Below are 144,179 nucleotides of genomic sequence, written 5' to 3'. Positions count from 1 at the left end.
TTTAAGGAAAAAATAAATAAAAATGTACAGTTCAGTAACCATGGTCATATTTTAAAGACATGGAAAACTGTCATCAATTTTGGAAAATATTTATTACCTAAAAAGAGCCCAAGTCCTGAACAGCCATAATAAAAGGCCCTCCCATTGTTCGTCAATTTGCTCGAGCGGGCCCAGTAACGTCTCCATTGGAGACTTTGTTATTACTGTGTTTGGCATATCGAATATGTCACGGGGAGCTTGCCAGGCTCTGCCGTGCGGGCGAGATACTCTCGGTAGTTTGCTGGGCTCTCCGAGAGGGGTGGAGGAATCGAACTCAGGTTGGCCATGTTGGCTGCGTGCAAGGCAAACGCCCTACCGCTGTGCTATCGCTCCAGCCCATAAATCTATTTTTTTCTATGACATTTTCTATTTCAGGCATTTCATTTTAATGAAATTGTATGCCCTGTGGTCTTTTGTAACTGGCTTCTATCATATAACATTTTATGTATACATACAATGTATTATAGAGATAGCAAATATATACTACATATATACACATGTACATTTATATAATGCTTAATTTTGCTTTGTTTGGGGGCCACACCCAACTGTGCTCAGAGCTTACTTCTGACACTGTGCTCAGGAATCACTCCTGGCAGTGCTCATGGTTTCATGTGTGGTATCAGGAATTGTATAGGGTTGAGCCACATGCAAGGCAAGTGCCTTACCTTCTGTACTATAGCTTTAGCCCTAGAATAATATTTTTAATAATATTTATCTATAGCATACCATATGTATACAACATTACAATATACATATCATACCATTGTACCTTATTAATTTTTATGGCTAAACAGTATACTATGTATGGACACACTACATTTTTTGAATCTATTTATTTTTGATACACATTTGAGTAATTTCACTTTTGTCAATTATTAATGCTTTTATAAAATTTACTTACCCATCTCTGTGTGGATATTCAGATTTATTTTTTTCTTAGGTATAAGTAGGGGAATGGAATTGAGAAGTCATGTGATGATAACTCCACATTTAATTATTTGTGGATGCACCAGGCAAATTTCCAAAGTGGCCCTATAATGGCCACTACTGCCAGCAATGTGTGAGCTATTTCTCTATATTTTTCTAGCAATTGTCATCACTTAACATCTTATTTAAAGCTGTCCTAGTGTAGATAAAGTGTTATTGATGGTTATTTGCATTTTCTTGATAACTATTTGCACTCACAAATTCTTTACCTTAAGGGAACTGGATATCTTTCAATTGCCATCAATTGTAGACTTCTCTGCTCTGTTCTTCCTGACTTGCTTCTAAGTGTGTGACTTCCTCTTTCCGTTAAAAATGCATGGATCAAGGTTCTGGAATACATATGAATAACCATCTATGTGTGAATGTTTATAAATACACATTTATATGACATATTTAGTCTAAATTAAATATACACATTATTATTAAATAAGTACATAAACATTATTGGTCAGCTCTTCTAGGTGAGAGAAATGGGCCTCAAGCTGTTATGCCAGAGGATGAATCTCATTTTTTGGTTTGTTTTTAGGCCACATCCAGCTTTGCACAGGCCTTACTCCTGGCTCTTTGCTCAGGAATAATTCCTGATGGGCTCAAGGAACCAGATGGTGCACCAGAAACAGAACCTGGAGGGACAGAATTTGGTCAGCCGTGTATTAAGGCAAGAATCCTAGGCTCTCTAGCTCCACCCTCAAAATCTCAGTTTTACAGGACATTCTGTTTTCCATATGGACCATTAGCACTACTCTGCAACACCAAGTGTCAGGTACATGAAATATACGATTAAGGGAAATGCAACCGGTAGGTTTCTTGTGCAAATCAGGCTGACATTGTTGACTTGAGGTCCTTCTCTCTAAGGTATGCATTCATATATATGAGGAAGAAACCTGAGAAGTCGTGGCATACTGTTTCTAAAATAGAAATGATTTTTCAGAGGAAAAACCCATGTAGTATGTTCACAGCTGTTGGCAGTGTGACATTATGTGGATCACAGCTCCCAATTAACTGAGATTTGTCTGCCCAAACTCTACCCCACTTCTCACTATGTAGTCTTATTCCTGGAGTCTTGACTGATGCAAACTTCCTAGAATAGAGGTCTGTAGTGAGGACACTCAAGGACACAATAACTCGGTACATGTTGCTAATAGAAAAGCTTATCTTCAAATATGTTACATTTTTAGAAAGATGTTCTTTTGGATGCCTCTGTGTTTTGGTGGCTTGAGCAAAAGAGGGGAAAGAGTAAGGAATGTATGCGAATGGAATATTCCATGTACCTTAGAAAGAGGGTCAATTTCAGGGAACTTAGAAAGTTTAGGAAAATAAAAAAAACTTAGGTTCATGCATAGAGGGGTGGGACATAGATGACTTTATTGAACTAATGTCACCGAAGAATGCTCTGTGATTTTTTTCTTTAGCAGTTTCACACTAAATATTAGAGCACTGTGTTATCTTGGATCTTTTATTAATTGGACCTTTAAATGTTACTTTTACACACTTTAAATATTTCCAGGACTGGAGAAGGAGAATATAACACATACCATGACAGAATTTCTTGTAATTTGTGGTAAGAGATTAATAAGAAAAACATATAATATCGTGACAATATTACTTTAGTTTATTGCAAAAACTAGAATACCAGTCAACTGCCCATGTCAAATTAGAACCTGACTGAAGTTACTTCTTGAGAATTATTGGAGCTACCCAAAGGACTAAGTCTCTGAATCGTTTGCATTTTCTCACAGCACAAATGTGAATGCCACTAGGGAGTCAGGCTTTCTGAAGGAGAACATGAGGAAGTATAGCAATTGCATCATTTGTGCTCTCATTAAATTCATGTGAACTCCTCCACTTATGTCGGCTATTTCAACATTTTGTCAGTCTAAGCATGAGCAGTAATTTCTGTTTTCTTGTATCAAACAAAATAAGTATTCAGAAGTAAGGATTTTCCTGGAAATTTGAACTGTACACAACAGATAAGGTAAGTGACTAATAATTTTAGGGCTATAGTTACAGAGGTTGTAATATTTGGAGAAATTAGTTATTTTCTAACATTGCACATCATAGACGTAGAATCTTTCCTGATTTGCTATTCAACATATACACATGCACTTATTTGGACATACATCTTCATATGTATGCAAATACAGACAAAATTACATGTCTGCACGTTTGAATGAATGCCCAACATTTTTATCACTTGATTCTCAGTGATTATTTGTTTCTGAAAGATTCCCATAGTTTTCATCATATTTTGTCATATTCTGTATGCCTTAGTAATTGCATGATGGTTCCTCTCTAGATGGCTATCAGAAAGTTTTTTGAGTGCTTGAGACTCTGTATTTATGAGAGCAGCCGAGTAAAGTTAAAGGACAACACTGTGGACAACAGAATGAATCTAAAGGAGAGAGCTGAAAATGACTGCAACACTCTCAAAATTCTTTTGTAAAACTGGAATGCCTTGAGTTGGCACATGGTCCTTCAGAATAATAGGATAATTCTAGAATTCAGTTTTGCTATGAATTTGTGGTATCAAACATTCCCCTACTCATAATTCTCTCCAGTGGTCATTTTTCAATTTATTTTTATTTTGAAATAATGTGTGTGCAGCATATACTTCATTAAGGTGAATATTCAGAGAGGTTTTATATGAGAATAAAGTGAATTCAGGCATTTACTCAGAATGAGACCAGATGTTTTCCCAGGAGTATTGCATTCCTAACCACAGGCCAGTGTCTGTGAGATTTGAGTGTTAGGTCTCAAAAACTAAACACTGGGCTTAATGCAAATTAAATTAGAACGAGAAAAGTAATTATCCAGAACTTTCAATGGTCAAGTAAAGAAATGAAATGAGTGTCCCTTATACAAGGAGGTGCTGCTGAATTGCTCTTAGCAAGGTAAGTTCCCTTGAGGTATTTTTCTTGGGCTGTAATGTGAAGGGTAATGCTGAGTTAGCTATCTATGTCTTCTTAGGCTTCCTGTCCTCCTATTCCTAAAGGTACACTTGAGAAAACAGCTGGATGGACTTAAGGAATAACTTCCTTAACTAAAACTGCCTAACAGGAGATACAGCCAAATACATCTACAAAAAAAGCAACGGCCTATGTGTTGAAAATAGTTTTGCTAGGTGGGAGGGCAGGTAAAAGCCATGCTGATAAAATGTAGGGCGATCTGGTCAAACAAATCATATAGTGGGCTGGAACTATTTTCTGCTTTCCTTTTCTCTCCTGATATTTTTTTGTTGTTGTTGTTTGTTCGTTTCCATAGGAATTTGGCAGGGAAGGGATACTGGGTAGAGGAAAGCTGATGATTTACTGCATTTGCTTAATGTTAATTCATTTATTTATCCAAGCTAATGCTGATCTCACATCCTGAAGATTCACTGCACAGTTGAACAGGGCGGAGGAGAACGCAGGGCACTCTGGTGAGAACCCATCAAGCTGAAATCTGAGGCTAGCTCTAATTCCCATGTGAATCAAGCTTGTTCTTGACATTGTTTTGTGCTGTGGAGGATGTGATTTTTGTTTGGGTTATATTTGAACCGTACTGTATCATAATAACTAGCTGGTGTATGTCAGGATTAAACTTCATCGGCAGTAAAGCATACATTTCTAGACTTAGAGGTATAGAATATTAAGGATGAAAAGTATCTGGTTCAAGTTCCTAATATTATGTATAGGAAAGTAAGTGAATTTTCCAAGGCATCTCTCTCTTGATAACACAACAGTCTTTTGCACCTTGGAAAAATAATACTTTAAACTAGGTTTCAAATATGTATATTCTCAGTTCTACAAGTTGAGAAATTTTGGACTTCAGTCATGATTTGGGCAATTAGTTTAATACCTGTTTTTTATTAACCCCCTGACATAATACTAAGCTTTTTTTGCACTTTGAACCATGTATGACAGTAGACAAACTTGTAATCATTACAAATCTCCAGTGAAATAGCTGTATATCAGCCTCTGCTTAACAGTGGCAAAACATGATATTATTAAAAATTTTCTACTCTTCAAAGGAAAATATGTCATGCAAGTCATCAGTCTTTGTTGTGGAAATATATACTACTAAACTCTGAATTTATAGATGAACAGTTAAGAGAATAAACAAGAAAATAACTGCATGTTTCTATTCTTTATTACTTCTATAATTGAGAAAATAGAATAATTATTCATATCAATTCAGCCATGAGATTAGGAAGACATTTATAGCATCTTATAAATTGACCCTTAAAGAGTATGAAAAATGTGAAATAATCCATGTGATCCAGTTTCATAAGGAAAATGAAATTTAGATGCAAGTACCTTTGGGATTTCCCAACTGGGCATGGCCACAGAAGGTATATGGAAGTGCCTTCTAGCATGGATCATGAGCTGAGACGAAGCAGTTCTCTTGCCCTCACTGATTTCTGTGACTTGCTATGAGACCTGCAACTTTCTCATGCTCACACAGCCATTTTCACTAGGTAGTGGCAAAACTCTATCAATTAAAGCTTCTCAATTCCTTTCAGCTATTTTCCCAGGCACCATACTTCTTCCAGGGAAAGTATTCCAAGGTACTTAACCATAAGACCCCTGAACCTTAAGAACTGTGGTATAGCTATGCTGTTCGAAGGCTCATTCAAATCTTAAACTCTCTGGCTACTCCCCCGAGCTGTGCTGTTTGACTGCTTCTCATAGAAACCCAAGCTTTTAAGTAATATTGAATGCATTTGTTTGTTGTTTAAAATTAAGTCAAATTCCTCCGCGAAGCAGGTAAATCCCAACAGATATCTGTACCAAACTCTAATATTTGACTAACCTAAACTCTAATTTAAAGTTTTTCTATAAAATATGAATTTGTGAATGGAAGCTGATGGCAAGAGGCTGGGGAGTTGTTGCAGGATATTGAATGAGCTGTCACATTACCATAACCTTATTTAGATCCCCAGAAGGCACTTGTGACTGGAATTTTCTGGGCTGAAATGATGATGGGAGAATTAGAGGTAGAAAGATTAAGACAGATTCAGCCTCGGGAGTGACTGTGAGGGCAACAGATTGTGACTGAAGGTGAAATTCACAGGGAGGTAAAGGAACACTTTCAAGATAGATCTTATTGAGAGAGCAATTTGAAAGATTTAAATTTGGGATTGTAAAAGCATGTAGAATTGTAAAACTTTAGGAGCAGAATCATTTGAGGCAGGTACATCGAACCCTAAATCCTAAACTGAAAAAAAAGTACAGTTACAGTTCAGTCATCCCAATAAATTACCTCCGATGTTGACCTACAGGACTCTGTTTCAAAACTTTTTAGGAGCAAAAGTTTATATTTCTCATTTCAAGGATTTCAACTTCACATTTTCAAACTAAGGGTCTTGACGTAGAAATTTGATAATAGTGTATTAAGATAAATAATATTGGCTCTTTTCTAATTAAACTGAGTTAGAAGCCCAGAAACCTCCTTTGTTAATAGAGAAATGGTCTTGGTGAACTACATTACCTCAGTGACTTTATTGTATCCTGTGGTTATGAGGAGTATAAAGATGACAGCTCTCTCCTCAGGGTTCACCATTTCTGCTTAAAGAGTCCAGCCTGGCTCAGTGCTGACTCACCTGTCATCTGGAGAGAAAAAATGAGTTGGAGAAAAGCAGGGGTTGCAGTCACTCAGGCTAATGCACACTGAGGTAGGGAGTGAGAAGCTAACACTGATTGAAGGTTTTATCTATGCCATATACCTTTTCAAGTACTTCATGCATCTTACCTCATTTAGGTCTCAGAATTCCTCCACACAGGACAAACTTTTTGAGAGGAAAAAAACATTTTGAGCCAACATTTTGAGAGGAAAAAAGCTTAAATAGCTGGCCTCAGGCTGCAAAGGTAGGAAGTTGTAGGCACAAAGTTTGTTTATGGTTTGTTTTTTTTTTTTTCTTTCTCCCATTCTGCCCTGTGGGGAATTGAACCTAGGGCCTTACATCTGTAAGAGTTCTACTGCTGAGTCAAGTCCCGGACTCAAAAGTCACAAAATTGGAACTGAAGCCCTTTCATTGCCTAGCTTGCTGGAACCCCTTTGCCTACACCCAGTTGTAAGATGTTTCTGATAAAAACATCTTTGTTCCTTCCTTCTGGCAGGGAAATCAAGGTTCACTCACATTTGTTTTGTACTCCTACATTTACATCATGCCCCAGGAAAATTGACTTCATTATAGGATTTTTTTCTTTTAAATTAACAAGTTTTCTGAGTGACTGACTCAAATAGCTCAATTTACAAAAGTTCCCCCAAACAAGTGGTTGATCTTTCCCCCTTTAGATTAGGCATGCAAAGACTAGATCAAAGATGGATCATAGTAGGAGATTTCAACTTTTGATCCCAGAGAGGTCTAAAGCAGCATTTTTATGTGACCCACATTGGGCCCATCTTAGCTAAGGACTCCATGGTACTCCTACTACATGGCACCTAGGAGCAGAACCACATCCCTTATATCATGAGTAATGCGGCCTGCACGGGTGCTGCAGCCAGCTTGGCCCTCAGCAGCCCCTTGCTTCTCCTCTGGTCCTGTGTCCCCTGGCATCCTTCCCAGGCCCTTGACAGAGCCAGCTCTCACTGCTCTGCCTACTCCAAATATCCCCCCACTTCACTGAAGCAGACAGAGGCTGCCCTCCCATCAACAGCTGCCAGAAAGTGGGAAACCCAAATTACCATTTCTAGTTTTTTGTCCCCCAAGCTGAGCTGGTTTTCTCCCCCACCCAGTCTTCACTCCCCCCCCACACACCAGGTTCCCGTGGGGCTGTGACCGCTTTAGAAGTGGACATGGCTTCTGCAGAAGTGGGCGTGGCTTAATTTTCAGCGGGCCAATGCTCGCGTGGCCACAGGTAGTTTAGTAATACCAAGAAATCTACTCCCCACACCTACACACCAACATGAAGAAACAATGTAAATTCCCCCCAAAAGGGAGGTCATTGAAAAGAGTCCAGAAGCCTCTGTAGGTGCTACTCACCTAAGAGACCTCTCTGACAAAGAATTCAGATATAAAGTCATAAAGATGTTCAATGAATTCAATGAAACAATCAGACAGATATCCAGTGACATGACAGAAAAAATTAACAAATTACAGGAAGAAATTAGAGCAGAAATTGGAAAGCTACGCACAGAAATGTCATGAATTAAAGATTCCGTAGATGAACTAAAAAACTCAGTATGTGCCCTCAAAAGTAGAATGACCACAGCGGAGAAAAGAATCAGTGAGCTGGAAGATCAGCTGCACCAAGCCAATAGGCAACAACAAACAATGGCAAGGGAGCTCAAAATAGCTCTAGAGAGAATCAGAGTCCTAGGAGATGATTCCAAGAGGAACAACATGAGAATCATTGGACTACCAGAAGCTCAGGGAAACAATCCCAATGAAAAAGCCAAATCACCCTTTCTAGAATCCTTGTGTGGCCCCTAGTTCTTCTCTGCCCCTATCACTTCTAAGGCCATTAGAGGGGGTTTCTCTTGGGCAGAGTACAGAAATTCTCCAAGCATCTTATTTTCCTAGCAAACATAATTCTCCAGACTGGGAGGCCCCCACAGGGCATCCGTGGAACATTTTAGATCTGACCCTCCCCCTTCCCTCCCCTTCTGGAACTTACCAGACCCCTCCAGGCTCATGGCTCTGTCCCAAGCCCTATTTGTTGGGAAGACCAAGTGCTTTTCCAGGGGCAGGCACTTCCTCACCTATCCATTCATTTCACAGCACCCAGAACTTCGGACTCCTGGCTCTGGCTGCCCTGTCTCAGGGGCTGACACTTCCCAGCTTCTGAACAGGCAGGCCAGTTCCTTTCTGAGGCAACTCTCTCCTTTGGAAAGGCGTTTCCTCTCATTTTTGGTGGTTTATTCAAAGAGAATACTATGTGCCAGAGTGATGGTACAGTGGATAGGATGCTTGCCTTGCATGCTGCTTACCCGAGCTGGATCCCCAGCAGCTCATATGGTTCCTTAGAGGCCCACCAGGAATGATTCCTGAGTGCTGAGCCAGGAGTAAGCTCTGAGCACAGCTTGGTGGGGGTTAAAAGAAAAGAACACAAAACATCCAATTGTAACTCTCCAAATATTTCTGAGGACAAACTAAATCTTTCTGGGACAAAGATAAAATAAAATGCCATTGTTTTCTTAATATCACAACTACTTGATTTCATATGACTTTACTACGTTGATTCATATTTTATAATATATACACAGTCTGTGTTGTTCCAATCTTGAAATTATGTTCATTTTGTGGTCCTTTATTTATTTCAGAATTCTCAACTCTGTGGTCAGAAGAAGTTCTTGGGGGTGCATATGGAAACTGAAAACAAAGATCACGATCATGATCACGATCATCCTGTTGTTTGTCGATTGCCTTGAGCAGGCACCAGAAACATCTCCTTCGTCCTAGCCCTGAGATTTAAAAAAGCGCCATATTTGAGACTCTTTCAGTGTTAGGAGAATGAGACCCATCATTGTTACTAGTATTTGGCATATTGTGTACGCCATGGGGAGTTTGCCAGACTCTGCCGTGCTGGCAGGATACATTTGGTAGCCTGCTGGGTTCTCCAAAGTAAGAACGAGATAGTAAGATGTTGCGTGGTTGTGAATGCGGACATGCGCTTCCAGGAGCTGGGTTTTATAGTCTCTGGGTCTTGGCCGTTGATGGGATTACCTGGCGCCAGGGGCAGTTGGTGGGTATGACACCTACCAACTGGAAGATGGGGGATCTGGGTGAAGGAGGCCCAGTCCCGATCCAATTACTCTTGGAGATCTCAGCCCCGGGACCTGCATGCCTGGGTTCCTCTGCTGGTTCCTTCATGCATGTGGAGAGTGGTCTCAGCATGGTTGTGGCTGGTTCTGGAGGTCTTAGGCTGCCGGGGCTCTGCTCAGGGTGGAGAGGGAAACTTTACCTGCCGCCCTCCAAGGGGCCCCAATGAGGATAGCCAGGCACAGGGGCAAGAGGCTGCGAAAAACAAAGAAGGAAGTAAAAACTCAGAAGACAATAAATACATTAAACTCCTCTGTTCATTCTAAATTGAATAACTTTTACAACCTATATTTGCGTTTGACTGGTATTTGACTGCCAGAGCTAGAACTAGCTCAATGTTTTCTGTGGTGTCTAGTTTGATTTTAAAAATGCATAGTTATGTTAAAGAATAGTCCATTTTGACATAGCTTGGGAAAAATTTTTAAAAATATAGTAAGTACTCAAGAGCAGTTGTATCCCAATAGTTAACTTAAAAATTGGCTATATGAAACCCAGAACGTATTTTCTGCCAGGTCAGATCACAGAAATTGTAGCTGTGAACAACATTTTTTTTTCCTTACAGTGTTTGTTACCTCAAATTCCTGATCATAAATTCCTGCAATGAAAAGAAGATTGCAAGAAATCAAAAGAGAGAAGTGTGAGATAGAAAATAAAATAGAGATGAAACAAAATGGTGACAATAACTTGGTCTGACTCTGACCCTGAATAAGTTCTTTAATCTTTTTGAGTGTTATTAGTAAAAGAAATAATATTGCCCAACTCTCTAAGGCATGAAGCATCTAGCAATGGATCCAGCACCTTCTTTCTTGGGTAACTCCTTCATTTTCTTATCCCTGAATTTACAGCTCTCTGAAACTCTCCATGTACATCAATCTAAATAAGTCCAGTCCCTAAAATGATCTTTCACCACCAGTATCTACCTTCCTCTGCTTAACTCAGAATTCTTGATCTCAGCTGGTGTAGGAGGAAAGCAACAGTACTGGACCAACTCTCAAAATGCGTGGGGCGCAGGATGGGCTCTGAAGTCTCCTAGAGTTGGTTGCATTTTTTTAAAGCACTTATTATCCAGAAAGCATATGTCAGTGGTGTGATTTAGTCAGCAAGCCACAGTGAAGGCAAAACTTCAGGCACAGTAGGAGGAGGATATTTTTGGGCTGGTGAAGGTCAGCTCATTCTGTGCACCCGTCCCTGGTCAGCTGCGTGCTGCATTTCCTTTTTCCCAGTACCTTTCCTTTCTTTAATTCTGAACCTCCAATGTCTCCAATGTCTCTAAAGCTCTCTTCCTGCTCAGAATGGCTTTTTTTTTGTAGTAGCACCAGGGGTTCCAGAGGTGAAGAGACTGGGAGGAAGGGGTATTTGCACATGCTGTTCAAATTCCTGAGTCATTTATAGGTAAGGGCTGTCTCTTTGAGTATTTCAGATACCTTTATAGTGTTGTGAGAATAGCTGAGGGATTGTTTAGTTGTGAGTTTGGTGAAAAATGTTCACTGGAAAAGAAGTACAAATTAATGCTTCAGTGGTCTTAGCTGAAAGTTTTGTAAAAATGGTGGGCTTCCAGTTTATTTATTTATTTATTTATTTATTTTTACCAAACTGTGAGTCTTTTGTGTTTGAATTGGCATGGGTATGGCAGATTTGTTTCTTCTGAGTCACTCATTTTAAACACCAGGAAACCAAATCCCAGAAAGGTAAACATGAATAACCTCTGTAATTGCTCTGTAAATTCTCATTTCCGTTGACTCTTCCACCCGACTCTGAGGATGGACACAGAGTGGCAGTGGTGAACTCTGTATACTGATTTCAGTGCTGGTTTCTCCCCAGACGATAAGCTTTAGAAAGTAGTTGGTAAATAAAGGAAAGCACGGGGATAAATGTATGGCAAGGGGCCTGTGGAGTGGGACAAAAGGGAAGGGAAATGTTTCTATTTGCCTGTAGAAACTGTTACCTCTATGAGGTGATCTCTGCTCACAGTAGCAGTGGTGGGAAGATGTAGAAATGACAGAAGAACTCTTGTTTGGGATATTCACCCCACACTTGACAGAGCTATCACATAACACCACAGACCTTGTTATTCCTTCTACATTTTCTAATTAAGGAAAACATTGTCAGAAAGGCTTAAAAATACTTGACTCTGGGGGGTAGGGATGTGGTTCAAGTGATAAGAAACATGCCTTGCACATTTGATGTCCTGGTTTCTCAGGTACCACATGGTCTCCTGAGTTGAGTCTGTGCCCAGCACTGCTAAGTGGGAGTGCAAAATACTTGAGTCTACACATCGGAGTGGATGGATATGTGAAACGTTCCCAACAGTTACAGACTGCATGTAAATAAGTAAATTAAAACAATACTTGATTACCTTACAGAAGGTGGGCATATCAAACAAGGTGATCGATTGTAAAAATCATTTATAAATCAAAATTCTTCAGTAATTCCAGAAGTCTCACTGTGCTGATTATATTCTTTATGACTCTTTAACTTTTCTCCTTCCATTGGAATCAAGCTTTTCCTTCCGGCTGCATAGTCCTCATGATATCAATCTCTGAGTAGAGGTTCAGGTTTTTTTTTTAAATTTTTTATTTATTTATTTATTTTTGGTGGCCGGGACTGAAATGTTCTGTCAGTGAGGGTAGGAAGGGTCAGTATCAAAGCTCAATAGATTTCTAGTTATCATTGCTCCTTCACATTTCTCTGAAAAGTACCGGTCAGTGAGCAAATGCTCTAGTGCCTGCTGGGGATATTTGACCTTGAAAATGGTGAAAAAATTAAATTCAGAATTTTTTTTTCATTGTGCCCCCAGCAAAAGCAGTTAGCAAGCCAGCTGTGTTATTATGTCTGGGCCTATGGTCATAGTAGGTCAGAGGAATGATTTTAGACAAGTTTTTAGAACATTTGCCTTCCTCCTAATAAAACATTTTAATTATATTACATGAAACCCAATCTTCATGAAAAATACCATCATTTATTCTGGGGAATCCTTAAGTTTCTACTTCTCTCTGGCTTGACATTGTCACTTACTGAAACATTAAGCACTGCAAAAAAAAGGAGTCATTTTTGCTGATCTGTGCTACTCAAATCATATTAGAAATGATGACAATTTCTCCATTATTTGAGAAGTTCATAAATGCATGACATAATTAATTATGAAAACCATCAAAGAGTGTATTAATTTTGAAATGCCCAGTTAGATAGCAGTGCATATTAATTTTGTTTTCGAGTGTGTGTTGTATAGACATTTGGAAATAAGTTAAAATTATTTTTTTCTAACATTTGCTTACAAGACTTTGCATAATTCATAAAAATTGTTCTTAATGCATATTGCGAAAATTATTAGATATTGTTAACAACTCACAAAGAAGCAATATTCTTAGAGTTGGGTAAGATTTTTCTCTCTGATTCAGGTATAGATGGACAGAAGATATGATAGAAGACCTTGGAGGAAGGTCTTCTCAGAACCTGGAAGTAAGGCAAAGACCAGACATGGGTGAAGAACAAGCATCAGTCAGGAAGAATAATCAAGTGGTCAGAGAGAAGGATCCTGGAAGATATAAGAGATCAACTATCAGGGAGGAAAATGGGATCAGTCATGGCTAATGAGAGATGTAGTTCAGGACTCCTGTGGTTGTATCACATTATATGCCACAATGATCTTTATGACCCAACTTTGACTAATTTAGAACTTAATTGCCTGCCATATGATTTATCCTGTAGAATGATCGGTGCATATTGGAGAAGAGACTTTCTGTTGCTATTGTCTGGAATATTCTGTCCACAGGTCTAAAGAATGACTTAGGGTCAATGTTGCCATGTTGATTTTCTGTCTGGATGATGTATCCATTGTTGAATATGGGATACTAAAATTTCCTCCTATTATTGTATTACTTTCTGAGTCTGCCTTCTGATCCATTAGTAACTGCTTAATGTATCTAAGTGCTTCACTGAAGGATAGATTAAGTCTATGGCTGTTATATCCTCTTGATGAATATGCCCTCCTATAATGTCTTCTTTGTCTTTTGTTACCTTTCTTGGCTCAAAGTCTACTTTGTTAGATATTATAGCTATACCTGCTTTCCTTTGCTTTCTAAGTTGAGTGTATTACCATTTTCCAATACCTTACTTTGACTTTGTGTTTATTCTTAAAGTTTAATAGGGTTTTTCATAGCACTGTAGCACTCTCTTCCTGTTGTTCATCAATTTGCTCGAGAGGGCCTGGTAACGTCTCCATTGTGAGACTTGTTGTTACTGTTTTTGGCATATCGAATACGTCATGGGTAGCTTGCCAGGCTTTGCTGTGCAGGTAGGATACTCTCCATAGTTTGCTGGTCTCTCTGAGAGGGGCAGAGGAATCGAACCCGGGTCGACCATGTCAGACACGTGCCAGGCAAATGCCCTACCTGCTGTGCTATCACACCAGCCAGGGTTTCTCATAGGTAACATGTATTGATTCTTATTTTTTTAAGATACCGAGTCACTCTATCTTGATGATAAAATTAAATATTTAAATTTAGATGCATTATTGGTAGGTATTGATTGACTAATGCTTTCTTATGAATTGTTTTCTTACACTCATTTTCCTTGTTCGTTTTTCCTCTTGCTGCTTTCTTTGGTGAATTGATAGCTTTTGTGTTAGTATATTTTGATTCCTTTCTCTTTTCTCTTTCATGAATATATTGTAGGCTTTCATTTTGTGTTAACTTTAAAGCTTATGAAAATAATTATGTGTGTGCATACATACACACATAGCTTATTTTATGACGTGAACAACTTAACAAAATTATATACGAAAACTACTCTTCAATACCTACAGTTGCCATTTGGTGACACAATTTAAATATTTTCTATGCATGCACACACATCTCAGAGATAACATGGGTTCAGTTCTAGGCCACTGCAGTATAGCCAATATTGGCATAAAGCGAGTTTTGGTTTCTCAGCTAGTACATGTAAATCATATGTTTACACTAATGCAGCCTATTTGTAACAATGTAACATTTTGCCTAAAAATATCTAAATTTGTTAATCAAAAATACTTTCTTGCTCTCTTTAACAAATTGTGCTGGCAAAATTGGACTGCTACATACAAAAAAAGTGGGCTCAGATCTCTGCCTAATTCCATGTACAAAAGTAAGATCAAAGTGGATTAAAGACCTCAACATCAGACCAGAATCCATAAGGTACATTGAAGAAAATGTTGGCAAAACCCTCCATGACATTGAAGCTAATGGTATCTTCAAAGATGTCACGCCACTGGCCAAGCAAGTGAAAACAGAGATAGACAAATGGGACTATCTTAACCTAAGAAGCTTCTGCACCTCAAAAGAAACAGTGACCAAAATACAAAGACAATCTACAGAATGAGAAAGGATATTCATCGAATTCAGATCCAACAAGGGGTTGATATCAAGGATTCACAAAGTACTGGTTGAACTCCACAAGAAGAAAACATCCAACCCCATCAAAAAATGGGGCGATGAAATGAATAGAAACTTTCTCAAAGAAGAAATCCGAATGGCTAAAAGACACATGAGAAAATGCTCCACATCATTAATCATCAGGGAGATGCAGATCAAAACCACAATGAGATATCATTTCACACCGCAGAGACTGACCCACATCCACAAGAACAAAAGCAACCGGTGCTGGTGTGGATGTGGCGAGAATGGGATCCTCCTTCACTGCTGGTGGGAATGCCTACTGGTTCAGCCCTTTTGGAAAACAGTATGGACGATTCTCAAAAAATTAGAAATTGAGCTCCCATTTGACCCAGCAACACCACTCCTGGGAATATATCCCAGAGAGGCAAAAAAGTATAGTCGAAGTGACATCTGCACTTCTATGTTCATTGCAGCACTCTTTACAATAGCCAGAACCTGGAAAAAACCTGAGTTCCCAAGAACAAATGACTGGTTAAAGAAACTTTGGTACATTTACACAATGGAGTACTATGTAGCTGTTAGAAAAGAGGAAGCCATGAAATTTACATACAAGTGGTACTACATGGAAAGTATCATGTTAAGCGAAATGAGTCAGAAAGAGAGGGATAGACATAGAAAGACTGCATTCATCTGGGGAACATAAAGCAACAAAATAGGAGACTAACACCCAAGAATGGCCAAGATTAGTACAAGGAATTTTGCTCCATGGCTTGGAGGCCAGCCACACTTGCTAAGGGAAAAGGGAGCTCAGATAGAGAAGGGAGCACCAAATAAAAGGTGTTGGGAGGATCCTCCCAGGATGGGAGAAGCATGCTGAAAATAGACTATAGACCAAACATGATTGCTACACATTGCCTCTTTTGCAAACCACAACAGCAAAAAGGAGAGAGAGAACAAAAGGGAATGCCCTGCCACAGAGGCAAGGTGGGATGGGGGTGGAGATGGGGGGTGGGACTGATACTGGGATCCTTGGTGGTCGGAAATGGGCACTGGTGAGGGATGGGTATTTGATCATTGTATAATTAAAACCCAAGCACAAAAATTTGTAAGTCTACAACTGTATCTCATGGTGTCTCACTATTAAAAATTTAAAAAAATACTTTCTTGCTAAAAACATTGAGGATTATCTGAATATTTGGAGAATCATACTTTTTTCTTTTTACCACCTGTGGTGGCTCCTACAAAAACTAATATCTGTGAAGTGAAATACATGAAAACACAATCAATGAGGCATGTCTATACTGCATGTCCATTATTATATGGTTATAGTTGGGCTGGAGTGATAGCAGAGCGGGTAGGGCATTTGCCTTCCACTAGGCTGACCTGAGTTTGATGATTCCTCCATCCCTGCAAGCTATGGAGAGTATCCGGCCACACAGTAGAGCCCCCCACTCCCGCCCCATTGGATGTGCCAAAAAGAGTAGCAAGAGGTCTCACAATGGAGACATTACTATTGCCCGCTGGGAAAACCGATGAACAATGGGAGGTTAGTGCTACAGTGCAGTGCTATAGTGACTTTTTAATGTTTTTTGTCTTTAACTTGTACTTTAGCATTCAGTAGTCCACATGCCATATTACAGACTTTATTTATTAAGCATCTGAGTAAAAGCTGTCAACAGACTTGCTGATAGCTTCCCAGTGTCCACGCATATGTGCCTGCAGTGAAAACCCATGATGGGCGGCGTATATGGAGCTGGACTGCAAGCACCAAACTGAAGCGCTGACTCAGGGGGCTTGGGGACCAACCACGGAGCCAGACCTGACTAGTGGTGCAAATCTAAGGTGGAGGAGTCAGTAGAGAGGTAGAAGTGGAAGCGTTCCAAGCAGTTTAGCAGTTGTTTACCTGAGGTTCAAGTTGTTAATCTTCGCAGGGATCCACAACAGCACTGTTTGGACACTGGTGGTTCTTCAGGGATAAAGTTTCAGTGTCAGCAGTATCACAGGTCACTGTAAACCGGGATGCTGGGTCTTATTGATCTGGGTAGGAAGAAATTGAAGAGAACCTTTGAGTGGGGATCTAAAATTCTGGAGAAACTGCTGATCCTCTCTCTGAACAATCCTCTGTCTTCTGAACAATCTGGCCAAGGGATGTCTTTCCAGCCTGAAACTCCTGGATGGCTCAGAGGCAGGGATGCTGGGGTTCTAATTGAAGCTGGCTTCCCTACCCTCCTGTGCAGTTGTTCTCAGGGTTTTTGTTTGTTTGTATTGCTAAAATGTCTTAAAAGACTTCCAGAGTTCTCCCAGAGCTCTTGTTCTCTAGAAAGCTGTAAAATGGTTGCCCTTGTGGACTTTCTATGTATCATTTTGGAGATATCTCTCTGCTACTGACTCTTAAAAGTGTGTATGTGTGTGTGTGTGTGTGTGTGTGTGTGTGTGTGTGTGAGAGAGAGAGAGAGAGAGAGAGAGAGAGAGAGAGAGAGAGAGAGAGAGAGAACAAATGTACCAAAGTCTTGGTGATTGATAAATCTCACTGAAATGTATTTTTTTAAATTTAAAATTACTTTAAAATACCACGAGTTGAACTACGTCAATGACAATTTAAAGTAAAAAGTTTTAAAAATATGAGGCACCATGGCACCTTTTCACTGAGGGAACAATGGAAATCATGTGACACTATGTTCACCTAATGAAAAAGAAGAATATTTTCTTGACCTTAAGAATCTCTCTGAGAGAAAATTACCACTTCAGAAGTCAAACGTTGGTCTGTCTAACCCAATATCCCATATTTTTTTCATAAAGTTTGAATATCAAATCAGTTTTATTAAGCTGATTTCAGGATTTATTTCAGAATTAATGTGCCAAATTTCAATCTGCTCAGAACTGGGAAAAAATTCTTTTTTCTTGCTGAGACAGGGTCATCCTATGGTTCCAAGTATAGAGCCAGACCTACTCAGTTATTATCCTGTTCCATATTTTTTTGGAACCATATAGATTACTCAGTCTTTCCAGGAGACAGAGATAGTACAAGCGATTAAAAAAAAGCTTGACTTGGGGACTGAACAATAGTACAGCGAGGAGGGTGTTTGTCTTGTACATGGATGACCCTGATTCAATTCCCTGCATTCCATATGGTCCCCAGAGCATTGCCAGGAGTAATTCCTGAGTTTAGAACCAGGAGTAACCCTTGAGCACGGCCAGGTATGACCAAAAAAAAAAAAAAGAAAACAAACAAAACAAAATAAAACAAACCTGACTGACCTGCCACCAATCCTGGTTCAATCCCTGGCACCACATGACTGTTACCGTGAAAATGGATTTCCCTGAGCTGGTAGAATTTTGAGAATTGTATAAAATATTTGCATACAAACCCAGAAAGTAAAGAAGTTAGAGTTTATTTTATAGTTTAGGTAGATCAGGGTTCCTCCCCAAATGTGCAAGCCCTCCTTTTTGGGGGGCTGAGGAAGGGGCACACCTTCCTATGCTTCCTATGTTCCTTGCGATGCTTAGGATTTACTTCTGGCTCTTGGCTCAGGGAACAATCTTAGTGGGGCTCATGGCACCATATGGGATGCTGAGGATTGAAACCAAGTTAGCTCCATGCTAGACAAGCTGCCCTACACTCTGGCTCTCATGCTCTCCGTATCCAGGTATAATGTCCCTAGTTTCTCCCTCCCTCACTTCCTCCCAGTCTCTATGTACAACTTTAGTTACTTGTATTCAACTCACTACAGGTAAAAGGTTATGAAGTCACTGTCACGGTCTTCCAAGAGTACCTTATATTAATTGCCACATCTTATTTCATGCATTTTTGTCTTTGTATATAAGTGTATATAGGTGCTTCTGTGTGTGTCAACTTTTTTATTTTTTTCCAGAAAGCAGCCTGTGGAAAAATGACTTATTGGGATTTTTTTCCTAGGAAAACTGATTTTTCCACTGTTTTTCTTTTATTCTTCCTATTATTATGCATCTAAGGATAATTATTTGACATTTTGAGTTATGAAAAGTAAATACATTCTAAAGGTAAAACTTAATGGAGGAAGATCAAGCTGCATAGATCAAGGCTAATAATGCATTCTTTCATAAAAACCATTAAGTTGAACATTTGTGTTTTGTCAGAATCAAAACTATTTTATTTGTGGTGAGGCACCGTGAAAAACAGATCAGATATAAAGTCCTCAAAGAAAACTGGTTGTAAAACACATACTTGAATAATGCCAACAATAACTAGGATATCCTCACAAGTTTGTGATTTTGAAAATGGAAGTAATGTGGCTCAGTTTGAAAAGGGATTCAGAACATCAAATGTTTAATCTTATTTTTTATTTTAAGAATTGGTCTGTAAACATGAGGGCTCTCAGCCTGTCTTATTATTTTTGCTTCCATGTGGTCAAAAACACAAGAGGCATCTTATTTTTCAGGTTTTACTGAGAAACAGCCATGGTGGGAGCAGAGAGTTGAAAACAAAAGGCTTATTGTGAATTTTTAAAAGTGTTTTCTTTTCAATATAATAATAAATCCATCTTGTATTCGATTTGAATTTGGGTACGTAGGACAAGACCGTTAATTTTAGGCTTTCCAGAGAAGAAAATTTAGGCATGAGATCTTCTCCTGCCAGAATTCTTGCTGACTTGTTCCACTGAGAGCGGACTATGGAAGCAAAGTCTTGACCTTCTGGAGGTCTGTTGGACAGGTATATAGTTCACTTAAGTACCCAAACTCTCATGGTAAATATAGTCTATTTGCAAGACCTTTGATTTTGCTTTCCAAGCCCTTCTTGCATTGTGTCCTCATCACTCATAATCATTGCCAAATCCAAGCAACTAGCAGCTTGTCTTACTCAAGGCACTTGGCCCATGTTGCTGCCTGATGATATACACTGAACCTTGGCCTGATGTAGCTTTTATTCTGAATTTGGACAGGATGTAGCAACATGTATTCCTCTATTCTCCTTTACCCCCACCTCCCACACATCTCAATGACTTTCCATTACCTACAAGATAAAGTCTCAACTTCTCCATCTGGTCTTGCACACCTGTTCTACCTAACCAGAAACCATCTCTTCAGTCTCTTTTTTTGCCCCATTAATTTCATCATCTCAGGTGAACTCTTAACATAGTTAAATCTATCACAGTCTTTGGAGTCTGTTGTAAGGGATAAAGAAGAGGAAAGAGAAAGGATCAAAGCAAAAATGAGCTAAAACCCTCTGAGATAATAGGTAAAACAAAGTCAAAATTCTAATAATCAACAAAAGAAAATCTTTACTCAGATTACAAGAGAACTCATCTGTGCATTGAAGATGACCTGATTGGATAAATCATTTTTGAGATTCTTGTAGTTTGGACACCTTCTGTTTGGAAGCAGGGCTTTTCTATAGACAGGGACCTCTATGACTGAAGGGAAGACTTTTGACAGGACTCCTGGACATTGTGAGTTGTCCTAAATTCATGACCTGATTCTACAAAAAAAAATTCTTTTTTAGGTACAACTGTGCAATTTTAGGACCAGGTGAATGGCCTTTAAAAATTATTTTTAATGCATGTTAGTTCAGGTTAGTATATATAAATTCCAAATTCTGATTTGATCATTCACTAACCAATGAAACCATCTTTTTAATAGTTGACATGATTAAGAAGAGGTTCAACATTTATTTGAGAATAGTGCAAATGGGATGATTTCTCAGAAGTGAAAACAGTGAGACTTTTTTGGACGTTGTCTTTGCTTGTTAAGCATGCTGTTTCTTGTGTATATTTTCTTTTTATTAGTTGCAACTTTACAAGGACACTAGAGCTTCCCTTTTTCCAGGCATTTTTGAATTTGTTAAAATAACTACACATCTTCCCTGCTGTGCATCATTTTTCTAGAATCACAGTCACTTATTTTATATTTTAATTGTACAGTATTGTGTTTGGGGGTATGCTTGTCTCAGATCACTACATACACTGTCAGAAACTTCTATGAAGAGCTGGGAATTGAACCTGTTTTTTCTTAGCATATGTCAATGTATTTTATACATTGAGTTTCAACATATATTTTATGGTGAATTAACAGATATCTTGTAACCTGTGTCTGTTCAGCAATATGTATTGACTAGTTTTCAAGTACCATGTGGGAGTATATCATCGCTGAATACAGTTTCAGAAGGAGAATTTATTTGTAAATGTGCTAAGTATTGGTTATAAATTTTAATTTTGTTATATTTTTATTTATTGAGGTAACAGTGGTAACATTACCACTTTATTCCCACCACCAAAGTAAACAGATTCCTCTACCAGTGCCTGTTGGACCCTCTCTATCCTTTGTTCCTTTCTCTTCTCCTTTCTGATTACTTCAGTTCCAAACTTCAAGTGGATTTGAAATGACTTGCGATTTGCTTTGCTAACTTGTATTCCACATGGAGGAATTCATTCATAATTTGTAATTAACTTCTGAATTGGTTCACTTAACAAGTTCTCTTTCTATTTTATCCATGATGCTGCAAATGGACAAGAATCTCTCATTTATTTTCTGATACTGGATGGTTTCCACTGTGTACACATGCCACATCTTCTTTGTTCGCTTATCAGTTGTGGGTGAGAACATAGTTGCTTTCATTTCTTGGCTATTGCAATATTGCTGCAAATAACATAGGAGCTCATTTATCTTTTCAAATTAAGGTTTTATAAACAATTTTTCAGATCAGTATTTACAAATATTGCTCAATCCTATGGTCAATCTATTTTTGATATTTTGAGAAATCGCCCTACAGATTTCCCTAGAGACTGGATTAGTTTTTATTAGTACCAATGGTATTAGAAGGGTCCTTCAAAAGGACAATTTAAACAATGTTTCTTGATTATTTAAATTTTTTGCCTTTAATTCTAGATATTGCATCTTGTTACATAAATAATAAGGACTGCTTTCAAATAATCCTACTAGTTGAGAACTGGAAGCATTTTAGACAAGTAATGAAGAGTATAGATTCAGAAATGAGTATCTGAGTGTGTATGCCTAGTTTAAGTATCCCAAGTGATGGTGTCTATCTGGAATAGTATTAAAAATATGGATAGTCCACTTTAATTTTCAGGTGCTTTTTTAGTGTTAAAGGAAAATAATAACTAACAAGGAGTTCTCCTTTCATTTTAGGTCTGGTCTCCAGTACAGATTTTTACTGGAAGTAGCTAATAATATAATTTTAGTTTTAACTATAATTTAAAAGTAAACTAATTGAAGCTCCAACCATATAATAAACTCTACAGGGTGGAGAAAAATATTTATATCAGTGTATGAATTTGACTAACAAGATACAATTCATCCTAATAATCTATGTGAAATAACCTATAGGGCCAATAGGCCTAGAGATAATAGGGAACAGGAAAAGAAATAAATCTCAAAAAGGAAATACTTCATCTTTAAGAGTTAATTTTATTACCAACAATAGAAAGAATATTACAAATTTTAATATGCTTGGCAATGTAACCCTGTGATTTCTTGCTTTTACTTACTTCTGAGCTAGAACTTTAACATACAGTTTATTTATTTATTTATTTATTTATTGCTTTTTGGGTCACATGGGGCGATGCACAGTGGTTACTCTGCACTCAGGAATTACTCCTGGCAGTGCTCAGGGGACCATATGAAATGTTGGGAATCGAACCCGGGTCAGCCACATGCAAGACAATCATCCTACGCACTATGCTAATGCTCCCACCCCCTAATATACAGTTTATTTATTTATTTATTTTTTCATTTTTATTAGTGAAACACCATGAGGCACATTTGTAGGCTTACAATTTTTTTGTGCTTGGGTTTCAGTTATACAATGATTGAGTGTCCATCCCTCCACCAGTGCCCATTTTCCACCTCCCGTGCTCCCAGTATCCCTCCCACCCCCATCCCCCCATCTCACCCCACGCTTGTGGCAGGGCATTCCCCTTTGTTTTCTCTCTCCTTTTGGCTGCAATTATGTTCGGTCTATAGTCTACTATCGGCATGCATCTCCATCCTGGGAGGATCCTCCCAACACCCTTTATTTCGCCCTCCCTTCCCTATCTAAGCTGCCTTTTCCCCTAGCATGTGCGGCTGGCCTCCAAGCCATGGAGTGAACCTCCTGGTACTTAACTCGGTTATTCTTGGGTGTTAGTCTCCTATTTTGTTACTTTATATTCCTCAGATGAATGCAATCTTTCTATGTCTGTTCCTCTCTTTCTGACTTATTTCACTTAACATGAAACTTTCCATGTAGTACCACTTATTATACATAAATTTCATGACTTCATCTTTTCTAACAGTTGCATAGTACTCCATTGTGTACATGTACCAAAGTTTCTTTAACCCGTCATCTGTTCTCAGGCACTCGGGTTCTTTCCAGATTTTGGCTATTCTGAATACTGCAGCAATGAACATAGAAGTGCAGATGTCACTTCGACTATACTTTTTTGCCTCTCTGGGATATGTTCCCAGGAGTGGTATGGCTGGGTCAAATGGGAGCTCAATTTCTAATTTTTTGAGAATTGTCCATACTGTTTTCCAAAAGAGCTGAACCAGTAAGCATTCCCACCAGCAGTGAAGGGGAGTCCCTTTCTCGCCACATATGTGCCAATACAGGTTGCTTTTGTTCTTTTGTATGTGGGCCAGTCTCTGTGGTGTGAGATGATATCTCATGTTGTTTTGATCTGCATCTCCCAGATGATTAGTGATGTAGAGCATTTTCTCATGTGTCTTTTAGCCATTCGGATTTCTTCTTTGGAAGTTTCTATTCATTTCATCACCCCATTTTTTGATGGGGTTTGATGTTTTCTTCTTGTAGAGTTCAACCACTGCTTTGTATATCCTTGATATCAACCCCTTATCAGATGGGTATTGGGTAAATATCCTTTTATATTATGTATTAGGACAAGTGGAAGTACCACTGTTTGACCTCTGACTTCCTGTTCTCATGGGAACAACCCCTGGAGACCCTGAGGCAACCCACTGAAAAAAATCCCATTCCTTTCAAAACGCCAAGCCGAAGAGAGATCCCATGGAGAAATGCAGAGAAACAGAGGAAGATGTCTGAGGATCCCAAATGGAATCTTCCCAGCCTTGACAAGGAAAGCTGTCAAAGACAAGAAGAGAATACTGTCATATTTCAGATGCTCCAATCCACAGTCACCTGACTGATTCTTCATGAGGGCCTCAGAGTCGGAAGTGAACAAGAGCATGATATTCTGGAAACTCAGAGCTCCAGAAACTAAGAATATTAAATGGTGATATTTGTTTTAAGCCTCAAATTGTGGACAGTGTATTAGTCAGTTTAGACATCTGGAACAACCACCACTACTGAGTTGGACAATTGCAGGGGGGTTTAAAGGCTAAGGGAATGAATGTACCTACCCTGGAAAGGTTAAACCATCAAGAAAATGCTTTTTAAGCTCACTAGATCTTTAAATGCCAGAGTTTCTGAGGCTGGAGAATAATCTGAAATGTAGTTAGGGGAGCTTCAAAGACTCTATCGACAGCTATTAGCTGGGTCTGGGTCAACCATGGCCTGATTTAATTTCTGTAAACTACACTACTAGCCTTCTCTTTTCTGATTTCTAACTCTCTGTGTGTGTGCCCCCATGCCTACACACCTTTCTACTTTTTGTATTTTTCATTTTATATAAAAAATAGTACTGTGGTTACTTTATGTATAAATGTCCAGCTCTAGGAAGAACATACTGTACATAAAATGCAAGTTGGAGAAAGCCGAAGAAAAGAATGAATAAAACAAACTAAGAAAGGAACAATTGTAGATCCCCCTTATTGCACCTAAATTTTAAGTTACAGATAGTGTTTTGTGATCTAGAGACTTAAATGAAGCATTAGAATTAATTGGTGGTGAAAATAAAGCTTATAAGAACTAAAAATATCTAATCTAACTGATAATGATCACCTATTTTTCCTTAAGGACAGGCTTGTCTGCCCTATGCTGCTGTATTCATTCTAATTTAAAAAAACATATTCCCCAATGATAAAATTATTTATAGTACCAGGGAAGATCGTTCTATTTCCTGAGTTGTGTGGGATTTCTCTTACACAATTCTCATACCTCTGGGAAATAATCTGCAGAGTACCTATTGCAGAAATCTTTCCCGGTCCAAATTTGCACTTAGTCATCAGGGAATACATGTGTTCAAGCATTGAGAAAAAAATGTTTTGAATCCCACTGCTTTCTTAATTGGTTCACAAGAGCAAGGAAATGGATGGTTAGTGACTATTCATTATATATATTGAATATACTCATCAAGAAATTTCTGTGTTTTTTAATATTAAAACAATATACTCTCAATTCTAGATTATGAAGGCTAATAAATGTAAACCATGTATTTCAAAAGCACATGGCAGGTTTTATAGAGTGATATAGTCACCATATATTTTTCATGGTTTCAAAGTCTGCATTAGCTTTGGGGATTGACTGTCAAACATAGATCATTGAGAGATACCACCAGAAAAATTGTGCAGTGTCCCATAAGAGCTTCCTAGTTCTTATGGAATTTCATCTTGAGATACTTGGCTCAATATAGCCTCTTTTATTTATATTTTATTCATTTATTTTGCCTTTGACATATTTATGATATCAGCTTTATTTTTAAATTTTTTATCTATTTTCTTGTTTTATTTAAATACTGTGGTTTACACAGTTATTCACAATACAATTTTTACAGACTTTTGATACTTTAACACCAATCCCAACATCCGAGAGACCTAACCTCCACAATGGTCCCCATTTTCCCATCCAACCATGCAACCCTGTTGCCTTAATATGCACACAATAATTTGTTTTATATCTCATATTACAATAAATAAAGCAGATTTTATATTCCCTATTTTAATCATTTTAGAGCAGGAGTGTTTCTTGTTGCTCTTAATTTAAATAATAATTAACATATCAAATACTTATAAATGTTGATGCAGTGACATGTGAGCAACAATTCAGTTGAAAACAGAAATATTGCCCTCAAAAATCAAACTTGGAAGTGTTTTTCAAAGGTTTGTGAGACATTTTACTATGGAGACTTTTCAGTGCAATGAAGTAAAGATAATCATCATTATTTTCTCAACAATAGATATTTAAGATACTGTACTCAATAGAAAGATGATTGCCACACAGAACCTCAGTGTTTAGAATTGCTAAGAAAGCTCACAAATGACCGAAATCCTGTGTTGTGAGTGGAATTTCATAACAGAGGACAGAGAAAACGGTTTGGACATTGAAATTAAAAATAGCTAATATTGGTCCAGAGAAATAGTAAAGGTATTGAGGTGTTTTCCTTGCTTCCACCTTTGCATCCTCAGCACCACATATGGTCTCCTGGACTCTGTTAGGGGACACTCCTAAGTATGGAGCCAGAAATAGCCCAGGAGCTCCACTGACTGAGGTTCTAAAAGCCCAAGTTCCCCCTCACGCCCACCCCCAGAAAGTAGCTAATATGTATTGATCTATATTCTAAGCACTCATCTTATAATTTCACACCATATTATTTGTTATACACTTTGTTATTTCTTTTACCAAAAGTCCTGAGGTCTACTGTACTATCTTCATTTTAAGGATGAAGATACCAATCTGCGGGGAAATTGGGTGATTTGCCAACTGTCACAGCAGTTGGAGAATCCTGGATTCAGACCCAGACAGCTGATATGATCACTGTGTTTTGGGCTTGTGGAGTGGTGGAAGTTACTTCTGGAAGCAGTGGTGGTTGTTACTAACCTAAGATACGAATCAGGAGGCTTCCTTCAGGTAATTTCAGGCATTCTTTTATACCGAGCAGAGGAAATTCAGTCTGCCTTTTCCGTGAAATACAGACCCTGAGTATGAAGACATCTTTTATAATCCCAATTTAGCAACAGCCTCAAGCTGTTCTTAACTTTGGAGCACTGCCTGACTGACTCAGATTGACAGTGATGAACATATTTTGGCTGACATATTACCAAAATTCGGCTTTATTTATCTCATTAATATTTTTCTTTAGGCGATATGTATTAGTAATGCCCTTTCTATTTATAAAATAGAAATGTTTTTTCTTGAGTCAGATTACCCTCTGTGACAGGCAGTCAAGATACAGAAAACAGATGCTTTAGATGCCCCTCAATTCAATTTAAAAAAAATACACAAAAACTCTTTGAAAAAGGATGTAAGTCTAATTTGGGGGTAGCGCTTCCTGTGCACCATTTTGACCCTTTTGAATATATCAGTTTGAAGGAAGTTCCTAATTTCTACTGCAGGATTACTTCCAGGCACACCATGATTCTGAACATGGTCCTATTTGGAGGGTGTGATAGTATATGTGAGCAAATCCCTTTCCTCTGACTTGACTTTCGGGGTGCTAGAATAAAGTTTATTTTCTATCCCTGAGCTAGAAGTTTGGGCTTCCGGTGCTATAGGTCTTTTCATCTTCTCTTACAGTTCTTACTGGTTGCCTCACTGAAAGTCTTAAAAATAAGCCATGTATCACAATGCAGTTCTTCCTTCAAGATTCAAGTATCTGAAAAATTTAATGATCAAGCATAAAGAGAAGGTATATTTTAAAATGTTAGGCCTGTATTTTGGAAAAGGGACTCTCAAAACAGAATTGTTACTTGACAACAAATGTTGTCTTATGCTTCTTGGTTTAAACACTTCTTAAGAATGGGACAGAAAAAAAAAAAAGAATGAGACAGAAATTGGTGAAGATCAAGTTTAAGAAGATAAAATAAAGTAACTATTTCTGAAAAAGAAAATTACTAATGAGGAAATACTTTTGTAGGTTCTTAGAAAAAGTTTTTCTGTCCAGTTATATGATAAGACAAGTGTCAAATTAATCTCTATTTCCGAGCTAAGTTTGTCAGAAGTATTTTGCAGTTCTAACAGCATTAACTTGACTTCAAGTTTTTATAAGCAAATTTTGATTAACAGAAACCTAAGTTATTTCTTTTACTTCAAAGCTTCTTTACAAATTCCTGGCACAATGAGATAACTTGTTAGTTTTGAAAACTGTAACCTAGTAAGTGCCATCTATGAAGATGATATGCTATATTGCATGAAGATCCACAGTACTTAAAATATTTGGGTTACTTTTCAAGGGCATTTTAACTGAGTCGAGACAGTGATAGCAGCCTCATTTTGTGTGTTTCACATGTTGTGTTGTGCTCATTATTTTACTATTATTTTACTATTTTACTATTTTACTATTTTACTATTTTACTATTTTACTATTACTCACAATCCCATACTCAAAAGTCACACTGAGCATACTGATATCAATATTTTTGTATGTCATAAATCATGTGGTACTATGATAAATTTGAAAGGTATAGCAGCTGAGATTTTTGGGGTGTCAGAAATGTTAATATTTGTTGCATGTCTTATGAGATGAGATCACTTGATATCTCGTTACTCATCAATTTGCTCGAGCGGGCGCCAGTATCGTCTCCACTTGTCCTTGTCGTGTGCCAGTGTAGCCCAGTGGCATCTGCTCGCTCCAGGAACATGAAGAGCCTAAAATCCTTTGTTCAGGATCTTGATGAAGAAGTCTGACCATCTCGTAGGTGGGTGGCACCGTGATCTTTTGATGTTTCATGGAATCCATTTGGTAATGGCTCTAGTCCAGTGGTCGTCTTCAAATCTCATTATATGTCCGGCCCATCTGATTTTCAACGCCTTGGCAAACGAGACAGTGTCCCTGATTCTCGATCCTCGATGGAGGTCAGAACTCCGGATTTCTTCTCTCACTTGAGTGAAGAATGATATTCCAAGCATAGCTCTTTTGATTCCTCTTTGGGAGACCTGAATAGCATACTCATCCTGTTTTTGTAGGGTCCAGGTCTCTGAGGTGTATGTTAGTGCAGGGAGAATGGTGGAGTCGAAGAGATGTGCCCAGAGCCATAGATTCTTCGTCCTCTTAGCTATTTCTTCAATGCTGAAGGCGTCCCATACTGCTCTCTTCCTCCTGTGCAGCTCAGGTGCCAGGTCATTCATCTCGTTGAGCTCTCAACCTAGGTACACATAACTGCTGCATTTGGCGATGTTCGTTCCCTTAAGAGCAAATGGAATGTCAGAAACGAGTCCATTTCTCATGAACATTGTCTTTGTGAAATTCAGCTATAGTCCGACCTTTCCACACTCATGGTCAAAGTTGGCCATCAATTGTGCCACTTGGCTAATGTTTGGTATTATTAGAACGATGTCTTCAGTGAAGCAGAGATGGTGTAGTTGCTGACCACCTATCTTTACTCCAATTCCAGTAGTTGCATGATGTTCTCGAGGGTGGCACTTAAGAGTTTTGGTGAAATGATATTGCACTGCCAAACCCCTCTCTTTATGTCAATGATCACTTCCTTGTAGAATGGTGAGATTCTGGTAGTGAATCCGAGAAGGGGGATCAAATAATGTTAGGGACAAATGAGGGAATTCATGACCTTTGTAATAAAGCTCACAGGTAGGAACTTCAAAGAATTGGACTCCATTGAGAAATGTAGCAAGGGAGAAGGATAGTCAAAGATCAGAACCCACAGTTCCTTTACTACCACACTCAGTTTCATTTTGAAACTGGTTAAGCATATAGCAACTGGTTAAAGCTAAGACTAATGGCTTTGCCTTTGGTAAAACTTCTTCACTGTCACGGTCCTCCCGTTGTTCATCGATTTGCTCAAGCAGGCCCAGTAACATCTCCATTGTGAGAACTTGCTGATACTGTGTTTGGCGTATTGAATACGTCACGGGTAGCTTGCCAGGCTTTGCAGTGCCGGCAGATACTCTCAGTAGCTTGCTGGGCTCTCCGAGAGTGGCAGAGGAATTGAAATCGGGTTGGCCATGTTGGATGCATGCAAGGCAAACACCTTACCCGCTGTGCTATTGCTCCAACTGGTAAAACTTGAGAGAATATAAATTCTCCAAAGAGTTAAATAAATTCTAACCAACCAAGCATATTATCAGAAACAAACAAAAAACCCAACTTTACAATATGGGAAAAATGTTCTACCATGGTTTTAAGACTTCAAATTAGTATTTAAGTATTCTCTTTATGGGCAGAAGAAGATACTGAGCTATATCCAACGACGTCCACGGCTTCTACCTGCCACTTTGCTCGGGGATCACTCTTGGTTGTGACTGAGGAGAGTGTTTACAAGGCAAACACCATATACCCTGTATTATCTCTCTGACTCATAATTTTCTTTTTTAGAAAAAAGAGATTTGCCCCTCACCTGCCCCTGGTTTCTTTCTAATATTTTAGTATATACCAGGCCTATGCTAAGTGTTTCGCATTTTTTTTTGGTGCTCATATAAGTAACAGTGCACTGATAAGAGTGATGGGGTAATCCAAATGTAGATTCAAATGGCCTGGACCTCACATGAAATAGGATATGTAGCACTAGAGGAGAATGTAAGGTGTCTTTTTACCACACTTTTTAACACACTTTTTAAGGGAAAAGAAGTGCATTTTCCTCTAAAGGCAATGTGACTGCAGGTACTATAAAGAGCAGAAAGTCTTCACACAGGTCAAGGCAACTTGTTGCCTGAAATAAAATCTGCTAAGGATGGCAAAATACCAAGCATTTCTTTTTATTAATACTTTATATTGAAATAAACTCACTAACCCATCCATCTCAATAATGTCTCAGCAAATAACTTGTATTTTAGTATCCACTTGGAGGGGATTCTTAAAATTATTTTCTGTTCAATTTTACATTTCTCTTTGCATTGGAATGAACAAAAGAAAGGCACAATTTGAATGAAAATGTTTCAAGTAAAATTAATTCTCAGTGATAAAATTAGCATTATTCTCCTCCTAGGCTATTTTTCCTCCAAGATCATACAGGAGTTGTCAAATATATTGTCTTGATGTCAAGTTTAATTTTTTTGGTGCTGAACTAAAGACAAGATTGTAGCAAATTAGAACACTATTCATATGATAACCATCCATAAGACACAAAAGGACTGACTTTGAATTGAAATGATTAAAAGAAGTACGCTCATTTAACCTAAAGAAAATAGTATTTAATGATGATCTTGATTTACACACATACATGATTGCTATAGAGAAATTGACCAATTCCTGTTTTTAATCTTTACTTAAAAATTAGTCAAGAAATAGAATTAACATCAGCAAAGATGAATGACTTTAGTCATAAAAAATGACTTTGACATAAGCATTATTAAATATGTGACAAAGAATTAGAATGTTTTCTTTAGAGGCTAAACAAAAGTAAGATCATTTATTTTCTAATTGTTTATTTTAGATTTCGTCTTGCCTGATGGCAAATTAAGTTTAAAGATTTTTTCAGACTTCTCATATTTTCTTTCCTATTTAATATTATTTTGGCATATGAATTTATAAAATATTAGCATATAGAAAATAGAATGTCAGTCAGATCCATAAAAATTCATTGCTATATTTGACTGATAAGAAAGTCTCTTTATAAGAAGTAAGGTAACTCCTGAGACATGTGTAATAGTCAGATATTTATTTAAAATTATAATAAAATATCTTCTAGAAGAAATTTGGAGTAAAATAAACTTAATAATTTGTGTGATTAATTCCATAAATAGCATAAACATTCAGAATATGGTGATATTTATAAAGCAAATTTCAAAATAGAATTTTGAAAAGCATTTATATTATAATAGAATACAAAAAATAGAATTTTGAAAAGTATTTATATTATAATGGAATACCTGCAATAGAGGCTGGAGCGGTAGCACAGCCAGTAAGGCATTTGTCTTGCAGGCAGCTGACCCGGGTTCAATTCCTCTGTCCCTCTCAAAGAGCCCAGCAAGCTACCGAGAGTATTCCACCTGCACGGTACAGCCTGGCAAGCTCTCTGTGGCCTGTATTAGATATGACAAAAACAGTAGCAACAAGTCTCACAATGGAGACGTTACTGGTGCCTGCTTGAGCAAATGGATGAGCAATGAGAGGACAGTGCTACAGTGCTACCTACAATAAAATTTCAGTGTAACATGTACCTAGACATATTATTTTTCACAATTTTTAGAACAAGTTTTAAACCTTTCAGAAGAATTTTGAGGTTAAAAAAGGTTTCTGATAGACCCCACACCCATTTTATTCTACAAAAACAATATGTTGCATTAGTAATGTACATCTAATTTTTATTGCATTGCATCATATTTTAGATATATTGTTATAATTAATAAACATTGTTATATTATCATGTAGAGACCATACTTGGTTCAGTTTTTCTGTTTTTCTTTTATGTCCGGGCTGGAATAATAGCACAGCGGTAGGGCATTTGCCTTGAGCACAAGCACTGGGTCGAGCCAGGTTCGATTCCTCCGCCCCTCACATTGAGCCTGGCAAGCGACCGAGAGTACCTCGCCTGCAAGGCAAAGCCTGGCAAGCTACCCATGAGGTATTTGATATGCCAAACACAGTAACAACAAGTCTCAGAATGGAGACGTTACTGGGCCCACTGGAGCAAATTGATGAATAATGGGAGGACGATGACTGTGATCTTCCATTTTGTGTTCTAGGTTCCCATTCAGAGCTGAATTCCAATTAGGTATCATGTTAACACAGACCCTATTTGACTATGACAGATTTTTATTTGTGCTGATCTTGACCATTTTTGAGGAATACTCTTCTGGTATCTTGTAGGATGTTCCTCAAGTGTTTACTGTACTTCTGTTGTTTAGATAGGTGTATATTTTGAGCAGGAATATCACGAAGTCAAGTTCATTTTCATTATATCCTATCAAGAACATGTTAATACTGTAGATATTGACCTTAAACACGTAGTTTAGGTAACTTATCAGGTTTCTGTTCTTCAGGGTTATTTTTTTTTCTTCCTTTCCATACTGTACAGTTGAGAGGAAATCAGTACTTGGCACCCACATGACAGAGTAGGGTTGTCATGTATGCTTGGCAGTCAAGTTTCTACACAAATTATCTAAAATTCTTCTGTATGGAAGTCATGTTCTTCTCCCTGATTTACTGTTATATATTTATGTCAGTATATACTCATGGTTATTAATGGGTTAGTTATAATCCAATTTGATTACCTGTTCCTCAAATTGTTTTCACTTTTGTCATTGAAAGCTTAATTTGGTTCATTGCTTCTTCGACACTCATGCCTGTTTTTTTTTTTATTCATTTTTAATCTGCCTTATTTTGGCCACTAAAATGAACTCCAGGAAATTCTCATATTTTTTCTGTTTCAGTGAGAGAAACAAAATATACTCCAGCTATTTCTATTTTACCCTTCCTTTAAATAATGGTGTTTGAAACCAAGATTTAGGTGTCTGGTGTGCTAATTGCTACTTTGTGTATTTTCTTCTTAAATCACTGAACTGAAAGATGAAGGGAAAATACGTATATATACTAACTTGCATATGGGCACATTTATAATCTGTACATATGCAAACAGTTGTATCAATAGTATGCTAAGCATGAAATTTTGCTAATATTTTAAGTCTAGACCTTTACCATTACATCATTACAACCTTCTTTCTTAGTTTCCTTGTTAATTCCAACTTCCACAAGGCTGGAGCGATAGCACAGCGGGTAGGGCGTTTGCCTTGCAAGCGGCCAACATGGCCGACCCGAGTTCGATTCCTCCGCCCCTCTCGGAGAGCCTGGCAAGCTACCGAGAGTATCTCGCCCTCACGGCAGAGCCTGGCAAGCTACCCGTGAGGTATTCAATATGCCAAACACAGTAACAACAAGCCTCACAAAGGAGATGTTACTGGGTCCGCTCGAGCAAATCGATGAACACAAGGAGCTACTCTTATGAAAATCTTTCACCATTTGTTACTCAAATAATTAATTCTAGGCCATCTATATTGATGCATATATGTATATTTCACAATAACAAACTTTAAACCTTCATCCATGTTGGAAACAACTGTATCACCTGTAGAATGGTGCTTATTTGCAGACCTGTGTTTAGTGCTTTACAAAGTTCAGTAGCTTCTGAAGTTAATAAGCATGGCATCTTTTCTTTCCCTCCTAGCCCCTTTGAGACTATTTGATACATTGCAAAGATATTGTGCTTTCTCCTACTTTGTGCTCTATTTTGATACCTTTCAAACTTATGAACAATTTGATGCACTGCATTTTACTCTTGCTGCTATAATCTATGAGTTTTGGCAAATGCATCACATATTCAACATCCTAACATTCAGAATAACTTTACTTCACTGAAAAAGTTTTCTACTGATAATAGAGAACTATATTTCTACCTCTTTCCCAAGCTCCTGGAAACAATAGACCTGTTAACCACATGTGTAGTTTTGCTTTTTTGAGGATGCGGTCTAACTGGTATAATACACATGGTCTCTCCAGAATAACTTATTTTGTAAACTTGTTGAATCATATGTTAAGAGTTTGCTTAATTTTGTAAGAATCTGCTAAACTGCTTTCCAAAATGGTCTCACCATTTCCATTTCCTTACCATAGCAATTTCCTTGTTGGTCTGTATCCTGGCCACCAGCTGGTGTTGTCAGATTTTTGGACTTTATTCCTCTAATAACTATGTGGTGGTATCTCATTATAGGTTTAGTTTGCAATTATCTAAAGACTAAGTGTGCCAAGTATCTTTCCTTATTCTTAGTTTTCATTTTTTTCTGTTTCTTAATTTTCCTTATATTTCTTCTTTTATAAAGTTAAGATATTTAGACAACCTTTAATTTGGGTTGTTATTTTCTTTTTATTTACTTTCAAGATGCTTTGAAAATCTTGGATAAATGCCTTTATTAAATACATATTTTTTCAAATATTTCCAAGAGCACAAATTTTCTTGCCACTACTTTATGCCCTTTGAAGAACAAATATTTAAATTATAATTAACAAAATTTAGCAATTTTTCAGTCATTTAATTAAATATTTTCTGCTGAAGGATGAGATTGACATTTAAATTGATTAGCTGAGTAAAACACATTGTAGTCCATGATGTGCATGGGGCTCATTAAATCAATTCAAAGCAAGTAGAGAACAAAATATTGGTTGCCTGTGTAATAGAGAATTCCTCCCTTCGTGATATACAAGGTAGAACTTGGTCCTTCTGAGTTATTAAACACTCTGGCCTTTATTTGTTCATTTAGTTTTGGTTTGGGGGCCAAACAGCGATGTTCAAGGATTACTCCCACTTCTGTGCTCAGGGATCACTCCTTGCAGGTCTCTATGAGCATAGACGGTACCAGGGATCAAAATCAGGTTGACCTTGTAAAAGGCAAGTGCCCTACTCACTGTGCAAAACCCAACGGCCTTTGTACTGAACCATACCATTGGTTATCTTAGATTTCCAACTCACTCATTCTCCTACCTATAGGTTTGTCAACCTTCAAATTAACTTGAATCAATATTCTCTGTAACAAATGTTTTCTATCTATCTATATAACCATTTTATTGATTCTGCTTCTTGCTCATATATAAGATTTTGCTTTGCATTTCTATTCATTAAATGTTGACGAACTCAGTTCTTAATTTTGGAAGTGATAAGTCATTATGGAAGAAGGTCTTAGTCAATTCACTGAAGCCTACAACAGAACCACTTTTCCCTTACATTCGTTACACTCCAGGATAAAAAGCCCTATATGTGATGGTTGGAAAGGTTGATTCACACACTTAAGTCTGTTCTGGTTTGCTGTCACTAAACTGTCTTAACCACATTAACTAACATCTAAGCTCAGAGATGTTGTGCTAAGTAACGAAAATAGGCAATGGATCCTCTCAAGTGTGACATGAAGTAGAATACCATTACTTACCCTTTCCCTCTCCTCAGCATTGGACTTGATTGACTTTAGAGTTTCTGCAAGGATATTGAACCTTCCCCATTAAATATAGTCTCAAGATTGAACCTTGGAAGTGAAATTTGCTCAAGGCAATGATCCAAGTTTTCATTCTGCTTGAACGGAAGAGCAAGATTAAAAGAGAAAAATGGTTGCATTGAGGACAGAAGACAGAACTCCATTTCACCCTAGTCTGTTTTAGCAGTTAATTTCTTCTCAAGAGGGACATTAAGTCTTTTTACCTGGCAGACAGGCTCTAGCTGTTTAAACCCGGCAAGGGCCATGAAATGGAGTGAATGATTCGATTTTTGCATTAGTCATAGAAAGACAAGGTGAGTATTATTTTCCTCTGCATTTCATCATGAAATATAGGTTTTCCTTCCACTGAGTATTTGCTTAACCAGGTCAGAGGAATTCTTAATTCAGAAAAAGGGAAAAACAGCATCTGAGAAGTGGCCAGTGCATTTTATAATATCTGCAGGTGTTCTTGGTCAACAGAAATACACTTGTTTACTTTCCTTGTACTTGCTCACTTAGGTCAGTAATTTGTGAGGAAAAAAAAAAGAAACCAAATATAAGGAATTATTATGCAGTTTTCATCTCAGAAGAATATGTTTCTATAAACAGTAAAAGTTTGTATTTAATTAGTTTCCAACTTGTAGTAACCCAAAAAATGTTGTATGGGAATGATCAGAAAAGCACTATTTAATATATTTTTAGGTTTTTACTTTAAATTCTTGTTAAAACAGTAATTTAAAAATAGTAAGGATTTGAGGAATGTATTACAAATGTCCTCAACATTTGCTTTAATTTTCACATGTTAAAACAAATTTTCTTATTTATGACACATTTTATATCAAAAACTTTAAATTTTATCATTCATTTCACTTTTACCTATTTTGGTTTGGCGTTATACTGTATTTTAAATAATAATTATTGCTTCCAAAATGGAAATACTAGACCACAATCAGGTCTGTGATCCTGAGTATCACTTGTGTATAGCCTAGGTTCAGTGCTTGGTGGCTAAAATCCTACTAGGGATCTGGAAATGGCAGATATATCAATAGGAAACTTTTTCAATAGACTATTCCCAGTCCTGTCCGGGTCAGAATTCAGTGGTAAAGTTGCAGACTCTTTTTCCCTTAGACTCTTAACATAGACTAAGGACAATGCTGATTACTCACTCTTACCCATATTCTAGCAAAATGGGCTCAGGAAGGTTCAAGAAAAACAGTTGTATTTCAGTAATGCAAGCACACTTTTAAAAATATTTAAAGTGAGAAAGAGTTTCACTGGAAAAGAATGTTTTCTCTATCATTATTACAAGTGTTTTAGCAAAACCCTCAACTATTCACTAAATTGCATTAGGTCAGTGACTAAAAGATATTTTTCTATCTTACAACTCAGAAGGCTGGAGCAACAGCACAGCGGGTAAGGCATTTGCTTTGCACGCGGCTGACCTAGGTTTGATTCCTCTATCCCTCTTGGAGAGCCCAGCAAGCTATCAAGAGTATTCCTCCTGTATGGCAGAGCCTGGCAAGCTCCCTGTGGCGTATTTGATATACCAAAAACAGTAACAACAAGTCTCACAATGGAGACGTTACTGGTGCCCGCTTGAGCAAATTGATGAACAAAGGGAGACAGTGCTACACTGCTACAGTGCTACAACTCAGAAGAGAAAAGAACCCTCCTTACTTACAAACCTTTCACAAAAATATCCTATGTACTTCATTTTCTATGTTTTCCACTTTGATTCTAGGAGACAGCACGTGTGTGACTATTTTGCTCTCTTTAGCAGCTTCCTTTCTCTATCTACCTCATTATTTTGTGCTATCAACTACTGAGACATTCTTAGGAACTGAGAGATATTTAGGGTCTTTGGTTGGAAAAAGGTGCTAAGCTCACAGAAAATAAGGAAATGCCCTTAGGAAATGTGGGTATTTTAGGATTTGTACACCATATCTATAAAATCTACAATTGACTCTTAGAAAAACTAACTCTGGTTAATAACATGACATCTTGATTTCTCTATGCCTTTTGAGATATTACCAACATGTACTAATTTAGCTTGTATTAATGGATACAGGTATTTTCACTTAATTACTGCTGGTCACTCTCATAGAACTACTTATAATTACTCAATAGTTTTCAACCTGAAATTTCTGGAGTTTCAGTTATTCATGATTAAATAAAGATTTTCATGTAACGTGTTTGGGCTGTCTTTCAATTTCTCTTTTTTCAAGTAGGCATCTAGTTTCAAATTTGGCCCTATGTCAGTCTTGAAGGGCAATATTCACAGAACTTGAGTCTCTTCTGGCTTTTGACCTCAGCATGGGAATGTCAGAGAAGCAAAGCAATGGCATGCTTGAGGCAAGATTGCTTTTAAGGACATTATTTAATTTTGGTTGTTGGCACAGCTCTCTCATCAGAGACTGCTATTTCCAGCTGCACTGTAAGCTCTCCCACAGTTTAATTCCTTGCTTATTTTTTAAGAAATCCTCCATCCAAGCACCTCAGCAATGTGCCAAAGTATGACGATGACTTCACACCTCAGCTAATTCACATCTGCAAGGAGAGAAAACAATTTGCAACTGAAGCCAGACTTCCTAATACCATCCTAACTAATTTCTTTTGCTTGTCAACCACTCAGTTGACTGCTGGGAAAATGCAGATTTTGTTAAGAAATGTTGATAAGATAAGGTGTGTAACACAATCTGCTATATATACTGATCTGCCCGTTAACATCATGCTCCCAAAGTATCTTCAAACACCTCATTGATTAAATGTAATTTTGTGTTTTAAAGGAACAAAATAACAATTTGCATAATCAGCGTTTATACTACTATGATGTTTTTACCTGTGTATACACCTGGTGGAGATAGGTTTTACCATCCACGTATTTGGATAAAACTCTATGTCATTGCCATCTTAACTTTTCAAAGACATCAGTATTGTTATGGTTCTACTGATGTTAATATTTGAAGTATTTAGGTTATCATTAAAGAAAATATCCTGTAAGAAAAATATAAACATTTATCAAACACTCATTATAGGAACAAGTCTAATCTAAGCTTTGAAGATACAGTAGGGAAGAAAACAAACAGGATTTAACTTTCATAGGGTCTGAAGCTTCCCTTTCTTTACCCTCAGCTTACCTTCACTTGCATTTCTATCTTGTTTGTGTAGGGGAGAAAGTGAGTAAACAAATACTTAGGTATGAAATCAGATCTTGGGAAGTATTACCCAGAAAATTAAAATTGAATAGTATGACAGGGAATGATGTCTACTTTAAGTTGTGTTTTCAGGAAGCATATTTTTGTGGACACATTTATGCTCATTCAGGCAATCTGGAGACAAGTACACAATGATTGGTTGGAGAATAACTTGTTTAAACATATCAAGGCAGGAATAAACTTGGCCTATTCAAAGAGTAGATAAAAAGCAGCACTGACTGGAGAGTACCAGGTGAAGAAGAAAGGGTAAGGAAACCAGAGGAAGGGGGATACACATAAAAACATTAATTACCTATATCCGGTGCACTGGGTATTAGGCACTTCGCTAAGCACTTTGCATCTATGAATGCCTTTCATCTTCATAACAACTTGTGAAGTGTGTATCAGTATTTTTCTCATATTTTTGAAACTATGGCACAGAATGTTATAATAGCTTATCTTAAGCTACATGTCTGCCCTTTGGCTATGTGTTCCTGGCCCTAATTTGCTCTACTCACAATTCTGGAAATCATTCTAAGTGTGAGAAGAGAGTTGTCCTGGCCAGTTTTACCAGAAGGGTAATTTGATCTGTTTGTCCTTAAAATGGTCAATCTCTATATGATTTGAAGATGTATGTAGATAGAAGAAGGAGGTAGACAACCCAGAAAACAAATCTAAGAGGAGGTTCAAGCAGCAATAAAGTATGAAGTCCTACTATGGGACCATGGTAGCAATGCACCTGTGAATTGATTTGGGATTTATTTTGAAACAAAGCCACTATTATTTACAGTATAATCAAAAATAAATTCTGTTTACCAATTAAGAAAAATGTGATCAATTATTATTAGGATGATATTTTATAATATCCATATGTATTTTCTTTATGTACCAAACACTACTTTTTAAACCATTTGCATTATTATGTCTCATTTAGTTCTCATCACATATATAGAAAGGCAATATTATTATCTCCTATAATTTTGGATGGGAAAACTGGGATATTAAGAAAATAATTTATCCCAGCTCTCACAAGTGCTTACGTGATGATTTTGAACCCATTCATTTTACTCTAGTTTGTAGACTGAAACACCATTCTGTGATGACTGTCTTTTGCTATCAATTACTGGCTCTAGTGACAGAAAAATTGGATTTTCTTTTGGGGAAGGGAGGAAAATCAGTAGTATTTGGTGAATAATAATTTTTATCTGGTCACAATACAACTATGTAAGTATCAAACCAAACAACTGGAAATACAAATGTAAAGTGCTGTGGATGGATTACAATCAAGATTTGGAAGTTACCAGCATAATATTTAAAGCCATGGGTCAGATTAAATTACCTAGACCATAATAACTAACACATTAGAACTTTCTATGTACCAAACACTACTGTGTTTGTATATATTGACTCATTAATTTTTCTGCTATCTACTTGCTTGAATTAGAACTATTACCCATTTTATGCATATTTATTTTTTCATTTTGTTTAGCTTTTAGAGGATTGGGCTAAACCTGGTATGATCAGTGACCACTCCTGGACGTGCTAAGAGGAACGCATATGGTACCAGGTATTGAACCAGGTTCAACTCTCTTCAAGGCAAGTGCCTTACGACATGTACTATTTATCTGGCCCCATCTTATGTTTTCTTTTTATAAAATGGAAAGTAGATGCACACAGCTCTGAAGCCTTAGGCTACACAACTAGGAAATGCCAATTTCAAATTATGATTTAGACACTGGGACTAGGAAGAAAGTCTTGAAACATAGCATTCTTAGTATGTGTGAGGCCTTGAATTTTCTCCCCTAGTTCTGCTCACCCTAGGATTGTTGGGGAGGTTCTGGTTACCCATGTCTTCATCCCCACATCAATACTGTAACAAGCCTGCTAGAAGTTGGCCTTATTAAAAAAGAAAGAAAAAATGTTTGTTTGCTTATTTTTAAAGACCGCAAAACAAAGGAACACAAGAGATACAAAAATGTTGGTAGAAGTAATGATCTCTACAATAATCTTATTTTTCTGTGTATTATCAAATAACTTCAAAGTGCAGAATAAACAAAATTTAAAATCTTTTGGAGGTCACAAATTTCCAAAAGAAAGAATAAAAGAGTTCCCCGTTCACTATATTGACTTTGCCTCTAAAACTCAGAGATAACTGAAACTTGGGAGAAAATAGCTCTGAGATAGAAGAAAGAGAATTAGATCAAAATAATTTAGTAACAGATTATTTTGCCTCATAGCTCAATGTAGTCACATGCAATAATAAAATTACTTTCTATGATGATTGCAATACAGATTATTTTCCCACCTTCCCCTCCACACTTAAGAAATTATTCCGGATTAAGGGATTTTGATGACTTTTACTTAAATCCCCATTGTGCCATGAGCATCATTAGTTTGTGTGATACAGCACACATTTAGTATTTTACTTACACATCCTAAATAATTTTATTCCTAGGGAACTACAAAGTGTGCTAGTGTCAACTAATGCTTTTTCAAATACATGACTTTTTTTTTTCTCTCTCAAAGATTCATTCATTTCTTTCAGGCCATCTGGCATGTCAATGATGGTAACACTGCAAGTGCTCAGTTGCTGACACAGGAGAGATTTCCCTGGGTAGTGGTGTGAGTCTCCTTTTCTTGAGTCATTCAAAACAAGACAGACTGTATAAACCTCAAACAAGATGACCTAATCATCTGTTACGCCACTATTTCCTACCTCTCCATGCCTCTGGTAACATGAGAAACCACATCTTGGATTTCATCATTTTTATTGCATGTTTGGTATGGATTTTCCAGGTAGTGGGAATAATAGTTTCTAAAATCAAATTGAACATTTTGGGATTTTGCAGCTAAGAGTCTATGTGGCAGAAATAATATTAGCTCTCTGGGAAAAATGTGGATGATATTAACACAGGAATGCGAGGGAGAAGCAGGGGGCTCAAACTTTTGATGACTGTTTTCACTTTTGTACCTATGATTGGTCTGATCAACACATTCGTTTCTTCTTTAAAAAAAAAACTGAGGGGCTGGAGTGATAGCATAATGGTTAGGGCGTTTGCCTTGCACATGGCCGACCCGGGTTCAATTCCCAGCATCCCATATGGTCCCCTGAGCACCACTAGGAATAATTTCTGAGTGCAGAGCCAGGAGTAACCCGTGTGAATCGCTGGATGTGACACAAAAAGAAAAAAAACCCAAAATGAGATAATACCGGTTTATAAAGATGTAAAAATTTATAAGTTTTAGACATAACAATGGGTTGGAGCGATAGCACAGCGGGTAGGGCATTTGCCTTGCAAGCGGCCAACATGGCCGACCTGAGTTCGATTCCTCCCCCCTTCTCGGAAAGCCTGGCAAGCTACTGAGAGTATATCTCCCTGTATTATCCTGACTTTGGTTCTTCTAATGAAGTCTGATTTTTTTTCCATGTGGTTTATTCACTTCTCTAAATCTTCTCTCTCTCTTTTATTTCTTTGGTTCATTGCAGCTGCTTTTTATTGGTTTATGATATTGTTTTCTCTGTGAGATTGAGTCTACTTGTTTCAACCTGCTTTCTACATTAGAATAATCTTCTTTCAATTTATCTTCATATTCAATATCTTAATTTTTTAAAATATCATAAATCTCTTTTGTGAAAAACTCCTTATATTCTTAGAACTCTTTTTGATCTCTTGAATCTGTTTTTCTCTGTTTAATTGAGCTTCTCTATGTTAAGTTTTGATATAAGAATTTTTCAGTTCTTTGTTATGTCCCCCAATTCTATGTTTTTATGTTTTCCCTGTAGAGACTTGTCATTTTCTTTGATAAATTATATTTTATAATAACAGTTGTCCACTGAATTTTATACTTATCCATCTAGGTTAGCCTCTTTTGTATTTTTGAAGATGGCTGTGTAGATTTAATGTTGTAATTCTCTTTTGTATCATTGTAATGGGAAAGAGAAATCAATGAGGATATTAAAAATCATAACTGATCATAGTGTTGTTAATGGGAGCTCAGAGAGAAACAACCTAGAGGGAGAACCCCATATTTCAACTCTGCCTTTCTGGCCATATGAAACTCATCCATCTCAAATAAAGCACTATAACTTTCTACCTCTGGCCCTGATCAGATCTGAGCAACTCCCTAAAGAGTGGAAAGGATTTAACCTAAAGTCCAGCTGCCACTGCCTAGCTTAACACTAGGACTCAGATTCGTCCCTAAGCTCTTCTTTTACAGGGAGCATAGTATTTTATGTCCATCTGGAAGGTCATTGATATCATGGGCTGCTATTTTCACAGATGCCATCTTCTGCCAACAGAACTGTCTTCCAACAGCGATGATAACTGGGGCTGTGGCATGTTAGTTTGCTTCACTCACTGGTTCTCCCTTCATCTTCCAATTCCATTCATTGCAACTGCCAACCTTCATATATATGAATCACGGTGTCTCCCAGGAAAGTTAGGCTGTGAGTGATGAAGGTTTTCATGATTTTTGTTGGTTTTTAGTGTGCTTTAGAAAGGGTTTTTTCTTGTCATGTCATTTTCTCAAAAATCTCATTATTTATTTCATCGTTTCTCAATTATCAGTTAGAATTACTGCTTTCAGGCTTGTTGATGACTGAGTTTTGAATTTTTCAAAGTTTTCTTCATGTAAGTTTTGTTTACCTTTAATTTGTAAATATTGAGGGAGTGTTTCTGCATCTTGGATAGTAATGGAGCAGAAAGTAGACAAAATATAGCAAAAAAAGAAAATTAAGAATTGGAACTTAAAAAAATAAATCCAACAAATTGGATAATCTAGATCATGATCACAATCATCCTGCTGTTCATCAATTGCCTCGAGCAGACACCAGTAACGTCTCCTTCCCAGCCCTGAGATTTTAAAAGAGACATATTTAATGCTCTTTCAGGGTTAGGAGAATGAGACCCATCATTGTTACTGGTACTTGACATATTGAGTACGACAGGGGAAGTTTGCCAGACTCTGCCGTGTGGGCAGGATACTTCGGTAGCCTGCCAGGTTCTCCAAAGGAAAAACAAAATAATAAGGTGTCGCTTCTGGGAGCTGGGTTTTATAGTCTCTGCGTCTTGGCCGTTGATGGGATCAACTTGGTGCTGGCAGCTGCTGGTGGGTATGATGCCTACCTACTGGAAGATGGGGGATCTGGGTGGAGAAGGCCCAGTCCCAATCCGAGCAGGCTTGGAGATCTCAGCCCCGGGACCCGCATGCCTGGGTTCCTCTGCCTGTTCCTTCATGCATGAGGCTTGTCCGGACGTGTGGACAGTGGTCTCAGCATGGCTGTGGCTGGTTCTGGAGGTTTTTGGCTGCTGGGGCTCTGCTGGTGGGGGGAGGAAAACTCAACCTACCCGCATCTAAGGGGCCCAGTGAGGACAGTCAGGCGTGGGGGCAGGAGACTCTGCCAGATAACCTAGATGAAGTAGGTAAATTCCCAGAGCATTACACATTCCCAAGATAAATATTAAGCAAAAATTATTCCACTAATATAAAATAACAGAATGGGTGACTAACACCCAAGAGTAGTAGAGATAAGGACCAGGAGATCTGCTCCATAGCTAGGAAACCTGCCTAACATGATGGGGGAAAAGGCAGCTCAGATAGCGTAGGGATCACCAAGTAAAGGATGGTGGGAGGACCATTCGGGTTGAAAGATACATAAGGAAAGTAGACTATAGACCGAACATGATGGCCGCTCAATACTTCTATTGCAAACTACAACATTCAGAAGGAGAGAGAATAAAAAGGGAATGCCGTGCCGCTGAGGTGGGGTGAGGTGGTGGGGGATAGGGTGGGGATGGTGGGAGGGCTGCTGAGAACATTGGCAGCTAAGAATGGGCATTGGTGGAGCGATGGGTAAATGATCATTGTATGACTATAATGCAAACACAAAAGTTCGTAAGTTTTTTACTGTACCCCATGGTGATTCACTAATAAAAAAAAAGAAAGAAAGAAAAAGAAAAAAGAATTATTCCACTCTTGGTTCCTGAATCCCAATTCTGAAGCCATAGTCTGTCCTTTATTTATAGCACTTCATTCTGGGGCTGCCCATTTCTTCCAGGTCATGTAGTTTTTCTTTTGGCTTTTTTCTCTCCTTAGAGAATCCTCCCTCAATCAAAGGATCTTACTTTACTAAAATAAATAAAAAATATAAAAACTGAACAGACCAATATCAAATAATGAATTTTGAATGAATAATAAAATCTTCCATAAAATAAAAACCTAGAACCAGCTGCCTTCATAGTTGAATTCTGGTAAACATTCAAAGGATAATTTTTATCAATATTTTTAAAACTTTTTAAAATTGAAAAAAGGGACTAATTAAATTTTTTAACAATATCACTCTGTTAGCATAAACTAAAAGAAGAAAAGATAATTTCTGACAATATTCTTGATGAAGATATTACCACAAATGTTCAGTAAATACACAACGTCAAAGCAGCATGTTGAAACGATGATATATTGTGACCAATTTTAATATTCCCGAGATGCAGGATGTTTGCATATATGAAAATTAATCAATAATAATAATGAAAGAAAAAATAAATATCACATGACCATTTCAACTGATGCAATGAAAGCATTTTACAAAAATTCAATACCGTTTCATGATGAAGGCTCTCAATAATTTAGATTTAAAAGGCTATTAGTAAACACAACAAAGGTCAAATTAATCCACAATTAATTTTATATTAAGTGGCAAAAACTAAAAGTATTTTTTTCTCTCAAGTTCTAGTAGAAGGAAAAATGTAACTCTCACCATTTTTCAACCCAAACTAGAATTTCTTGCCAGAACAATAGACAAGAAAACAATTGCAAAGAATCTGAGTAACATGAAGACAGAGTTATTATTTCACAAATGACAGGAACTTATATGTGAGAAATACTAAAAAATAATGCAAGGGAGACTACTGGAATACGATAATTCAGTGATGTTGCATAATACAAACTCAATGTATAAAATCCAGTTGCATTTCTACATACACACTACAGATTAATTAGAGAGGAAAATAGAACAATTTCATTTATAATAATGTCATAAAGAAAAATACATGAATGCATTTAACTTATGGTTAGACTTTTAGACTAAAATTTATAAAACACATAAAATAAATATAAAGACACATATAAATATAAATATACCACATATATATGTATTGGAATAATAAATCCTGTTAAAATGTCCAAACTCTTTAAAGTGATCTACAGGCTACTAACAAAATTTATTGATTTCAGTAGTGTTTCAAAGAACTATAAAACAATGCCATAAAATTTAAATGAAAACAAAAGACCATAGATAAACAGTTTTGATAAAGGAAAACAAGCTAGAGTTATCACTTTTCTTTATTTTAAAGCATATTTACAAACTATAGTAATCTAAGTAGTATGGTATCAACATAAAAACATAACATATACTATATATAATATCACAAAATAAAAATTTTATTGAAAGCAGATTTTTGTGTCTATTACAAAATGACAATGATGATGAAGGAGATGACAATAAGGAGGATATGGAAATAGAGAGAAAATAAGGTAAACAGAAACTTTAGGAGGTAATGATAGGTTCTATTGCATAGACTGCGGATTAGCTTATGGATATATCACTGTCACTGTCCTCCCATTGTTCATCGATTTGCTCTAGCTAGCACCAGTAACGTCTCCATTGTGAAACTTGTTACTGTTTTTGGCATATCGAATACGTCATAGTTAGCTTGCCAGGCTTTGCTGTGCGGGCACGATACTCTCGGTAGCTTGCTGGGCTCCCCGAGAGGGGAGGAGGAATCTAACCAGGGTGGCCCAGGCCAGCTGTGTGCAAGGAAAGAGCCCTACCCGCTATGCTATTGCTCCAGTCCATGGATATATATTTATTTTTAAATTGAAAAAATAATTGTTATATGCAAGATTTTGTTCATCAACATGATAAGGTAATTATATTTTTAAATATGTTTGCCTATCGTATTCTCTGTATACATGCACATGTAGATATGTTTTGTATAGGTAATATAAATATATTGTGCCAAGATATTTTCCATCCTGTCATATGGATATTTAATAAGTTTATGACTATTCTATTTGACATAGGGCGTTGGCCGACCCGAGTTCGATTCCTCCAGCCCTCTCGGAGAGCCCGGCAAGCTACTGAGAGTATCTCGCCCGCACGGCAGAGCCTGGCAAGCTTCCCGTGACGTATTTGATATGTCAAACACAGTAACAACAAAGTCTCCAGTGGAGACGTTCCTGGGTCCGCTCGAGCAAATTGACAAACAACGAGAGGGCCTTTACCTTTACCTTTTACCTATTTGACATAGGAAACATTGTGTGTATATTATTATAATATGTTTAACTATTAGTTGAGTAGAATTCATTGCACATAGAAAATGCGCATTTGTATTAAAATTTAACAATGTTTTGCAGCTTGTTTTGATAAAGACATTGTACAGTACAATCTCTTTTGGGGTAACTTTGTTTTAGGAAAAATACATCTTTTGAAAAGCTGATGTAGTAAACAATTTTATAATCCCACTTAAAATAACAAAAAAAGGAGACCCAGAGACAATTTTAAAAAGTGGAGAGCATATTTCACGTGTGCAGACCTGAGTTTGATCACTGGCATCACATGGTCCCCTGAGCACCACGAGGAATAACCCCAAGTACCATTAGGTGTGGTTCTCAAACACAAACCATAGCAACAGCAACAACATTAACAGTAGAAAGGACCACCAAAAGTAGTATTCTTAATTTTCACAGTTGTAAAGAAAACCCCAGAATTTCATCCTACGTGATCATCTGTTTATATATTTGAATAGCTAAAACAATTATGATAACTCTAAGTACTTATGTTTAGTTGCCACCAATCAAAGATTGTGTTTGCTACACAAACAAATATTCCTCTGGCTTCCAGAATAACTGTATAGAAATTCCAGAGAGCTGTGCCTAGGGTCAGAAGGTAGAATAACCAAGGACACCAATCAGGTTTCCTTGAATATATACTTCATTCTCATAAGAGATATTTAAAATAACCCCCCTTATAAAATTTTAGCACTTTGTTTCACAATAACTGTGTTAATATATTTTCCTACACTTTGTACTGATATATGATCTAAATTAATGTTTCTTATGGCATAAGGTTCTGAATTTTATATGAAAGTAAGTTTTCTTTTCTGCAATCTTTAGATATACTAGTCCACGATTCCAATGAACACAGAAAATGTTAGCAGGAAAAAATAGCAATAGGATTTCATATAAATCATATGAGGATCTTTGGAAAATACAATAGTAGTGATAATTGAAGTGAAAAATGACTACATAGGTAAGTGCAGATTTTGAGCCTGGTAAAGGAAAAATTAATCCTGGCTGAATAGAGAATCGAGCACATAATGTTGTCAAAAAGGGTTAACAGAAGGTAGATGAATTTTTATAAAATTAAGAGGAAAAATATGTACTATGAAGGAATTCTAGCACTGCTTAGCAATTTCAGAGTGCTTTTCATCTTCAAAGAATCTGGCATGTTAACTAATTAATCTTTCCAACACCCTTGTGACGTAGATGTGACAAACAGGAATGGAAGTGAGTCTAAAATGACTAATCTACCAAGTTTTCACTGGTTGAGAAAGAATTATGAATCCATGCCAACTACTAATGAGAGAGACCCTAGATAAATATTTTGTGCAAGAGTGAGGGTGTGCTCTTTCAAAACTTGTTTGTAAAATTATAGAGCAAATAATAGAATTTTAAAGATTTTGTCATGACTTGAATTTAATGCTACAGCAATGTGTTCCTCTCAATAATCCAAACTTAAACATAAGCATGACTAAGTACTTGTTTTTTACTGTATGAAAATAATGTATTTGGATGATAAGGACCAATGATCTAAAACTTCAAGGGGGCAAAAGGAGTGAAATATTTTGGAGGCTTATTTTCCACCCAATTCTAAAACATGTAATTTACATATTCTTTTTTATTTGTTCAAATATGTAAAGTCTAAAATATGAAAGATGTGAAAATTTAAATTCTGATTCTGGATTTTAGTATCTGAAACTTAAAATTGAAGTTGTACTACTTTTTTTTAAAGATCCAAACCAGATTCCTTTTTCTTCGCCTGCCTGTTTATACTGTGACACTTATCTGTTATTACCATATTGTGACAGTAGCCTATCTTTCCCCAAACTTGAGGAGGAAAATACCATGCGCTCATGATCACCTTCGGAATGATAATAGAAGGGCCAAGCTGTTGGCACTCTGAGGTGATTGTATCAACCAGGCACATTATCCACTTACAGTGACAGCCATTCCATTCCAACATAATGGTGTAACTGTGATGACTCTCACTGATTATATATCTGCTAAATACTTGCCACCATCCCTCACTTCTTTTCTTGATGATACTTTTCCTCATGGGTATTATTAGCTATATTGTTTTGCTCTTTAAATTTCTATTATATTTGAAATGATATTTATTCACAAATTATCATGACTAAATGCTTCCAAAGGAAACTTGACTATTTTGCCCCTCAGCTACAAAATTTTCTTTCTAATTTATTTAAAGTGGAGGTGACAATATAGTTGAACTCTAACTCATCTTTCATCTGTCTGCTTTGCAGTATTATATGAATTTATATCTGTACCTTTTCTTCTTTCGTATGAAGTAAGTCACTTCTATATTGATCATAAAACACAATAGCACTGTAGCACTGTCTTCCCGTTGTCCATTAATTTGCTCGAGCGCGCCCAGTAATGTCTCCATCGTGAGACTTATTACTGTGTATGGCAAATCGAATACATCATGGGTAGCTTGCCAGGCTTTGCTGTGTGGAGGAGATACTCTTGGTAGCTTGCCAGGTTCTCTGAGAGGGGCAAAGGAATCGAACTCGGGTGGGCTGCATGGGTCACGTGCAAGGCAAACGCCCTACCAGCTGTCCCTACTATCTCTCCCTATATTCCAGTCATTCAGATGCACTGTTTTAAATTTCTTCCAACATTTTGTGCTGATACCTGAAGCAATTTTTTTCTATCTGAAGAATTAGCTATATTTCTTCTGGTTTCAGTAGAAACAACTTCAATGCATGGAATTGACTTTCACTTTTTGTTTCTGGTTCACACTGAGTGTTGCTTAGAAGCTGCACCTGTGCAGAGCTCAAGGGTTGCTCCCAGTGGTGCTTGGGAGGGGTCTATCTTGTTGTGAGTATTGAACATGTAGCTATTGCATTGAAAACATTTGTTTCAGCCTTCTCAGTTACCTTCCAGGCCCCCAACGTTCATTTCTGAAAAAAAAAAAAAAAAGAAAACCAACTATTTCTTTGACAAACATGTCATAAATTCAAATATCAAGAGACTGGAGCAATAGAACATCAGGAAAGGTGCTAGTCTTCTAGGCGATCAACCAAGGTTGGATGATTTTATATCACCTTATATTGCCCCCTGAGTACTGAGGAATTATCTCTGAGAAGAGATGGAGGAATAAGCCCTGAGCACAGATGAGTGTGGCCCCTAAACCAAAATAAAATAAAATAATTTAAATTTAAATTATTTAAATAAAATTAACGTAATTAAAAATAAAAATATCAAGGAATCATTTCTATCTACTGAATATTGTAAATCATTTCTGAAAGAAATGAAAGAAGACACAAGGAATTATAAATATATTCCTTGTTTATGAATTGGAAAAATCAGTATCATTAAAATATCATCATTATCTAATATTTACAGATGCAACACAAAACAATTAAAAATTACTATGGCCTTTTTAAGGACATAAAAATACTTTTAAATTTTGCATGAAACCTCAAAACTCCTGGAGATTCTGAGAAAAAACAAAGATGGGTTGTCATTGCATTCCTAGACTTTAATCATTCTTATAATAATCAAAACTGCATGATTATTGCATGATTAGAACAAAGATTTTTAATAATTGGAACCAAATTGAGAGCATAGACAGGCTTGTACATGGTTCATGAAAACTTTAAAAGATTTTTTGGCCACATTCATCTGTGCTCAGGGCATATTCCTCAATCTACTCCAAGGATCACTCCTGGAATTACTCAGGGGAATATATTGGGTGCTAAGTGATAATCCTTAATTTATAGCCTACAATGCTAATACATTTCCTGCCGTTCTATTGTTTCAGCGCCTTAATATTTGAATTTTTGACATGTTTGTTAATGAGATAGTTTTTTATAAAACAAATTCTTTCTCTTTTACATTGTCAGCATGCATCAGATTTCTGTGCATTGATTTTATAGACTGCTAACTTTACTGTAAAAGTTGTTTCTCAGGGTTTTCAATGGCATCTTTAAGTTTTTATATGTACAATATAATCTACAGTGCAATATGCCACTTAAATATAATGATAGCTTCACTACTTTGCCAATTTGAGTTTGTTTCATGTCACTTCCTTCCTAACTGATATAGCAAGGACTTCCAAATACAACGTTGAATTATTGGGGTAAAACGGATGTGGTTGTTTTGGACGTCCTTTTCCTCCAGTGCTTAGTAAATATTCTTATTAAACAAAGGACAATGCTTGGACTCAGGGAGATATTAATTTTTTTGTACAGGGTTTCTAAAATGCTCTTAATCAATGTGTATTATTATTTGCATGACAAAATTTGTCTTTTGTTGTTCCACACTCCTAGGGTACAGATTTCCAGAATTCTCACTTGAAATACTAAAATATTTGCTGGGATATTTTTCGTTCATATGTTCAGACTCAATTTGGATCAAATCCAGAATCTCATACATAAAAGTCATGTGACTAGCATTAAATACCTCCCCTGGTTACTTTTTGATTCCAGTTACTATATATTTAGCATGGTAATATTTAGATAGAGTGTTATTAGAGTATTGAAATTGTTTTTATTTTGTCTCTTAAATGTTATCAAGACTACATATGTGTAGATAAAAGGAGTCCAATTAAAAGGTTACAAATACTTTGGATATGAGCTAATGAATCCTGCTATAAAGAACTGACAGGAGGAATGTATATGATAGGACATATATGGAAAATCTGGAAATCAGAATAGCGACATAGAGTTGATTATGAAAGGGTGATATATCATAGTATTTTCAAGATTTCTAAAATATGTTTCATGAACAATTGGAAAATAGATTTTGTAAGATGGAAAATAACTTTGTGATAAAATGAATATTTGAGACTAATGCATGCATAGTAAATGGATAAAGACTTGTGAAAGAGTAAAAGAATTATCTTAACATACAGAGAAAGAAAAGAAGGCAACAGAGAGCATAGGAAAGATGGACATATAAATTTTGATATCTAGCTGGTAAAAAATGACTTCTTTTATCATGTAGACTATAGGTACCAAGTTATCTCAAAGGAAAATGTCTCACATTAAAGTTCAGACATAGCCTAATATTCATAAGGAACTCGAAATAAAATATGAAATAGTTTATGATTTTTATTCTTCTGTTCTTCTTGTGCCAAACCAAAAATCTAATCAGCATGTGAATTTAGACCAGTCTTCCACTATAGTGAAGTTTTTTACTTAACCCTATGCCTTTTAGTGTTGAAATTCCAAAAGTAACTTGTTGAAAGTGTACATAAAATTCCTAATTTTAGGAGAGTTTAGGGTACATAAGTAGTACAAAGGGAATGTTGTCAGTGTGGAAAGTAAATATACCCTGGGTCAAAATGTACTGTGGAGCCCGTGGTATGTGATAAGATATGGAGGCTTGCTTTGGAAATCTCCTTGTAAGTGCTAGGATTGGGGTTTTAATAATATAGCAATTCTTTGAGCTTTCTGACAAGGAATGCTTAAAGCATGCAGCACTGCAGCAGGCTTATCAGTCAACTTCCAGGACAAATACAGAAAGAATTTTTCTATGCTAATCTTCAGGCAGTATATTTGCTTCAATAATCAGTTATATTTGTTGAGAAAGACTAAACTTAGTGATCTCTGTAATACTGAATAACTTTAAGAGCACATTAGAACGAAAAGGAAAACATGATTTGAATAAAAGTAGTAAGCTTGGTTGACTTTTTCTCTAAGTTTTTAAAATTCAATCATTGACACTACTAGGTTATTTTGGGAAAAAAATGAACTAGAGAAATGTATAGATACACAACATAGCTAGAAGTCCCAAACTGTGTGTCTGTGTGTGCATCTATGTATTACAAATGTAAATATATGTCCTAATAGTTTTAATACTTTGATAAGAGCAAATATTTATGAGCAAAAGTTTATGAGTATTAGGTTTACTTAGTAGTGTGGCCATAAACTCTAGCCTGACAAAGTTCAGACACTTGTGTATTTGAAGACCTAAATTAGACCTAGAGAGATTCAAGAAACATCTTATTTTCTCAAAGTTATCACCCTTTATTATAACTTTCATTAGTAAAGATGTTTGGTCTTATAAATTCCAAGGCAAGAATGGACATAGGCAAATAAAATATTGAAATTTCGTCTATGAGAAACTATTATTAATAGTATTTTAAGCCCAAACATAATTGAACATTTATTAAAAAAGAAAATATTTTAAATGAAACATGGGAAAGATACTTAAAATCCAAGTAGCACTGTATTATCTCTTATTTTTATTATTGTAGCTAATTATTAATCAGAAAAAACTGATTCTCATATGGTAGCACATTGGCATGACTGAGGAGTTTAAGAGAGTACAAATGCCTAGATCCTACCGAGAGATTCTAGTTTAATTTGTTTAAAATTGGTTAGGGAATTTGCTTTGCACACAGCCAACCCTGTTTGATTCCTGGAACCCACCAGGAGCATTTCCTTCGTGCAGATCGAGGAGTAAGCCTTGAGCACTGCCAAGTGTGGACCCCGTGCCAGGCTCCCCACCCACCATCAGAAAAGAAAGTTGTAGCTTGAACATGGGGATTTTAAAAAACTCCTCATATAATATTAAATGCAACCTATCTGGAGGCAAAATATCCAGTTCTTATGCCTTTGGCCATTTGTTTTATTCTTTCTCTGTTCCTTTACCCACACATGAGAAAGATCCTCATGGTGCTCAGAGGACCATATTGGATGCCCAGAATCAAACCACGCTGACCTCGTGCAAGGAAAATGTCCTAACTGCTGTATTATTGCTTGGACCCTGTAGGCTAATACGTTTAAAATTTAGATGAAATAGATAAATATTACAAACACAATTTAGTGAGTGTAAGGAGAGGAGAATTAAAAATAAATTTAAATGAAACTCAGAAAGATCTATAAAAGTATAAAAGTATGTTTTATCCTAAAAATGCTGTGCTGATTTTATGTAAGAAAATGTTAGATTGTGTTCAAGTGTTTTTAGTAATAAGTGAAAGAAAAAATCATTATAGATATAAAAAACCCTAAAAATTCTCCTGAATAGATGTAGAAAGAACATTCAAAATAAACGAGACAGTAATTAATTTTAAAGTATAAGGTCATTAGCAAACTAGAAATAAACAGATCTTTTTAATCAATTAATTTATTTAAAAAATTTGTTTTGGCACTTGGGCCATATCTGGCAGAGCTCAAGTGTTACTCCTGGCTCTGCACTCCTGGCATGCTGGGGAACAAACCCAGGGAGGCTACACGTAAGCCTACACTCTTCCCATTATACTCTTTCTTCTGCCCCAACAGACCTTTTTTAATTTACTAGAGGGAAACCATAAATATTATGAGCAAATCTCATATTCAACAGTGAAATGTTGAGGTTTATCCTTTTTTTTTAGGTCCTTTAATGTTTCTTGCAAAACTGGTTTTATGGTTATAAACTAAGATGCTGATTATCCATGAATCTTTGTAGCTATTATTTCTTCAAATCTGAATGATAAACTAACGGATAGAATATTCCTGGTGCATTGCTGATTTCACTGAGTTCCTGTTTTTTTTTTTTGTTGTTGTTGTTTGTTTGTTTGTTTTTAACTCTATCCCACCCATTGTCTTCTGGTCTTGTGAGTCAGAGTATAAGCAGCAGGGAGTAGAGTTATGGGAGAGGGATGTGGTCCAACAGAGACCGCAGAGGCCAAGCATCAAGGCTTCCAAGACCCCCAGGTGGGCCGGAGGGCAGTCTGCTTCCAGCTCCAGATATGTCCTCCCTCCCCATGATCAGCTAGAAGGTCAACCTCTCCTGGGAATTGAATGGGAAAAGCAGAGGGGCTGGGGGTTGGCTGTTGCTTGGCAGGGCTGCAGAAAATGTTTCACAACTCCATGTTAATTTATATATTTTTAACTTGTGCACAATCAACTATGAACCATTTCATACAGGTCTAATCACAGTTAAGTTATACAGAACCATCAATCTACCAATGTAGCTGAGCCATTTAACTTAAATTCACTAAATTTCCTGGCCTACTTATTCATTTAAAAAATCATTTACTCTAAGTTATTTTTAGAAGAGATCAATTTTAATTTCCTTTACCTCTTGAACACACAGTTGGCAATTCCTCCAACAGAGATTTATCAGCTTTCTAATACAGTTATGGGGTAAAATCTGGGTGCCAAAGAGGTTTACTTCTTCTCCAAAGCAAGTTGTCTAAATTGTCTTAATCTGCACACCAATTTTCTCTTTGGCCCCTTAAGGAAGGAACTTGTTGACTTTGGCAGTGTTTATCTTTGCTACAAACAAATTCAACATTTTCCAGACTGCCTGGCTCTTAAAAAAATCACAAGAGAATGGGGAAACTGGCCATAGACAATATCCTTACTTTTCATGCCTCCCCTCACCCTGCTTTCCCATATTCAAAAATAAAATTGTATTTATAAAGCTAATAGAGTTATATTACCTAGCATCTTTGGCAAAGGCTTGAACTTTCCCTGAGGTTAGTTCTTTTCTGTAAGAAATGTAGAGTATTGTCCTACCTTTGCTTTAGAATGCTTGAACTCATATATTCTTGGGTCATTGTCTCTTTTTTAATAATTAAAATTATTACCTACTATTTTTCTCTCAGCTACTTCCAGCCACACTTGTATTTCTTAGACCAAAACCTACTTAACAAGTGCCATCAGCAGTAAAATTCTCACTGAAAGGCATCTTCCTCTGTGAGCACTGAAAGAAGACTAGTGTTGTGTTTGTGATTTGTACAAAGAAAGTCTAATGCATTGCTTATTAAAATTTCTTTATATCTTTCTTTTTTGTTGTTTTTACAAGTTTTCGGACTTAGTTAAATATTTTCTTCTTTGAATCATGTACTACTCAAGATTGTAATTTTATCAAAATTATCTGGATCTAGAAAGTACAATTTACATCTATATCCTCTTTTGACATATTTCAGTGTTGTCTCTGAAAAATTAAAAGCTCTTTAATAAGTAAATTGTTTTGTCCAGTAATAACTTTATTGTTCTTAAAAAAACAAAAATTGAGAACTGGAATGATAACTTAGTGGGATAAGAATTTGCTTTACATGTAGAAGCCTTGGTTAAATCCCTAGCACTGCATAGGAGTGCTCTCTAGGAGGGAGCACCACTGGAAGTGAACCTGAGCACAGAGCAAAAAGTACCCCTTGGACACAATTGGATGTAGACCCAAAACTAAATTAAAAAGCCTAAAGTCTAAATTCATTCAGCAATAAAGCATTACACTCTTGAGATCTGGATTTAATCTCCAGCACCCCATATTATTCCTACTAATGGTTACACTCTCAGTGACCACCAACCCAACTTCCTGTCATTCTACGTCTTCCATCTTTATTGTAGATCTTTTTCTGAGAACCTCTCCTCCTTGTATTTGGGGGAAATGCATCTTGACTCCAATATGTTTCTTTGCACTTGGGGGACCTCGAGCTTTATTTGTGGCTCTCTACTCAGAGAAAGACTTCTGACAGTGCTCAGGGAACCATATGCTGTACCTGGGATCAAGCTCCTAGAGAACTGTTTGTAAGGCAAGTGCCTTACCCCTGTACTATCTCTCTGGCCCCATTTCCTCTTTCTTGTTTCCATTTCATCCATTATTTTTTATAGATGTTTAGACTATAATATTAAATGTCTTATAGTTGAATCTAACTTTAGGGTGTTTTCAGATTTTTCCCCTTCCTTTTATTTTTTTAAAAATATCCTTGCTTTTTCTCATTCTGTACTGAATAACTACTTCCTTTCTTTCCCATGTGTCTTCTTTGTTGAATGACTTCCTATCCGTCTTCAATGCCTTCTCTTTGCTCAGAAATGCTCTTAACAATGAATGTTTCTGTTCTGTTTGGCTTATTGCAGCCATCCAGATCAGGTCCTGGCACTACTTTGTTTTGTCACCTAGATTAGAGTGATTGATTCAGGAGGAAGGTGACTGGTTCCTCATTTACTACCAGAGGCATTCTGAAAGGTTGAAACTAAACCTTTAACACTTTGATTTAATGCTTTAGAATGGACTTGAATCTTGGCCAAACTTCCCAATTATTTGGCTTAGATGCATAAACCTGAGCTGCATTTAGCTTTGCACTATCCCAAGAGTCCTGGAGTAGGATTCTCTTTGCGGGTGAAAACCAGAGATCATTTTTGGTTAAAACTCGATAGAGTTACTTTATATGGTTCATGGTAAAGGGCAAAGGATAGGCGTGGGGGATGTGGAAGGTGAGCAGTCTCTTCCTCCCTTCAACTTTCACAAAAATCTTACTACTGATTTTCTTCTTCAAGTCTATTCTTTCTTGAAATTGTTTTATTTTAGGCTTTTTAGCTATTGGAGTTTCTAAGCCAAACTTTTTAGTTTGCTGTAGATTTTTATTTGGCCATTAACTGTTTTTAAACAGTGCTAGAAAGAGCATTGAGCTTTCTGTGCTAGTTTGATAACATGTGCTGTAATAATCCAAAGTTCAAAATAAAAGTTATATTTTCCTTACCACTCAATTAATTGTCCTGAAAACGTCACAACAGCCCCAATTTACATGTATTTAGATAATTTAAAGTTTTATATCAATTCTCAGGTCTCAAACACCCCTGACTTCAATTGCTGTCAAAATGTCTTCTACAATACTTATTTTTCTCCCATGAAAAATGTATTCTGATGATTCTCACTGTCAAAGGGGCTGTCTCAGAAGGCACATATCATGTCTGTGAAAACTCAGCGGGTTCGCCCTCTCACTGGTTCTTGTCTCACTACACAACTATTTGCTGCCAAGTAAGTCAGCAGGGACATTCTGGCAGTTTGAAAGTGATATTTATGTAGAAGTATACTAGAGATTCCCAGACACAATTGAATTAAACCAGGAACAGTATTAGACAATGCTGCCAAATTTTTATTAAAGTGAACAAGATCACTGTTCATTCCTTTACATTGTTTTGGTAAAATCTGATTTAAGACAAATGTTAAGAAAAAAATTTCCCTTCTATCCTTTCTCCTACCTTTATTACCTTTATTTTTAAAAAACTGTATTGATTTAGGATCTGGCAGGTTAATAAGATGCTTCTTATGTTCAAATGAAAATAGTCCTAAACTTTTTATTATTACTATTAAATTATTTTTATATTTTTTTCTCTTGGGATGCTACATAACTACCTTCATTTCTACTTTTAAAATGTTTAAAATGCAACTTACTTTAAATATTCATTTTATATTCATAAAACTTAAAATTTTTTATTAATTTAAATTACTTATCTATAATTAGAAGTTAATTTATAATAGCCAATTATACTCAAATGAGGATTAAAAATTTTTTTGTGCAATTTTTAAGGTATGGTGATGTTATTAATTATATTACCCTAGACATATGCTTAAAATAGCCAGGTTAATGTTGAATTGAAAAAAATGGTAGCAATGTGTAATTTCAGTTTTGTTCTTATTATCCTTTAATATTTAGCCAACATCAATAATCCTTATTCGTAAAACTTTAAAGTGTTTTACAATTACTTATATTCAACTGTATCACTGTATTACTGTCATCTTGTTGCTCATTGATTTCCTCGAGCAGGCATCAGTAATGGCTCCTTTGTCCTAGCCCTGAGATTTTAGAAAGTGCCACTTTCAAGGCTCTTTCAGGGTCAGGAGAATGAGACCCATCATTATTACTGGTTTTTGGAATATTGAATATGCCACAGGGAGTTTTCCAGACTATGCCGTGTGGGCAGGATACTTTTGGTAGCCTGCCAGGTTCTCCAGAGTAAGAATTAGATAATAAGAAGTCGCACAGCCACAAATGCGGCTGCACACTTCCGGGAACTGGATTTTATAATCTCTGGGTCTTGGCATGTTGATGGGATTACACGGCGCTGGAGGCAGTTGGTGGGTGTAACACCTACATACTGGAAGATGGGGGACTTGGGTGGAGGAGGCCCAGTCCCAATCTGAGCAGGCTTGGAGATCTCAGCTCTGGGACCCTCACACCTGGGTTCCTCTGCCCATTCCTTTATGCAGGAGGCTCGTCCGAATGTGTGGAGAGTGGTCTTAAGCATGGCTGTGGCTGGAACCAGAGGTCTTCAGCTGACAGGGCACTGTTCAAGGTGGGGAAGGAAACTCAACCCACACTCCTCCAAGGGGCCCTGGTTAGGACAGCCAGGCACAGATGCAGGAGACTGCGTTGTTCTCTTCTGGGAGCTGGGTTTTATAGTCTCTGGGTCTTGGCCATGTTGATGGGATTGCATGTCAGCTGAAGACCTCCGGTTCCAGCCACAGCCATGCTTAAGACCACTCTCCACACATTCAGACGAGACTCATGCATGAAGGAACTGGCAGAGGAACCCAGGTGTGCGGGACCCAGGGCGTAGATATCCAAGCCTGCTCAGATTGGGACTTGGTCTCCTCCACCCAGATCCCCCATCTGCCAGTATGTAGGCGTTACACCCACCAACTGTCCCTGGCACTGTGTAATCCCATCAACACGGCCAGGACTCAGAGACTATAAAATAAATTATATTCAACATAGGTTATTAAAGTATCTGTAGTGTGTACTAGTTTCAGTCATTTATGTTTATTTTATTTAATAGTGTTTTGATGAGGTTTTAAATGCTTTTTGAATTTTTTCAATTATCTCATTTTTATTTGTTGTATTACATGGTGATTTTATAGTGTTTAAGAGATTTGGGTTATGCAATAAACAGGGGCTGTACCAAAATCATTTAATATTACTTTGGGAGGGGGCTACTGGAGATGCTCAGGGCTTATTACTGGCTCTGTGTTCAGGAATCTCTGCTGACCATACCTGGGTGACTATATGTAGTGCTGGGATCAAAACAGGGTAGTCTGTCTGATGAGGCAATCTCTTTAACTCCTGTCCTATATCTCATTCAGTTTTCAACTTGAGTTTTGGGAAGCTACTGTGATAGTCTCAAATCTGACCTGAAATCTCTATTAAGGCCAATTCATTCAGAAAAGTTTAAGAATTTCAACTTCTCCCACACCTGAAATATATAGTTGCTTTGATTTTTTTCCATCTCTCATTATGAAGACTCCCTTTGCAAGCAGCCCACACCCTCTTCAGGATCTTCTTTGGACTGTGATAATTGGTGTTCCTGTTTTATATGGGAATTTTGATCAACTTTTCCCATTCTTAGCTTTTTTTTAATTGCTTATTGATTCTGCTTATTAAACCCCAAGGTCTGGAACCAATATGCTGATGCCTCAGAGTGACTATGAATATTTGACATCTTGAGAAGGGGGAAAAAAAGAGAACTTCTCTGAATTCTTAGGTTTTTATCAATTTTTGTTTGGCATGCATTCTCTTCACTTTTTTTGTTCCTTGGCTATTATTAAGAATATTTAAAAATAGTCCAACCATTTTTAAGACATTTTCTAAAGAAATTGTTATATTGTGTTTGCTTCATGAAATTTAAGTCCTTCTTCTAGTAGAAGATTATCTATTCAGTCTTATAAGTTTTGTCTCTTACATTCCCATCTGTCAATAATCTTGAAATCACATATTTTCAACTTCCTTTATTTATACTGGAAATATAATTTAATTGTTACATTTTATATATTTCTGTAGGGGTAGGGTTTTTGTGAGAAATAGAAACTCAGAACTTGATATATAATACATTTATGACATATTATTCTATAGAGTGACACCTCAGAAGTATTGAGAGAAGCAGTAAAAAGCAGAGGAAGAGGCCTGAACAGGAGTAGATTCCACTAAAAGCTTTATCTGACTCTGGACTGAGTTCTAAAGATGGGATAAAACACCTGAGTTATCTTCAGTTGAATTGAGAGGTTTGGATTTTTACACTTTTATTGATAATTGTATGTCGGATGTCATAAGAATGGGGATTATTGGTGGTAGAGAATGGGCACTGATGGAGGGATGGGTACTCGATCATTGTATAACTGAAACCCAAGCACAAAAATTTCTAAGTCTACAACTGTACCTCAGGTGTTTTACTAATAAAAAAAGAATGGGGATGAGATTGGGAAAGGAAGATTTCTGCAACTTAGGCAACCTTCACAGATATTTTGTGTTGGAAACCTTCCTAGAAGCTAGAAAAATAGCTTATTTTTTTATTACTGAAAGGGGCTCTGTAGTCTGAGTTAAAGAATCTTATATACTTCACATGTTAATAACTGAAACACTGCCATTTCTGTTTCTGGTCTCATCTTCTTCCTTATGTTTGCCAATGTCTTACATGACTCTTAACCTTACGGTGAATTTTCCTTATCAATTTTATTTATCCCAAGTTACCTTTTATTGTTTAATTTACTAATTCACAGTTATGGTAAGCTTATAAGAGAAAAATTATGGTTAACTTGACACATATAGAAAATTCAGCAGTAGAAAAGATTTTTCTAGCCATCTGTAGAGAAAAAAAGTTAAATAAATTAGCATCATTCTATACACAAGTTTTATTTCTACTGGATGATGTACATATATTAGAAAGTTTCTTTAATTTTCTTATAGACTGCTAAAAACTGATTAAGAATAGAAATACTTTAAATTCAATTGTTAAAATACGTTAAACAAAATTTGTGAACAAATGTTATTTGATTTAGAAAAATGAGTGAAAGTTATCTTAGGATATCTAAAATTACTTTAATAAATAAATTATCTGAATTAAAACTCTGTTCAAGATACCTCATCCTTGAATATTTTCTACCCCTCTATTCTGGGTATGCAATTTCTCTTTACTCTAGTGCATACTCCATTTCTGGGCTTGCGTACTTCCCAAATTTGAGGTGTGTGATTCCTTCCCTTCACTTTACTGATTCTCTACTTTTTCCCTTCTCATCATGATCAATGATAATGATCATCCTGTTGTTCATCGACTGCCTCGAGCAGGCACCAGTAACGTCACCTTTGTCCTAGCCCTGATTTTAAAATGTGCCATATTCAAGGCTCTTTCAGGGTTAGGACAATGAGACCCATCATTGTTACTGGCATTTGGCATATTGGGTAAGCCACAGGGAGTTTGCCAGACTCTCCCGTGTGGGCAGTTTACATTCAGTAGCCTGCCAGGTTGTCCAAAGTAAGAACGAGATAATAAGATTATTATCTCATACTTCCTAAATAAAAAAACTTAGAACTTTAAAAAACAGAAAAATCACAAGAGAACAGGGGTAAGAGATGAGAAGATACCTGCTCAAAAAGATGGATGGCCAAAAGGTATATGGGAAAAATGCTCTGCATCACTTATCATCAGGGAAATGAAAATCAAAACAATGAGACATCCTCTCAAAGCAGTGAAACTGGTACCACATTGTGAAGAACAGCATCAACTAGCATTAACCAGTGTGATGAGGATGGGGTGGTGGAGATGGGGTTCCGAGGTGGTGGGGGAGGAGAGGGAGGAGAGAGACAGAGAGAGAATGAGAGAGAGAATGGTACCTAATCGAGGAAGAAAAGTAAAAGAGCACATTGGCTTCAGCAGTGCAGAAGGAATCACAAAGATAAAGATAATTCCTGCTTATTGTAGGGTAAGGATGATACCAGCAGTGGAAAGAATAAAAATCATCCTCCACTGGATTTAATGAGATGGAGGATGAATGTGAAGATGAAGCCCTCCAGGCCCTCTGTCACCAGATGATCCCACCAGACCCTTGTCTCCAATTTATAATTTAATATTAGTGAAACAATCTTTCCCTTAAAGACTGAATCCTGGGACTAGAAAGACATGTGGTCCCTTACACAGCAGTTTCTTAGCTTGCTAGAGCCCTTTGGTCCTGTGGAAACAACTCTTTATTTTCAAGAGCCATTTGTTTTGGAGGCTGGTCCTCAGTTGTAGGTCTTAAAAGTTGCATGTCTTTGATCTAGAACAAAAACCCATTGTTCATAAGGAAAAGGGTGACCTCTCCTATTTCTGAATACTGTTGAGGTGAGTTTCTGGTGAGTCTATTTCTTAGCCTCCCTTTCCTCTTATTAGGGGATCTTTTGAATGAATACTGGTATGAAAGAAGTTCTCAGTAGTTGTCATGTTTCCCTGCCCCCTTCCCACTACTCTAGGACAAATTTTTTGCACATGTACCATAAATCAATTGTGTCTGCAGAAGAAATTTGTCCATTAAATTCCTACCTGGCCATCTTTGTTTTAAAATTAAATTTTTAATTAAATCACCATGTGATACACAATTATGGCTGGGACGATAGCACAGTGGTAGGGCATTTGCCTTGCATGCAGCCAACCCAACCAACCTGAGTTCAATTCCTCCGCCCCTCTCAGAGAGCCTGGCAGGTTACCAAGAGTATCTCGCCTGTAAGGCAACACCTGGCAAGCTATCCATGACGTATTCGATATGCCAAACACACTAACAACAATTCTCACAATGGAGACGTTACTGACCCTGCTCGAGCAGATCAATGAATAATGGGATGACAGTGACAGTGACAGTGGCCATGATGCACAATTACAATGTTCTTCATGGTTTAGTCTTAGTCATACATTGTTTCAACGCTCATACTATCACCAGTGCACATTTCCTACCACCACTTTCCCCAGTTTTCCTCTTGCCCACCTCCCCTTGCCCTACCCACCCCTGCCTACCTCACTTAGCTTGCCCTAAGACAGACACCTCTCTGTCTCTCTCTCTCTCTCTCTCTCTCTCTCTCTCTCTCTCTCTCTCTCCCCCTCTCTCTCTCTCCCTCTCTCTCTCTTTCTCTTACTTTCCTTTTAGGTCTGCCTGCCTCTTGACCTGCCTCAGTTTTTTCTTTATCTTAAGTAGTTGCATGCTTCTTCTTTTAATAAACATACAGTAACTATCTTTCACACTTCCTTTTTCTATTTTTCTTTTGGTTTTGGAGCCACACGTGGCTGTGCTCAGGGATACTCCTGGAAAGGCTCAGGGGACCTATATATTGTGCTGGAGAAGAAACCCGCATCAGTTGCTAGAAGACAAGCACCTTACCTCTCTACTGTCTCTCTGGCCCCCAATTCCTTTTCCTTAAAAACACAACCTTAGCGTCTCCGCCGCCGTCGTCTGTCGTCACCGTTGCTGCTGCTGCTGCTGTCCGAGGCGCTGACTCCTTGGGGCGGTGAGTGCACGCCGCGCCCAAGCTCTGAGCTTCCATCCCGGGGGGTCACCCCTAGCCCCTCAAGCCCAGGGGTTCCGAGGAAAAGGGGATCTGCGTCTCTCTCTGCCTGTCCCTTTGGTCCGGCCGCCCATCAGAGCTGCTTCCTTGTCTCCCACCCAGTCTTTACTTCCTGGACAAAAACCAGGTATCTGTGGGAGCTTGGCCACTTCAGAGGTGGGTGTGACTTTAAAAAGTGGGCGTGGCCTAATCTTCCGCGGGACAACCCTCAAGTGGCCGCAGGTTGTTCACTCAAACCAACAAATATTACCCCTCCACATACACAACAACATGAGGAAACAACGCAAATCCCCACCACAGGGAGACCATGAGGAAATCTGTCTAGAAGCCTCAGTAGGAGCTAGCCACCTTAGAGACCTCTCTGACAAGGAATTCAGATATGAAGTCATCAAGATGTTCAATCAACTCGATGAAACAGTCACACACATATCCGCTAAACTGAAAGAGGGCATGAAAGAAACAATCGATCGCACAATTGACAAAATACAGCAAGAAATGAGAGCCGAAATTGGAAAGCTCCGCACAGAAATGGCACGCATCACAGATTCCATAGATGAAGTCAAAACCTCACTCACTGCCCTCAAAAATAGAACGACCACAGCTGAGGAAAGAATCAGTGGCTTGGAAGATCAGCTGCACCAAGCCAACAGACAACAGCAAACAATGGCAAGAGACCTCAAAATAGCTCAAGAGCGAATCAGAGTCCTACGAGATGATTCCAGAAGAAACAACATTAGAATCATTGGAATACCAGAAGCTCAAGGAAACAATCCCAATGAAAAAACCATGCTTAAGCAAATTATTGCCGAAAAATTCCCAGAGCTCCATAATACAGCCATCCAGATTCAAGAAGCCCGAAGGGTGCCAGCTAAAAGAGACCCCAAGAGAAACACCCCAAGACATATTACAGTTAGAATGATCGATGCTGCCGATAGAGACACGATACTGAAAGCAGCAAGGGCAAAAAAGGAAATCACATACAAAGGAGCACCCCTGAGATTCACAGCAGACCTCTCAGAGGAAACCCTACAAGCCCGAAGACAGTGGCGAGATATAGTCAAAAAACTCACTGAAATGAATGCTTCACCAAGAATACTTTATCCGGCTAAACTCTCACTCCAAATAGATAGAAAGCTACACTATTTTCTAGATAAACAGCAGCTCAGGAACTTCATAGACTCAAAACCAAACCTAAAACAAGGACTAAAGGGGCTACTATAAGACAAGACAAACCCTACAACCACAACACACCCGCACAGAAACATGACACAAAACCCCATAACCATACTCTCTCTCAATGTCAACGGTCTCAATTCACCATTGAAGAGACACAGAGTGGCAAAATGGATACAGAGACAGAACCCAACATTCTGCTGCCTACAAGAAACTCATCTCAACACTCAGAGCAAACACAGACTCAAAGTCAAAGGATGGAAGACAATCCTGCAAGCAAACAGCTCCTGTAAAAAAGCTGGGGTGGCCATACTAGTATCCGACAACATTAATTTCACCCTGACAAAGGCTAGAAGGGACAGTGAAGGCCATTTTCTATTCATCAAGGGATACGTACAACAGGAAGAAATCACACTCTTAAATGTATACGCACCTAATGAGGGAACAGCCAAATATTTAAAACAACTGCTAACAGACTTTAAGGGGGACATTGCAAGCAGCACAATAGTACTTGGAGACTTCAACATTGCCCTATCACCTCTGGACAGATCAACAAGAACAAAACCCAGCAAGGAATCATTGGCTTTGAAAGAAGAAATAGAAGAGAGAGGGCTTATAGACCTATACAGGGCTTTACACCCCAAAAAGAAAGAATACACGTTCTTCTCCAGTGCACACGGAACATTTTCCAAAATAGACCATGTGCTAGGCTACAAAACATACCTCAACAAAATAAGGAAGATAGAAATAAGGAAGTAACAGCCATCTTTTCAGACCATGATGCACTGAGGATAGAAGTGAATCACACACAGACATGGAGAACCAAATCAAACACCTGGAAATTAAACAACTCGATGCTGAACAATGAATGGGTCAGGAACAAAGTCAAGGACGAAATCAAAATATACCGGGAAACAAATGAGAATGAAGACACGAGCTACCAGAACCTATGGGATGCAGCGAAAGCTGTATTAAGGGGAAAATTTATAGCTCTGCAAGCATATCTTAGGTCTGTAGAAATGGTGCACATAAACAACTTGACCTCACAGCTCAAGTCCTTAGAAAAGGATCAACAGAAAGAACCTAAATCAGGCAGAAGGAAAGAGATCATAAAACTTAGAGCAGAAATCAATGACATGGAAACCAAAGAAACAATCCAAAAGATCAATGAAACCAAGAGCTGGTTCTTCGAGAGAATAAACAAGATAGATAAACCACTCGCAACACTGACAAAGAAACAGAGAGAGAGAATCCTAATAAACCGAATCAGAAATGAGAAGGGGGATATCACAACAGAAACCAAAGAAATCCAAAAGATCATCAGAGACTACTTTGAAAGTCTGTATGCCACGAAACAAGAGAACCTAGAAGAAATGGACAAATTCCTGGACTCCTATAATCTCCCAAAGCTGAATCAAGAAGACGTGGAGTATCTGAATAGACCTATTAACATCAACGAAATAGAAACTGCAATCAAAAGCCTTCCCAAAAACAAAAGCCCGGGCCCAGATGGATTCACTAGCGAATTTTTCCAAACATTTAAAGATGACCTGCTGCCAGTCCTTCTCAAGCTCTTTCAGGAAATTGAAAAAACGGAAACTCTCCCAAACAGTTTCTATGAAGCCCATATCTCTCTAATACCAAAAGGAAACAAAGATATCACGAGAAAAGAAAACTACAGGTTGATATCCCTGATGAGCACGGATGAGAAGATTCTCAACAAAATACTAGCAAATAGAATTCAACTACTCATCAAAAAGATCACACACCATGACCAAGTAGGATTCATCCCGGGGATGCAAGGCTGGTTTAACACTAGGAAATCAATCAACATAATCCACCACATCAACAAAAGAAAAGATAAAAATCATATGATCATATCAATAGATGCAGAGAAAGCATTTGACAAGATCCAGCACCCATTTATGATGAAAACCCTAACCAAAATGGGGAGAGAGGGGACTTTTCTCAATATAGTTAAAGCCACCTACCACAAACCTACAGCAAGCATCGTCCTCAATGGCGAAAAACTGAGAGCCTTCCCTCTAAGATCAGGGACGAGACAAGGATGCCCACTCTCTCCACTGCTGTTCAATATAGTATTGGAAGTACTTGCAATAGCGATTAGGCAAGAAAAGGATATTAGGGGCATCCAGGTAGGAAAGGAAGAAATCAAGCTCTCACTATTCGCAGATGATATGACACTATACTTAGAAAACCCTAAAATCTCTATCAAGAAACTTCTAGAAACAATAGGCTTGTATAGTAAAGTGGCAGGTTATAAAATCAATGCCCAAAAGTCCATGGCTTTCCTATATGCAAATAGTGAAAGAGAAGAAAAAGACATGAAGAAAACAATCCCATTCACAATTGTGCCGCAGAAAATCAAGTACCTAGGAATCAGCTTAACTGAGGAAGTAAAGGACCTGTACAAAGAAAACTACAAAACTCTACTTCAGGAAATAAAAGAGGATACGAGGAAATGGAAAAATATCCCCTGTTCATGGATCGGGAGAATTAACATTGTCAAAATGGCAATACTTCCCAAAGCACTGTATAAATTCAACGCAATCCCTATTAGGATACCCTTGACATTCTTCAAAGAAGTGGAGCAAACACTCCTGAAATTCATATGGAACAATAAGCCCCCACGAATAGCTAAAGCAATTCTTGGGAAAAAGAAAATGGGAGGAATCAACCTCCCTAACTTCAAACTCTACTACAAGGCAGTAATAATTAAAACAGCATGGTACTGGAACAAAGGCAGAGCTGTAGAAGAATGGAACAGGGTTGAATATACTGACGTTCCCCCCCCCCCAAGTATACGAGCATCTAATCTTTGATAAGGGGCAAGAAAAGTGAAGTGGAGCAGGGAAAGCCTCTTTAACAAATTATGCTGGCAAAACTGGACGGCTATATGCAAAAAAATGGGCTCAGATCTCTGCCTAACTCCATGTACAAAAGTAAGATCTAAGTGGATTAAAGACCTCAACATCAGACCGGAATCTATAAGATACATTGAGGAAAATGTTGGCAAAACCCTTCATGACATAGAAGCTAATAGTGTCTTCAAAGATGTCACACCGCTGGCCAAGCAAGTGAAAACAGAGATAGATAAATGGGACTATCTTAAACTAAGAAGCTTCTGCACCTCAAAAGAAACAGTGACCAAAATACAAAGACAGTCAACTGAATGGGAAAGGATATTCACCAACTACACATCTGATAAGGGGTTAATTTCAAGGATAAACAAAATACTGGTTCAACTCCACAAAAAGAAAACATTCAACCCCATCAAAAAAGGGGGAGATGAAATGAATAGAAACTTTGACAAAGAGGAAATCCGAATGGCTAAAAGACACATGAGAAAATGTTCCACATCATTAATCATCAGGGAGATGCAGATCAAAACCACAATGAGGTATTACCTCACACCACAGAGACTGGCCCATATCCACAAGAACAAAAGCAACCGGTGCTGGCGCGGATGTGGTGAGAAAGGGACGCTCCTTCACTGTTGGTGGGAATGCCGACTGGTTCAGCCCTTCTGGAAAACAGTATGGATGATTCTCAAAAACACTAGAAATTGAGCTCCCACTTGACCCAGCAATACCACTCCTGGGAATATATCCCAGAGAGGCAAAAAAGTATAGCCGAAGTGACACCTGCAATTGTCTGTTTATTGCAGCACTCTTTACAATAGCCAGAATCTGGAAAAAACCTGAGTGCCCGAGAACAGATGACTGGTTGAAGAAACTCTGGCACATTTACACAATGGAGTACTATGTAGCTGTTAGAAAAGACGAAGTCATGAAGTTTACATACAAGTGGTACTACATGGAAAGTATCATGTTAAGCGAAATCTCAGAAAGAAAGGGATAGACATAGAAAGATTGCATTCATCTGGGGAACATAAAGTAACAAAATAGGAAACTAACACCCAAGTATGGCAGAGATTAGTACCAGGAATTTTACTCAATGACCCGGAGGACAACCACACATGTTAGGGGAAGGGGGAGCTCAGAAAGAGAAGGGAACACCAAATAAAGGGTGTTGGGAGGATCCGCCCATGATGGGAGAGAATGCTGAGGGTAGACTGTCGACCAAGCATGATTGCCACTCAATGCCTCTTTTGCCGACCATGGCACTCAAAAGGAGAGAGAGGGAAATGCCCTGCCACAGAGGCAGGGTGGGATAGGGGCTGGGGGGGGAGGGGATGCTGGGATCTGAGATGGTGGGAAATGCACACTGGTGGAGGGATGGATGTTTGATCATTGTATAATCGAAACCCAAGCACAAAAATGTGTAACTCTACAACTGTACCTCATGGTGCCTCACTATTAAAAAATAAAAAATAAATAAATTAATTAATTAAAAAAACAAAACAAAAAAAACACAACCTTAGCCTTTGTGCCATATCTGTCTTCTTTTTACAAATCTCTTGCTTTGCTTTCTCTATTCCTTTCTGGCCATTATCTGCTAGAGGCCATTATCTTCTACACTGAATCCAAGTCCAGTGTCATTATACATTTTTTTTTACTTTTCATTAATTGATCTTTAGGTCATTATATAATTGGTTATTTTTTTAATTTGTGCATGATTCATTAAGGTCTCTATCACTGTTACTGTCGCTGTCCTCCCGCTTTTTATCGATTTGCTTGAGCGGACCCAGTAATGTCTCCATCATGGGACTTGTTGTTACTGTATTTGGCATATTGAATATGTCACGGGTAGCTTGCCAGGCTTTGCTGTGTGGACGAGATACTCTCGGTAGCTTGCTGGGCTCTCCAAGAGGGGCGGAGGAATCGAACCCAGCTTGGCCGGGCTGGCTGCGCACAAGGCAAATGCCCTATTGATGTGCTATCTCTTCAGCCCAAAGTCTCTATATAATTTGCTTTTCATAAAAGATGTCCCCATGTATATTGTCAGTAGTAGTTTATATATATCTGCTAATAAATATTTATTATGCTATTATGAATTTCATAGATACATAAAAATTTCTATATTAATATTAACTGTCACTTGGATAACAATTTTGTCTTAAACTTGAACCATTGGAACTGTAACTAATTTAAATTCTTCTTGGTTTTTATTATAATTTAGTGAAACATTTGCTCTATAATTTTATTATCTAGAAAAGAAAAATTCAGATTTCTTATTAAAAATATGAATCAGAATTAAATTGAAGAAATATGAAGAACTTTTATTTCATAAAGGTCATTATTATTTCATCAGGAAATATAGATTTAACAATGTGTCATCAAATGCTGCTTTAGCCTCCTTGTCTTAACCAAAAGGTAACATATTATTTCTCATAATGAAAAAGAGGTAGAATTCCCAGTGATATGTGATTAGTCATTTAATAATTTTATCAAGAATTTAGGTTACCCTTGCTGAGTATCTCATTTTGTCTAAACTTTATCATATAGATGGTTTCCTCTGTGGTTACAAATGGCTGTAACACATCATCTGGATACAATAATTACAAGTGGCAGAAAATGGGCTTATTTTTAAGTCTCTTGTGTCAGTAAGAAAAAACAATTTATGCTGAATAGATTTTCTCTTGTGGTTCACTGGCCTGCATTTGGTCACAATTTTATCCTTATACCAATCTTTGGCAAGAATATACTTATAACCACTGGATTCCTTACATTCTTCCTGACCCACTGGATCTGATGGGTCAACTTTCTCAGAAACATATGTACAGGAAGACTGGAAATCTTAAAGCATATTGACTTACAACAATTACAGAAAATGTTGTGTAGCCAACAGGGTCTATTACATTGCATTTATTGACCTATGCTTTACTAAGCACAATTGCCAATTGCTCATGATCATCTCAATGACTACTTTTGTTCAGTTAATAAATGGAGTTGAGATCAGGTCACAGGGGCTCTGGTAGAGAGTTTGCTTTTTACTGTATTTTGGGTCAAACCTATGCTTATGTTGCTCACGGCTATTTTAAACTTGTTCACAGGGGTCATTCTTGACAATGCTGTGGGGTGCATCTGGTACCTAGTACTGAAAGCAGATCTCCTGCATGTTTTGGATGTAGCATAGCATGGAAATTCTGTTTATGATCCTCAGAAGATGCTAACTTTACAAACACATATGAATTGGATTTGTTATTTACCTCTTCTGTGTCTCTATTTCCTTGAACATAAAATTTAAAGATAATTATAATGGTAATATTGTAGTAGACAGTTAAGTAGGGAGAGTCCCTTGTAAATGAATTTTAGGAAGTCATAAAAACAAGATAAAATCTAAAAATTATTTATCCTTCCACAGCTTAGACTTAAGATGACCTAGTAAAATCCTAAAGTGAAATCCTATTAAGAGAGAATTCAGCAGGAACAAAGGCCCCAATAAGACTGTGAAAGAAGATTGCCAGAATTCAAAGCCCTTGAAGATAGCCTAGCAATTGACTTTTGTAGGTAAAGAAGGTGCTCAGGCTAAGGCAGCTCAAAAAAAGTTGATATAATCAGCTCCATAAAGAAATCCCTATGAAGTCCATTTTGAAGCCCCTGAACCCCTTGACACTCATTCAGGAGTCACTGGCATTCCACTGGGTGGTGTGTAATTTCTCTTCCTTTGACTTCACAGAACTCCATTTTGGAATCTCCTGAACATACCAAAGCAGGTGGTATTATTTATTTACTTTATAGGATTCTCTATTCTCTCATATTTACTACTAAGTAATATGAGATTATCAAGCAATTATTATATTAGTGATAATATAGGATTAATAAAATTATTTTGCTTCATGATATGTCCTTTTTTTAAATTATTTTCTCAAGACAGACAATGAATGTAAGAAAATCCAGATGGATGTCAAGATTGACTTTTCCTTTTCCTGTAGAGTTTAATCTCATCTCCATCTAAGAACCAAGCATTTGTCATCGTTCAATACTATCTTTTCCTTTGTCTTGTCTCTTGCTATACCACAAGTGAATGACATTTGTGAAGAACAAATATTGAAACCCTTGTTTATCTATTCTTAGGGACATTAATCACTCATAAAATGAGTACTATTATAAATAAACTTTGAGAGAGGTCTACTTGATGAGCAGAGTTGGTAATGTGAGCAAAAACTCACGAGTTTTAATCATTTGTATATTGTTGTTTTCCATCTATGTAGACCTCTTCAAATTATGAATACTAGATTGATATCTCATATAAATGAGTTTGGTTGAAATTTTAAAATAAAAGGTAAAAATATTCATAGAAAATTATAAAAGAAGTGAACAAATTCAAAGTATAAAAAGAATGGGTTGTCTATGAACTCTGTATCTCTCAACAAATTAACTTTTGCTTTCTTGTCAACTCAAATTTTCATTATTTGGCAAAATGTAATTATTTTACTTTAATTTTGATAACTCTTTTCAAAAGGAAGACAGATATTTTTTAATAACCTGAAAAATTGGACTTTATCTGATTTTCCATAAATGTTGTCTTTTGAGGTGATTGTGGTAATGATCATCAAACAAATCTTAAATGTTTAAAAAATTAGTTTGAATTGTTTTTTATTTTTTTTTATTCCAACTGAAACCTCTGTCTTGTTTCACTGCTGTTAAGTATCTGTTAACTATCTGTTAACATTTCAAAATGCCTGTGATGTCTTAAGTCAGCTGCAATCACAACAACTTCATAGCTATGTTGTATTTTTCACCCAAGAAACAGTAAAGAGTCTACTCATTGTTAGCCTCAAAGTTCATTTCTAACTTCTGAGTAATATGCGGCTAAAAATGCAACTGTATTGTATGGGAACAATGTGCATGCTTTCTGCACCTGCTCCCTTAGTGCCCAGGTTAGTAGCACCATATTCCCAGTTACAAATTTACCTCTCTCAGATGGTTCTGATGACCTAAATTTTGTGATACCAATACAGCACCTAAAGTTGCAGTTTTTACCTGCTATATTGTGCCCGTTTGAAACTATATTTAAAGATATGCTTTAAGATTTCATGAGAAAATTAACTAGCCCCCCCCTCCCCCCCCGCAACACACACAAACAAGTTTTGTTATTTCTAGCTAGTTTTGTGGTATCTAGGATTATCCTGTGGCGAGAAATAAAGCTAAATAGAGTTAACATTTGGTTGATCTGTTATGAAGTTGGATTCTGGAATTCAACATTCTTTAAAATTCCATAAAAGGCATTGAAATAAGGACATAGTTTTCATTCCAGTTTGTGATCTCCCATCTTTCTAAAAAATTGTAAGTGTGATCCTGTTTACTTTGATATCAACATGTAAATTAGTCACAGACTTCAAATTATTCACAACAAACAGAGAAGAGTTTTTGCTTTTCCAATGTTTATAAGAAATGAAACATACATTTACAGTGGTTGCAACTAAGAAGTGAAACTTTTTTCAGAAATGCATTTGAAGTAATAGTCCTACATTTAAAACACTTAAAATGTTATTTCTTCATAGCTACAATAAAGTGTTAGGCTGTTGTAACATATTTAGCCTATGTTTGAGTCTAAACCTTTGAAGACATACCTCTGTGGAATGTGTACCCCATACTGAGAGAATGAATCAGCATTAGAGGATAATGTGACATTTAGAATAAGCAAGGGGAATTTGAGTCCTGGCTCTCTTATCACACTTTCTTGTTATATGATTTTAAGTTCATACTTAGTTCTCTGAGTTAATGCTCTGTTATTTTTGAAGAAATGAATGAGACAATATATTTTGTTTTTATGTTTTAGTTTTTTGCTTTTTGGGTCACACCCAGCAATGCTCAGGGGTTACTCCTGGCACTGCACTCAGGAATTACTCCTGGTGGTGGTTGGGGAACTATATGGGATGCTGGGGATCGAATCTGGGTTGGCCATGTGCAAGGCAAAACCCTAACAGCTGTACTATTGTTCTGGCCCCGAGATTTTGAAGTATGAAGTAATTTTCCTAGCCTATAGTAGGTAATAATGTAATAAACCAGTTACTATGTGTAATATTAGGTATTTAAAATAATCTTTTTGTTATACCCAACTAATCATTAAATGAAACTTTTATTTCTCCCCCCACAAGCAAATTGTTTGAAATAGATCATTATTTAAAAAAAATTAGTTTCCATGTTGTATACCAGCCCATTAAATTTGAGGTATGGGTAGCCATTTAGAAACTGATGGCATAAATATTTTGGATTTGAATTATAAGGTTGCTTTCTCTGCAATTTCAACAGTTTCTAAGTGAAACCTTTATAGCAACATTTACCCATTTGTGGTACAGTAGAATCAGTCTCCTGCAAGAAGTTAAATTTTTCAGCTTGCGAAATTCCCCAGTAAGAACTGCTGACAGCTTGAGTGGACAAAGGAAAATCCTATCTGAAAAGGTGACTGTTTGGACCATGGCATCTTCCCTTTCTGGTAGTAGCCTGACAGACAAATGATGGTTGATCTGCTCTCAGTTTTTGTTGGATCCTGTCTTACAATTGACGTAAAGTGACATCTCTAATCCTTGCATACTTTGGGTTACAGCCCCATATGTCAAAATAAAAGTCAGCAGGGGTGGCTAGGAAGTTTTACAAAACATCTTCACTCTGTGATTCTTCTTCCTGCAGACTGGCCATTCTTGCCTGGGGCAGCTACACTGAGAGGGCACAAAGCTGGTTACTAGTGTGTGCAAGCCGAGTTTGGGCTCATATGGATCCTTAATGAGCTGTCAAAAGTCACATGAGATCCAGGATAGGGGCACCATCTTCCCAGTTACAAATTTACTGTGATATTTCAGCGGCCACATTGTTTAGCTCTCTCAGATGGTTCTGATTATCTAAATTTTGTGTTACCAATACTATAGTTAAAAGTCGCAGTTATTACCTGACATACTGTTCCCATTTGAAACTATATTTAAAAGATATGCTTCAAGATATCATGAAAATCAAGATATCATTACTCCCCTCACACACACACACACACACATACCACCACCACTCACACACATTTTGGTGTTCCTACCAGTTTCTTGGTATCCAGGATTAACCTGTGTGAGAAATAAAGTTAAACAAAGTTAATGTTTGGTTGATCAGTTATGAAGTTGGCTTCTGAGGTTCAACATTGTTTTAAAATTCTAAAAGAGTCATTGAAATAATGGCTTACTGTGGGTGATTTGAAAAGTTTGTGATAAATTTACATGTTGGTATCAGAGTAGATAGGATCACACTTATAATATTTTTAGAAAGTAGGTGGAAGATCACAAATTGGAATGAAAACTGAGAGAAGATTAACCATCGTTTGTCTGTCAAGACACTACCAGAAGAAAGATGCCATGGTCGAAACAGTCAGGTTTCCAGATAGGATTTCTCTTTGTCCACTCAAGCTGTCACCAGTTCATACTGGGAAATTTCACAAGCAATCTGCAACATTTAATTTTTCTGCAAGAGACTGATTCTACTGCACCACAAATGCGCATGTGTGTGAGTGAAAATCACGTTCTGTGACTTTTAATATTGCAGCACCATATTAAAACTGCTATGACTTTCATTGGCAAATAGGGGAAATTTTTTGATGTTTCTTGTATTCTTTGTTATCCCATATCAGAAGAAATAATTCCAAGGAATGAAGGAGACCCATGTCATTCTGATTAGCATTTACACTGTTATTTGTGGTTTTCTTTGGCTGCAGATTTCTAGTTCAGGTGAGGCAAGATTTTTTTTTCTTTTTTTTAAAGTTCCCATTTTCTTGAATTTGACATAGGACTTCCCAGGGCTGAAATATAAGAGGGAGATAGCTAACTGTTCAAGAAGATTTGAAAGCTAATCTACATGTAAATAATCAGTTAATATTAATACTGATGATGGCAAAATTATAAGAAACTCAAGTCTTTTCATCATTCACTTTGTGGGGGACACTTTTATATGTTTTGGGCTATATATGGCAGGTTATGATTCTGTGCATAAGAGTGATACCTAGAATTTAGGAGATGGTGCAGAGGATTGAACCAGGGAATAGATGCATGGAAAAAAGTGCCTTACCTCTTCTGCTATCTTTACCAAACCTGTGCCTGGAATAATTTTTACTTGTTTGGGCCTGTATTCCACCATACTCAGATATCACTCATGGCAGAGATCAAGAGACCATATGAGGTGCTAGAGATCAAACTTAGATTGGATTTGTGCAAAGCATGTGGCTTATCCATTTTATTCTCTCTCTGGCCCTGGTACCTGATACTTTTTAAATGTTCTATATTTTGTTATCCATACAGTAAAAAAAGAAACAGCACCTACTTTCAGAGTTTTCTGTAGAGATAAAGTTAGCTCTCATAGAGCACCTGGAATAGTGCGGGACAAATAATCTGAGGGCTGCTACAATTGTGAATGAGTTCATTTATTCCTTATTTAACAAACCTGTGAAGTTGGTGCCATCATTGACATCATCTTAAGAACTAAATGAAACAAAGATGAAATATAGCTTGAGTCACAAGAGTAAGTCACAAGAGTAAGTAGCAGAATCAGGATTAGATGCCTATAGTCTGAATCCTGGCTAAACCTGCTCATGCTGTTTTGAGTTTTATTTCACTGGGTAAGCCTTGTAATTACAGGAATTAATGAACTAGATTTGTTTATACTACACACGATTAAGATTCATGGGAATTTATGAATAACTGACTGGATTTATTCAAGTCATTCTATATCCTTGCATTTTAATCCTCATCTTCAAAATAAGGGGGATGAACCAAACTATCTCTAAGGATTTTCCAGAAGTAGGTGCACTCTAGAAGACTATGAAGTTTATATATATACTCTCTAGCAATTCACAATGTTTCACTTGACCTCCAGACAAGAGAATTCGGCCAGAAGGATTTTTATTTTTGTTAAAAGTATTTTACTTGTAATAAAGTAGTGAAACACCAAAGAGGGGAACCTTGAAAACTCCTTTGCTAAAGCAAAATAAGGTTGGCTCTACTACTAGGAAATGTCAGTGGACTCTTCCTGCCTGGAGGCTGAGCACAGACTAGGTTATAGATTTCTTGCAGCCCACTGGTTCTATTTTTCAATGATGTTCACTCCACAGTCACTGTTAGAATTTACACTCCTAGCCAAATAATTAGCCTCAGGATCAAGCTGAGAAATTAGTGCTGGCACAGAAAAATAGGCAAGTAGGGCTCACATTCTTCACTTCCAAAGAAGAGGCAGGTCATATAAATTAGGGTGCTTTGTGGACTACAAAAAAAGGAAGCATATCAGGAGAATCTTCTGTGGCCTTGGGCTAACTTGTGAAATAGTCTGGGCTTTGTTCAGGACCCTCTAGGACATTGAATGCTATTCTCTGTGGCCATGAACAAGAATTCCTCCCACAGCACTGAGAGAATATCTTCGCTTTCCTTCCTTCCTATATCTTTCCCATGGGTCCAACTCCAATGAGAAAAGCCCAGGATGGTTTAAGGTGTAATATCTTTCAGGAAATACCTGTGCTTCATAGTTTCCTTGAATATGTAGTCGAGAAGTCTAACCTGAGGGGAGACTTTTAGACAAGAGATCATCTTGTATAGAACAGTTTTCTTGCGTAGGAGACTGATGACCATACAACAAACAAATAAGTGACTGGTTTTGACATAGGAAGTTGGGTTTACTCTGTTGAGGTAGCTCTTGTGTAATATTTAGCTCCAACAAAGTGACTTGTGGCAAATCCATAATAATGATACTCCCCAGTCCTCTCACCACTATTGGCTTTGTTTTGGGGGGAGAGTTGCAGGGATTCAACCAGCTGTTTCTGTGGGATGCATGGGCCATGCATGAGCTGCAGATTTTATCCACATCATACAAAGCACCATGGACACTCTATAGAATTTGTTTTTATCTAATACTTAGGAGTAAAAGAATATTCTCTTGTTTTTCTCCTTGTCATTTTGTATTCTCATTTTAATTAATTTCTCACATATTTTCCAATTCTTTCTACACTAAATGCATAAGCCTATGGACTTCGGCTGCGGCAACAAAATTTAATACCATTTGGATGCAACACTAGGCTATTTTCTTTGAAAAGCTCATATACCTGAACACTTATTAAATTCAGTCCTTAATTAGGCAAATGGTAGAGGTTTATGCTGTATAGGAAAACATTAAAATAAGTTAAGACACATTACAAAATATACTTGTTGAAACAAATCAGTTGACAAAATTCATTATAGTTTTTTAAAAACATTTTCTTAGTGCTACCAAAATTTTGCCAATTAGTTTGGCAAATTTACATCACATCATTATTTTCAAAAGAAAAGCTCTAAGTACTAGATGGTGCATATAAAATCCAAGTCTGCATTGTTTTCTTACCTTCTTAATAGAATTAACACTTATTTCAAAGAACTATATTTTTACAAATCTTTGTAACGTCTAAGTAATTATTTTTAATTTTTTTTACTTTTCCTGTTCTCAATATGAAATATTGTTCATAATCTCTCTCTCTATATATAATTATTGATAGGAATTTATCCCTGGTAATGACTATTTCTAGAAATTTTGCCTATCTACAAGAAATGTTCAGAGAATAAGGAAACATTAAAATGTGAAAAATTATTTTCTTTAAAACGAGGGAGGCAGAGGAAACAGTAGTACCAAACTTCTACTCATTACCAAGTCTTCATTTTGTTACATTCAGAGGATTGCAGTTTGTTGCTCTGAATCCTTTTGCAAAAGGGCTTCCCAAGGTCACCCAGGAAACTAACCTTTAGTAAAGAAAGACAGAAGAGGGCAATTTGCTAATAGAGTAGATGCTGGTGAGGGCTAGAGGTGGGAAAAGACAAAGTGAGTCATGGGCCCTGACTCACTGGTTGAGTATGCCAAATTAAAGAAGAGAAAATTAATTAGCAGCGAATCTAGCAAGAGATTGAGATGGATTCTGGAGTAATTAGCCTTTGCTCTAAATCCACTTTTCCTGTCACAGTTTGTCTCTGTTGTGCTGCTTGGCTAATGAATTCTCCTCACTTCCCACCTCCTGCCAGATTTCCACTTTATTTCCAACAGAATTAGGAGCACCTTGCCATTTTCACATGGTACCCAAGCCTGTTGGGTTTGTTTTTCTTGAGCTACTGTAACTTTGAGCTGTGTCATAGGTAAAGGGGATAAACAGACTTGAGGGACAGTTCTTAGTGTTAAAAGCCATAGCATTTTACTGGCACTAGGGGAAATAGCAAGACAAATGAGGTTATGTTTCTTCGTTTTAAAATTTATCTATTGTTTCAAGATGAATATTTTTTTTTGCTTTTTGGGTCACCCAGCAATGCACAGGGGTTACTCCTGGCTCTGCACTCAAGAATTACTCCTGGTGGTATTCATCCCATATGAGATGCTGGGAATCGAACCCAGGTCGACCGCGAAAAAGGCAAACGCCCTACCCACTGTGCTATAGCTCCAGTCCCAAGATAAATTTTTATGCTCTTTTAAATTTATTTTTTATTCAGGCATGAAACTTTCCAACAGTATTGAAACTATTGATTTAGTTTTAGTGCTGCTACACAATCTCTCTACCAGTGTGTCTCACAGTCCCTTTACACTGCCACGCTCCTAACTCCCCCATTTGTAGGTCTATTGAACAAGTCTCAGGATTTGCTGCCATTGAGAATTGCCTAATTCCTTTCTTAGTTTTTGCATATTCTACATGAAGATCACTCGTTGTTATTTTCGACCTTTATTTTCGACTCACTTCAATTAGCATAGCACCTTCCAATTCCGTTCAAGTTCCAGAAAACTTCAGTTTTTTATGTCTTCTGATAGCTAAGTAGTATTCCATTGTGTGTGTATACTATAATTTCTTCATTCACTCTTGATCGCAACTGATCCGGGTTTGATTCCTCTGTCCCTCTCGAAGTGCTCGGCAAGCTACCAAGAATATCCCGCCCGCAGAGTCTGGCAAACTACTGTGGAATATTCGAGATGCCCAAAACAGTAACAACAAGTCTCACAATAGAGACTTGTGATAGGTGCCCACTCAAGCAAATCGATGAACAACAGGAGGACAGTGCTACAGTGCTACTTTTGATGTTCGGCATTTACGTTGTTTCTAGATCTTGGCTATTTGCAAGAGACAGATGAGCATATAAACTGTGATGAGCATAGCTATGCATATGTTCTTTCAGATTTATTTATTTGTGTATTCGAACACTCTTGAACTTATTCGCCAACGTGGCTTGGCACGTGCCTCAGGCAACCACAAGCAAACGTCCGAACTGGCAAAACAGTGCAGAAAAGCCATCAAGGATGACCTCCAAAACAGGAGAGCAGCAGTACTGGTAGATGCAGCAGAAGCTGGGAAAAACATTCGTAATGCCCGCCTGTCCTTCACCAACTACAAAACCAAGATGACTGCCCTCCGACATCATGATGGATCTATCACATCTTCCAGAAGGGCAATGGAGAAGATTATTCATGACTTCTACTCAGATCTCTTTAATAGCCACATCCACTTGCCCACATACCACATACCACATGATGGATATGTCGTTCCCAATGTTCTCCCTTCCGAAATCCAACGTGCCATCTCGTCGGTAAAGAAACAAAAAGCACCTGGCCCAGACAAGATCAGACCTGAACACCTGAAGAACTTACCATCAGTACTCATCAATACATTGGCTCGACTCTTCACACGCTACGTGTCTGAATGCAAGGTTCCATCCCAATGGAAAACCAGCAAGACTGTACTACTATACAAGAAAGGAGACATCCACGACATTGGCAACTATCGCCCAATCTGCCTATTGTCTGTCATCTACAAACTATTCACTCGAGTCATCCTGAATAGGATTAGCAGAACACTAGATGAAGGACAACCATGTGAACAAGCTGGATTCCGAAAAGGATTCAGTACCATTGACCATATCCACACAATAACCAAGCTCATTGAGGTATCTCGGGAGTTCAAGATGCCACTCTGTCTAACGTTCATTGATTTAAAGAAGGCCTTTGATTCTGTTGAGACGGAAGCGGTCATGGAAGCCCTAGCCAATCAGGGCGTACAAACTCAATACATCAGGATCCTTCGTGAGCTCTATTGCGGATTCACTACCAAGATCTCACCATTCTACAAAGATGTAATCATCCATATCAAGAGAGGGGTTCGGCAGGGTGATACCATTTCACCAAAACTCTTCAGTGCCACCCTCGAGAACATCATGCGATGACTAGAATGGGAAAACATGGGAGTGAAGATAGATGGTCGGCAACTACACCACCTCCGCTTTGCTGATGACATCGTTCTATTAACACCAAACATCAGCCAAGTGGCACAAATGCTGGCCGACTTTGACCGTGAGTGTGGAAAGGTAGGACTACAGCTGAATCTTACGAAGACAATGTTTATGAGAAACAGCCTTGTTCCTGACGCTCCATTCGCTCTCAACGGAACCACCATCTCCGAATGCAACAGTTATATATACCTAGGTCGAGAAATCAACATGATGAATGACCTGGCACCTGAGTTGCGCAGGAGGAAGAGAGCGGCTTGGAATGCCTTCAAGAGCATTGAAGAAATAACTAAAAGGACAAAGAACCTCCAGCTACGAGCACATCTTTTTGATTCCACTATTCTTCCTGCATTAACATATGCCTCAGAGACCTGGACCCTACGAGAACAGGATGAGAACGCTATTCGGGTCTCTCAAAGAGGAATCGAAAGAACTATGCTTGGAATATCACGATTCACTCAAATGAGAGATAGAATCCGGAGTTCTGATCTTTGTCAACGCTCAAGAATCAGGGACGCTGTCTCATTTGCCAAAACATCAAAAATCAGATGGGCTGGACACATAATGAGATTTACAGACAACCGCTGGACTAGAGCCATTACTGATTGGATTCCACGAGACATCAAAAGATCACGTGGACGGCCACCTATAAGATGGTCAGACTTCTTCGTCAAGACCCTAAATGATCGGTTTGAGGCTCTACATGTTCCTAAAACGAACAGATACCATTGGGCTACGCTAGCACGCAACCGGGATGAATGGAGACGTTACTGGCACCCGCTCGAATAAATCGATGAATAACGGGGATTAAGTGATTAAGTGATTAAGTGATTCTTAGTGTAGCTGCCTAGGAATAGCATCACTGTGTTCCATTGGGTCATGTGAATATTGAGTCAAAAAGTCACCATGTCATATGGAATTTCTATTCATTGTTCTGAGACATATCCAAACCATTTTCCAATAACTCTGAACCATTAAATAATTCCACAAACAGTAAATTAGAGATTCTTTTTCTAACTATGGTTGTACTATTACCAACTAATACATGGGAAGCCATGGATTGCGTGCCTGTGTGTGTGTGTGTGTGTGTTTGTGTGTGTGTATGGCAGGGGCTGCCACTGACAGTGGAGGTAGCCATTCTAGTGATAAAATGACTCAGAGATTTCTGAATAAATTTGTTTAGACAGTTATGATTTATATAAGATATATCTTGTAAATTAATTCAGATAATGTGAAATAACCACAAGTAATTATTAAAATATATAATCAGGAAGTCAAACAATGTAATATATTTTCCTGTATAAAATCAATGAAACAGAAAAAAATTTAAAAGAAATGATCCCATTCACAATTGTGCCTCAAGTATTTAAATGTGCGTCAAATATTTAATAAAGTAAAGTAAAGTAAAGTAAAGGCCCTCCCGTTGATCATTGATTTGCTCGAGCAGGTCCAGTAACGTCTCCATTGGAGACTTTGTTGTTACTGTGTTTGGCATATCGAATACATCACGGGGAGCTTGCCAGGCTCTGCCGTGCGGGCGAGATACTCTCGGTAGCTTGCTGGGCTCTCCGAGAGGGGTGGAGGAATCGAACTTGGGTCGGCCATGTTAGCTGCGTGCAAGGCAAACGCCCTACCGCTGTGCTATCGCTCCAGCCCCAAATATTTAATATTTTAAAATTTAAATATTTAGTAGGATTCACCTTAACAACAGAGGTGAAAGACTTGCATGATGAAAGCTGTATTTCACTGCTAAAAGAAATTTAAAAAATTACACAATGACATGGAAACACATCCTTGCTCATGGATTTGAAGGATTAGTATTGTCAAAATGACAATCCTACCCAAAGAAATATGCATATTAAATTCAGTTCCTAAAATATACCCATGGTATTTTTAAAGACTAGATGTTATTCTGGAGTAACAACCCCCATCCTCATAGCCAAAGCAGTCCTAGGAAAAAGGATGTTGGGAGATAGTTCTTTTCTCAATTTATAATGATATTACAAAACCAAAGATTAAGAGCCCAAAGATATGCCCTTAAATGTAACGTCATGTAATCTTTGACAAATGATCTAAACATTTGAACATAAACCCTTTTAGCAAATGGTATTGGGAAAACCAGTTAGTCACATTAAACAAAAATCTTAGAACCTTTTCTCACCACACATACGAAACTCAACTCAAGGACCTGTAGCAATAGCACAGTAGATAGGGTATTTATTTGCCTTTCACGCAACCAACCTGGGTTTGATTCTTAGCATCCCATATGGTCCCCTGAGCACTTCCATGAGTAATTCCTGAGTGCAGAGCCATGAGTAACCCCTGTGCATCACCGCCGACTGTGACCCAAAAAGCAAAAACAACAACAACAACAACAACAAAAAAAAACTCAACTCAAAATGAATGAAAGAACTAGACCAAGTCTGTAAAATATACTAAGAAACATATATTTTACAGACTTAGGCAGAGCCCTTCATGACATTAAATCTAAAAGAATCTTCAGTGAACCAAAGCCACTGGCCAAGCAATGGAAGCAAAGATAAACAAATGACACTGAATCAAATTAAGAAGCTTCTGTAACACAAAATTAAATGATAACTAGAATACAAAGATACCCACACGCTGGGAAAAATATTTGTTCACAACTCACCTATCCATGATATATTAAAAAACTTGTAAATGCTTTGTTTTTGGGCCACACCTGGTTGTGCTCAGGGCTTCCTCCTGTGTCTGCTCAGGGAACACTCTTGGAAGGGTTTGATGACCATATGGGGTGCCAGGATAGAAGCCGAATAAACACCATGTAAAGTAAGTATCATAGCCACTGTACTATGTCTCTAGCCCCAGAACTTGTAAATATTAACAAAAAACAATCAACCACATTAAAACATATGGAGAAGATATGAATAGAAAGTTCCTCAAAGAAGAGATGCTGATGGTCAATAAGTATATGAAAAAATGCTTTGCAAAACTTATCATCAGAAAGTGCAAAGCAAAACAATGTGATAACACCTCATACCAGTGATGCTGTCACATATCACAAAGAGGAAAAACAACCAGTGTTGGCCGTATGTGGAAAAGAAAAAAACCGTCATCCACTACTGTTGAGATTGTTGACTACTCCAACGTTTTTGGAAAACAATGTGGACACTTTTCAGAAAACTAAGAATTGAACCTCCATATGTTCCAGCAATTTGACTTCTTGGTATCTACCTCAAGAGCCCAGAACTTCCGTTCAGAAAAGACATCTGTGCTCTTATGTTCATTGCAACATAATACCCCCCAAATCTGGGAGCCCAGGTGTTCAAGAAAGGATAACTGAATAAAGATACCATGGTATATACATGCACAATGGTATACCACTTGGAAATAGGAAAACACTTAATTTGCTGCTATGTGGATGGAATTTGAAGGTATCGTGCTAAGTGAAGTCAGCTAGAAGGGGAGAGAAACAGAATGATCTCTCTTATATGGAAAATAAAGGAACACAGTAGGGGAATAACAAATAGACAGGGAATCTATAGAACTTTTCTATAGAACTGAGCTTACCATGACAGTGAGATGCGTGGCGTGAGGAGGTAGGTGTTGAGACTGAGGGAAAAGGAGAGGAAGTGAGTTGGGGGGCAAAGGACACTCTGGTGGGGCATGTGGTGCTAGAATGTTGTTTTTGTGAAATCTTATCATTGACAATATTGCAAAATGTTAATATAATTAACTTATGTTAATTATAAAATTAAACTAATTCTAATTAAAAATTCTTCATGGGATCATTGAATGAAGAACTTCCATGTTGTTCTAGCTTGATGCATTATTAAAGAGATCATGTCTAAATTATCAGATATTTCAAGTGTGTAATGTGCCAGCTATGGCTGATTTATTTTACAATCATGCAACAACTCTCTTCTTTCCTCTCATGAAGGTAGAATGTTATTTTTTTTTCCATGAATGCCTCAGAAAATGTCCATTTTTCTCAAACCATATCACAGAATTCTTGAAATAAAAATCACTAGGTAAGGTAAGGTAAAGGTAAAGGCCCTCCCGTTGATCGTCGATTTGCTCGAGCGGGCCCAGTAACGTCTCCATTGGAGACTTTGTTGTTACTGTGTCTGGCATATCGAATACTCTCGGTAGCTTGCCGGGCTCTCCGAAAGGGGCGGAGGAATCGAACTCGGGTCGACCATGTTGGCCGCTTGCAAGGCGAACGCCCTACCGCTGTGCTATCGCTCCAATCACTAGATTTTGTTAAATTATAGAATCAGTATTTTTTGGGTGCTAGACAACTTTAAAACAAATTTAAAATTTGACAATGTCAGAAGAGATATTAAAGAAGACAGATAGGCTAGGATCTGGCAATAAGTTTCAGGTGAACTTCAAAAAGTTCAGCTTTACACACCTTCTTGTCTTGGAGTCACCAACACCTATCTAATCTGGTGTTCTTCAATGAGAGAACACACGTCATAGATCCTATGGGCCACAAAGCCATATTTACTTGGTGACTCCACAGAATATCTCTGACTCCTGATTGTTGGTGAATTAATGAAAATATGTTAGTTTGCATAAATTATATGGTTTAGTGTTCCTTGAGAATTAAACTAAGTGATTTTTCTTGTGCTATTTTGGAGTCACAATTGGCTGTACTCAGGCCTTACTGCGCTGAGGGATCACTGCTGGCAGTGCCTAGAGGAGCATAAATGATACAAGTGATAGAATCTGGGTCAGGTGTGGTGCAAGGCAAGCACCCGAGCCATTGTACTATCTCTCTAATCCCAAGATAAATGATCTTAAAACATTTGAAGAGTAGAAGGAACAATAGCTTTCCAAAAAGTAGAATTCTTTATCTAATGTTCTCCTTCCCCCTTCAGAATTTGGTGGTATATGGACTACCCTTCCTCCAAATAGGCTAAAATTCTTTTCCAATATTTTTTATTATAAAATATCTTGCTGATAGTTTAAAGCCGTTGATGATAGGGATGATTTCAATAGAATTCCAATTTTTCACTTTCATTTGTTTGCCAAATAAACACAGTTTAAGAACTAGATTAAGCTAACTTAGTTGATCAGAGGTAGATTTTGTAGCTTACCACTATGAAATTCCTTACTGGTGTGAAATGTTTCTGGAAACTCTGTCTAGAGTTTTTCTTTTGAATGGGAAACTTTTTCACGTTACCATTAGATTTAAGAAGATATTGATGAATCCTGGCCATAAAGTAGTTGGTAGACTTTTACTCTGTCCCCGCGCCTGGCTGTCCTCACCAGGGCTCCTTGGAGGGGGCCTGGTTGAGTTTCCCTTCCCGCCCCGAGCAGAGCCCCGGCATCTGAAGACCTCCAGAACCAGCCACAGCCATGTTTAAGACCACTCTCCACACATTTGGATAAGGCTCACGCATGAAGAAACCGGCAAAGGAACCCAGGTGTGCGGGACTTGGGGCTGAGATCTCCAAGCCTGCTCAGATCGGGACTGGGCCTCCTCCACCCAGATTTTCCATCTTCTAGTAGCTAGGCATTATACCCACCAACTGCCCCTTGTGCCGTGTTATCCCATCAATGGCCAAGACCCAGGGACTATAAAACCCAGCTCTCAGAATGTTATTGTCTAGTTCTCACTCTTGGAGAACCCAGTGGGCTACCAAGTGTATCCTGCCCGCAAAGCAGAGTCTGGCCAGCTCCCTGTGGCGAATTCAATATGCCAAAACCCAGTAACAGTAATGGGTCTCATTCCCCTGACCCTGAAGAAGCCTCCAATGTGACACTTGCAAAAATCTCAGGGCTAGGACGAATGGAGACGTTACTGGTGCCTACTTGAGGAAATTGTTGAACAACAGGATGACAGTGATACAGTGATATTAAAGTTTTTCTTGCCTGGGGGTCAGAGTCAGAGGGAATCTGGGAATGAAGAGTGTGTGAGAAGGGAGAGACTAGAGATTGAATGAATGGCAACTAATCAGCAATCAGGTTGGTCCTCATTCTTCCTTCTCCTGCCCACCACCAACAGCTGTCCTGATCCGGTCCATACACAGCGGCTCCAGAGCACTGAACGCAGGCGGCGAGAGAGAGAGATTCCCAACAAGCCCATCAACATCCTTTCGTGTGTAAATTTTTATACTTTTTAATATAATCTAAAATATTTTTTATATTTTTATACTTTTTAATGTATTTTTAAATTTTTATACTTTTTATATTTTTTATAATCTACTCTCTAAGTTGGGCTGGAGCGATTGCACAGCAGGTAGGGCATTTGCCTTGCATACGGCTGACTTGGGTTCGATTCCTTCATCCCTCTCAGAGAGCCCAGCAAGCTACCAAGAGTATCCCGCCTGCATGGCAGAGCCTGGCAAGCTACCCATGGCATATTCGATATGCCAAAAACTGTAACAACAAGTCTCACAATGGAGATGTTACTGGTGCCCGCTAAAGCAAATTGATGGAACAATGGGAGGACAGTGCTAGAGTGCTTTGTTGCCTGGCAGGACCCCAGGTCAACGGTATGTAGTATCTGTTTGATCATTTTCCATTTCTCTTATGTTGGCATAGCATAGTGTGGTAAGTTCAGTATTATCAACCTAATGCCTGAGTTTATGTCAATTATTTCCAGTTTAGGATTTAGTCATATTATTTCACCATTTATGCCTCACTTTGCCTCATCTGTAGAAAACAATAATTATAGTGCTAAGTCATATGGTAAAAGTCAAGAGATTACCACAGAATATACCAAATGTGAAATGTTACTATGATTAGCTCTTAAAAGGAATGTAAGAACAAAATACAAGTCTTTTAAAAGTAATTGTATAACTCCTTGGGCTGGAGTGATAGCACAGTGGGTAAGGTGTTTGCCTTGCAAGCGGCCAACATGGCCGACCTGAGTTCGATTCTTCCACCCCTCCTGCAGAGCCCGGCAAGCTACTGCTACTGAGTGCATCTTGCCCGCACGGCAAAACCTGGCAAGCTACCCGTGATGTATTGGATATGCCAAACACAGTAACAATTGTCACAATGGAGACGTTACTGGGCCCGCTCAATCAAATCAATGAACAACGGGAGGACAGTGACAGTATAACTCCTTGAACAAATACTTTTTCATATTTCTATAGGGATTGTAAATGAATTCATATGTATGTGTAATAAGGAGCTCCAATGCAACAGTTTTTTTTTTCTGTAGGCAGAACACTTCTCTCAATCTGTAGGTTAAGGAAATTTCTAAAAAGGATCATGTATGAAGTTTAAGTTTTATGTACACTCTAGGCAACACCTGGCACATTTCCCCCAGGTTCACAAAGGAGATTGATTCCCTGACAGAAACGGGAAGTCTAACAAGTCAAAACATTGCCTCAAAAGCTTGGTTGAGGTTATTCTGTTGTCAGACATGCATGTTTTTACCTGCATCATCTCCCCCCAAAATGTGCAGGGTGATACATTTAACCAAGATCTTGAATAAGGTAAAATAGAATGGCAGTTCAGTCCAACAGATTCAATGAACAACTATTGCAGTGCATACTTTTTTTCCCAGGGTTTCTTTTTTTCTTCAAGTGTCTTTATCACAGTGTAACACACCATTTTATTGTGAAATTAGAAAGGCAAGTATTAAAAGGGTCAAAGTGTGGCACATAGAGAGAATGAAAAATGTGGAACAGAAGTCTTCCTGTTGGAACCTGCAGACACACCTTGGAGCATTACTTAACGCCGTCTCTCAAGGGATTTTATTTTCTCAAAGGAGTTTTCATGATTGAATTTAAGTTCTATGGCTACAGTATCAGGTGAATGGACCTCACATTTAAATATATAACAATGAAGCATCTAGCTAGGAAAATGAATGGCTGGAATGCAGAACTAGTTTTGAAGATCAATTTTAAGGGAAATAGACCCCCTCCCCCCAAAGTTTTTGAAGGCTTACTTCCTGTAGCTTTTGTCTCTCCCTTTATATTACAGTGAGTATCTTTCCTCACAGTGGGGTTTTAAATTAATTTATAATTATACACACTTGCATGGGATGAGAGAGAAATGACCTAATTATAGACCAAATGTATACCCTCTGGCTATCCTGCAATTAAAGCTACTGGGGCAGTAGCTGGGCTTTTTCCTGCTTTGAGTGTATTCAGTGGTTAACAGGCAGTGAATGTGGAATTGGATTCTCATAGGCCAGGGCTCTCTGTCAAATTTGGATGAATTATTTGGAAGAGAAAAAAATAAACATAAAACTAAACTTGAAAAACGTTTGTAGAATTGAAACTTCTCTTGCCCTGAACAGATAGAAGCACAAACTGTGACCATCAACCATCAAGAGAGGAAAAAAAATCAGCAAAAAGGTTTAATGCTCCCTCTGTATTGAACTAGATTCTAATTAGTTACAATTAAGCTGCCAGGGAATAACAGCTACAGTGACATTGAGAAAGAAAATGCCCACTTCTAACATAATTCCCACCATTTCTTTAGATCTCTCTCTCTCTCTCTCTCTCTCTCTCTCTCTCTCTCTCTCTCTCTCTCTCTCTCTCTCTCTGATTTAGTTAGAAACCGTAGAGGAAGCAAGAGGTATTAACAGGTATCTGACAGGGCCATTGAAGCAGCAAATTCCTTTTTAGTAATTCTTTGGCCTTCTAGCTTTCCTCTCTGTACACTCTATAGCAAGGGGAATAATTGCTTTTATACTGTCTACTCAATTCTTTCCCCCTACTAGCCAAGAATGCATTTCCCTGCCTGTTTTTTTTTCCTGTACCAACCCCAAACACTATACCTAACCTATAATTTCAAAAGAGCCGTGTCTTTTTTCTGGTTAACAAAAATATTCAGGTTTATATAACATTCCTGAAGCTCATATCAAAAAATTAGAAAGTTATATGAATGTCGTGTCATTGAGTGGAAAGAGAAAAAGGCAATTAGCACTGTTAGCACTGTCCTCCTGTTGTTCATCGATTTGCTCAAACGGGCCACTAACATATCCATTGTGAGACTTGTTGTTACTGTGTTTGGCAAATTGAATACGTCAAGGGGGGGCTTGCCAGACTTTTAATGTATCTTTTTATGAGCTGGGAGAAAATCACTAGAGAAGAACATTGTCTTGGCTATGCAGATTATTACAGTGAGGTGATCAAATGTGGCCTAGGATATGAACACAGAGATGGATCATATGTGTTTGACTCTCGATTGCAGAAGGCAATTATATTGAGCAACAATTGATTATTTGGTAACCTTCCCTTTTTATTGAATCACCATGAGATATCCTACTATAAAGCTGTTCATGGTTGGGTTTCAGTCATACAGTGTCACAACATCTATCCCTCCATCAGTGTACATTTCCCAGCAGCAGTGTCCCAGTTTCCCTCTCTCCTTCCCACCTCCACCTCCTTACTGCCTCTGTGGCAGGCACCTTTCTTCTCTCTCACACTGTCTCCCCCACTTCTGTTCCCCTTCCTCCTTTCAGGCATTGTGATTTACAATACAGATACTGAAATGTTATTATGTATATCCTCTTACCTACTTTCAATACTCAGTTCTTAACTTATCCAGTGTAATCATTCACAACTATTATTGTCATACTGATCCCTTCTCTGTCTTACCTACCCTCTGCCCCCACACACTTGTGATAGATTCCAACCATTGACCAGTCCTCCTGGTCCTTGTTTCCCTTAGCCTTGTGTATTAGTCTCATAATATTTTTAATGTGCCACAAATGAATGCAGTCACTTTATATCTGTTTCTCTCCTTCTGTCTCATTTCACTCAGTGCGATACTCTCCATATCCATCCATTTATAGGTAAATTTCATAACTTCAGTTTTCTTAACTGTTTAGTATTTCATAATGTAGATGTACCATATTTTCTTTCCATTGTCCTTTTTATTTGTTCTCTTCTCTGACCTATGAAATCATTTAAAGTTATGATATAATCAGTAGTTAAGTGTTAAATGTTTTTAATGACATCATTTATATGATTTTATTTTAAACAAAACACTGAAAACTTAATAAAATACACATTTTATAAGAAATTATTGACTTGAATAAGGTGTATATATTTTTCTCTTTTTGTTTTTTGATTTAACATTTTAAAGAACTTAATTTTTTATTTTATTTTTTTAAAAATTTTTATTAGTGAAACACCATGAGGTGCAGTTGTACACTTAAAAATTTTTGTGCTTAGGTTTCAGTTATACAATGATTGAGTACCCATCCCTCCACCAGTGTGCATTCCCCATCTCCAATGCTCCCAGCATCCCTCCCACCAACCCCCATCCCACCCCACCCTTGTGGCAGGGAATTCCCTTTTGTTCTCTCTCTCCTTTTGGGTGCTTTGGTTTTCAAAAGAGGCATTGAGTGGCCTTGATGTTCGGTCTATAGTATACTTTCAGCATGCTTCTCTCATCCTGGGAGGATCCTCCCAACACCCTTTACTTGGTGCTCCCCTCTCTATCTGAGCTGCCTTCTCCCCCAGAATGTGACGCGGGCCTCCAAGCACCAGAGTGAAATTCCTGTACTTGTCCTGGTTACTCTTGGGTGTTAGTCTCCCATTTTGTTACTTTATAATCCCCAAATGAATGGAATATTTCTATGTCTGTTCCTCTCTTTCTGACTCATTTCACTTAGCATGATACTTTCCATGTAGTACCACTTGTTACATGTTAATTTCATGACTTCATCTTTTATAGCAGCGGCATAGTACTCCATTGTATAGATATACCAAAGTTTCTTTAACCAGTCATCTTTTCCCGGGCACTCGTTTATTTTTCCAGATTTTGGCTATTGTGAATAGTGCAGCAATAAACATACAAGTGCAGATGTTCATTTTGACTGTACATTTTTTGCCTTTTGGGGATATATTCCCAGGAGTGGTATTGCTGGTTCAAATGGGAGATTAATTTCTAATTTTTTTTTTTTTGCTTTTTGGGTCACACCCGGTGATGCTCAGGGGTTACTCCTGGCTCATGAACTCAGAAATTGCTCCTGGCGTTGCTCAGGGGACCATATGGGATGCTGGGAATAGAACCTGTGTCGACCATGTTGGCTGCGTACAAGGCAAATGCCCTACCCGCTGTGCTATCGCTCCAGCCCCTCGATTTCTAATCATCCATACTGTTTTCCAAAGGGGCTGATCCAGTCGGCATTCCCACCAGCAGTGAAGGAGGGTCCCTTTCTTGCCACATCCACGCCAACACTGGTTGCTTTTGTTCTTTTGGATGTGGGCCAGTCTCTATGGTGTGAAATCGTATCTCATTGTGGTTTTGATCTGCATCTCCCAAATGATTAGTGATGTACAGCATTTTCTCATGTGCCTTTTAGCCATTCGAATTCTTCTTTGGAAAATTTCTGTTCATTTTATCACCCCATTTTTTGATGTGATTAGATGTTTTCTTCTTTTAGATTTCAACCAGTGCTTTGTATATCCTTGTTATCAACCCTTTATCAGATGGGTATTGTGTAAATATCTTTCCATTCCATAGATTGTCTTTGTATTCTGGTTATTGTATCTTTTGAGGTGCAGAAGCTTCTTAATTTAAGATAGTCCCATATGTCTATCTCTGTTTACACTTGGTTGGTCAGTAGAGTGTCATCTTTGAAGATACTGTTAACCTCAATATCATGGAGGGTTTTGCCAACTTTGTCTTCAATGTACCATATAGGTTTTGGCCTGATGTTGAGATCTTTAATCCATTTTGATCTGATTTTTATGCATGGTGTTAAGTCGAGGTCTAAGCCCATTTATTGCATGTGGTTGTCCAGTTATGCCAGCACCATTTGTTAAAGAGTCTTTCCTTGCTCCACTTCACATTTCTTGCTTTCTTATCGAAGATTAGATATTCATACATTTTGGGTTGTTGTGTACAGACATTCTACCATGTTCCATTGGTCTGCAGCCCTACAGTAGCATGCTGTTTTAATTATTACCTCTTTGTAGTAGAGTTTGAGGTTGGGGAGGGTGATGCCTCCCCACATCTTTTTCCCAAGAGTTGCTTTAGCTATTCATGGGCGTTTGATATATGTTTTGTGGCTTCACACATGGTCTATTTTGGAAAATGTTCCATGTGCACTGGAGAAGAATGTGTATTCTTTCTTTTTGGGGTATCAAGCCTGTATAGGTCTATTAGCCCTGTCTTCTATTTCTTCCTTCAAAGCCAATGTTTCCTTGTTGAGTTTTGTTCTTGTTGATCTATCCAGTGGTGATAAGGTGATGTTGAAGTCTCCAACTACTATTGTGTTACTATCAATGTCCTCCTTAAAATCTGTTAGCAGTTATTTTAAGTATTTGGCTGTTCCCTCATTAGGAGCATATACATTTAAGAGTGTGATTTCTTCCTGTTGTGCGTATCCCTTGATAAGTAGAAAATGCCCTTCACTGTCCCTTTTAATCTTTTTCTTTTTTTTAAAAAAAAAATTTTTATTAGTGAAACACCATGAGGTACAGTTGTAGACTTACAAGTTGTTGTGCTTGGGTTTCAGTCATGCGATGATCACATACCCATCCCACCACCGGTGCCCATTCTCCACCCCCACCAATCCCAGTATCCCTCCCAGCCCCCAATCCCCCATCCCACCCTGCCTCTGTGTCAGGGCACTCCCTTTTGTTCTATCTCTCCTTTTGGGTGCTGTGGTCTGCAGAAGAGACATTGGGTGGCAATCATATTCGGTCCATAGATTACTTTCAGCAGGCATCTCCCATCCTGGGCAGATCTTCCCAGCAGCCTTTATTTGGTGCTCCCTTTTCAATCTGAGCTGACTCTACCCCTGGAGTGTGCGGCTGGACTCTAAGCCATGGAGTGAGCAACCTGGTATTTATCACAGCTGTTTTCGGGTGTTAGTATATTATTTTGTTACTTTATGTTACCCAGATGAATGCCATCTTTCTATGTCTGTCCCTCTCTTTCTGACTCATTTCGCTTAGCATAATATTTTCCATGTAGTACCACTTGTATGTAAATGTCATGACTTCATTTTTTCTAACTGCTACATAGTACTCCATTGTGTAGATGTACCAAAGTTTCTTTAACCAGTCATCTGTTCTCGGGCACTCTGGTTTTTTCCATATTCTAGCTATTGTAAACAGTGCTGCAATGAACAAACAAGTGCAGATGTCACTTCGACTATACTTTTTGGCCTCTCCAGGGTATATTCCCAGGAGTGGTATTGCTGGGTCAAATGGGAGCTCAATTTCTAATTTTTTGAGAGTCCTCCATACAGTTTTCCAAAAGGGTTGAACCAGTAGGCATTCCCACCGGCAGTGAAGGAGGGTCCCTTTCTCGCCACATCCACACCAACACAGGATGCTTTTGTTCTTTTGAATGTGGGCCAGTCTCTGTGGTGTGAAATGATATCTCATTGTTGTTTTGATCTGCATCTCCCTGATGATTAATCTTTTTCAAACTGAAATTGATGTTGTCAGATACTAGTATGGCCACCCCAGCTTTTTTGAGGGAGATGTTTGCTTTCAGAATTGTTTTCCATCCTTTAACTTTGAGTCTGTGTTTGCTCTGATTGTTCAGATGAGTTTCTTGTAAACAGCAGAATGTTGGTTTCAGTTTCTGGATCCATTTTGCCACTCTGTGTCTCTTGATTGGTGCATTTAGACCATTGGCATTCAGAGATATTATTTTCATGGGGTTTTGTGCCATCTTTCTGTAGGGGTTCGTTGTGTTTCTAAGTGATTTCCTTCTTATCTTACAGGAGCCCCTTTAATCCTTCTTTTAGATTTGGTTTTGAGTCTATGTAGTTCCTGAGCTGTTGTTTATCTACAAAATGGAGTGTAGTTCCATCGAGTTTGAGTGAGAGTTTAGCTGGATAAAGTATTCTTGGTGAGGCATTCGGTTCATTGAGTTTTTTTCACTATATCCCACCATTGTCATTGGGCTTGGAGGGTTTCCTCTGATAGGTCTGTTATGAATCTAAGGGGTGCTCTTTTGTATGTTATTTCCTTCTTTGACCTTTCTGTTTGCAGAATTGTGTCTCTGTCCACAGCATCCATCATTCTATTATCTGCCTGGGAGCGGTTTTATTCGGGTCTCTATTAGCTGGCACCCTTCTAGCTCCTTGGATCTGGATATTTGTATTCTTTAACTCTGGGAACTTTTCAGCAATGATTTCTTTGACTCTGGCTTTTTCAAGAAGCTACTCAAAGAATCAATGGAGGAGATATCCAGAAAACTAAAGGAAATGAAAGAAACAATAGAACGAATAGTTGAGAAAATACAGGAAGAAATGAGAGCAAAAACAAAAAAGCTACAAAAAGAAGTGTCACAAATAAAGGATTCGATAGACAAAAATAAAAATTCAGTAGATGCCCTCAGCAGTAGAATGAATACATCTGTAGACAGGATCAGTAAGCTTGAAGATGAGCAACAGAAATTGCATAGGGAACTAAAAACAATGGGAAAAGACTTCAATATAGCTCTAAGGAGAATCAGAGACCTAGGTGATGATGCCAAGAGGAACAACTTAGAATCATCGAAGTGCCAGACGGACAGGAGGCAACCCCAATGAAAAAGCCACAGTCAAAGAAATCATTGCTGAAAAGTTCCCAGAGTTAAAGTTCATTGCATTTCATCTTGGAATTCTTTATCAGAGAGAGCATATTTGTGGATAACCCTGGTTGAGGATTTGGAACTTTTTTCTTTGTCCTCTCCTTGTAGCGGAGATTTGCGCTGTTTCTTCATGTTGTTTTGGCTGTCTAGGGGTGAAACCCTGGAATTTACGATCACTGTTCCCTTTATCGTGGGAAAGGTTTCTGGATAGGGTTGGTCGATGGTGGTCATGCTTCTCTCTTTCTAGAGTCTGACCTTCCTCTCAGACATTATTCTTTGGCTTATGCTGGGCATCTATTGAAGCGTTGTAGGAAGTACTTTTTTAATATTGGGCTTAGCTCTTGTGTACTGGTCTTTTGCTAGAATTGGAGTAGGCAGTGGATAATTGTTGTAGTTGAGGTGGTCAAGAATTTTTATCAGAATTAGCTGATAAAGGCTGTGATGAAAGTCCAGAGTCCTGGGAGTGGGGAATATAACTGTGGCTGTGTGAATGGTGGCCCACCCCTGAGAAGGCCACGCCCAATTTGAGGAGGCCACACCCCTAGCCAGTCCAGATACTATTGGTGAGGGGCAGCGACTAGTTGGACTGGCGCTTGCCGTGGAAGTGGATACCTGGGTTCCAGTGGTGGCTGTCTTTCGGGGTCATGCTGGTTGGTAAAGGGTGCCAAGTGGGAACAGACCTGTTGGTGAGGGACAGTGATTAGTTGGGCTGGTGCTTGCTGTGAAAGTGTAGACTAGTGCTCCTGGCCGGGCTCCCCACAGTGACTGTTTTTCGGGGTCGCACGTTTGGGTGGGGGGAGGGTGCCAAGCGGGAGCAGTAGGTGTATATATTTTTAAGTGGTATTTCATTCATCTTTTCTGATAGCAAAATAAATTTTCAAATATTTTGTGACTTGACATCATCAGATATTCTTTTTCTTTTTGTTTTTGTTTTTTTCAGGGACCACTTGAGAAAGTGCTCAGGGCTTACTCTTGGCTCTTTGCTCAAAGATCACTCCTAGTGAGGCTTGGGAATCTTATAGAGTGTCAGGGATTTAAGTTGGGCGGCCTTGTGCAAGGCAAGTACACTACCTTCTGTACTATTCTCCAGTGCCTAGATATTTTACTTTGTCAGACTCTTTAGTAACCTAAAATAAAATTGTAAAGTACTAGAGATAGTATAGTAGTTAAGGTGATGTTTCTGCCTCCCGTCGACCCTGGTTTGAATCCTCCACCTCATACATAGTCTCCTGAGTATTGCTACGGGACAGTCCTGAGCACAGAACCAGGAATAGTCCCTGAGCACGGATGGGTATACTAAGAACACAATGATAAGGAATCCATTATATTCTAATTATTTTAGATGAAAGTTTATTAATTGTTTTGAGGAAACATTGTTTTATAGAGTTGCATAAGTTTATTTCACATTTCTCCAAATTGTGTTACCAGCCTGTGCCCACTGCCAAAATATCTCTCTACTGTATTCCTTTAGACCTCTTTCTGTTTGTACTCCTCTCACAAACATTATTCTGTGGTCAGACTTCAAGAGTATTCTTCTTGATTTTTTTCTGTTGGATTTGTGTTTTTCCGTGTATTGCTTTTCTGTATCCCACATTTGAGTGAGATGCTCTGTTATCTATCTTTCTCCCTTTTTCAAACTTAAGTTTTAAAATTTGAGGTAACATTAATCTGCAGGAGTGTGAATGTTTTTGTGTTTTAGTGTATAACAATGTTACCACATCATACCTACCACAAAAGTGTAAATATACCACTACTATTGTGCATATGGTTCTTTTAGTTCAGGCATCCCACCCTCTATCATAACCTCATTTCTGTGGTCAGAGAATAAGGGTCTCTTTCTCACTTATTTTCCTTGGCACAGAGGTTTGTTTATAATTTTATACTTTGCATACATTTCCTCCCTTCAATTATCCACGGGTAAAATGTACCAAAAAATTCCCAGTGGATGCCTAAAATCTTGGATGATATACATACTCACCATATTATGCTTTTCCAATACACATCTCACTGATAAAGTTTTATTTTGGTATAGCAAAATGTTAATAACAGTAACTAATAGTAAAATTTTTAAAAGTATAGCAATCTATTATAATAAGAGTTATGTGAATTTATTTTCTCTTTATTTTTATCTCTCTCAATCTGAATATCTCTAATCATTTATAACATCCCAGGTTGTGTGTGTGCTTGGGGGGGGGGGTATCTGAAACTGCAAAGTCAAACAAGAAATTAGGATAAGCTACTATATTTAGTATATTGCTCGATGGATAAAACAGCAGGGATGAAGTTAGAGGAGAAATTTTCATGAGGCCTGAGAGAAGAAAATTATTTCAGTCATTTGCAGTCTAGGTCAGTAGACTCAATCTTCTCTCATTACTGAGCTTTGTAAACAAACTTTTACTAGTAATAGTCACATCTATTCCTTTAGTTATAGTATAGGACTGTTTACCTGCTGCTATGACAGAGAAATTTCAATGTAATATGTTTGGCTCTCATTGTTTACATTTTTTATGATCTAGACATACACAAAATATCATTACCAACCTCTCCCTGACGTATTGCATTTTTTCTTGAGTTATTAAGATTTTGATAGGACCATATCTTTAAACAAGGAGCATACCTTGTTGTTGAGAGATAAGAAAAGGTTTATGGAGACACGTGCATGGTTTAATACATGTTATTAAGTTCTTCTTGTGTGTGTGTGTGTGTGTGTGTGTGTGTGTGTGTGTGTGTGTGTGTGTGATGGGGCGAATACCCAGCTGTATTTAGGGTTTATTTCTAGCTCTGTGCTCAGGGATCACTCTTGGTGATATGTAGAGAACAGTATGTGATGCCATGAATTGAACCCAGATTTACTGTATATAAGGCTTGTGCTCTACCCACTGTAATCTCTCTGGTCCAGATCCTTCAAATTTAGAGAAAGGACGAAATATCCAAATAAATTGATTCTGTAATATTTTGATTAGTTTCCACTCAACAGATTCCCAGAGTTGACAATTTTGTGGAAAGTTTGATATGCTTATGATTTACATTTTCTCTTTTAAGCCTTTTCCTCTTTCTTAAATTCTTGAGCCATATACCAGTTGAGTAACAGGCAGATCTTTCTGGATAGCTAATAGCCATGTCTAGTTTCATATGCTTAAAAAAAAAGAAGAAAAGAAAAGAAAAGAAAAGAGAGAAAGAACAAATACAACAACAAAATCAGTCTCTGTTCCCCTTTTCACAATTTCTTGTTCTAATCTTCCCCAACTTGGGAAATGTTCTATAGTCCATGTAAGTTTTAGATACTCATCTTTGTATAGTTAACCACCATTAACTCCTTTTGTTTTTATATCCAAACCCAATCCTTGTCATAGTCTTCACCATCAACACATATTCTAGGTTTTACAAATTCTCATCAACTACTTTGCTACTACCCTAGTTAAACTCATAATCATCTTTCAACAGGGTAATATTTCTTTCACTGATTATTTAAAAGATCATGTTCACACTCCCTGTGACGTGGAGCTTGAAGTCACAGTGACATGGAGCTTAATCTTTTCAATGAACTACTTTGAACTTCCTGTTACTTCTTAAATAGAATCACTATTTCCTGCTCAATTGTAATCCCTGCAGGCCACTTTCTTAGTTTCCTTGTAGCATGAACTCCACCTATTATCCAAATATCATTGTTTCTGTACCCAGAATATTTTTCTTCATTAAATGTATAACTGGCATTCATTTAAGATTTTATAGTATATTATTTGTGTATTTTATACTTTTGGTGCCATGTGCTACAATCTATTTTCAACAGGAAAATTTCCCTAATATCTGTTAAATGCTATCATCTAAAATGGAGACAGGTGATTAACAGAAATGTATATGCTTGAAAATAGTATAAAAATATAAGGATTTACAAACTCTCGTGTTTGCTTTTCAGTCATACAATGTTTGAGATGCAAGCACAAAATTTTGTAAGTCTGTCACTGTACCTCACAGCGATTCACGAAAAAAAATTTTTTTAGAAAAATAAGGATTTCCAATAATTAATTTATACAATTTATTTGTAGTAGTGTTATTTTGTAGTAACACAGGAAAAATCAAGCTACAACATTCCTTGCTCCTCTGTTCCCTTATATTTTAGAAAAATACAACAGCTTTTCCCTCTTTAGTAGTTGAATTGTTTTATGCAAGAAAAGTATATTGATGCTACTTGAGTTGATAGATTTTCTTAAAATAATCAAAAGTTTGAGAGAGAAAAAAGTTCCATTCAATTTACTTATTTAATGCAGACATAATATAGAATTAAAGGCCTTATTTAACTGTAGGAGTAGTCACAAAATAAGGTATTAAAACGGTCAGGCTAGCTATTTGAAGAATCATTTTGAGTACTATGTGAAGCTTTATGTTGCGTCTAGGCTGTGTATTTTGCTGGATCATTAATTCCTCAAGGTAAATACAGTGGCTCCATGTTACAATTAAGAAATGTTATGAACCAAATTCCTTAAACTGATAGGCAGTTATTGTTTCTACTAAAATCATTATAAATGTAGATGATTTATCTTTCAAATGTTATTTCACTGTTACATATTATAATTTATTATTGATTCTATTTATGCCATCCTAAAGATGACTGGGAGTAGAAAAGTATATCACTCCATGTGACTTCTTACTTGTGTTTAAAAAAATCTTGATTTTGTGCTTTGACAATGGCAACAACTTTATAGAATGGGAATGGAAGCATTTTAGCAGCATTTTAATTTTACTTTATCTTTTGCCCAAATTGTTTTTGTCTCTGAATAACTGAAACTACAATCATCCTAAAGTTCCTATAAAAATGGATTATTATAGTCTAAATTTATATTTTCTTTGAATACTATTTACTTTGTTGATATGGTGATTATTATCAAATGTGAATATCTAATATTGCCTTAAATATTACTAAATTTATAGATGCTTGATATGCTCCCTCAATTTAATAGCTATTAAATAATGACATAACAACTTTATGTTAAGATCTTGTTTGAATAACAGTTTTTTGGATAGTATTTAAAAGTGTATATTCTAAAGAATGGGGCCATTCAATCAAAGTGGGAGCATAAAAACTTCAGGGATACATGTTGACATTGCTATGACAATACTAACTGTAACACTATGGAGTGTCCTGAATATTGAAAGAGTCCTAAAAGATGAAAAATATTCAAGGAACTCAGCAAATCAAAGGAAGCATTGACGAAAATTGTGGATATCTCAGATAACCAGGTAGATAAACTTGGTGGTCACCTATTTACTCAAGTTTTATGATTACTTCTTATGTTCTGTTGTGTGATAGAAAGACAGAACATGGATCTGAGAGTCTAGAGAAAGAGTCAGCTTATATTCAGGGGGGGAAAGGCGGCGTTAGAATTACAAGAATATAAACCATTCCTGATTCTATTCTCACATTGCTAAGTAAAAACGTAATTAGGTTTAAAGACGGAAAATTCAATCTTGCAGATCCAAAAGTGCTGGTTAACTTACCCCTTTCTTTCTCCAATCTCTATCACCTATAAATTGCTTATTCATCACCTATACTTATTCATCACCTATGCTCATTCATCACTATGAATTGCTTATGAATTCAGAGGACTCTGAATTTTTTCTGCATCATTCTCTTCTCTTTGAATTGGATAGAGTAATGGTAACAACTTATCTGGCCTAACACAATTATGCAGAATATATAGAAAACCTTTGGGGACTATACCTGTCTTTTTGTCTTTGAGCCACACATGGCATTGCTCAATGGTTCTGAACTCAGGAATTACTCCTGGAAGTGCTTTAGGGACCGTATGAGATGCTGGGGATTGAACCTGGGTCATCATTGTAAAAGAGAATTTGCTGTAATATCTCTCTGGACCCTGTTCTTTAAAAACTTTAATAAATGTTGGATATTGTTATTATTATCACTATTTTTATGGAAAAAGTGAATTGATGGGGAAATAATACTGGTTGAATATAAATGCTTAGGAAATATTTTAAATAACTGAATATTTTGAATTAATATAGAAAAATACAATAAAAGCAAGATATTTTATTTTATTTTTTAATTTTTATTAGTGAATCACCATGGGGTACAGTTACAGACTTATAAATTTTCGTGCTTGCATTTAAGTCATACAATGGTCAAGTACTATCCCTCTACCAGTGCCCATTCTCCCCCACCAATGATCCCAGTGTCCTTTCCACCACCCGCAACCCATCCCCCCCTCCACCATCTCTGAGGCAGGGCATTCCCTTTTGTTCTATCTTTCCTTTTGGGTGTTGTAGTTTGCACTAGAGGCATTGAGTGGCCATTGTGTTTGATCCATAGACTACTTTCAGCTCACATCTCTCAAAACAAGCTGGCTCTCCAAATACCCTTTACTTGGTGTTCCCTTCTCTGTCTGAGCTGCCTTTCCCCCCAGCATTTGGGGTTGGCTTCCAAGCCGTGGAGTAAACCTCCTGGTCCTTATCTCTACTATTCTTGGGTCTGAGTCTCTCATTCTGTTACTTTATATACCACAGATGAGTGCAATCTTTCTCTCATTTCACTTAACCTGATACCTTCCATGTTGTTCCATTTATATGCCAGTTTCATGACTTCATCTTTTCTAACAGCTGCATAGTATTCCACTGTGTAGATGTACCAAGTTTTCTTTAACCAGTCATTTGTTATTGAGCACTTGGGGTTTTTTTCCCCCAGATTTTGGCTATTGTAAACAGTGCAGCAATGAACATACAAGTTCAGATGTCATTTCTACTATACTCCTTTGCCTTTCTAGGATGTATTCCCAAAAGTGGTATAGATGGGTCAAATGGGAGCTCAATTTCTAATTTTTTGAGAATCTTCCATACTGTTTTCCAAAAGGGCTGAACCAGTCGGCATTCCCACCAGCAGTGAAGGAGAGTCCCTTTCTTCCCACATTCACGCCAACACTGGTTGCTTTTGTTCTTTTGGATGTGGGCCAATCTTTGTGGTATAAGATGATATCTCATAAAAAAGATGATATCTCATTGTTTTGATCTGTATCTCCCTGATAATTAGTAATGAAGAGCATTTTTTCATGTGCCTTTTGACCACTTGGATATCTTCTTTGAGAAAATTTCTGTTCATTTCATCGCCCAATTTTCTGATGGGGTTGGATGTTTTCTTTTTGTAGAGTTAAACTCGTGCCTTGTATATCTTTGATATCAACCTCTTATCCAATGGGTGTTGGGTGGATCAAACACTACTGAAATTCTTATGGAACAACAAACCCCCACAAATAGCTAAATCAATTCTGGGAAAAAAGAGAAAGGTGAGAGGCATCATCTTCCCTAACCTCAAATCTACTACAAAGCAGTAATAATTAAAACAGCATGGTACCGTATCAAAGACAGAGCTGAAGATCAATGGAATAGAGTTGAATATCCTGACACCCACCCTCAAATATATGATCATCTAATCTTTGATAAGGGATCAAGAAATGTGAAGTGTAGCAAGAAAAGCCTCTTTAACAAATGGTGCTGGCAAAACTGGACAACTACATGCAAAAAACAGTGGCTCAGATCTCTACCTCACACCATGCACAAAAATCAGATCAAAATGGATTAAAGATCTCAACATCAGACCAGAATCCATAAAATACATTTAAGACAAGGTTGGCAAAACCTTGCACAACATTGAAGCTAATGGTATTTTTCAAAGATGACATGTCACTGGTCAAGCAAGTGGAAACAGAGATAAACAAATGGGACTATCTTAAACTAAGAAGCATTGGCACCTCAAAAGGAAAAGTGACAAAAATACAAAGACAGTCAACAGAATTGCAAAGGATATTTACCCAAAAGCAAAATATTTTAATAAGGTAAAACAGTGTCTGTTGCTGGAGAAATATTACTGTGGATAAGACTCTTGCTTACATGCAAATGACTGCATTCAATCCCTGGTATCACTACAGTCCCACAAATCCCAAAGGAGTGATCCCTGAGTACGGTCCAACACCCTCACCCCTAAAAATAGTTAAATGTAAAACCACATGAAAACACCAAAGTAAATTTAAATGGAGTATATCGCTCTAAAAAAAAGTTGAGATATATTTTTCTAACGCATAGCTCTTTACATAGAGGATTTAAAATTTGATGTTGAAGATATTGAGTAGAAAATACTAGCTAATGCAAATAAAGTGTGACAGAAAATATTTAAGCACAATTGACATCAGAACATCAGACAAATAAGATGTTAACAAAACATTAACATATAAAAACCCTACCTTAAGATAAAATATATGATTTAATTGAAGATAAGTAGATATATACTACTATGAATTCAAAATTTTGTAGCAAATTTAAGGAAAAAATAACTCATACAAATATAAGGAGAAATATAAGATCTTAGAGCATGTGTATGTAAAAAAATCTTATCTATGTTTATATATCAAGTAACTCAAAATAATTAGTAGTTATTCTCATAGTTTAAAAAATCCTCCCTTCCTATAAATATAAAAGTTTCCCATGCTGTATTGTACCAGTAAGGTGCTTTCTCTGCATTTGGTTGACCCCAATTTGATCCCTGGGGATCGTACAGTTCCCTGAGCATCACCAGGAATAATCCCTGAGCAAAGAGCCAGGAGTAAGTCCTGAGCACAACTAGATGTAATCTAAGAGTCAAAAGTATTTTTCAACCCAAAATATTATTTAAGGTGTCAGAATAATGGAATTATTGTTAAAACAAATAAATTAGTCACACATATTTCATATATATATATGTATATATATGGTCTTAAACTTAATACACCAGGCAGAGCTTTTTTTCTAAATCCCAATTGAAACAATACTGTTCCACAGTGTCTAGTGTCTGAATAATAGTGTCAATAAAACTCACTTAATAAACATGTAGATCCCTTACTGTGTTAAGCACATGAAATTTAAAAATATTTATTAGCAGTTATAAAATTGGTAATACGGAAAGCATGATGACATTTGTTAATCAATAGTTGAAAACATATGAGACTGCTATTTTCACAAGTCAGAAAGAATTGACTATTGATAATATCATAAAGATAAACCTAATGAAAAGTGCATTGGCTTCCATCATGTTACAACATGTTAAAACAGAGCTGTAAATTCATAACTAAAGGTTAAACCCAATGACAACATTTTAGTATGAAACATATTTTTAAATATCCTAAATACATTTCTTCCTTCAGTGAGAAAATAAAAAACTAACATTCCAAGTCCTTTGGGAATACATAGTAATGGGAACAATATTGACCTTTAGTTTTGTCCTTGACCTTGGTTTTCTTCTTACTGACTACAGTTTTTCATCTGTCTCATATCTATTTTTACCAGCATGTCTTTGTCATTCTTCTTTTATATTAAAGTTCTTGATAACAGCAGTTTTGGATAGAGGATATCTCTGTTAAAGAGAACAATGTACAAAATGAAAGAATAATTTGCTAAAATGCATACTATCATGTAATTAATAACTAAAATCTAGAGTTTAATAAGTAAAATAAAGCCAAGTGAAATTTTACTTTATGACATAAAAATAGATTATAACTAGATAATTACTAAAATAAAATGTTAAATTTTGGATCAAAATATGTGTTTGTTGGGAGTATGAAATATTCCTTATTAGAAGTGAGTAATGAGTTAACAAAAACTGCCAAGCAAAACATATTGCAACAAAACAAAACATTCCTAAGAAGAATGAACATTATAAAATTACAGAAATCATTAAGAAAACTAGCTCCACATAATTTTAATTTTAAAAATTAAGCTTTGTTGGGTCTTCTAGGAATAAATTACTCCTATAATATTTTAGGATAATATTGGAAGATATTTTATTTCTTGAGGCTTGAAACGTATACTATCTTCCTATATGTAAATATTGATAAAGCATTTCTAAAACATAATTAGCATGTTCAACCAGATAATGTGCTAGAAGAATAATATACAGTGAAGTTCAGGATAGTTGTTTGTTTTGTGGTACATAAATGCAGATATAGACATAAGATCATTAGAAATCCCACACCCTACAAAGGTTGGGGATTTCTAGATGTATCTCTATGAAATTATATTTTATGACTTTTTATTATACAATTGCATTCTTTTAATGTTACACATAGGGACTTGAGTCAAGGTAATGAGATAACAAAGAAAGGATTTACATATGGGAGTTAGTTGAAGAATGTAAGAAATATTATCAGATATAATATAATTTAACATCCAATCTTGTAAGGAGAGAAACAGTGAGAAAATTCATGGAGACTAAGACCAGTTACTTATGTGAGAAAATGTTTTATTTGGACTAATGGCAGATGTCATGTATTCAGGAAGGCATGCTCATGAGCTTCAAGTTAAACACGTGCAAATGCCAATGCCTGCTTTACATATATTGACCAATAGTCTTATGAAGTCTAAATAACTACAAAAGAGAATAAGGTTTACCATAGTTTCTATATATAACTATGGTATGTATACACAAAGGAATACTGTTCAACTATAAGAAAATATCATCGATTTGCTCGAGTGGGCCCAGTAATGTCTTCATCGTGAGATTGTTGTTACTGTGTTTGGCATATCGAATACATCATGGGTAGCTTGCCAGGCTCTGCCATGCCGGTGAGATACTCTCGGTAGCTTGCCGGACTCTCTGAGAGGGACAGAGGAATTGAACTCGGGTCGGCCATGTTGGCTGCTTCTAAGGCAAATGCCCTACCATTGTGCTATCGCTCCAGCCCCATAAGAAAAGATCAAGTCATGAAATTTGTGGCCATGCCAGGCTAAGCAGAATCAGAAGGAGAAGTACAAATATAGAATTATGTCCCTCATATATGAAGAAACGGTATAGGAATAGAATTGGCCGATGGCAACAGGCCCTGAGAGTGATATTTCAGAACTGAGTGTACCAAGTGAAATGGGGTAGATGGTGAGTGAGAGGAGTTTGTGATATTAGTGGACTCTGACACAGTGGTTTTGGAGGTGATGTTGGAACACTGTGCGTGAAAGCCTACTCTCAACAGTATTGTAAGTTACGGTGCTTAAAGAAACTTTTTCTTAAAACAAAGAGAGTAAGAATATATGAGGTACTCATTTTGGAAGGGTGTTGCCATTAGCTAAAATTTTTGAAATTGTAGAAAATGCCAGATAATCAATTGAAATACCAATATTCAATTGGATTCAAAAGTCACATACAAGTTAGAAAATACAATAGAAAACCATACATTTATGGTCATAGACAACGTTACTCATAAACAACATAATAAATATGCATAAAACACATAATTATCAAAGTATGTTAGGTAAAAGAAGTGGTACATTATTCTTATCTGAAAGTTAAGAATAAAAGAATTACATGAATAAATATCTAAAATTATAATGTGTGGTAACTCATGGTGGAGAAGCATGGAGGTGCTTTTTTCTACTTTCACCTGTGCTCAGGGATCACTTCTGGCAGTTCTCAGGGGATCATATGTGGTATAGGGGACCATATATTGAAGCACAGTTGGCCATGTTCAAGACAAGCATTTTAATTCTTATACTAAATCTCTAGCTCCTATAAATGTGAAGTAACTATACTCATTCTGGTCATTTAAATTTAAAATCTAAGTGTAGTTTAATTATTTTGAAAACAATTCTTACTTGTGAGAAAGAAATAAGATTTTTTTCTATCACATTTCAGTATATTTTGAAATTATATAATAAACATAAAGGTTTGAGGATTAGATTAGGTTGTTTAAAAAAATTAGGCCACTGGGGCTGGATAAATAGTGCTAGTTTTGAAGAACTTGCCTTGCACACAGTCCATTCTGGTTTGATTCCCCAGTACCACTTCTAGTTCCCTGAGCACAATCAGGAATGATCTCTGAGCACAGATCAAGGAGTGAGTACACAGCTGGATGTGCCTTCCCTCCCCATCCACACAAATAAGACCAAACGGCTAAGTCAGTGAAGATTAATTTAAATAAAAATATACCATGATAATGAACCATAGCATTATTAAAATGTATACGACCCCCAACATTAAGTCCATTAAGTAAAATTGGACTATTTAATGAAATTGCAAAGTATTCATATTTTATTGACAATCTTAAATTTACATGTCATATTTTAACTATATTAATTTTAACTAAATTAATTTACTAAGTTAATAGCCACTCCCCCAAACCAATAATTCATTAGCTGCAAATTGTTTTTTTTTATAAACTAAAAATTTTATTGATTTTCCTGTGGGAACAATCTTTCCTATGCATGGAAAAATCATAGGAAAAATGTTCATAGATTGTCAAAATAATAACAAAAATTAAATAAAAACAAATGAAGATAAAATATTACAAAATAAAATAAAGTCTCTGTAAATATTATTTAAAATCAAATGATAAATCTATAAAGGGGTAGAAAACTAATATTCAATTTGTATTTATACATATTCAGGCAAATATTTTCATGTTGTATTTTTCCCTTCCTAGTCAGTAAAACAAAAATATAGGATTCTTAATTTGTATTTCTCTTTTGAGCAGTTTTAGTTCTTTATTAATTACAGATTTCATTTTTCAACTTGGCTATCAACCTCGTTTCCATTTCTTCCACCAACATCAAATTTTTCTTTCTATTTCCAACATTTGTCTTCTCCGTCCGCCTGACATTTCATTTCGGTCAGGCTCTGTGTGGGCTTGGAGAAATGCTTCTCCAACCTCAGATTTCTCTTCGTGTGGTCCCACATCTCCCTGTTTTCAGCTTGGAAGCTACCATAGTGTATTGACAAGTGAGAATGGATAGAGCCCTGGTGTCTGACACAGATAAAGCTATCAAAAACACCCTGCAGGGGCAAGCCCCAGGTCCAAATAGGTCTTGTTAGATCTGTGTAGACACTTTAGAGTTCCTCTCTCTGAACACACATTTAATCATTGTACAGATGCCAGCCTTTTTCCCTTTGCCCCTAAACTCTGGATCCTGAGATCACAAATCTGTACCTCCTGCAGGCATATATCTTTTATTAATGGAAACATCAAAATTCTGATGCAGCTTTGGCAACTCAGTTTGCTGAGAATTATTATGCTCTTTTGAGTGCTCAAGAAAAATAAGATGCATATCTGGCTTTAAAAAAAGTCTTGCAGAAATGGAAATTGAATCACTTGTGCTTCAGATGAAGGAATACATATTCTTTGCATTTATAATTAGTGAAAGTAGTTAATAGAACAAATTATATCTTTATGAGACTATCAGATATTTTATCAATTAATAGCTTCTGGGGACTTAGAATCTTATGACACTAGACAGAAACTTATTTTCTCCTTTTTTTATTTTGCTTTAATCACTTTAGCTTTCCCCAAAATACATTAGATCAAGTAAAAGCAAATCTGTTAAAGAAAAGTGGAAAACCTTAAATTTTGATGTAAATGGAGAGAGAGTACATCTGGTGAAATTTATCTAAAAATAATAATCATTGACATTAATGGATTCAGGTTTGCTTGATACAACTGGAAATTTGACATAGGATACCTATTCTTGTAGTTACGCTTCTGTAGGGAGGTACTTTCTTCAGATAATTTTTATCTAGTGGTATTATCCAGGGAAGTCTTTCCTTTGACATGCATTAGATTTTCAAATCTTGATTTGATTTTCATAATAGCAAATATGATTTTTCTCCATTTACACACTTACTGAATCCACAGCACATCTATTTTTTGTAATTCTTCATTAATTCATTAACAAATTCACCAATTCATATTTCTGAAAATATTTTGTGACATTTCTGAGAGTACTTAGAAATTCATGAGTACTACTTTGCTAAAGTCAGAATGACCCCATCCTTTTTCTTTCATTCTGAGAACTCTTGTTTTATTCATATTATGTCATCTCCTTGGAGGGCTTCTTTATTTTCTTCACCTTTTTCTGATTTTGAGCTATACTCAGGAATGCTTAGGATTTACTCTTCACCCTTTACTCAAAGATCACTCCTTGTAGGCTCAGGGGACCATATGGGGTACTGAGAGTAGCACTTGGGTTGACCATGAGCAAGGCAAGTGCCCTATTCAATATACTTTACTTCCATCCAGGGAGTGCTTCTTATGGTTCATGAACTCTTGCCACCTATGCTATCCAGGCAAATTCACATGGTAACTGTCATTGACTGTGAAGGTACAAATGTGATTATTATTCTTGATAACAAACTAGACAACCAAATTCCAAAAAAAGTTAATATGCCACTTAGAGGCAATTGAAAGTAACATGGATCCTGAAAAATGGCTATCTTAATTTTGTTGATATTTTCTTAAAAGTCAATAACTGGTTTTTTTTTTTTTTTTTTTTTTTTTTTTTTGCTTTTTTGGATCACACCCAGCAATGCACAGGAGTCACTCCTGGCTCATGCACTCAGGAATCACTCCTAGTGATGCTCAGGGGACCACATGGGATGCTAGGAATCAAACCCCGGTCGGCTGCGTGCAAGGCAAATGCCCCACCCGCTGTGCTATGGCTCCAGCCCCAAAGGTCAATAACTTGTAAGTACCAACATATAGAGAATGATTCTAACTTCTAATATAATCACTGGAAGGCATTAGTTACTGTTAAAACTATTATATTTTAAAATAGGAAAAACTATTATATTTTAAAATAAGACTGTTGGAAAAATAAGATATAAAATCTTGAGTATTTTACAATAGAAAGTTATTATTATAAAGGAATAAATACTTTTATAATAAATATGTAATGGCAACCTTATTTATCAAGTAATTAGGCTTTTCAAAGCTAATATCCTTTCTGATGTTGCTAAAAATTAGAAATATGCAACATCACTTATGTGGCTTTTTACCAAAAATTTTAAACTGAATATAAGCACAAAGAAAACTCAGACAAATACATAATAGAAGGCTTTCTATATGAAGTCATTCAGAAGTAAAGGCAGGACCAGGGTAGGTTATTGGATAAAAGGGGTCATTTGTAGGGTGAAGATTGGTGGTGAAAATAGCAAACTCTACATTATAAAATGCTGTCTTCTAATAATGCTTAATACACCTGAAACTATCATATTGTTTAAAAAATATTTCAATAATGTTGTTCAGCAACTATACCTGTAACAATTTACATTGTTTACATTTTAATTTTAATGTGAAATAAAGAATAGTTAATGTCAACAAGATATCTAATGCTAAAAGAACTTTTAATAAAATTAAATATAGGTAAAATAAAATAAAATATAAGAAATGAGAGTATTATTTGTCTCTTGGTTGGATTATTTCTTAGTGACAAATGAAAGTATCTATGTATTTAGTTACATGATCATACCTTAGATTTAAAAATATTGTGACTTTAATATACTTTTATTTTCAAGTAATAATTAATAATTATTTATTTAATATTTAATAATATATTTAATAATTATATTTATTAATTATATTTAATAATTACTTCATAAATATCATAATAAAATATTTTTCAGAATGAACTGAGGTGTTAGTCTGATAAAAACATCAATTACAGAGTTGTTATTATATTTGAAGAATTATTTTTGTGCAACAAAATGTTCATTTTGTTTTTAAATAAATACAATAAGCATAAGCAACATAAAATCAGACAGAATAATAATAGCAAATTCTGATACTTCCTACACTTATGATTTTATTATGGAAATTTTCAAGCACGTATTTGAAGAATCAGTTGAATTCCAAGTACAAGTTCCAGATTTGTAAAGTACTTAGATTTGTCTAATGCTTGCCTTCTCTTTTGAAGGGTCAAGAAAATGACATACTTAGAGAATTCGGGTCCAAAGATTTCACAAAGCTCTTTCAGGTCTTTAAATATTAAATTTGTTCTTAGTGGGTGTTAAAAACATAGACAAATGTATCCACAATATATACATAGATATAGTTGTCTCCAAAATATGTTTCTATATAGATATATAGGCAAATAAATAGATACAAACACAAACACACTTATTTTTATCTTATATTAAATTTCCTATAACCAAAGACAATGATTTTTTTCTGAAAATTTTCAATAGTTAAAATAAAAATATATTAGTGAAACACCATGAGGTACAGTTATAGACTTACAAATTTTTGTGCTTGGGTTTCAGTTATACAATGATCAAGTACTCATCCCTCCACCAGGGCCCATCCTCCCCCACCACGGGTCCTAGCATCCCTCCCACCCTCCAATCCCCCCCCCATCCCACACTGCGGCTGTGGCAGGGCATTCCCCCTTGTTCTCTCTCTCTTCTTTTGGGTACTGTGTTTTTCCAGAGAGGCATTGAGTGGCAATCATGTTTGGTCTATAGACTACTTTTAGCACGTCTCTCCTACCCTGGGAGGGTATTCACAACACCCTTTATTTGGTGCTCTCTTCTCTATCTGAGCTTCCTTTTCACCTAGCACATGTGGCTGGCCTTCAAGTCATGGAGCAAAATTCCTGGTACTAATCTGAGCCATTCCTGGGTGTTAGTCTCCCGTTTTGTTGCTTTATGTTCCCCAGATGAATGCAACCTTTCTGTGTCTATCCCGCTCTTTCTGACTCATTTTGCTTAACATGATACTTTCCATGTAGTACCACTTGTATGTAGATTTCATAACTTCATCTTTTCTAGGAGCTGGAGCGATAGCACAGCGGGTAGGGCGTTTGCCTTACAAGCGGCCAACATGGCCGACCCGAGTTCGATTCCTCCGCCCCTCTCGGAGAGCCCGGCAAGCTACCGAGAGTATTCGATATGCCAGACACAGTAACAACAAAGTCTCCAATGGAGACGTTACTGGGCCCGCTCGAGCAAATCGACGATCAACGGGAGGGCCTTTTACCTTTACCATCTTTTCTAACAGCTACATAGTACTCCATTGTGTAAAAGTACCAAAGTTTCTTTAACCAGTCATCTGTTCTTGGGCACTCAGGTTTTTTCCAGATTCTGGCTATTGTAAAGAGTGCTGCAATGAACAAACAATTGCAGATGTCACTTCGACTATACCTTTTTGCCTCTCTGGGATATATTCCCAGGAGTGCTATAGCTGGGTCAAATGGGAGATCAAATTCTAATTTTTTGAGAATCGTCCATACTGTTTTCCAAAAGGGTTGGACCAGCCTGCATTCCCACCAGCAGTGAAGGAGGGTCCCTTTCTCGACACATCCGCGCCAGCACCAGTTGCTTTTGTTCTTGTGGATGTGGGCCAGTCTCTGTGGTGTGAAATGATATCTCATTGTTGTTTTGATCTGCATCTCTCTGATGATTAGTGATGTAGAGCATTTTCTCATGTGCCTTTTTGCCATTCGAATTTCTTCCTTGCGAAAGTGTCTGTTCATTTCCTTGCCCCATTTTTTGATGGGGTTGGGTGATTTCTTCTTGTGGAGTTTAACCAGTACCTTGTATATCCTTGATATCAACCCCTTGTCGGATGTGTATTTGGTGAATATTCTTTCCCATTCTGTATGCTGTCTTTGTATTTTGGTCACTGTTTCTTTTGAGGTGCAGAAGCTTCTTAGTTTAAGATAGTCCCATTTGTCTATCTCTGTTTTCACTTGCTCGGCCAGTGGCGTGACATTTTTGAAGATACCACTAACTGCAATATCGTGGAGAGTTTTGCCAACTTTGTCTTCAATAAACATTATGGATTCCGGTCTGATGTTGAGGTCATAAATCCATTTCGATCTTACTTTTGGGCATGGCGTTAGGCAGAGATCTGAGCCCACTTTTTTGCATGTAGCCGTTCAGTTTTGCCAGCACAATTTATTAAAGAGGATTTCCCTGCTCCATTTCACTTTTCTTGCCCCCTTATCGAAGATTAGATGATTATATGTTTGGGAGGAGATGTCAGTATATTCAACTCTGTTCCATTGGTCTGCAACTCTGCCTTTGTTCCAGTACCATGCTGTTTGATTATTACTGCATTGTAGTAGAGCTTGAAGTTAGGTAGGTTGATTCCTCCCATTTTCTTTTTCCCAAGAATTGCTTTAGCTATTCGCAGGGGCTTATTGTTCCATATAAATTTCAGGAGTGTTTGCTCCATTTCTTTGAAGAATGTCATGGCTTTATGCTTGTGCAAGATAGGTACTTTCAGCCACTGGACCATTACCTGGGCCGACACTGGGGGTTCTTAACCTGGTTGATATTCATGGGCTACAGAATCCAGAAGATCTACCACATTGGGCAAGAAAAAAGCACATATTTCCATTATATCTTACTAAAATTATGTAGTCTTTTAAAATTAGATGTATAGATCATAAACCACTGTAGTATAATTGACTATACCTATGACTTTGTCACTAACATAAAACACAGTTTTGTTCATAATGTAGATTTTGTGAGAATGCCAATATATTATATGGATTCATAATGACCTCAAACTATATTAGAATAAAAAAATATATGAAAAGTAAAATTTTTTGAAATTGTATTTGAAAATCTGGAATGGGAGTGAAGATAGACAGTCAGAAACTACACCACCTCTGCTTCCCTGATGACATTATTCTAATAACACCAAATATCAGCCAACCGGCATGAATGCTGGCCAGCTTCGAATGCGAGTGTCGGAAGGTTGGACTGCAACTGAGTCTCACAAAGACAATGTCCATGAGAAATGAACTAGTCCCTGACATTCCATTTGCTCTCAACAGAACAGACACCTCTGAATGCAACAGGTATGTGTACCTAGGTTGAGAACTCAACATGACTAACCACCTGGCATCTGAGCTGCGCAAGAGGAAGAAAGTGACGTGGAAGGCCTTCAAGAACATCAAAGAAATAGCTAAGAGGACGAAGAACCTCTGGATCCAGGCTCAGGGCTCATCTCTTCAATTCCACTGTTCTTCCTGCATTAACATACTCTTCAGAGACCTGGGCCCTATGAAAACAGGATGAGAACACTATTCAGGTCTTCCAAAGAGGAATTGAAAGAGCTATGCTTTGGAATATCAAGGTTCATCAAGTGAGAGAAGGAATCTGGAGTTCTGACCTCCATCAATGATCAAGGATTCAGGTATGCTGCCTTGTTTGCCAAGGCATCAAAAATCATATGAGCTGGACACATAATGTGATTTGGAGATGATTATTGGACTAGAGCTGTTACCTACTGGATTCCATGGGATATCAAAAGAACGCCTGGCCGCGCACCTACGAGATGGTCGGACTTCTCCATCAAGACCCTGAAGGAACAGTTTGATGCTCTTCAGATTCCTGGAGCGAGCAGATGCCATCGGGCTACACTCGCATGTGACAGGGATGAACAAAGACGTTACTGGTGCCTGCTCGAGCAAATCGATAAGCAACGGGATGACAAGTGATACAACTGATATAAGTGATTTGAAAATCTAAAACAAATGCAGTTTATTGTTTCACTGGCTTGAAAATTTATAACTATGAGAATGAAGTCATCATACAGTTGAGGACATAGTACATCAAACTAATTTGCCAAACTAATTTTCAATTATCACTCCTACTCTCAATGTTTATTGTGCTTTCTTCTCACTTCCATTAAGATTTCTATAATTCAATATTAATTATCTGGATTGGGGATAGAGTCTCCTCAAAAGTGCTCAGGATCATGGGGGGATTGCTCCTGGTGATACTCAGTTCCCTAATGCCAGGTCTGATAATTCTGATGGTTAGGTGCTTTCAATCTAGTACTGCTCAATCTCAGCAGAGGTTGGGGTCCCCAGGGCCACATCAGGTGGTGCTGGAGAGGGGGTGTTCTGCAGTGCTGGGGATCAAACTCTAAATCTCGTGCCTGCAAGACATGGCCTAAATCATCTTCTCTCTTTCTCCTCTACCCCATTAGTCTCTCTCTCTCTCACATATTATCTATGTTTACCCTTGTCTTGTGTTCTATGCTTTATTTGGATAGTATACACTCTTTTGTCCCTACAGGGTTATTGATTTAGATATAGCTGGAAGTCACCAGTATAAGTCTGTTTGAAAGCTATTTTTATTCAGATTAAAGAATTTTGGAATTCAACAAGTCAATAGCATATGGAGGATGTCAGACTGATTCACTCCCTGAGTAGTCTTTTCATATACCCTGGGGTATGGGATAAGCTATGTATAGATTATTCAAGTCTGACTGCACAGCGTTCTATTTTAATTCCATTTTGCGCTAATAGCTATGCAGAATGTCTAAGAGCAGCAAATCAATTGAACTACAAGGGAGGTATTGAATCATTGATTTTAAACACAGCAGTTGTAGTGCTTTGCAAAATATAAAATATTGACTTAAAAAACTAAGGCAAATTTTCTACCTTACTCATTTAAAGTCACTTAACATTTTGATTAAACAAGTTTTATGAAAACATTCAAAAGTTATGAGAAATATTTTAGAGTATTTTGAGAAGTTTTTGTTGCCCATCAATAAGAACCTATATTTTGATCGATGCTGCAAAATGGCTTTATAAAATGTTTAGCTTTCTATTAATGATTTGTGAATAAATTATTTTCATATTGATATTTATTTGATTGTGATTCTTGGCAGAAAGTGGGGATCTGTTAACACAAATAACTTTTTAGAAACTCACATATAATTTTTAAATGACAGTTTTTTGACAGTTTCACAGTATCCTGGAAGACTTATCATTAGCAATCTTCACATCTTAATGAAGATGCCCGTTCATTGGATAGTCTTAAACTGAACTAAAATCCTGAAAATAAGCAGACATTATCCAAATAATTCAAAGTGTTTTAGATAAGTTAAATAAAGGTTAAAAGCTCCCAAATCATTCCAGAAATAAATGATAGTTTCCTTTTGACCCAATTAGGGAACCTGAACTGGGTTATGTTGTGGTGGTTCTCAGGACACTAATTGCACATAAAATCTCCTTCCAAATCATAACACATGTGCTATTTCTAAGTCTCTTTCCATCCCAAACAAAAGATGAATTATTAAAATGTGGTGAGATTTCATGCAAAATTGGCAGTCAGTTTAGAAGGCAATAATTTAACACTTGCACCATGAAATTAAAATTTACCTCCGCTCAGTGTAATTCCACTGACCAGCAGCAGGCAGTTGTATTTTTATTTTATTTTACTTTTATGAGAGTAGAGAGATTTAATTACATTAGCTTAAACATAATGGCTTGCCACTGCCTGTTGACAGGGTCTCTGGAGCAGGCAAATTATGGCAGATAATGTTACTGTTTCAAAGTGCTTCTTGAGAGGGGTGCCTTGGTTCCTGTGCTCTGGACTGAGAGGAACAGAGGGTCTGCAGTAGCTGCTCTGGGGTTCCTGCCAAACACCTTTCTTGTTGTTAAAATAGTTTATCAAGTATCAGACTGGCTGCTCAAATCTGCTGCCTCTATCCTCTCTCGCTCTTATTTCTAGAAATTTTCATTTTTTCAATTGAATCACTGTGAATTACAAAGCTACAAAGACACCCATAATTGAGTTTCAAGCTCAACTCTTGCTTTTATTTGAAGACAAAGGCTTGTCCCATTTCTAGGTGCAGAGAAATAAGTATAATTTTCTCTTAATGAATATGTAGGGACAGACAATTATGCATTTTTATTATTGGAAATAAACCTTAACTTAGCTTTACTGAAGATAGAAATGGCCGATCCTCTATTCCCAAACAAACAAACAGATGTACAGTGTGGTATTTTAAACTTTCCCTTTCCCCCAGTCCTTGCTCCTTAAGCTGTGAATACTGTCAGGGTTTCCAGCAAAGCAAGAAGTTCACATGTTATTTCTGTTGAATTGCTGTACAATTCAGATGACTGTCTCTGAGCAGAAAAATGTGGAAAGAATTACACTGACGGTAAGCATTTGTCATACAACCGCACATTAAAAAAAACAAATATTCCACAACTTTAAAATGTACAGAATGCATATGTCTGTATTTAAATTTGAAATGCATGGCAGTGTCATAGAAAACTCCTTATGAGGGGCATTGTTTTCCTCCAGCTGAGGCAATGACATTTCAGTGCTTCTTAATGATTCAGTTATTTAAAAGGTCTGCAAGGTCAGCTTCATGGGTGTGTGGCCTGGGCAGTGACACAGATCTCTGACTGGGTTTTATGCTCTGCTGGCCTTGGCTGGGGAGTCTTAATACTTTTTTGGACAAGGGGCCCTTCATTTTTATTTTTCACCAAATCCTGCATAATTCTGAAGCTTGTTCAGGATCTCCCAAACTGTGGATAAACCAATGCTATAGCTCACGGGCTTTTTTTCCCTCTCTCTCTCTCCTCTCTCTAGGCATGCTGTATGTTTCTTGTCTAGGTTATGAGGTTTAGCCTATTTTTACCTTTCTGAACTGCTTCTTATGTTCCATTTTCACGGTGTTTAGATTATAGCAGACACGAACTTCCTGTGTCTCAGCATCGGTCATGAATCAGACGAGGAGCTGGGACCACAGGGCTGTCAAGGAGCTGCCTGGTTCCAGCTTTAAAATAACAACTGCTTGACAGCTTACTCTACATAACTGCGAAATTGTGGCTATATTCTATAATGCAGTTACATGTGACATAATAACTAGGGACTTAATTTATTTAGACTTTTTCCTGGCAATTTAATTTTCAATAAATAAATCTCTCAGGGGCAGGAAGACATGGCATTTCACAATGCTCACATTTTCCTCTCTGAATTTGGAACTGCTTTCCTTTCTTCGTCATACAAAATGAGCACTGCACCTCATAATTTTACTTTTGCCCCACATGCAATAGCTTAAGTGCAGGACTTATGAGAATGTATGGAGTGCTCATGGAGTGTATGAGAACAAGTTTCACTTCATTTTAAATGCTTTCTTTTTCATTTTTTTTCCCTTAAGCATTTAAAGCAGCACTAAAGATGGTCTGCCAGAGTACTAAAAATGAGAATGTTTTTATGTTCCTCTAACAATGCAGAAAATTCGGTTTCATTTGTACCTGTATGCTTTTCAGTTATTTTTAAAATTGGAGTTTTAGGTTAAATGTGTAAATGAAAAGAGAGGAAGGTAAAAGTAAATAGTAGAAAACATCCTCTTCCCTTCAGAGGAAAGAATAGTCATTGTCTTGTTATTATTTGATATTTATGCAAGGGCAGATATATCTAGGGCCAAGCACAATGAATGAAATTGTGCCAAAGATGAATACAATCCCTGTCTTGAGGTGCTTTCTGCCTAGGGCTGGGTCAAGAGTGCATTCACAGGAAGGAAGTAAGTTGAAGAATCTAGACTTCTGCTGTGTGGTTAGTGCCAAACCACCTGTGGGCACTGAACAATGACTTTGGATGGGAAATGTTAAAGAAATTCTGAAATATAAAAAACAAAGTTACGATAAGACCAAAATGTTCACAATTGTGATATTTGCACATATGAACAAGAGGTTGAAGATAATATTATTTTTTCCAAGTATTAATTATTTAGTTAAGGAGTTTATAAGGAAAGAAATTTCTATGGTAAACCATTAAGATCTTGGGGAGAAAACTTATAATGTTGACTTCAAATAGCAATATTTCAATTGTCAATCTAAGGGGTCTATCAAAGAAAATATCAACAAATAGTCCAGAATTTAACTGTGAGTGAAAATTGAGGGATTGATTGAATGTGAAATGAGTTTGGCTAGATTTTATTAAATTTGCTCTTTCCATATTTATGTTACGTAGTTGGTAAAAATTTTAATGATGGGAGAGAAATAAATATAAGAGTAATTTAATTTGTATAGACTCTGCCATGTGTATCTTTTTTTCACTGCAGAAACTCAGAGTCAGTTATAGGAGGTCTTTTTTTTTTATTTTTGGTTCACACCCGGCAATGCACAAGGGTTACTCCTGGATTTGCGCTCAGGAATCACTCCTGGCAGTGCTCAGGGGACCATATGGGATATTAGAAACTGAACCCAGGTTGGCTGTGTGCAAGCCAAAAGCCCTACCCACTGTTCTATTGCTCCAGACCCAGTAATAAGAGGTCTTAACATGCAGAACAAAGTAGTAGGTACATGATAGAGAAGAGTCAAGAGATTTTTTTTAGGTTCATTTTTGAGTGTATAGCTATACATGGAAGAAAATTCTAATTTAATACCAGAAGAGAAATAACATCTTTGACTCAAAGATTGGACACCTAGAATCTTTGGTGGATTTTAAAAAAAATGGTGTCCTTTAAGTGACAGTCTATAGATAGTATCCTCTGATCCTAGTCTGCATATACTGCTCATGTTAATATGTCTGCGTATTTTATTATTTATTTATTTTCTTGAGAAGCAGTAACTTTTTTTTCTTTAAACTTATTTAAAGGAATTTGTATGGGGTGAGAAAGGGAGTAGGGAGTAGTACATGTTCAAGAGTAAATATAGGCTTCTCTTTTTCAAAAGGCAATCAAAGAAACAGAGACAAGCAAGAAAAATACATGTTTCAGGGAGAAAGTGCATTTGAAGAGCAAGGCCATCTGTGTAGTTTAAATTCTAATTACACTGTGTTTTATTTTCTCTCAACACAGTGTATCATATCAAGATATGTAGTTTCTGAATACGTAGGAAACAATAAAACATGTTGTAGGTAGAAAAAAATCTTTAAGTACAAATTCTTGCATTTATCATTGAATGATTTTCAGTGAGGGTACCAGGAAGGACCATTCAATGAGGAAAGGGGGACATTTTAAATGAATGATAGAGGAAGGCTTGTCTTCTACTTATGAGAGGATAAAATTTAAGTCCTACCTTATGTATAAAAATAACATACTGAGTCAAATATCTAAGTATAAAAACTAAAAACTATTTTCAAATCTTGATCATGTTATAGAGAATTATGGTAATGATTGTATAATATTGGAAGTGCATTTACTGCCACTAGCTTTTAATTTTAAAGATGGTTGAAATAATATAAAAAATAAAAAATAATAAAAAGGGATGCATAGAAAATTTTTCTTTGAGAGATATCTTTTTTTTTCTTGCTTTGCAGATAAAGCTTATCTATCCATTTTATTGCTGTGAGTAGGAAATCAGAGCTGCATGTTGATCATGAGACTATCCTACCTGCTGTAACCATATTGATTTTATTGACTAACTTTCTAATCAATACTTACATTAAAAATAAGTGAATCCTGTTAAATAATTAATTAGTGCATTTATACATAGCCTGCAGATCTTGCAGTTTGAGGCCCAACTAAACCTAAACAGCTTTTAAAACTAAACAATATGTTGCTCTTATCTCCTTTAAAACTAAATTGAATATAAAATCCTAGAGAACACATCAGGTAGCTATCAAGATAGAGGTCTATTGCATGTACTGTGCATTTTGATTTTGTGGATGTGCATGCCAGACCACACCAAGTAGACTTTTATATTCTCAAAAGGACCTCTAGCAACACCTGATATTCCTCACAAAGACTAGTATAAAAATTGAAGCTATTAAATAAATGTTCATCATTCATTATTCATCATGACTCTCTGCTATTTACCAAAAACAATTTTTTTCTGTCCAAGGGGTTAGAAGCAAGCTAGAAAAACATGAAAAGACAAAACAGAAAATAAAACAAAAACAAATGTTCTTGCAAAACAATCACTGTCCAACTGGTATATTAATCAGAAGGTAATGTCAGAGGACCCTGTTCAATCCAGAATACCTAGGTAATAGTTTTCTTGGAAAAGTTGAGTAACTGATTCTCAAATTTAAAAGGAACAGTAAGAATAGACAAAGGAGTCTAATGAAATGGAACTAAAGAAAAGTTATGTCACTGAGGTCATGACAGGAGACTGGCTGAGAGCTAAAATGACATCACTTACCTTCATATTCGTGCTTTCTATGATACTTAGGATTTATAAAAAGTGTATTTTGACTAATAGTGATGAATCCTAACTTCTGCACATTGCTTACATACTGCACAAGAAGGCAAGTTTAAAAACTCACAATCAAAAGTCATTAACTTAAAATTGACAAGAACATGCACTTTGATTTTTCTCCATGTTTTATTCCTGTTTTTTTAAAATGTGTTTTCTAAGTTCAAAAATGTCACTTGGTTGCATGTGGCAATCACAATAGGGAAAGAAAAAAGTGTAAGTATAAATAATTATCAATCAACTGATGATTCACCAGAATATTGATTTGAATGTGATTCATAATGCTCTTCATATGCCCAATGCACACAGTGATTCTATAATCTAGGCTGTTATTCGTTGATTGCCTCGAGCAGGCCCCAGTAACGTCTCTTTCATCCTAACCCTGAGATTATATTCAAGGCTCTTTAGGACAATGAGACCCATCATTGTTACTGGTATTTGGCATATTTGGTACGCCATGGGGAGTTTGCCAGACTCTGCCCTGTTGGCAGGCTACATTCGATAGCCTGCAAGTTTGTCCAAAGTAGGAATGAGATGATAATATGTCATAAAAGATGTCCTGATAAGATGTTGCGCGGCCGCATTTGTGGCCGCGCGGTTCCGGGAGCTGGATTTTATAGTCTCTGAGTCTTGGCTGTTGATGGGATTACAGGGCGCCAGGGGGCCAGGTGGTGGGTGTGACCCCTGCCTACTGGAATTTGGAGGATCTGGGTGGAGGATGCTCGACTCCAATCCGAGTAGGCTGGGAGATCTCGGCCCCGGAACCCGCGTGGATTTGTCCCTCTGCCAGTACCTTCAGGTGTGCGGAGAGTGGTCTCAGCATGGTGGTGGCTGGTCCTGGAGGTCTTCGGCTGCCGGAGTCCTGGTCGGGGCGGGGAGGAAAGCTCAACCCGCTCCCCTCCAACGGACCCCGGTGGGGAACAGCCAGGTGCGCGGAGGCAGACTGCACTGTTCTCGTCCGGGAGCTGGATTTTATAGTCTCTGAGTCTTGGCCGTTGATGGGATTACAGGGCGCCAGGGGGCCAGGTGGTGGGTGTGACCCCTGCCTACTGGAATTTGGAGGATCTGGGTGGAGGATGCTTGACTCCAATCCGATTAGGCTGGGAGATCTCGGCCCCGGAACCTGCGTGGATTTGTCCCTCTGCCAGTACCTTCAGGTAACCTAGGCTGTTCTTTATAAAATTTTTGAATCACTGTGTATTTACAAAATGGCCATGTTGGTTTCTTCTCCATACATGAAAGAGCTAGTTAATGATGAATGTAAGTGAAAAATTTCATTTAGTAATATGCAGACACCTGTAAACATTACTTCAGAAAGTTCCCTAATAATGAACATTGGACATTAGATAAGTCATTTAAAACAATTTTAATTATGAGTAGGCTCTACCTTTTAAACAGGATAGTGTGTATGTATAAATGTAGGGTTCCAAAAACATATTGAATTTATATATAATTGTTTAATTAATTAATTAATTGTCTTTTTGTGTCACATCCAGCAATATTCAGGGGTTCCTCCTGGCTCTGCACTCAGGAATTACTCCTTGCAGTGCTCAGGGATCCTATGGGATACCAGGAATTGAACCCAGGTCGACCACCTGCAAGGCAAATACCCTACCTGCTATACTATCGCTCTGGCCCCTATAATTGTTTTAAAGAAGTTGTTTGGTTTGAAAATGAACTGATTCGGTTGAAAAACCATATGAGTTCAATCTGGTCCCCAAATCAGGTCTTAATGTTTCCAGCTTAAAACATTTCATTTATTCACTATATGAGAGCTGAGTCTTGCACTGTTGCTGAGATAACAAAAGTGCATGATCATAGTATGGTATGGGGAAAGACATTAGGTACAAAAGCAAATATGTTGTGGCCTGAGTGAGATCAACCAAGTGCTTATAAAATAACATTAACTCAGTATGTAAAGCAGAAGAAATTTTTCCATGGGAGAGTGGTAGTTACTGCATTCTTTAAGGTATCTAGTTTGATCCCCAAAGGTACATGGCCTCTTGAGCATTGCTGGGTGGATTCCTGGAGGCCCTAACACTGAATCCCAGTCTCATTCACCAAATATCACTGGGAGTGTAATCCTAGGTCCCCTGAGCACCGTGTGGGAAGCATTCCACCACCCAAAGAATATTTTTTCTCTTCTAACAGCTGCATAGTATTCCATTGTGTAGATGTACCAAGATTTCTTCAATCATGAAATTCGCATGTAAGTGGATGGACATGAAGAGTTTCATGCTAAGTGAAATTAGTCAGAAAAAGAAACACAGGTATAGAATGACTGCACTCATTTGTGGAATAAAAAGTAGCATAATATGAGACTAACACCTAAGGATGGTAGGGAGAAGTGCCAGGAAAATCACACCATGGTTGGAAGCCTGTGTAAACTCACACAAAGAGGGGGCACATCACACACAGTGGCGGTGGCTCTATCTCTCCCGCTGCCCGCGTTCGGTAGTCTCACCCTTCTCCCACCCCAGAGATGTCGATGGCGATGGTCAGGCGGAGGAAGGAACGAGGTCCAGGCTGGTAGGTATTAGTCGTAGTTTATTCTGATTCTCTCTTCATCTGTCTCTGCCCCCCTATGCCCAATCTACAGTCTCATTATATCTCTCTCCAAGAGGAATTGGGGGAACAATTACACATAGGTGCGGTCAAAATCAATAGGGGTAGAAATCAATAGGGGTAGAAATCTTAGGCTCTGGGAAGGCCGCTCCTAGGACAGATCCTTCCTCAGCAGGAGGACCCACCCTAAAGCAGAATCCCATGGGTGTGCCTCTCCTCTCCTTGTCCGACAAACATATAAGAATATAATATAAATCATTTTGTATGGATACAGTAAGAAATATCTTAAACTTATAGAATTGCTCTCCTAGGGCCATCTCAATCTCAGACTACGGTGCTCAGGCCAGATAGTCTTTCCCACCCCTAGCAGGATCCTAGTCTTGTCGTTACCTTTGGATCATGACAGCATTTGTCTATGATCAAACTCTTAACTTATAGTTAAGAATCGTGGCACTTTGGCCTGGCCCATTTCGCTGCCAGGGTAGCTCACCGCTTGCCCTGGGTCCATTCAGTCCCTCGTCGGGACCCTGCTTTTGGAGTGTTAGGAACTAAGGGCAACTGAGGCTTAAGTCGAGAAAGCAGATGCCCGGGAGTGAATAATATTCAAGGCCAATCAAATCCTAAGTTACAAAGCATAATGTTAATGGTCGTCCTGTATCTATACAAAAAGGATATTACTTTAAAGAAAACTGTTCATAAGGCATAAGGAGAGGAGAAAGGAAATATTTCACTCATACATATAAAATCATAGATTTCTGGAAAACTGACCTTTTTGCCAGTGATCAGAAGTGGTATGCATTGGGGGCTTGGTATGAATCCAAGTCTGAGGGTGAAGGGAAAGACATGGAGGCGCTCCAATGCAAACAGGATCAAGTGAGTACCCTAGAGAAAAGTTAAAAGGTGTTCCTTCTTCATTTGGTAACTGAGGCAACTGTGAATCCCAAGGAGAGGGTAAAAGGAAGGAATTGTTAGTCCAAATACGGGGTCCCGGCATGGTCCAATCCACAACCTGTAAGAGTGGGGGGTGAGGAATGTAAGTTCAGTAGACATGTTTAGCTTCACTTACCACAGGACCGTAAGCTTGAATTTGATGTGTCCTAATTGTATGCTCGAGAAACTTCTAGAATGCACTCATCTTAATTTTTTTCTAAAATGACAAAAGATGTTGACTTTAAATTAATAAAATTACATATTAAAACATGTAAGAATTATAGTAATATGGATATATGAGTTTTGTGCATTGTGTGGTATAGTAAGCATTTCACAGATAAGCACGTTAGTAAATTTAATAAATAAATAGAAAAATAAAGTTATGTTCTTTTCTTTTCTTTTTTAAATTTATTTCTTTTGAGGGAACTACACTGTCTGTGTAGAGGGTTTAACTCCTAGTTATGCACTGAGAAATCACTCCCATTTGGCTTAGGGTTCTACATGGAGTGCTGGAGGTTGAACTAGACCAGCTACATGCACGGTTTGTAGCTTGCCAGGCTCTGTCGTGCAGGTAGGATACTCTCGATAGCTTGCCAGGCTCTCCGAGAAGAACGGAGGAATCAAACTCAGGTCTGCCACATGCAAGACAAACACGCTATCCACTGAAAGTACATTTAACAGATTTATATTTTTTATCCATTTAATGTGCGGAGAGTGGTCTCAGTATGGTGGTGGCTGGTCCTGGAGGTCTTCGGCTGCCGTAGCCCTGGTCGGGGCGGGGAGGAAAGCTCAACCCGCTCCCCTCCAAGGGACTCCGGGAAGGAACACCCAGGCGCGGGGGCAGAGACTACACTTTTCTCGTCCGGGATCTGGATTTTATAGTCTCTGAGTCTTGGCCGCTGATGGGATTACACGGCGCCAGGGGGCCAGGTGGTGGGTGTGACCCCCGCCTACTGGAATTTGGAGGATCTGGGTGGAAGATGCTCGACTCCAAATCGAGTAGGCTTGGAGGTCTCGGCCCCGGAACCCGCGTGGCTTTGTCCCTCTGCCAGTACCTTCAGGTGTGCGGAGAGTGGTCTCAGCATGGTGGTGGCTGGTCCTGGAGGTCTTCGGCTGCCGTAGCCCTGGTCGGGGCGGGGAGGAAAGCTCAACCCGCTCCCCTCCAAGGGACTCCGGGAAGGAACACCCAGGCGCGGGGGCAGAGACTGCACTTTTCTCGTCCGGGATCTGGATTTTATAGTCTCTGAGTCTTGGCCGCTGATGGGATTACACGGCGCCAGGGGGCCAGGTGGTGGGTGTGACCCCCGCCTACTGGAATTTGGAGGATCTGGGTGGAAGATGCTCGACTCCAAATCGAGTAGGCTTGGAGGTCTCGGCCCCGGAACCCGCGTGGCTTTGTCCCTCTGCCAGTACCTTCAGGTGTGCGGAGAGTGGTCTCAGCATGGTGGTGGTTGGTCCTGGAGGTCTTCGGCTGCCGTAGCCCTGAAGGTACTGACTCTCTCCGCACACCTGAAGGTACTGGCAGAGGGACAAAGCCACGCGGGTTCCGGGGCCGAGACACTCTCCGCACACCTGAAGGTACTGGCAGAGGGACAAAGCCACGCGGGTTCCGGGGCCGAGACCTCCAAGCCTACTCGATTTGGAGTCGAGCATCTTCCACCCAGATCCTCCAAATTCCAGTAGGCGGGGGTCACACCCACCACCTGGCCCCCTGGCGCCGTGTAATCCCATCAGCGGCCAAGACTCAGAGACTATAAAATCCAGATCCCGGACGAGAAAAGTGTAGTCTCTGCCCCCGCGCCTGGGTGTTCCTTCCCGGAGTCCCTTGGAGGGGAGCGGGTTGAGCTTTCCTCCCCGCCCCGACTGGGGCTCCGGCAGCCGAAGATCTTCAGGACCAGCCACCACCATGCTGAGACCACTCTCCGCACACATGAAGGTACTGGCAGAGGGACAAAGCCACGCGGGTTCCGGGGCCGAGACCTCCAAGCCTACTTGGATTGGAGTCGAGCATCTTCCATCCAGATCCTCCAAATTCCAGCAGGCGGGGGTCACACCCACCACCTGGCCCCCTGGCGCCGTGTAATCCCATCAGCGGCCAAGACTCAGAGACTATAAAATACAGATCCCGGAACCGCGCGGCTCATCTTATAAAAACTTTATTTTTATGACATCTTATTATCTCATTCCTACTTTGGACAAACTTGCAGGCTATCGAATGTAGCCTGCCCACAGGGCAGAGTCTGGCAAACTCCCTGTGGCCTACCAAATATGCCAAATACCAGTAACAATGATGGGTCTCATTCTCCTAAAGAGCCGTGAATATAATCTCAGGGCTAGGATGAAAGAGACGTTACTGGGGCCTGCTCGAGGCAATCGACGATTAACAGGATGATGAAATGAAAAATGAAAAAATCCATTTAATAAATAAATAGAAAAATAAAAATAAATACTAAAGAAGAATTCAGTCAGCCACCAATAGGAACGATATACTGACACATGTCAATACCATAGATGAATCTTGACAACATTGCACTAAGTGAAAGCAGATAGTCAGCTAAGACTACTGACTTCCTGGTTCTATTTATATAAAATGTCCAGAATAACAAATTTTCAGAGATGACATAGTCTTTGGTTTTCTAAGACTGAGAGTAGGAAGAAGAGATGAGAGAAAAGAGAGCCAGAGCTAAAGTTATGTTATTTTCTTTTCTTTTTAAAATTTATTTCTTTGGGGGGAACTACACTGTCTGTGTAGAGGGTTTAACTCCTAGTTATGCACTGAGAAATCACTCTCGTTTGGCTTAGGGTTCTACATGAAGTGCTGGAGGTTGAACTAGATCAGCTACATGCCCGACAAGTTCCTTACTCATTATATACGTCTTCAGCTTCAATCGCCTTTTTTAAGTGATAAGAAATGTTATAAATCTTACTGTGATAGTGACTCCATACACCTATGCATATGTACATATGTACATAACCTATGCGTATGTAATAAAAACAATTGTAATAGAATAAATGGCTGAATTTTGAAATATGTAGCCTATATTAAGAAAGCTGCTATTCAGAAGTCTGTTAATGATCATATATAGCTATGTAGACTATAATGTAAATGTTTATAGATTTTTATCAAAATTTCTTTAATTTTTGCATATAGAACAAACAATCATGGTGATTACTATACCAGAGAGCTAGAAGATTTTTTTAAAAATCTTTTTTAAATAATTGTATGCTCTTGAGAAACTTCTAGAATGCACTCATCTTAATTTTTCTAAAATGACAAAAGATGTTGACTTTAAATTAATAAAAACACATATTAAACACATATAAGAATTATAGTAATATGGATATATGAGTTTTGTGCATTGTGTGGTAAAGTAAGCATTTCACAGATAAGCATGTTAGTAAATAGTCTAAAATTAATAAAAATATGCATGAAATTCTTTAAGATGTAAAAATTTTTCTCTCAAAATAAATCTTACACGAGCAGAGCCCTGACAGCTGAAGACCTCTGGGACCCAGCCAAAGCCATGCTGAGATCACTCTCCACATGCTTGAATGCAGAACCAGCAGAAGAACCCAGGTGTGTGGGACCTGGGGCTGAGATCTCAAAGCCTGCTCAATTCGGGAATGGACCTCCTCCACCCAGTAGCTAGACAATTACACCCACCAACTGCCATGTAACCCCATCAACGGCCATCCAGAGACTATAAAACCAAGCTCCCGAAAGCGTGCGGCCACATTTGTGGATGCCTGACCTCTTATTCTCTAGTTCTCACTCTCAGGGAACCCGGCAGGCTACTGAGAGTATCATACCCGCCTATATGCCTGACTAGGAACACCTGTTAAGGTGATTAGAGGCTGCCCCAAAAGCCTCCATCCATCTCAGAGAGCCCGGCAAGCTACCGAGAGTTTCCTGCCTGCACAGCAGAGCCTGACAAGCTACTGTGGCATACTCTACATGACAAAAACAGTAACAATGAATGGTCCTCATTCCCCTGACCCTTAAGGAGCCCCCAATACGTCATCGGGCTACACTTGCATGTGAGAGGGACAAATGGAGATGTTTCTAGGCCCTCTCAAGTGAATTGAAGAACAGCGGGGTGATAGTGATAGTGATTTTTTTATTAGTGAAACACCATGAGGTGCAAATTGTAGACTTACAACTTTTCGTGCTAAGGTTTCAGTCATACAATGACCCATCCCTCCACCAGTGCCCACGCTCCACCACCAATGATCCCAGAAGCCCTCCCACCCCACCCTGCCTTTGTGGCATGGCATTCCCTTTTGCTCTCTCTTTCCTTTAGAGTGTTGTGGTTTGCAATAGAGGTACTGAGTGACCATTGTGTTCGGTCTACAGTCTACTTTCAGCATGCTTCTTGCATCCCAAGCAAATCCTCCAAGCATCCTTTACTTGGTGTTCCCTTCTAATGTTTATAGTTTTTAATTCAGATTCTTTCATAAAAAATATATTCTTACTAGTACAATACTCTACTGTGAAACTTACATCTAAAAGCAGCATTTTAAATGAGGCTTTTTCGCCCTTTATTTAACATTTTTAGCTCAATCTATTCTTCTAATATCTTATCACAATTACATAAATCAAGATTATTTATAGTTTGAAAAATCTAGATTTTATAGAATTCTAAAAGTTTTCTTTGTAAATATGTTCACTTGCATTCCTTAAAATAGAAATATAGGAGAGATAAAATTAAATTGAAATAAAAACTCAAATCATAATATTTTACATTTTAAAAAATCATAGCAATTTCATATGTAATCTTTTATTAGTGTCACCATTGTTTTTGATTCAAACTAAACTGAGATTTTCAGTTTCATTGCTTTTCCTTATCATGACAAAAATCACTAAACAAAGATAAACAAGGAAACTGTGAAAGAACTAACCTTGAGCAAAGATAAAACTAAATATGGCAAATTTATTAAATTATCCTAAAAGGATAAATGGAACTGAAAACCTAAGAGGAAAGGAGGAACAGAGTTTCTGCAAAATTCATCAGCATTAAGCACTGAGTCCACAAATATCACAGAATCTCTACCCTGCACAGTCAGTTTGTTCTCAAGTCTTTCCCTTGGTAAAGCTTTTCCAGTGCTTGCTGAATGACATCAATACAAAGTTTCCCTAAACTTCCTGGAAATTTTACAAGCAATTCACTGGAGATACAAAAATATCAGGGGTCTTAGCCAATAGCATTCCTCTATGAATGCTGGATCTGTTTGCTTTTTATTTTTCTTAATTGAGGTTATGCAAAGGTAAGGAATGACAAGTAAAATATAAAATTTAGAGAAACTACAAATATGAAAATAATACCCTCTTAACCAACTGTGCTCACATATCTAATATATTTGCACATTTAATGCAGAAACAGTCTGGATTGTTCTGCATAAGCATCATTTTCATTCTCTGTAGTATGTAATAAATTGCCAGAGTAAATATTATTGGGACTTATTATGTGAATATTTTCATCTATTGAGTGAGAAAAACATTATTAACATTATAGTTAATAGAGAGGAAAAAACGGACAAAAAAAGGTCTGTCTGCTTTTTTCTCCCAAATTCTTTTATTATCAGTCTTTCATTCATGTATGTGTACGTGTGTGTGTGTGTGTGTGTTGTGCGTATGCATTTGTGTTTTCTAATTCCATTGTCTGGACACGTCTCAGCTTGAGTATTAAATATGTGATCCACTAGGCATTTGCTGTACCTCAGACAAAATCTTATTCCAGGTTATTAGACAGTGTCTGATGATGCCGACTTCTCGCCAGTTTAGCAAGCACAGACATTTGGAGAGGCTTTTTTTTTTTTTTGCGTTTTGCGGGGAGGGGGGGGGGAGCGAAGATAGCTCAGGATAAATGTGTGTCCTTGCCAAGTCGTTCCAGGTTGGGTGTCCCTGAAAGTATATAGGGGTGGTGTCCCTTTAAGCACAAGGAAAGGGCAGGTCCTGCTGTTAGCCCTGACCCTCTGACAAAATAGTCGGGCGCTGTTTGTAAAAGAACCAAGTAATTAAAAGTATCCCAGGGTTATGGTGAAATAGGGCAAGTAAAATACGCTCCTGGATACCAGCTCTTTCAGGACCAGCTCTTTTGTATTTTCTCTCTATTTTGTTTTCTTCTTTATTTCAATTTTTTCATGGCACAGTTTCCTCTCTCTTACATTGTTCTTCTCTGCCTGTCAGTTGCTAAAACGTTAAGTACCATTATTATTGATATCTAACTTGAGGTTGATGTGGAGCTATTTGCTTCTAACCCCAGGTATCTTCCTCTTCCCCAACTGCCACACACACACACACACACACACACACACACACACACACACACACACACACACTTAAGCTGTATGTTTCCTAATTTCAGAAGAAACTGCTAATATTAAAGCTAATATGAGCATATACAGCAACTCAATTACACAGGGGAAGGATAAGATACTTCTCATCATTTGATATATACTCTCTCTATGAGGATAATTCTAACAGAGGGTTGTTCTGCTTTTCTTTGGCTCTTTTTCTCCCTAAAAGTTGACCAGATATCCCAATTAACCTAAAACAATCTTGGTGTTTGTCGATTGTGATGAGCTCATTATTAATAACAACATTTTTTAAAGACTGAAAGTGCTCTGAATTAGATGACAGTGCACTCTGTCTTGAATTGTCAGGTCAAACTCAATAAATAGAGAAATTAGTTCAAATTTTCGTTGAGAAGTTTACAAGTTATTTTCATGGAAAATGCTTTTGCTATTATTGTTAAATAAGTTTATTATCAGAATTTTATCTGGAAACACTTAATTACTGTTAGGTGCTATTCATATCTTTGATTGGTACAAAGAAACAGTAGTAAACAGACTTTGTCACAGAATGAGTTTGAATTCAATAGTTCCATGACTTCAGGAAAATCCTTTCACTTCTACTAATTCATTTCTCTGTCTCTTTGTAATATTATGTTAATAATGAGATCCATTGTGGATTATATGAGGATTAAATAATAGGTGGCTAAATACTTAAATCCATGCATCAATCCAAATGTTTTATCCTTTTATACATAATTTAAGCCCAATATCTGGCACTATAACTTAAATGCTTTAAGATAAGATAACTATTTTTTTATTACTGAGATAAAAACTCAAAATTTAAGTACTTCAGGGTTAGTAAACTATTTTCTATGTTGAGTTCATCCTTTTTCAGGATCTCAATCTGAACGTAGCAGTTCCAGGCATCACAATCATGTTCAACAACTTCCAGAGGTAGGGAAAAAATGCTGTTTACCTCTATCTTGAGTAGCGAGGAAAGATCACCCCTAAATACCCCATGCTCTGTTTCCTTCTTCTTGTCTTGAATATCATTTTATATCAATGTATTTGTCTATTAATTTTAAGATGCATGGGATTCTCAGGGTGAGTTGGCCAATAAGGCCTCTTCTGGCTGTAGAAAAATTGTTTTCTGAATAATTCAGGGATTTATGTGCTAATGGGAGGGTGTGATTAGCCAGAGGCAGATACAGTATAGACATCTGGATATTTGAATTTCAGTCAAGGATGTGATCAGGTTGGGGAAAAACTTGACGAAATCATTTTTCATTTCAAGCTTTCTGTAGGCAAAATGTAAGTATATTAATGTTTAATACAGCACAAGTCTCCTTCTACCATTAACCTCCTCTTTGGTTTGGTCTACTCTAAAACACTGCGATCTTAAATTCAAATGGACACCCTTCTTATTTCACAATATACTTCAGGTTAACCACCCACAATATTTAGACTATGATTAACTGAGAAGGACTCTATAATAAAGGTTAGAAGATTTGATTTCAAGTCTACATATGCTATTAATATGTGGGCACAATTCATTAAAGCTATTTGTAAGCTATAGAGAACTATATAGATCAAACTGATGCATAAAGCATTTTGCGCATTTGCTATGACTAAGAAGACCTCTATATTTTTGTATTTACAGTTTTTTTTTTCCTGAGGTTACTTCGCTTGACTAGCTTGGGAATTGTAGAACATTTAGAATTGTACCTTGGACTCATTTTGACATCTTATTTTTGTTCCTTCTTGGGAGAGTTTGTATATAGTAGTGGAGATTTTTGTCTAATCTCTTATTCCCAACATATTCACTGCTTATAAATTATTTTCATATACTAAGTTCAACTGTTGAGCATGATATTTACACGAGTTTTAAGTTGTAAAATTCAGGAACTGTAATGCCATAATCAGGCCTTGCCAGATATCGTGATCCCTCTACCACTTCTTTGTACTTTAGTGTACAGGCTTAAACATGCCCTTAATAAGGTGGTCCTTATGCTAAATGAAATACCAAATTTCTTTGGAAAGCACCAAAATTCTTTGGGAAACTTCCTGTGGGAAGTGTGAGGGAGGATGTTGTTTCCAACTAATTAAGAAGTGACCAAGGAAATATTGCTGTCCAGCAATAGAGTGGTGCTGTTGCTCCTGCTTCTGACAGGAATTACCATGAAGACTGTGACTGTCACTTGAGGCCAAGGACTTGTGCTCATTTCAGGAAATGCTTGTGACTTAGAGATTTAAAATTCTGTTTTCTTTCTAGAAAGTACTCACTTTATCTATTGTGGTTTTGAGAGTCTGATCCTGTTTTATTTTATTTTTTTATCATTTATTAGTGAAACACCATGAAGTACATTTATAGACTTATAAATTTTTGTGCTTGGGTTTCAGTTATACAATGATCAAGTACCCATCCCTCCACCAGTGCCCATCCTCCCCCACCACGGGTCCTAGCATCCCTTCCACCCCCCATCCCCACCCCCGGTCCCACCCTGCCGCTGTGGTAGGGCATTCCCCCTTGTTCTCTCTCTCTTCTTTTGGGTACTGTGTTTTTCCAGAGAGGCATTGAGTGGCAATCATGTTTGGTCTATAGACTACTTTTAGCATGTCTCTCCCACCCTGGGAGGGTCTTCACAACACCCTTTATTTGGTGCTCTCTTCTCTATCTGAGCTTCCTTTTCCCCTAGCACATGTGGCTGGCCTTCAAGTCATGGAGCAAAATTCCTGGTGCTAATCTGAGCCCTTCCTGGGTGTTAGTCTCCCGTTTTGTTGCTTTATGTTCCCCAGATGAATGCAATCTTTCTGTGTCTATCCCGCTCTTTCTGACTCATTTCGCTTAACATGATACTTTCCACGTAGTACCACTTGTATGTAAATTTCATAACTTCATCTTTTCTAACAGCTACAGAGTACTCCATTGTGTAAAAGTACCAAAGTTTCTTTAACCAGTCATCTGTTCTCGGGCACTCAGGTTTTTTCCAGATTCTGGCTATTGTAAAGAGTGCTGCAATGAACAAACAATTGCAGATGTCACTTCGACTATACCTTTTTGCCTCTCTGGGATATATTCCCAGGAGTGCTATAGCTGGGTCAAATGGGAGCTCAAATTCTAATTTTTTGAGAATCGTCCATACTGTTTTCCAAAAGGGTTGGACCAGCCTGCATTCCCACCAGCAGTGAAGGAGGGTCCCTTTCTTGATACATCCGCGCCAGCACCAGTTGCTTTTGTTCTTGTGGATGTGGGCCAGTCTGCAAAGGTAATTACTGATAAAAAATATTGTCTACCACCTTACAAACAAGCCATTCCTTGGCTATTATCATTGCACACTTTAGAATCTGACTGTCATTCTAATCCCATGGAATAAAAACCTTAATTATTTGGCATCATTTTGGAGGGGCATGTAAGAGAAACATGGTGAGCTCCAAACTGCACAGGCTTTGAAGGCAAATACTCCTGGCTTTAGATTTTTGCTCTTCCTCCTCCTGGCTGGGATCCTGGGAGATCCTCACTTTTTCTCATCTATAAAAATGGCAGTTATAATCATCACTGCCTCCAGGCAAGAGTAGAATATTATTTTGAGGATTAAATAAATAATCACATTAAGTTTTCCTAACTTAGCATTAGCCACACTGTCTAGCACATAGCAAACACCCCATAAATGTTCAATGACGGTCTATTCCCTGCTCTTATTAAATCCTATGTCTCTCCTCTCATCTTTGATACTCTCCCAAAGTTCTTAAAGTAGGTAGCAATTTCACTGCAGCACACAATAGCTGCCAGATAAAGTACCTTATCCTGACTTTTATTTCTCAGCTTCCGCGGGGGGATGAGCGATTGCTTCCTCAGGTCGGAACTGTGAGGAAGGCTTACAAGCAGGAAACACATTCTCCACCGAGTCCGTGGTCTATTCTAGCTGAGTTTGGGGGTTGGGGGGAAAGCAGGCCAATTTCTGGGATTTTTTTGCTCTTTTGTCAGACCCTGGAGAGGGGAGATGAGTTTTACATCTGTTGCTGGATGTGGGGGCAATTCAGGGGGAGGAGGCGCTGCTGGGCTGGAAGACAGACCTCTGACTCTATAACAGAATAGCCCTGCCTCCTGCGCCCAGGACAACCTTTACTGGGACGTTGGTAACTGCTGCAGATGAGATGGTGAAAGCAGAATGCAGAAACTCTAGACCTCACATCCTTAAAAACACTCGAATTGCATGTTGCTAGTGCTAGTTGCATGTTACTCGAATTGCATGTTGCTAGTGTTAGTTGCATGTTGCTAGTGACAATAATCATAGCAATTCAAAGATGGGTAGATAAAACAGGTGTCCCACAGTAACTCCCATGTCTGGGTGGCACCAGGCAAACAAGCAACTTCAAAACCCCGAGGATCAGCCCGCAGACCTGAAGCAGTTCTTAATGAGAATATTAGGATTTTATTCATGCACTCAGATGGGTCTGTTGAACTTCCAGTCTGTTTTTTTTTCTTTTTAAAGTGAGAAAAGAAAGGTGCTTGCCTTGGTGCAGGAGGGAAACTGGGGACATTGATGGTGGGACATGGACACTGTAAAGGGACAGGGACAGGTGTCAGAACACTATATGACCCAATCCTGAACAACTTTGTAATTGTGTATCTCACTGTTTTTCAATTAAAAAATAAAAAATAAATAAAGCGAAAGTATCTTGTACAGAATGATAGAAGGAAGAAAAGTGAGAATAATGCCATCTGGCCCAATTAATAGATTAATTAACTAAATTATAAGTTCCCAGAATGGTGTTTTGGTTTCGCTCTTTTGGGTTTTGTTTTTGTCTTTTTGGTTGGTTCCCGACTGGGGCTGTGAGCCAGAGGACAGAGCTGAACATTGCCTCGGATGGGAGAGAGGTAATTTGAAGAGGCAGGCCCCCGCTGTTGTTGATATTAGACCTTCTGTTGTATAAATCCTAGCCCTCTGCTGAACGGAACCCACTAAATGGAGAAACAAGGATGAGAATTGTTCCTGAACAGCCTGGGCAGCTGGGAGTTGGGCCTTCTGTGGAAATGCTGGGCGGATACACAACTCCAGCGTTTGCAGTGTGCTGCGGTCGGCTCACACATCCTTCTGCAGCCAAGATTGCTTCTAACAGCTGGACTCAACCGTTTCCCCCTCCCAACCCACACCTCCCTGTCTCTGTTCCATTTCTCTCACTGGAGACCCTCTGAAAACAGGGGTGGGAGTGGGTGAGGGAGTTTAAAATTACACAATGTCCTTTGGGTAAAACAGCACTTTGCTTATCCAGCCTGAACTGCCAAAGATTTAAGGAAATGAAAGCGAGAGAGTGGCCTGCTCTGTCTGGTAAAAAGTCTTTTCTTGAATTTGGTGGTGGTATGGTTATTAAGCTAGAGTCCCTGGCCATTCCGAAGTGTTCTTTGTTTACCTTGGTGCAGAGGAATGAAAATAAGGTGAGAGGATAAGGGTAATGAGAGGAAGCAAATCCATTGTAAGATAGCTGGCTCTGAAAATCTTATAGATTGTGTTTTCCCAGAGGACAGAAAGAAGAATATTACCTCATTGAAAAATGGTCATTAAAACATAATTGAGTACTCCATGGATGACGAAAAACTAACAGGCAAAAAAATCTAACTTCATTTTCAGTGAAAGTTAAAATTAAAATCCACCCCCTTATAGGAAGCAGTAAAACAGCTGAGAGAACCATATCCGGAGCCCATTCTAGGAGGAATCAGAATGACCCTTGGTAACAAGAAAAACAAAAGTAAAAAGTGATGCCTCTGTTGCTTTGCACAGAGCTCTTCTGGTATCTAGAAGGTGGACTTGTTCCACAATTTCCTTGGAGTCTGCAGAGGAGATGGAATATTTGTGAGTCATGAACTCTGACCCTTGCTTTCTCCTTCCTGCAGATTCCATATGCCCCCTTCAACTTGTTAAACTAGACACACACAGAAGCAGCATTATTTCCATCTCTCTCCTCTCTCTCTCTCTTCCCCTCTGCCCTCTTTCACCCTCCCAGATCATTTTGTAATTTTTCAAATACCTATCAAAAAATTTTAAAGGCCAAAATTCCTTTTTAGCATATGTGCTTAACAAATTAGAGATAACTCTCCTGAGTATAGTAGTGGGAAGAATGGATTGAGAAAAGTAGCAATTCACCTACCATCTCCCTCAGAGGAATAGATAATTTGGGGATATTCTATACTTGGGTTTCCATGATTCTATTTTCTCTCTAAACAGGTCCATCGTTTCATTCATTGTTGGTCCAATTTATTGTTGTTCATATAAATCCTTTGTTAGAAAACAGGCACTTTTCACTTTGCCTAATTTCTGGACCCTACTGCAAGAAAATTTTGATGCTGTGCAATATTAAGGAATTTAAGGCAGGATTAAGTTCTGGGAGAACATAGAAGACACAAACTCAGCAGCTGAAAGACCTCTCTATAGGAAGAGAGATAAGCAGAAATACAAGAGAGGACATCTTCAGCAAAGAAAACAGTTGACAGGCATAAACAGTTATAGATCCAAGCTCTTTACTCATGTGGCAGCCAGACATCATTATATTTTGTAGAAGATGGAGACATATGTTTAATTAGACACATAGATATTTAAAAAGATATCTTGACAATGTAAATGATAGACTTTATGTTGCCAGAGGTCTTGTTCAAATGAAGATTCTAATTGATTATTGTCTGGAGGAGGGTCAAAGATTATGTATTTTCAATAAGCTCCTATGGGTTGCTTATCTGAGAACCACTCTGATTACCAAGGGACCATATAACCCAAAAAACTTCAGCAAAAGTACTGAGAAACTCTAGACAAAGTGCATTTTTAAAAATATATTCTTAAATCCATGACTGAGTTCTCAAGGAAACAAAATAAAATTCTCACAGGCATCTGATAAGGAAGAGATAAAATAAAAACTAGAAGACAAAAATGGGAAGCAATATTTGCTTATCATTGTGACTTAGGATACACACATGAGAGGCAGGACATACATGCAAGGGGGTCCACCTGGGTTGATTTAGGACTCTTATATAATGAGGACCACTGAAGTTTCATGCATGTTCACATTCAGCCCCCTACTTCCTCATTTTATGATTTTTGGGTGCCTTGCTATCTCATCTAATCCTGGCTCTGTTTCAACCTGGCTCTGTGCTTTTGTATGCTAACTATGTCTTACTGGGACATAACTCCTCCTTTCTGAATTCCGTTACTCTGCTCATTTTCTTGTGATAACACCCTACCATTAAGATTGTGATTGGCATGTTAAAAGCCAATCCATAAACAATTCTTTCCTAACTCACTCATATACAATAGATAGTATCATTTAAATAGTGTTTTTTAAATTTCAGACACCTGAAATTATTATTATTAACTTATTTCATTGTTTCTGACTGAAAAAAAGAGAAGAGGCTAAACAATGAATGAACCACAGAAGTCAGGATAAAGTCTCAAGAACCCAATTTGGAATACTAATTTCATGGTAGTGATCATTTCGAGTCTGTCCTAATAAAAGAACAGTCCAGAATCAAATCTGCATTTAAGATTAAGAAACACATAAATAATATCAAAATATGTTTCATTTGCACTGTATTGTATAGAATATTTTCTGAATTTAGGAATATTACTGAGCTGGAGTGATAACACAGCAGGTAGGGCGTTTGCCTTGTAAGAGGCCAACATGGCCGACCCGAATTCAATTCCTCCGCCCCTCTCAGAGAGCCTGGCAAGTTACTGAGAGTATCTCGCCCACAGGGCAAAGCCTGGCAAGCTACCCGTGATGTATTCCATATGCCAAACACAGTAACAAGTGTCACAATGGAGACTTTACTGGGCAAATCGATGAACAATGGGAGGACAGTGACAGTGACAGGAATATTACGAAAAGGAGAGACTTATTTGAAAATAGGAAAGTAACAAATCTTCTCATTTTCCAGTGCTAGAAAATTGGGGTGTGTGTATAGGTTGGTGGGGTGCTAATTGCAGTGCTAGAAATAAATTTAGGAGGAAAATGGTCACATAAATGTAAAAAGTAATTCAGGCCATATGATGACATAGATTTCTAATACATTTGGATTAATTTTTGTATCACATACAAAGAACTCTAAAAGTTCCACAATAATCAAACAACAACTCGACTGGAAAATAGACACAAATATTCATATCATTATATAGAAAGGCATGGTGATAGTATATCACTGTCACTGTATCACTGTCATCCTGTTGGTCATCGATTGCCTCAAGCAGGCCCCAGTAACGTCTCCTTCGTCCTAGCCCTGAGATTTTAAAAAGTGCCACATTCAAGGCTCTTTCAGGGTCAGGAAAATGAGACCTATCATTGGTACTGGTTTTTGGCATATTGAATACACCACAGGGAGTTTGCCAGACTCTGCCGTGTGGGCAGGATACTTTTGGTAGCCTGCCAGGTTCTCCAGAGTAAGACCTAGATAATAAGATGATGCAGCCACACGCTTCTGTGAGCAGGGTTTTATAGTCTCTGATTGATAGGATTACATGGCGCCTGGGGGCAGTTGGTGGGAGTAACGCCTGGAAGGTGGGGGATCTGGGTGGAGGAGGCCCCAGTCCCAATCCAAGCAGGCTTGGAGATCTACGCCCCAGGTCCCGCACACCTGGGTTCCTCTGCCAGTTCCTTCATGTGTGAGGTTCGTCCAAACGTGTGGAGAGTGGTCTTAAGCATGGCTATGGCTGGCACTGGAGGTCTTCAGCTGCCGGAAATAGTAGATATAGATGTGAAAATATTCCCCACTGCATCTGTCATCAAAGAATTTCAAACTAGAACAATAACCACTTACCACTGTAAACCTATTAAATTCATGATGCTTCAAAATATTAATAAGAAAATTATGGTGAGTATGTATAACAATTGAAAACAGAATTTGAACTAAGTTTTGGTTAACTCTCCTACAAAGACAAGACCTGATATCTTGACAATAGGGTAGTTTTCCTATCCGTGCACATATGGAATAACTCTCCATTTACTTAGTTCTGTCACAACTATCATCAAAAATTTATAATTTTCCTCATGCTGCTATTTTATACATTTTGGTAGATTCATCCTTAAATATTTATGAGTGAGTGCTTGTATAAATAATATTTTTTATTCCAAAATTTAAATTCCATTTGATAATTTAGCAATGGCATAGCGAGTAGGGCGTTTGCCTTGCATGCGACCAACATGGCCGATCCAAATTTGATTCCTCTGCCCCTCTCGGCCCCTCTCAGAGAGTCCAGCAAGTTACCGAGAATATCTTACCCGCACGGCAAAGCATGGCAAGCTACCCATGACATATTCGATATGTCAAACACAGTAACAAGTCTCACAATGTTACTGGGCCTGCTAGAGCAAATCAATGAACAATGGGAAGACAGTGACAGTGACAATGAATTTAATTGTTAGAGTACAGAAAAATGATCAACTTTTGTATAGTGATCTTAATTCTGCAATCCTGCTGTAATTGTTACAATTTTTCAGATCAGTTATTTCACATTTTATACCTTGATGAGCATGTTTTCTCCAAATAAAAGCTATCCTAAGTTATTAGTTACCAATTGGTAGAGTATTTTATTTTATTGTCTGATTCCAATAGCTTGTATGTCCAATATGATGTTGAAAAGATGTAGCAAATATTAAGAGTCTTATTTTATTATTTCCTTACTAGGAAAACTAAAGTTTTATCATTAAGTAAGGTGTTAGCTATAGGTTATCTAATATCAAATTAAGGATTTCTTCTCTATTTTTGATCTTCTATTCACAAGTTTGTTTCTGCTTTTGTCATAAATGAATGTTGAATTTAGTCGAATATTTTTATTAATCTATTGATATCATTATCTGATTGTTTTTCTTTAACAAGATGAAATAACCTATTTTATTAACTAATTTTTAATAAAAAATTTTTGTAACTTTGTATCCATGGGCCAAATTCTCCTGAATTATTATGGGTAGTTCTTTCCTTTTCTAGATTGTCTAATTCAATTAACTAATATTTTGTTGATGAATTTTACATGGTATGAAAAGGTTTACAGGTCAGTAGTTCTCTTGTAAGGTCTTTGCCTGGTCTTGTTACTAATTAGGTTAATACTGTTTTCATAGAACTAATTAGGAAGCATTCCCTTTCCTTCCATATTTTGAAAGAGATATAGAGAACAGGTATAATCTCTCTTTAAGTGTTTGGGAGAGGTCATAGTAAACCACCTATAATTGGTCCTCTATGTTTTAGAAGGTTACTAATTACTGAGTTAATTTTTATAGTAATGTAAGTCTATTAAGATTATTTGTTTCTAATTGTATGTATATTCCTTTTCTTTTCAGTTTTATTAAGGTATGATTGATCAATAAAATGACATAAAGTGCACAATGTATTTTATATATAATGTTCAAGCATATTGTCTATCAAATTAATATTTAATTGCTTACTTAGATGAGAATTTTTAAATCCTCTTCATAAGTTTCGATTAACAATACAATATTCACTACTAGTCACTATGCCATAGATTGTATTTTAAAATCTTATTAATGTATACATGAAAATGTATTTTTTATTAAAATCTTCATATTTTCCATAGCTTCTATCCCTCAGACACCACTTTTCTGCTCTGTTTCTGTCACTTTATTTTTCTAGGTTGCTCATGTAAGTGATATCTTGCGTTATTTGTCTTTTTCTGTGTTATATAGCTTAGCATAATGCCTCCCAGATCTATCCTTCTTGTTACAGATGGTAATAATTCCTTCTTTTTATATTTTGCTTTAACAGTATATCATGTCTTCTTGATTAACTTAGTATTTAATGGGCAATGCAGATTATTTTTCAGTATTTTAAGGAATCAAACTCAGAGCCTTATGAATGCAAGGAAAGAACTCTACCAATGAACCTTTTCCTTAGCCTAGACACATACTTTCAGGCCTGACCCTTGTGAGTAATGTTCTGATGAAGATGAGAATACCAATGTACTTTGTGATCGTTTTTTATGTTTTTTGTATGCATTTCCAGAAGTAGAATTGATGAATAATATGTCAATTTATTTTTAACTTTTGGAGAATCTATCTACTGCTTGTCAAAGTGATTCTACAAACTTGCATTCCTACCAACAAAATACAAAGATTCCTGGATGTCAATATATTTACCAGCTTTTTCCACTTCTCATCATTCATTTCTTATATTTTTAGTAATAACCTTCCTTTACAAGCCTGAGATTATATTTCATTGTGATTTTAACTTGCATTTCCTTGATATTTGTGTTGTTTAGCATGTTTTTATGAACTTGATGAACATCTTTACAGGTTTTGTTTTGAGAACACATCTTTTCACCATTTTTAATTGGTTTATCACTTTATCTATTTTCTTTTTGCACTTCTGTATATATTTTAAACATCCTAGAATGGATGTTGTGTTTACAAATATTTTTCACAATTCATTTCAGAGGTTGCATTTTTTTCTTTGTTAAATTCTGATACAGAAATTTTCTAGTTTGAGGAAGTACATTTTCTAATTTTTTAATTGCTTTTTGTGTTATGTCCAAAAAAGCCATTGCCAAAACATTGTCAAATTAATTTCCTTGTTTTCTTTTAGGATTTTTGTGGCTTCAGGTCTTATACTTAAACATTTATAAATTTTAGTTACTGTTTGCAAAAGATGTAAATAGGGGTATCAGCTTCTTTCTTGTGCTAGTGACTAATCTTCCAAGCATATGATATTGAAGAAAGCTTTTCCAAATGTAAATTATTAGCTTTTTTGTTGAAAATTACTTGACCATACATATCTGTGGATTGTTTTTGCACTTTATATCCTGCACCATTGATTCATCTATTTTAATGCAAACACCAGACTCTTTTGGCTGTTAATGCTTAACATTACTTTGAAATTAGAAGTGCAAATCCTTACAGATTTGTTTTTCTTTCTGTAAAATACTTTGGCTATTCAGCATCTTATGTGATTCCCTATGAATTTTAAGATTTATGTTTTGGTTTCCATAAAAAAGTCATTGGATTTTTACAGGAATCTCATGAGTAAATAGCTTTTGGTAGAATCGATTTTTTAGAAATATTATTTTTTTCTTATTCAGAAAGATTAATTATATTTCCATTATTTAAAATTATTTATCTTAGGTACCATGATTTACAATACTGTTAATCATGTCAAAGGTAATATTTCATGCTTACAATGCTTAATTATTTATCTATTTACTTGTACCTTCCTGCTGTTCTTTCATTTATGTCTACCAGAGTTAAGGATATACATCCAACTCCTTGATTGTAACATTGCACTGTAGCGCTTTCTTCCCGTTGTTCATCGATTTCCTTGAGTGGGCCCCTATAATGTCTCCATTGTGAGACTTGTCAAATATGCCACGGGGAGCTTGCCAGTCTCTGCCATGTGGATCTCCTTGACTACAA

This window comes from Sorex fumeus, unplaced genomic scaffold, assembly GCF_029834395.1.
Source record: "Sorex fumeus unplaced genomic scaffold, SorFum_2.1 ptg000007l, whole genome shotgun sequence".
NCBI lineage: Eukaryota > Metazoa > Chordata > Mammalia > Eulipotyphla > Soricidae > Sorex > Sorex fumeus.
Note: the sequence above shows the minus strand (reverse complement) of the source record.